The sequence below is a fragment of the Nicotiana tomentosiformis genome, chromosome 6, assembly GCF_000390325.3.
Source record: "Nicotiana tomentosiformis chromosome 6, ASM39032v3, whole genome shotgun sequence".
NCBI classification, from domain to species: domain Eukaryota; kingdom Viridiplantae; phylum Streptophyta; class Magnoliopsida; order Solanales; family Solanaceae; genus Nicotiana; species Nicotiana tomentosiformis.
This window is the reverse complement of record NC_090817.1, coordinates 139,477,315-139,621,493: the sequence shown is the minus strand read 5'-3', so window position 1 is coordinate 139,621,493 and position 144,179 is coordinate 139,477,315. Positions and strand designations below refer to the sequence as shown.

At 36.8% G+C, this 144,179-nt stretch overlaps 7 protein-coding genes and 2 long non-coding RNA genes across 12 annotated transcripts; 6 read left to right on the top strand and 3 right to left on the bottom strand.

Annotated features, from left to right (window-relative positions):
• Positions 1–3,015: 3,015 nt before the first annotated feature.
• LOC104115641 (uncharacterized) lies at positions 3,016–13,854 on the top strand. Of its 4 annotated transcripts, none has more exons than XM_070177900.1 (6): positions 3,016–3,159; positions 3,344–3,502; positions 7,306–7,372; positions 8,645–9,065; positions 10,046–11,129; positions 13,279–13,854. In XM_070177900.1, exons 4-6 carry the CDS (start codon positions 8,656–8,658, stop codon positions 13,579–13,581), a joined length of 1,797 nt encoding a protein of 598 aa, XP_070034001.1. In that variant the 5' UTR covers positions 3,016–3,159; positions 3,344–3,502; positions 7,306–7,372; positions 8,645–8,655; the 3' UTR covers positions 13,582–13,854. The 4 variants fall into 4 exon arrangements, with proteins under 4 accessions (XP_070034001.1, XP_070034003.1, XP_070034002.1 ...); XM_070177902.1 differs by having other exon boundaries at positions 3,027–3,159; positions 3,309–3,502; XM_070177901.1 differs by having other exon boundaries at positions 3,046–3,159; positions 3,321–3,502.
• A 54,397-nt stretch (positions 13,855–68,251) lies between these two features.
• Positions 68,252–69,115, bottom strand: LOC138894847 (uncharacterized). The gene is made up of 2 exons (XM_070179577.1): positions 68,807–69,115; positions 68,252–68,674 (listed from the first exon to the last, which is right to left on the bottom strand). The coding sequence occupies exons 1-2, from the start codon at positions 69,113–69,115 to the stop codon at positions 68,252–68,254; spliced, it is 732 nt and encodes a 243-aa protein (XP_070035678.1).
• Positions 69,116–69,946: 831 nt separating this feature from the next.
• Positions 69,947–71,319, top strand: LOC104115642 (uncharacterized protein At5g39865). The gene has a single exon (XM_009626318.4). The coding sequence runs from the start codon at positions 70,227–70,229 to the stop codon at positions 70,950–70,952; it is 726 nt and encodes a 241-aa protein (XP_009624613.1). The 5' UTR covers positions 69,947–70,226; the 3' UTR covers positions 70,953–71,319.
• A 3,310-nt stretch (positions 71,320–74,629) lies between these two features.
• Positions 74,630–75,548, top strand: LOC138895013 (uncharacterized). The gene is made up of 2 exons (XR_011409209.1): positions 74,630–75,274; positions 75,380–75,548. It is a non-coding gene; the product is annotated as an uncharacterized lncRNA (long non-coding RNA).
• An 8,671-nt stretch (positions 75,549–84,219) lies between these two features.
• On the top strand, positions 84,220–84,795 carry LOC138894846 (uncharacterized). The gene has a single exon (XM_070179576.1). It carries the CDS (start codon positions 84,220–84,222, stop codon positions 84,793–84,795), a length of 576 nt encoding a protein of 191 aa, XP_070035677.1.
• Positions 84,796–93,662: 8,867 nt separating this feature from the next.
• On the bottom strand, positions 93,663–96,064 carry LOC117281311 (basic leucine zipper 19-like). Its single transcript, XM_033661163.1, has 4 exons — positions 95,877–96,064; positions 95,654–95,744; positions 94,508–94,634; positions 93,663–93,865 (listed from the first exon to the last, which is right to left on the bottom strand). Exons 1-4 carry the CDS (start codon positions 96,062–96,064, stop codon positions 93,663–93,665), a joined length of 609 nt encoding a protein of 202 aa, XP_033517054.1.
• Positions 96,065–105,921: 9,857 nt separating this feature from the next.
• On the top strand, positions 105,922–108,194 carry LOC104115644 (SAGA-associated factor 11). Its single transcript, XM_009626319.4, has 4 exons — positions 105,922–106,061; positions 106,630–106,741; positions 107,226–107,537; positions 107,654–108,194. Exons 2-4 carry the CDS (start codon positions 106,703–106,705, stop codon positions 107,831–107,833), a joined length of 531 nt encoding a protein of 176 aa, XP_009624614.1. The 5' UTR covers positions 105,922–106,061; positions 106,630–106,702; the 3' UTR covers positions 107,834–108,194.
• A 21,256-nt stretch (positions 108,195–129,450) lies between these two features.
• On the bottom strand, positions 129,451–130,667 carry LOC108943640 (uncharacterized). The gene is made up of 3 exons (XR_004504637.2): positions 130,442–130,667; positions 130,162–130,317; positions 129,451–130,044 (listed from the first exon to the last, which is right to left on the bottom strand). It is a non-coding gene; the product is annotated as an uncharacterized lncRNA (long non-coding RNA).
• Positions 130,668–136,684: 6,017 nt separating this feature from the next.
• Positions 136,685–137,610, top strand: LOC138894845 (uncharacterized). Its single transcript, XM_070179575.1, has 2 exons — positions 136,685–137,305; positions 137,422–137,610. Exons 1-2 carry the CDS (start codon positions 136,685–136,687, stop codon positions 137,608–137,610), a joined length of 810 nt encoding a protein of 269 aa, XP_070035676.1.
• The last annotated feature ends 6,569 nt before the right edge of the window (positions 137,611–144,179 follow it).

Below are 144,179 nucleotides of genomic sequence, written 5' to 3'. Positions count from 1 at the left end.
ATGCGCATGCAAATTTTTGGAACTATCCATGATTGATATTGCTTAAAATGCCTTGAAATACAAGTTGTTAAATAATGAAACTAAACTTGGGATTTAATATTTGCGAAAGAAGAATTTACTATTTCCTTATACCGAGCTTTCAATGTTGTTCATGAAATTCATGCTTAGTATAAAATTTGATATATCATTGTTAGCCCATAGTAAGTGTCAAAGTCGACCCCTCGTCACTACTTCTTCGAGTTTAGACTGGATACTTACTGGGTACATATTGTTTATGTACTCACGCTACACTTCTACACTTGATTGTGCAGGATCTGAGGCAGGTACATCTGGTTACCAGTCCGGTGCGCATATTTGATCCCCGCCACGAGGCTACACGGTGAGCTGCCCTTCCGAGCCATTCTGCAGCAGCCAGAGTCTTTCTTTTGTTTATTCGTTCTGTCTATTCCATTTCAAACAATATATTAGAATTTTTTTTTGTATATTCTACTAGTAGCCCATATACTTATGACACCGGGTCTTGGCACACACACTAGTAGAATTATGATTTTGGGTTGTATTTCTACGGTTATGATTTCATTTAGCTACTTTCGTTTTGCTCACTTTAAATTCCGTTATTTGTTAAAATCCTTAGATTTAAGGAAAGTTAGTTCTTCAAAAAACTTATTAAAAATGGAAATCACTAGATTGTTCACTATCGGCTTGCCTAGCAAAAATGTTGGGCGCCATCACGGCCTAAACCAAAATTAGGCCGTGACAAATATTTTGCGAGACTTTGTACTCATTGTGATTGAGTCGTGAGCTCCTTATTGTGAAAAATATTCTTGTTGTTAATTTATTTTGGCAAGTCGAAATATTTGGGCACTTGAGGTGCAAATTGTGATATATTGTGATATTGATACGCATGCGGTGGTATAAGGTATGGGTGTTGAAACGAATGCGGTGAGATAAGGGTGGCTTGATACGCGTGGCTAGTAGGGGAGTTACTAGAAGTCATGTTGTGTGATAAGAGTGGCTAAAACGTGGGATGTTATTTCGGAAAAAAAAATATTTTCTTTAAAATTAAATGTGAAGGCTCCCGCGGTGATATAAGAAAATAAAATATTGTGAATTTATTTATGATTTGGGACTACGAGGCGGTATCTCGGGAGTGCCCTTGTTGATATTTCTTTATGGTTGCATTACCTTTGGTTATTTTTGGTGTTTTCCTTAAAGTTGTAAATTTTTGTTTTCCTTCCGCGAGGTGTTAATTGCCTTTATTCTGTGTAGTTAATCGCGACATACTACTTACTTGATTTATCCCCATTGTCATTATTGTTATTATATTGTTAATCTTTTCTCCTTGTCTTTTATTATTCCAGTAGGACCTGACCTAACCTCGTCACTACTCTACCGAGGTTAGGCTTGGCACTTACTGGGTACCGTTGTGGTGTACTCATACTACACTTTTGCATATCTTTTTGTGCAGATTCAGATACATCTTCTCAGACCAGGCATTAGTGAATTATCCATACGAGAAGACTTCGAGGTATATCTGCCAGCGTCCGCAGACTCCGGAGTCCTCTTCTATCTTATTATGTTGTCTTCCTTATTTTCTTTAGACTCTGATGTATAGAGACACTTATAATAAATTCTTAGAAGCTTGTGACTTATTTCTACCGGATTTTGGGAGTTGTGACTATTTGAATCGTGGTTTGATTTATTTTATATGTTGAGATTTGAGTTTCAGTTTTGTATTCCGCATAATTAATAGGTTTACCTAGTTTTAGATACTAGGTGTCATCACGACATCCTACAGAGGAAAATTGGGATCGTGACAAGAGGTCGCCGCAAAATTTCTTCACTGAAATTTTCGACTAAATCTTTGCTAATTAGTATCATTTGTATAGATGTTTTTCTATTATTTTACCTTATTTTTTGCTAGATCAATAGGGGATTTCAAAATATTATGTCCGAATAACTTATTTCCATATGATATTTGGTCTATTTCATCACCTTTTAACATATTTATCACCATAATATCATACTTACCAATAGGTGCATCTGGAGGTCGGCGTATGACTAGACCATCTTAAGTGATATTCTCTTAGTTTGTATTTTATCTAATTTTGCATGATTATACATTCATATTAATATTCTCACTAATATTACACTCATACTGTGGATATATAGAATTTTAGAGGTCCTAACATCTACTTTCATATAATAATATCGATCTTATAATTATTCCATAGAACTTATCAGTTTCTTTTATTGTCTATCTCTCTAATTGATCTCTAGATCTCAACCATCCTAATTTGGTTTTATGCCATCTTTACTTTCTTTTGCACTTCTTTTCTTAGCCTCGCTTATAGTGCTTTACGCCATCCACGATAATAAAATCTTATTCCTCACTTCCCATTAGGGACATATGCACCTTATATCATGTATTTGTCACGGAATATCGCATCGTCAAAATTTGTTGACTAGATATTTATAAAATAAAAAAATAATAATGAGGATACATATAAAAAATGATACCGCTTAGCATTATAGTAAATTATTTGATCAATTTATTTAGATTATGATATTGTTTATAAAAATCTTACATACGCTACTGCTTCCCACCACTTCTATACACCTTCATCTATTAAATTCGCATACACAACACGCATCTAGGAGTAAGATCTGAAACTAGAAATATTTTTGGATTTGGGGGAGAATGATTGCAAATAAAAGGGGAAAATGGCAAAGGAATCGGGTTGGGGGAAAAGATGCGCAAGAGATAGGTGATCAATCAAAGGCGTGACAATTGGTGAAATAATATAATAATAGGGAGTTATCAGGTTGAAGATTAGAATTGTGGTTGGGATAAGAATCAGGCTAATAGCAAAAGACAAGAAAGCTATCATTTGTCAAAAGACATAATGGAGAGTTAACACCGATTCAAATGTCAAAAGAAAATCAATATTAGGTAATAATTAAAGATTAATCATGCAATTTGCTAGTATAATATTTTATCACGTCTTGTCATATATGATGTTGTCTAGCATTACCAAAAGACCACAAAATATAAGAGATTAACAACAAGAAAAAGATAAAAGGGAACACAACAATGACTCGAATGCGCATTTCGTTCCACAAGACCCAACCACCAAGGCTGATTGTGTTATGGTACAGGTATGTGATTTGAGTTCCACGTCCATTTTTATGTGTTGATGTGTAGTCTACCTCAATTGCATACGATATATACGAGGTGGGGTGGTTTGTTATCAAAAATAGATTTACGATTTAAACTTTGTTGGTTCAATCCTATCATATTTTTATAGTTATGAGTTCAGATCTATTATGTGTTGGACCTCAGCCCGAAGAGTACTTCCCTGGCGAAGAGATTGAAAGAACGGAACTCCAGCGCCGTCAGACGTCCGAGGCTTCCTCTTTCCCTTTAAAATAAAATCGGTGAAGTTCATCCTAAAGTTCAAAATCTACATCCAACACCAGAAGTTTCTGATGAGAACAAATTGTAAGGCAATTTTAGTAATTTTTTATACTAAATTTATGCTCTATATCAGAAGTATCAGTTTCATATGCACCCGATACTATATAGTCTTGAGTGATATGTACCCGGTACTATATAGTCTTTGGTTCTCCCACCTTAAAAAATTTAGCATTAACAATAAATTTATGATCACAATGAAAGTAAGCTAATCACAAACACTTAACAGGGAAAGAAATTTCTCTTTAAGTACCGGACCTATTAAGCTACACTACACATGATTTAATTAATTGGGGATGTAGTTTGTATGGACTAATAAATACATAGAAAAATACCACGAAGCAAATTCAGGCCCACATCCCAATACTGTTTCAATCTCCGAGGACAGAATAAGAAATCATTGTCAATAATTCCATGTTTAATCAGACAAAATAAAACAAGGAAATGATCAAAATGGTCCTTAATGTATGGGGTTGGACCATCTTGGTCCTTGATGTATACTCCTTGATAGAAATAGTCCTTCGTGTATAGAAAAGGTGGACATTTTTAGCCCCCAAGACTCCAGTTAAATTTTACAGAACCTGTCACGAGCATCTCACGTGAGATGCCATAAACACAAAATAGAGAAAACAAACCTTCCTGCTCGATCGCACTGATAATTCATTTGCCAAATCTCACGAGTCACGTGCTTCTTTATTTTTTTGTGTTCATCAAAACAGTTCGGACAAAACTATCATCATCAGAGTCACCCCGCGGGTCGTGGCATGCAACTTCCCGCTTTTAATCACCGCTTACTCCAGTACATAATAAGTGATTATTTTACTTTTGACACATCCATTAAAGAAATACAAACTCTTAGAGAAAAAAAGATGTATTTACTAAATTAACCTTAATTAATTGTTACCTTGACACATTGAAATTTGTAAATAAGGGCAAATTTGAAAAAATAAAATTAATTCCTTCTTGATTATGTAAATTAACACTTATTTTGGATTAAAAAAAAGACAAAATGGTCACTTATTACGGATCAGGGAATATATCACTTCACCGCCCCCTATTAAATTTTCCCACTTCCCCATAAAACTACCTCAACTTAATTCTCTGTCAGATACAAAATATAGTACTCCCTCAAATATCATACTACGGGTTAGGGGTGTCAATGGTTCGGTTCGACCGATTATTTTATAAAATTTATATCATACCAATTTTTCGATTATTCTATTATGTATAATCAAAATTAAACTTTTTGAAACCGTCCCAATCATGTCAGTTTCTCTTCGGTATCGGTACGATTCGGTTAATTTTCGGTATTTTTTTAAATCTCGTGTAAAAGTGTAACGACCTAGCCGGCCGTTTTGAGAGTTGTAGCCTCGTTTTCCCATTTACTGCTCATTTTGTACTCTATAGCTGTTATGTGACTTGTCGGGGTAGTCGGTTCGGGTCCAGTGTGATTTCAGAATGAAATGAGACACTTAGTCTCAAGGTTGAAAGTTTAAGTTAAAATGATTGACCGGATGTTGATCTTTGAGTAAACGACTCTGGAATGAAGTTTTGATATTTCTGTTAGCTCCGTTAGGTGATTTTGGACTTAGGAGCGTGTCCGAATTATGATTTGGAAGTCCGTAGTGGAATTAGGTTTGAAATGGCGAAAGTTGGAATTTTTAGAAAGTTTGACCGGGAGTGAACTTTTTGATATCGGGGTCGGATTCCAATTCCGGAAGTTGGAGTAGGTCTGTAATGTCATTTGTGACGTGTGTGCAAAATTTAGGGTCAATCGGATGTGATTTGATAGGTTTCGATATCGTTTGTAGAAATTGGGAGTTTAAAGTTCATTAGGCTTGAATCTATGTGCGATTCGTGTTTTTGATGTTGTTTGAGGTGGTTTGAAGGCTCGACTATGTTCGTATGAGGTGTTAAGACTTGTTGGTATATTTGGTTGAGGTCCCGGGGCACTCAGGGTGATTTTCGGAAGGTTTTCAGATCAAAGTTTGAGTTGGAGGATTGCTAAAGTGTGCTAGTGTAATCACACCTGCGGAGCTTTGATCGCAGGTACGAGCTAAGAAGCGCAGATGCGGCCAGACGTGGGGGAGGACAGTGGTCGCAGGTGCGAAGATATTTCTGCACCTGCATGGTCGCAGGAGCGGAGTGATGGGCGCAGAAGCGGAAGTTTGCGCAGGTGCGATGGGCAATTCTGCACCTGTGATGGCGCAGATGTGGGGGAAAGGACCGCAGAAGCGGAGGTCCAGCTCCAGTGGTTCACTGCAGAAGCGGATTTTTGGTCGCTTCTGCGACGCCGCAGATGCGGTTAAGTGTCTGCAGAAGCGGAAGTGCTAGACATAATATTTAAAAGCAAGGGTTCACGATTTTGGCTTCACTTTTAACATTTCAAGCACGGTTTAGGCGATTTATGAGAGGGTTTTCGAGGGGATTCTTGAGGTAAGTTCCTTGTGCCTTTTTTTTAATCAATAATATTGCTTCCCCATTGATTTTTCTACCTAGTTGGTGTGTATTTAAAGTGTAGATTGGGAGTTTGAGACTAGGAATTTGGAGAGTTTGATTTGGGGATTTGGGTGACGATTTGGTGTCGGATTTTGATAAATTTGGTATGGTTGGACTCATGGTTGAGTGGGCTTTCGGGTTTTGTGACTTTTATTGAATTTTGAGACGTGGGCCCGGGGGCCGGCTTTTGAGCCGATTTTTTATTTTGATTAATAACTTAGCATTTTCTTATGGAGTTGATTCCTTTAGCCCGTATTGATTATATCGCATTGTTTATGGTTAGATTCGAGGTATTCGGAGGCCGTTTCGCGAGGTAAGGGTATATTGGAGTAGAGATTTGCTCGAACTGAGGGAAGTAACAGTTCTAAATTTGGTTCCGAGGGTACGAAACCCCGTATTACGTGTCATATATTTGGTTTTGAGGTGACACACATGTTAAGTGACGGACGTGTGGGCGTGCACCGTATGAATTATAACTTGGTCAAATTCTATGGGACTGTGTAGTGAATAATCTATTATTTGTTTATTCTCCATGTATTAGAGAAATTGAACCATAAATCATGTTTAGACTACGTGTGTGCATTGTAGGGACCCACAGAGGTCGTGTACATGTTGAATTATCTGCTAAATTGCTGTCTTGTACTCAGTCACAGTTTATTTGTATATTACATCTTGGTCTCTATTGTTCATTTTGATGCATCATATCATTGCCGTATAGGCTGCTTATTATTATTATTTCTGAGAGCCCGAGAGACTGGAGAGATTGATGACTGAGTGAGGCCGATGGCCTGATTGTAAGGTATTATACTATAACACGTGAGTTGTCTGTGCGGATCCAGATATTATACTATAGCACGTGAGTTGTCCGCGTAACACGTGAGTTATCCGTGCAGATCCAGATATTATATTATAGCACGTAAGTTATCCGTGCAGATTATAGTGCTTGGGCTGAAGGAGCCCCTCCGGAGTCTGCACACACACACACAATGAGCGCAGGTACCTACTGAGTGCGAGTGTTGAGTGCTGAGTGAATGAGATGGCTGAGTGATTGTGGCCCTGAGAGGATGCATTTGATTTTATATTTGTTGCACTTAGCTGCCATGTATCACTGTCTCGGTAAATTTTTGAAAGATATTGCACTCTGTTTCAGTTGAACTTGTCATGAAATTACTGTTTTGGCCTTAATTGTCGAAAGCATGCCTACCTTCCATGTTAAAATCACTGTAATTGGACTATAATTGTAAAGCTCGTCATTACTTTCAGTTCCTTATTTAGTATTGTTACTTGTTGAGTTGGTTGTACTCATACTACCCCTTGCACTTCGTGTGCAGATCTAGGTGTTCCCCGACATAGTGGGTGTTGATTTCCGCGTACCATTGATCTTATGGAGATTTCGAGGTAGCTGCCGACGTTTTCGCATACCTTGTTTCTCTTCCCTATCTTTTCACTTATTGTATTTAGTTTCAGACTATATTAGACAGTGTTTTTCAGACTGGTGATGTATAGATGCTCATGTACTAAGTGACACCCTGATGTTGGGAATTTACGTGTTGTATTTTGGATTTCTATCGTGTTTATGAGAAGTTATTATTATTTAAACTATTTTAAATCCGTTTTCTGTTAAGTGTTGGAGTTATTTCATAAATGTCGGCTTGCCTAGTACCACGATAGGCGCCATCATGACAGGTTATGATTTTGGGTCGTGACAAAAAGACACTAGTAAAAGTAGAATGCAATAACGTACATACTTTTATAGGACTTAACAAAACTGTCCAGACAGTTTTACTATTTAAATGGTGATGAATTATGAAAACATAAAAGATGGCGAGATTATTAGATCCATCAACTACTCTACCGCTGCGTAGAAGAAGATACGCAAAGACAAAAAAAAGATAAATCACACAAGTAGAAAGATATTAACTAAGTCGGGACTCAAAAATAAAGTGTATAGAACATTAAATACTCAAAAAGATAAATCTAAATCATACAAAAGGAAACATATTCAATACATTGTGATTTGTTACTCATAATCGTTAGAATACTTTGTGCCTTGCTAGTGAATATGATGGAAATGATTTAGTTTCAGTTAGAATAACATAATAAGTTTGGGAATTAGGATTTTGATCTTAATTACTTGTTGGCTTGTAACATTTTTTATATTTTCGTGACCCAAGGAAAAATTTAGTACTTTATTAGTTTTAACTTAATATATAAATATATTTTTTATATATAAATTTATTTGGTACGGTTCGGTATTTTTTCAGTTTATTTTCATAAAATAAAGAACCTACCTTAATTATCGGTACGATTGTATATTTATATAAAAAACATACAATTTTATTTAAAAAAAATCTCAAAATTGGTTCGGTGCGGTACGGTTCGGTCAGTTTTTAAATATTCATTGACAGCCATTGAGGGTACTATAATTTATTAATTTTCCACTCTTATAACGATTTTCTGATCTTAATTTAGTCCATTTTTCTCCAAAATTTAGATTTTCAAGCTAGTCTCCGTTTCGAGCCACATTACATGACATTGGACTGATCTAGGAGAGCTTCTGCATGTTCACAATAACTGTTTTTGGATCGAATCTTATATATTTTCCGAAGCACATTCTCAATTGAAACCTATTAAGTTTTTAATTCTGAATCCGTCGTTGATTTGGATTAGAGGTTAAATCAATGGCCGCAGCTTTAGAGTGCTGGTCAAGTCGAGCAAGCATTGAAGAGGAAATGGTAGAACAAGTTCTAATGAGAAACAATCACAGATCGGAGGAGCCACCGGGAAGCGGTTGCTCAACCGGTACTGGTTCTGCCGGCGGGATCGGAGGTTTAAAGGAGTCTTCTTCTGCAATGCAGAAACGACTACAGAGACTGAGCAGGAATGTGTCGGAGGTGATTGCGTCGCTTAAGAACTCACTAAACCTCGAAACGGTTCGTGACTCGCCTTCGCCCTCGGACCGAGTTGAGACCGGTCGGAAGCACGTTTGGGGCAGTGTTGTACGGGGATTGACTCAGCTTTATCCTGGTAGTCAACTTCCAGAGAAGCTTGTCTCCAACATTCGCAAGCATTACGACTCTTTCCCACTCAGGTGATTGCACTGTCCTTGAGATTTTTAGATTGAACTGGTACTAACTGTGTTCAACAAAAAAAAAATGTAAAGGCAGAAAACTGGAAAAACATAATAACAAGAAAAGTTAAATAATTTCTAGCCGACGGAATTCACTGTCCTTAACTAATTTAATCCCCTTAATGTTTGCCCAACGATTGGATTAATTTCTTCTAGGATAGAACGGAATACACTGTAATAGCGGCACTTCTAATTATAGAACTTCGGCGAACTCTAAGAACGGAGCAAATCACACTTGACAAGGAGAGAGACTTCAGAATTTTTGGTGGATAAAATATGAGGTCGAGCCTCTTAATTTATAGTCAATGAAAGGGCAAGAAGGAGAGAGGCACAATCCAAAAGATGCATTTTCCTATCCACGCTCATCAACAGTAAAATCAGGAATTTCACTAAAGGAGTACAAGATTTAATATACTCCATATGTATACAAAATAATTTATAACCTATGTATGCAGTATAATTTTTCTATATGCACAATATTATTTTTTGATGAAGTCCTTCAGTTGATGTCGCTCCACTGTGCACAATGAGGGATCTAAGGTTTAGACATCCTGGGTTATGAGTTAAGATTGTGACTTCTAACTGTGTGTCTAACTCTAGCTATAATTAATTTTATGTATGTATAGTGTTCTACCTGTGTAGGTTCTGCAAGTTCTGCAGAACTAGCACTGTCTCGTCTACAGTATGTAAATGATGATCATGAGGATCAAAATGAAAATGGCTCAAATGCAGTGGGATAAAACCCGACTAGTTTTTGATTGGGACATACTAGTAATTGTTGTTATGTGTATGTAGTTCGGACCAAGAGCATGTTCGGTTGAACTGCCTTAAGCTAGATCTGCCTATTATTGTGTCACCATCTAATTCTTTGGCTTTGCTTTATTGCTGCTAGTTGTTTTGGTGTTGTCATTTTCTTATATATTTGGCTTGTTTTTGGATAGCTACGGGCAAGCTGGATTTGAAATGAAGGATGTCTTTCTACATATTAGATTGATAGAGCAGGCATCCGCAGAGGACCACCCAGCCCTTATGATACAAGAGGTATCTGATGATGAAGTTCAAGGATCAATTTTTAAGTTAACATTTGCATGTAACTCTTCTATTTCGTGGTCTGCAATGTCCGGGGCGCTCGACAGCGCCTCGATTTGTTGTAAAAAGATACAGATCTTTGAAAAGAAAGGTTTTACATTGGGGATTGTGATGCTTTTGGTTCAATCTGGGAAAGAAAAAATGTTTAAAGCTCGTATCGAGAATGTTCTTAAATCAGCCCTTAAGAAGCCAAAATCTACTGCAATGAAGAAGCTACCGTTTGGGATTTGTGGGAGTCAAGAGGAGAACACAAGGAGCAGAGAATATGGGGAGATTGAAGAGGACTCTGGGCAGCCAAATTGCAAAAATGGGTTCGATAATTTGATCCCAAAGGTCCAGTTGCAAATGCCATTACCTACTTCTTTGTTTACAGTCTCGGTGGATGAATGGCAGACTGTGTTATCTGGTGTAGAAGAGATTGGAAAATGGCTGTTGAGCTCTGATAATCTTGAGTTCATCGATCAGATTGGACCGAATACATTTAAAGGGGTATACAAGGGAAAAAGAGTTGCGGTTGAGAAGCTCAAGGGGTGTGACAAAGGAATTGCATACGAGTTTGTGCTTCGACAAGATTTGTTGGAGCTGATGACGTGCGGTCACAAGAGTATATTGCAATTTTTTGGTGTTTGCATCAGTGAAAATCATGGCTTGTGTGTTCTGACTAAGTTGATGGAAGCTGGGTCAGTTTATGACTTACTGTTGAAGAAAAAGAAACTCCAGACTAAAGAAATAATAAGGATTGCCACCGATGTAGCTGAGGGAATCAAGTTTATAAATGATCATGGAGCTGCATATAGAGATCTCAATACACAGAGGATCTTGTTAGACAAAAATGGGAATGCTTGCTTAGGTGATATGGGCATAGTAGCTGCTTGCAGGAGTATTGACGAAGCCATGGAGTATGAGACTGATGGTTATAGATGGCTAGCTCCTGAGGTCTGTTCCCTTCTACATCTAATTTGATTCATATATATACATTCATATGCCTCTTTATTCTGGAATATTGAGTAAAGTTTTTGGAAATATTTAGAAAAAGGCAATTCTAGGGATGGTGAGCTCTAAGATTGCCTTACAGTTTGAAGGCAGGGCTAGATTGAGGGAGAAAAGTGTTGGGATTTTTTTTCCGTTTCTGGCAGAGCACTTCGGATGAAATTTTATATACCGATTAAAAGTTAAACATAACTTGGAGGAACTTATGTCGTCATTGGAAGTATAAGAAAGTGATTTTGCATATCTTGTGAAGTTGATCTTTAGGTGATGGTTTCAAGATTCCATATTGATGGATCATCAGAAAAATATAGGACCTTACATAACAATGTGATCCACTTTCACTGTAGTATACTTTTCAATTGGCGGCATCTTGACAGAATGGAAAAGTAGATTTGTCAGAAAGATGTTAACTGAAATTTTACTGGTATAATTATTTTTAGGCTGTGAGACTGGGGTTTGCTGGTGTCAGAGATAATTTTCTTACATGAGTTCTTAGCTAACTTGATCGAATCTTTCCAAATATGCTGCGGTAACCCTAGTAAACAGTTTTCCATGCCAAACTGTGTGCCAGCTTAGGTAGGGGAAGCTGAGACTTGAGAGCTCTTATAAGACTATACCTGGCTACTAGCTAATTCCCCTTTTTTCCCGTTAGGGATGAGAGGAAGGACAATGAGTAGACAGGGAGGGTTTTTCTCCCCATCAGATGTACTAACCCAACTGAAATTGAGGGGCAAGCCAACAATCAATTCAACAAAAACTACGGCTTATTTTCAAACTAGTCGGGTAATGTTAAATGAATCCTCTGAATCTATTCCGCACCATTTGGACCCATCTCAGTCTACTAAATAATTTTTTACGGAAAATTAAGGGTTCTCCAAAACTAGGATTCTCTGAACCATGCCACCGACAGTTTCTATACTAATAAAATTTCAAGTTAGTGCTCAATGAGTGGCATGCGATATTCTATCGTCCTTTGAGTATCTCATCTTAGAATGGCCACAAAGTATCATCTACGATTTTCTTGAGAAGCATATTTTCTGTGTTGTTGATACTATTGCCCTTCTATTGCCACAAGATGAGTAGTGTAGTTGTTGTTAAGAGGAGAAAACTTTTGATTTTAAGTTACCATTATGAAGCATAAAAATGTCTTCACTGTATTAAATATATTTAAGTAGGCTTTTTCATGACTATCTACTTAAGAGAACATTTTCACTTATCCTGGCATGACTTTTTAGCATGCGCATCATGTTATCATATTTGTTTTTGCTTTATTTGCTTTATGGTCTTAGCAATTATGCCCTGCTACATGATTACGTACTTTTGGTTTTAATTCTAGCAAATATTTCTGAGTTGATATTTCTTAGCGGAGCCCACTTTTAGATGAAGATGGAAATCCATAGAACGTTTGCTATACTTTCATTTCTGGTGCTACAATTTTTCCTTTTTTTTCTCCTTCCTCCTCTCTTTTTCTGAGGATAATTTTCAAATGAATTCTGATACAATCTTTGTAGAGAAAATTACGATATTGGCTAGTTTCAGTTTTATTCTTTGCAATATATGACTAAGCATGTAACCTTCATTTGGCTCATTTGCTAACAAGAAAACCACGTGACTGCTTCTTTTACGGGACGAGATTATTTTGATATTTTCACTTATTTAAAGTTAATAATCTACAAAAATTTTGAAAATTTGTTAGTGAAGAGTCCAAAAGTGCATAAAATTTTATGCTTAGTTGGACGAAGCTGAAACTTGTCAATGTAGTTGAGGAGCCTAAACAGCAATTATCATTTTTTTTAAAGCTATGATTGACAGTCGCAGAACATGAAAGTCTTTTAAAGTAATCCTGTTTTATGATTGATGTAATGGAGTCTAATAACTGCCTGCCTCAGACTTTGATTTTAATGTATGCTAATTGCTAAGAGCTGGTTGTTGTTTATCAAAGAAGTATATATGCACCATGAGCTGGCTGCTTTTATGCAGAAGCAACTTTTTTTTATGTTAAGTGGCCCGTACTCCTCTTATGCTGTCAATTGTATGCAATGAACGATAAAAAGGAATATTATTCATATTTTAACCATATTTTTGGTTGTAACAGATAATTGCAGGTGACCCTGAAAGTGTTAGAGAGACTTGGATGAGTAATGTGTATAGTTTCGGAATGCTTATATGGGAATTGGTTGCTGGAGAGGTAGCATATTCTGCTTACTCACCAGTACAGGCTGCTGTTGGAATTGCTGCTTGTGGGCTTAGACCTGAAATTCCAAAAGATTGCCCCCAAGTTTTGAGGTCTCTTATGATCAAGTGTTGGGACAATTGCCCTTCAAAACGTCCTCAGTTCAGTGAAATTCTGTCAACATTGGTACGTTCCAGCAGTAACAGCTACAGTAATACTAGGTAATAGAAATTCTTTCCATCTCATAAAAATGTAAAAGAGGCTGTTTAATCTAGTAGATGTTGCAATCAGTCATATAGATCCTTTATTGCAATGCAAATTAAATCCCTACTCTCCTATCATCATATAATGAAAGGAAAAACAAAGAAAAGGCTCCCAGCTTATAGTTTATGTTTTGTGCTAGAGACAGTCGAGAGACATGACTGGTTTAGTCACATGTTGTCTCTCCTATTCCTATTATGGTTGTTATTATTAATGACTACTCCTTTTCATGTTGTCTGTACTGTGAGTTGATAAACTAGCATAAAGCAGAAAAAAGATAGAGAAATCAGGATTGCGGCATGAGAGTAATTTAGGCCTTCTGTGTTTAGCTTTTACTTTATGTTTTTATGGTGGCTAGCTAGGGGTCCAGTTAGGGTCCCTTCAGTTTTTCCTTCTCACTAGAAAAAAGAATTTAGGACATGAACCATTTCTCTGGAATGTTAACTCAACGAATCAAAGTAGAGGATCAGTCTTTATAAGTATGATCTGAGAGTAAAAGTATGTCCAGTTAGGGTATTTCTTATAATTGCCATATGCAAATTCCATTTTTTTGGTGTATCTTTTCTCATTTCCTCTTTGGCAATAAACTCTTTTAATGGAGAAGCTTTTCAAAAAAACATTTTTGAGAATTATTTTGCTCTATGCGATTTAACATAAAACTGGTAAAAAATTGGGTGATTTGGTGATAACAATGAGTATTTGAAAATATGTACCCTTTTTACTAGGAACAAGTATTATGGTGTAGTGAGTGCACAAAGTTGTTGTGAAAAATGTCTCACTCTTTCTAAGAACAGGTCATTTTTCTCATTTTTCTCGAGGAGCATATGCTCAACTGGTTTTAGACAATCAAACAAACAAAATATGAATAGAACTCAAAGATAAGTGCTTTTGTATCTTTTTTATTTTATTTTTAATTTCAATTAATAAATATTTGGTATCGTTAAAAGGATGAATAGATAAAATAGATTTCTTATATTCTGGAAAATGTTAGAAGTAGGAGCTAAATTCAAGATTTCTGCGCATTACCTATAGCCCGGGGTGAAGTACACAAATAGTTCTCAAAGTAGATGGTCTTGAAATTTTGTCCCTGCTTGCCTCGGGCAGAACTTCAAGTTTAAAAAGTATGGCACCTCCTCTCTTGCCCCACGGGTAATAAACACTTTTAACTTTTGACCAGTGGGCACATTATGAAATTCCAGCATGTTGTGCTGGAAATTCACATATAAAAAATTCGAACTCCAATATATTATGCTGGAATATTTTCGGATTTTGAACAGTATTTTTGTTCAGATTTATCTTTTACATGAAAAGTGACTAATTTTCAATTACTTTTGAAACTGTGATTATTTTTCAATTACCATTTATAAATTTGAATATTTTTGAATTTCTCCCGATTAAAACATGTGAAATCAAGTGCATTTACATCATTTTCCAGATAATTTAGCAGAAACATCTGTCTTCCTCAATTGCAGTTAGAGATTAAAAAGATATCCGTAATGTGTAATATTAGCAGAGGATAAACTACTCTTTTTTCGTTTAACTTCATAACTTCTATCGCCATCAATTTGGAAAGAAAAAGCTTTCATGTTTCCAGACTCATGAGTCATGGGTGGCTCGACTATAAGGCCAGTAACTCAATCGCTTGGGGCCTCAATTTTTTTGGGGCTCAATTTTTTCCTTAAAGATGTATTGTATATGTATTATTAAAAAAATATCTGTACATCTAAATTTTAAAAAAAAAAATTGGAGCGAAAGTATAATAACTTTAATGTGAGAATTGTTGTAATAATTAGATAATGGTTTCCTTACATGGGTAAGGTAGCTTATTCCCCCCCCCCCCCCATTTATATCCCCCTGCCTCATTTATATCCTAACAACTAATATAATTACCTTTTTTATTCTCTCTTTTACTATTCTTATTCTCATTATTGAAAAGTCTCTCAATCGACAACTTACCGCGGCTTACAAGTTGTCTTCAAAATATCAAGCATTACAACAAGCAACCATTATATTGAAGCAATGCAACACTTTTAAATATCATTATATTAACCTATCTTGCTCTATAGTTTCTTACCCTTTGAATTCTGGTACTATCTACTGTTTCTTGTACTTCGATTATCTTATTTATCTGTGATAGCTACTGCTCCTTTTTAGACTGCTTTACCATGACTTATTCGCCTTCGTTACTTTCATTTTCATACTGCATTGAATTGATTGTCCTTATTTGACTTTTTTTTTGCCATGCTTTCTCTTGAGCCAAGGGTCTTTCGGAAACCTCTCTGCAGTGGCAGAGCCAGAATTTTAGTTAAGGGGTGTCAAAATATATAAAAGTAAACATATCAGGAAATTAAGGGGAGTCAATACATAGTATATATACATATAAATTATTTTTACCTACCTACACAATGTATTTTTTTCGCGAAGGGGTATCATTTGACACCCATTCCTATAAGGTGGCTCCGCCACTGCCTCTCTGCCTCCCAAGGTAGAGGTAAAGTTTGGGTACACTCTACCTCCCCAAATCCACTTTGTGGGTTTTCACTAGGTATATTGTTGTCTATATCTACTTATCAAATTCTTGAGCTGATTTTATTGTTCTACCTTTATTTTATACTTTTTCATTGAAAATTTGTCCTTGATATTCTTACTTAGGGCCTCTATGTGAAATTTGGCTATAGGCCCCTAATCTTGTTGAGAAGGCCTGTTTCCAGTTGATCGTGACTTATGAATATTGTTGTTACAACTGTGAAGGTAAGGGTGGCAAGTGGGCGGGCCCGGGCCCGCGGGCTAAATAGGCCGGGACCGATAGGACTGCTAGAGGTGGGCTTGGATCGGTCTCGTGGGCCGGTTCTTGCCTAGGAACCCAAGGGACCGGGACCGGACCGGTCCCTTAGCGGGCCAAATGGGCCCAACTGATATTTTTTTTAAAAACTAGCCATTTGGCTATTTAAAAAAGAGCTGTTGGGCTTTAAAAAATAGTCGTTGGCTATTTAAAAAATAGCTATTAAACCTCCCCAACTTAGTTTTAACCCCAAACGTCTTATAATTACACTTTTCCTCTATTTTCAACTATAAAGACCCCCCTCATTCTTTCATTTTCTTACAAAATAATATCAATCTATCACAATCTCTTTTTAATTTTCTTCTATACTTGCTACTATTGCCTACTTTATTCCAAAAAATAGCCAAAAAATATTGAGGTTGTTACAATTTGTGAAAAATTTGTGAAGTTGGTGAATTGAAATCTTCAAGTCTGTAACGATAATCAATTCTCAACAAGTTGTTCTTCAATTCGGTAAACTCATCCCAACTCTTAAATCTTAATATTATAGTTTTGTTTGTTTTATTTATTTGCTATTACTTGATTAATTAAGATGTCTTCCTTAAGAAATATTTTTGGTAAAAATAAGAATAAGGAAAAATCCAAGACTGGCGAATCTAGTGGTACTGTTGTTCCTCCTCCCCTGCCCCTGTCTCCCCGAACCAAACCCCATACCCGTCCTACACCTGCTATTCGTGATACCGATAATAGTTTATTATAATTTACCGAGACTGAATTTTGCCATAATATTGTATCCGATGAACATTTAGACCATGAATTAATGAATGCTCTCTATTCTAATAATTATAATATTATAGATGAAAATGATGATGAGGAAATTTGTCATGACCCAAAATTCCCATCTTCGGGACCGTGATGGCGCCTAATATTTCACTTGCTAGGCAAGCCAACATTAGAATAATCTTAACCATTTTTAAACAAATTAAATTAAACAGAAGTCAATTACTGAAATAAAATGTGGAAGACCGTAACTACCGAATCATCAAAATTCATCACCGAATCTGATGTCACAAGTGCATGAACTACTAGAATAACAAATAAAGGTCCGAATAAAATTCAAGCTGTTTGAAGGATAATACACAACTAAGATAAGATAGAAGGGGACTTCAGAACTGCGGACGATGTGCAGTTATACCTCAAGTCTCCTATCGATAGCTAAATCCGAGCAAATCTATGGTACGCCGCTGGGACCAACTCCAAAATCTGCACAAGAAGTGCAAAGTGTAGTATGAGTACAACCAACCCCATGTACTCCGTAAGTATCGAGCCTAACCTCGACGAAGTAGTGACGAGGCTATGACAAGACACGTACGTAAATAACCTATACAAGCATATACAAATACGAAGCAACAATAACACAATAATTAACAATTATAAATTTGGGAGGGAACATGCGAAGGGGGATGATATAATAATTTCAGCAGGAGAAGTGTCACGTAGCAGCCAATTAATTCATCAACAATAAAATGAGCAGATGATAATATGAAAATGGCACGGTACCACCCTTCGTGATTTTACTCTCATTCTTCCCATAAATTAATAAATAAATAATAATAATTGGCACGACATCACCCTTCGTGCTTTAGCTCTCTTTCTTGTCATGAATTGATAAATAAATAATAATAATTGGTACAACATCACCCTTTGTGCTTTAACTCTCTTCTGCCACGGCATCACCCTTAGAGTTTTAACTCTCTTCTGGCACGGCATCACCCTTCGTGCTTTTACTGTCACGACCCAAAATCCATTAAAGGTCGTGATGGCGCCTAACACCACTGTCAGGCAAGCCAACCTTGACTAATTGATTTAATTACTCATTTTAATATTTTTGAATCGAAATTTTCTTAAATAGTAAATGTAGAAGTCATAGAGTAAGTAATAATTATTTTAGCAACTAAACTACTAAACAACCCATAATCACTCCAAAAATCCGGTGTCACAAGTGCATAAGCATTAACTAGAGAGTAAAATAAAATACAGCATCTGTCCGGAATACAAATTAAATAGAAAAATATAAATAACTCTGAAGGAGATTCTGTTGGCTACGGATCGTAATATAGAATGCAGTTCACCTAAATCCCCATATTTTAACCGCATCTCTACGCCCATAAGGCCGCTAGATATAGCATGAGTATGTAAACAACGTGTACCCAATAAGTATCAAGTCTAATCTCGAAGAAGTAGTGACGAGAGGTCGACTTTGACACTCACTAAGGGTCAATAATATTAAAAATGGAAATATTTAAATCAACATGATTTATAGAAATGACAATAATGTTCCTTAACCAGCAGAAATAATTAATTCATTCAATTCCAATAATTTCCAATTTATTCAATTCCAATAATTAATTCATTCAAAGGAGGATATTTTCTTATAAACCTCCGGAATGAGAATACATATATACATTTTTGAGATTAATGCAGGAGGATGTACAAATTTCTACAACAGTTAAATATTCTGAACAAAATTTCAAGTATGTGAGATTTCAATCTTTTACCATTTCCTCTAACAATTTGCAACATAATTCTATTGCTTTAATTAAATAAAGATACAATTATCACAAGTAATTCATGATTTGAGTCCTAAACTACCCGAACTTTAGCAATATTAATAGCCACGCACAGACTCTCGTCACCTCGTGCGTACGTAACCCCCACAATTAGTAACAATTATTAATTTAAATCACCTATGGGATAAATTCCCTCTTACAAAGTTAGAGAAGAAACTTACTCGTCTCAAAGCCCACTTCCCGATCACAACATCATGTAAAAATCCCAATTCGGTGCCGAAAAATTCGAAACTATCCAAATGTTATATAAAATAATTAATACATGTTCGAAAATTCAAAATTAGACTATTAAATAAATTACCTATCCAAAATGGTAAATTCTTAAAATTTATCTCGGGCCAACTTGCCCGGATTCCGAAAATATTTGGAGAAAAACGTTACCCATAATCTCAAGAACTCAAATATATAATTTTCATCCAATTCCATAACCATTTTCATGGTAAAAATCTCATTTTTATCAAAATCTAAGTTTTTTTTTATCTAAACCCTTGATTTCCAAGATTTAGAGGTTATAATCTACCCATAATCTATGTATTTAACTCAAAGTGTGTAGAATTAACTTACCTTCAAGTTGCTAGTTGAAATCCCCTCTCAAAAGCTCCAAAATCGCCCAAAAATGGTGGAAATACGGACTAAAAACGACTGAGCCTCGCCCCTTTTTAACATTTTGTCCAACAGCCTTTTTCGCTCATGCGGAGGTGTGACCGCACCTGCGGTTCCACTTCTGCGGCGATGCCTTTCGCACATGCGCCTTTTCTGCTTCTGCGGTCACTGTCTTCACACCTGCGGGCTCGCAGGTGCGCTTTCTGGATCGCTTTTATGGTTCGTGCTAGCCTCCCATTTTCTCGCATCTGCAGCTTGGGCTCGCTTCTGCGAGCTCGCACCTGTGGCTGCCCAAGCGTAGGTGCGGTTGCAGCAGAAGCTGGAAGCTTCAGCTGCTGCTCCAACTTCTAAAATGGATCCGAGTCTCGTCCGGTTAACCCTCGAGACCCCCGGGGCCCCGCCCGAATATACCAACAAGTTTGAAATCATAATATGGACTCGCTCGAACCCTCAGAACGTGTAAAACAACATCAAAACTAAGAATCATACCTCAAACCAAATTGATTCAACTTAGAATTTTCAAATTCTTCAAACTTACTCGGAATACGCCGAAACATACTTAAACTACTCGGAATGACACCAAATTTTGCGTGCAAGTCTTAAATAACCATACAGAGCTATTCCCAAGCTCAGAATTCCACTACTCTCACCGAATTCACACCATGCACCACATTATTCACATGACCACAATAACATCCTCTAACAACAATAGTCGAAATCCCATGAATCGGATGCTCACAACACACCTCATGACACATATAAGTCTTGTTCCAACTCTTGCAATACTGCCACGGCAGAAGAGATGTGTAGAAATTCATAACCAACTGCGTAGTCAACAAATCATTTAGTCCCTCCTCCTGACAGGAACCATTACCTCATTATGAACCAAATAACGATATTTTCTCTTTAATATGCCTTATATAAATCCGATCGCACTGATCCCAGGTCCAAGAATCTCGCCTCACCCAGTACAAGCCGTTCCGGTAATAAGCCACCACAATCACTACCAAAAGTCTCATATGATGCCACCATGTGCCAACAAGCCACAAACTCGAATGTGATACATAAGGAAAACGAACTCTGGAAAGAACTACTCAACCTACATAACGGATTAAACAACCGAAAAGGTGCTATGAACCTTCCTCATAACATGAGAAACAAGATACGCAAGAATAGATATGGGGAACTGTACTCAACATCATACTTTTACGGCGTGCACCCCAATCCACACATGATACCGTTGCGGCGTGCAACCCGATCCCAACAACATACCCGTGGCAGCGTGCCACCCGATCCACACAAGATAATAAATAGGGAAGTGCCCATCAAGCCAAAATGCTTATACCTATGAAATACCAGAATGTCAACCACAAGCACGCCAAGTGCACAATACCATCAAATAACGCCATACGCTACAAAACTCAAGCACGACTAAGGTGCAATTAGAGGTGTTCATGATTCGGTTTGGGTCGGTTTTTTCCGAAAAAGAAACCAAACCAAGTAAATCGATTTTTTAAATATTGGAACCAAACCAAACTAATTAAGTCAGTTTTTTATCAATTCGGTTTGATTCGATTTTTGTCGGTTTTTCGGTTTTTTTGGTTATTCATCGATTTTTTTCTTAAATATGAGACATACACTACCAAACACATATTTCGGCGACTATATTTTCAACGTAACACTATCAAATCAATTGCTCTTTGAGAAATCTATCAGTTACCAAGATATATTGATGATAATTGAATCAAATAGTGATGAATAACTAAAGTTCTCAATTAAAAATCGATTATTTTTAACATGAAATAAATTCTTGTACTTAGCAAAACAAAACTATCAATTAAATTAGAATGTTAATGCAAAGAATTAGATTATTATAATAGCAAATAACTAGACTAAAAATATAAATGACTAGTATGTATAATAATAAATTTAAATAGCTACTTTTATATTCGGTTTGGTTTGGTTTTTTTCGGTTATTTTTTTATTAAAACTAAAACCAAACCAAATTTGATCGGTTTTTAAAATTCAAAACCAAAACCAAACTAAACCAAACCTAAAAAGTATCATTTATTTTTGGTCGGTTTGGTTCGATTTTTCGATTTTTTATGAACACCCCTAGGTGCAATAAATGACATGCATCTCGAGAGCCATCCTAGTCATATAACACAACAAACTATACGGGATCTCAATACGAGTGCGAATAATCAAACCGCCTCATAACCCACATGGCACAATAGAGACTACACGGAAGGGCCGACAACAGAAATAACATCCAAGGCCCGAAGACCCCTCCGAAAATAACGTTATGCTGAAATGAACACATCCAGCCTGATATAGAGCCCACATTCACATTTAGATCCATCCACGGACCTCAAGCCGATTTTGATCGTACCGCACTGGGCTAATAACCTTTCAAGGATCCACAATAACCCTTTTTCCCATGACACACAAGAACAACCATTAAATCCGAAACAAACTTCCACATGCCACAACCAAATGAACCGAGCGCTCTTCAGGCATAAATTCTCACATTAGCGATAGTACCACAATCTCCATACTTGGTTCTAAAACTTTACTCAATTAAGTGACTACATGTCACACTTATACAATCTTCCCGTGGGATACACTCCCACGATCTTTCGCACAAAGTAACAAGTCTACACGTCCATACCACCGGCCACACTAATGTTGTAAGGCAAATGAGGAATCCGCGATCAGTACTTAAAGCCTCTTACACATGATTCCGATCTCAGGTGACGCTGAAGACAGTATCAGTTTACCCTAAACATCTGAATTCTTTCCTGCTCATCCGACCTCGTGACATTCTTGTTGACATCAAACTGTAACCTTGATCCTCAACTTCCAATTTCCTATGTCGCTCTCTGCACCTAACTTACCAATACGTGAGAGTGCGAGAATTCCATCATGACTCCTGATCCACTAATAAGACAAACACTCCATAACATAGCAACCTTTTACTTAACTCATTTTAGGAGAACCATTTCAACACGCGACTGAATTTCCATAACCGCAGAAAATACAATACTCAAGTAGTGGTCTAAACCACCATAACTCTTCCGGAATCCATCTACACATAACAGACCATAATACTCGAATGCCTCCAAATAAAATCAATTACGGCGGCTGTCAAACCTCGCACGTACCGCCACCAACCCCATATATAACTTAACATGCTGAAGGAACTGATCCTTGCCACCATCATGCCAATTCAACCATTGCTAACCGATCCGACTGCTTGTAATTTTACCCTAGACTTTCCTTAGAAATAACAATATCTCCATTTAAATTATATCGAACTCAATCCGCACTCGCCCCGAGTGACTTCATTTCATGAGCTCACATTGCCTCAAAACCCACGTACCATCTCATACCCTCTTTGTGCTCACGTTTACATCCTCAACTGGTACAACAATTGTGATAATTCCTCTATGAATCTGAAGTCATTTTCTTCCATTCCTCCAATGCTACATTGCAGCCCGAAGATAACGTAGAACACTCCAAGCCCTTTTCATAATCTACTACAAAAGCTCGATACTTAACCATACTACGAACTCGAAATCCTTAGGCATCATACTTATATTTTTGAATCCATTAAGACCCTTGTTAAGAGTCACCCACTCTGACTTGTTCCTAAATATGATCAAACTCTAAGGCCCTGCTAGCATATGAACGCCTTCTCAAAGAAGCACCCGACCGACTCACTTCCTTGTACATCATATCTATACGAAGCATAGAATCTGAGTCTTCCCAAAGCCTGAACGTGAATCGATAAGGCCAAATATAGCACACATTCCTCAAATCCTTTGCTCAAATTACCATTGATGTTTTCTTTCCTTAGTCGTAATAACCCACCAATATGCCGATAACCAGAAACCTCATAAGTAAACAACTATGCACTCCAATCGTAGGCGGCGGGCTCTCCCACTTAGCTTGAAGCTACCATTACATGACCCTGGAACCTACCAAGATTCCTTCTTCCTCCCGGATATGACCTCGTGCAATCGACCCACTAAATTCCTCAAAATTCTTATGTTAAACATTTCATGAACATTCTGAATCACTAGCCACATTCACATACTCCACCTCTTACTGGGTAGCCAGTAAGATTCTTCGTAGAAGCTCCTTCAACACCACGCAACCGCTAACCTGCACACAGGAGATATCCCACCTATGAAAATTCTATGCCGACATCCTCCAACAACGCTGCACCGAGTACAATTACCACGAAAGCAATAAACCATCCTGAGCCCGTGCTCGTTCACCAACTGTACAAGTCCGTTCACTCCTCATGGACATCAACTAAAGGTGAGACAATACATTCCAATCCAAAGTCATGTTGTATCCTGCTTCATATTAAGCAACTCCCTCCTATCACGCCTAATCTTCCTCAATATAGCAGCCAATATTCCAAATTAAGCCCGTAGACCTAGTCACTGTCCACCATGAATCCCAAATCACTCTAATTTCCCCCAAGGCGTATGGCTATCCTACCACAGAACCTGTATACCACTCTGCCACTCTCCCACTTTAGTCAAACCCTCTGTTTTAAGCAGTTAATCGGCATTCTGTTTCCTTACACTCGGCCTTCTAAAAGTTTAACCACCGCAAGATACCTCCTACATGTGCTTCCTCATCCTTCGCAGCCCAGTTGTTGCCTTAAATCAAAATCTATCTCTGTAGCATTTGAACCAATCGATCGCTACCAACTTTAAACCTTTCCGAGGATCATCTTTCTCGAGCCATCAATACTAGGAACACCGCTTCGATCCTGAACCACTGCACACCTCGAACTCTGACAGCCGCTTCCCCGGCATCATTTCACAATACCCTACTCCAAAGGCGAATTGAAGAAGACCATAACATCGGCGGGCTTAACACATACCATCAAGGACGACGTCACCACATCACAGATGAAAATTCCACCACGCTCGAAAATACCAAGGCTCGCTACCCCATTGACCCAAACCTGAGCATTTGTAGTCCGATTGCCTGTCCTCCGCCTGAAATAAAATACTGAATCTCCTAATCATGCACTGAGTAAAACATACTTTCAAGTCATTCACTGCCTCGACGCATAGACAAACATCCCACCAATACACGAACACTGTGCGATGGCAACGCACGAATCGTCATAGCAATCAATGCCAAATCTCAAACCTTAGGTAATACTGATACTGAGCTGAAACGACAGAGCGACCTTCCGCAAGGCGACGACAATAGCCCAATCAAATATGCAGTAAGAAACATCCTGCACCACATCTGTAGTACTATTAAACTTCCTCGATTCCCAATTTATAACAAGCGTTTCACGTCACATAAGATTGAATAGGAAGGAAACAAAGGCATAAGCCTCAAAGGAAATCGAATCACATGATGAGGAATCAAGAAGGGAAGTACTCCTAACAGCCCTGTAGCCTCTCGAAGATAAGTACGGACGTCTCCGTAATCCACAAGACTCTACTAGACTTGCTCATGACTCGTGAGACCTAAGTGAACCTAGTGCTCTAATACCATATTGTCACGACCCAAAATTCATTAAAAGTTGTGATGGCGCCTAACACCACTGTCAGGCAAGCCAACCTTAATTAATTAATTTAATTACTCATTTTAGTATTTTTGAATCGAAATTTTCTTCAATTAAATAGTAAAGATAGAACTCATAGAGTAAGTGATAATTATTTTAGCAACTAAATTACTAAACAACCCATAACCACTCCTAAAACCCGGTGTCACAAGTGCATGAGCATTAACTAGAGAGTAAAATAAAATACAGCATCTGTCCGGAATACAAATTAGACAGGAAAATATAAATAACTCTGAAGGAGACTCTATTGGTTGTGGATTGTAATATAGAATGTAGCTCACCTAAGTCCCCTCATTTTAACCACACCTCTGCGCCCACAAGGCCACTAGACATATCTGTACCTGCACAAAAATATATAGCAAGTGTAGCATGAGTACGTAAACAACGTGTACCCAGTAAGTGTCAAGCCTAATCTCGAAAAAGTAGTGACGAGAGGTCGACTTTGACACTCACTAAGGGTCAATAATATTAAAAAGGGAAATATTTAAATCAATATAATTTATAGAAATGACAATAATGTTCCTTAACCAGCAGGAATAATTAATTCATTCAATTCCAATAATTTTTAATTTATCAATTAACTTCACAAGCTGCAATAAAATATCAAGGTATCGTGTAATTATTATTCTTAGGCATGATTTCCGTTGTGGTCGTACGGCCCGATCCAGAGTGTCATGTACACTGCCGAGGGACGTACGACACGATCCATAGATGCATCTATACTGCTGAGGCGTTCGGCCCGCTCCACAAGAAAAGATGACATTTTCTTATGAACCTCCGGAATGAGAATACATATATACATTTTTGAGATTAACGCAGGAGGATGTACAAATTTCTACAACAAATAAATATTCTGAACAAAATTTCAAGTATGTGAGATTTCAATCTTTTACCATTTCTTCTAACAATTTGCAACATAATTCTATTATTTTAATTAAATAAGGATACAATTATCACAAGTAATTCATGATTTGAGTCCTAAACTACCCGGACTTTAGCAATATTAGTAGCTACGTACGGACTCTCGTCACCTCGTGCGTACGTAACCCCCACAATTAGTAACAATTATTAATTTAAATCACCTATGGGGTAAATTTCCTCTTACAAGGTTAGACAAGAAACTTATCTCATCTCAAAGCCCACTTCCCGATCAAAACGTCGTGTAAAAATCCCAATTCGGTGCCGAAAAATTTGAAACTATCCAAATGTTATATAAAATAATTAGTACATGTTCGAAAATTTGAAATTACACTATTAAATAAATTACCCTATCCAAAATGGTAAATTTCTAAAATTCACCCCGGGCCCACGTACCCGGATTCCGAAAATATTTGGAGGAAAACGTTACCCATAATTTCAAGAACTCAAATATACAATTTGCATCCAATTCTATAACCATTTTCGTGATAAAAATCTCATTTTTATCAAAACCTAGGTTTTTCATCTTAACCCTTGATTTTCAAGATTTATAGGTTATAATCTACCCATAATCTATGTATTTAACTCAAAGTGTGTAGAATTAACTTACCTTCAAGTTGCTAGTTGAAATCTCCTCTCAAAAGCTCCAAAATCGCCCAAAAATGGAGAAAATACGAACTAAAAACGACTGAGCCTTGCCCCTTTTTAACATTTTGTCCAACAGCCGTTTTCGCACATGCGGAGGTGTGACCGCACCTGCGGTTCCGCTTCAGCGGTGATTCCCTTCGCACCTGCGACTCTTTCGCTTTTGTGGTCACTGTCTTCGCACCTGCGGGCTCGCAGGTGCGCTTTCTGGATCGCTTCTGCGGTTCGTGCCAGCCTCCCCTTTTCTCGCATCTGCGGCTTGGGGCTCGCTTCTGCGAGCTCGCACCTGCGGCTGCCCAAGCGCAAGTGCGGTTGCAGCAGAAGCTGGAAGCTTTAGCTGCTGCTCCATCTTCCAAAATGGATCCGAGCCTCATCCGGTTAACTCCCGAGGCCCCCGGGGGCCCGCCCGAACATACCACCAAGTTTGAAATCATAATACGAACTCGCTCGAAACCTTGTAACGTGTAAAATCACATCAAAACTAAGAATCATACCTCAAACCAAATTGATTCAACTTAGAATTTTTAAATTCTTCAAACTTACTTAGAACGCGCCGAAACATACTTAAACTACTCGGAATGACACCAAATTTTGCGTGCAAGTCTTAAATCACCATACAGAGCTATTCCCAGGCTCGGAATTTCAAACGGACCTCAATTACTCAAAAACCTACTCCAAATCAAATTTAAAGAACCTTAAAACTTTAAATAGTTGATTTTTACTATTAAACGTCGAAACGCTCCCGGGTCGTCCAAAACCCGATTCGAACATACGCCCAAGTCCGAAATCATCATACGAACCTATTGGAACTATAAACCCCAATTCCGAGGTCATTTTCTAAAAAGGTTGACTGAAGTCAAACTTGCCCCTTTTAAAGCCAACTAAGGAACCAAGTGCTCCGATTTCAACCCGAATACTTCCAAATCCCGAACCAACCATCCCCCCAAGTCATAAATTAGTAAAAGCACATACAGAAAGTTTATTTAGGGGAAGGAGTTCTAACAGTCAAAACGACCGGTTGGGTCGTTACATTTACACTCTTTCTCACCATGACAAGGATAATATAAATAATATAAATGACACAGCATCAACCTTCGTGCTTTTACACTCTTCCTTACCATGAAAATAATAATATAAATTCGGAAGAGTATTAAAATGTGAGGATATATACTTATCAATCAATTCAATACCAGAATACCGACCTTACCTTCCAAAATATTCAACAATAATTAAATTAGCAATAGTTTCATGGATAAAAATGATCAAATAAACAATAATAACTTAAGTAGGAATATCCTAATTAAATAAGTAATTATTCACAATAAACGAATTCCACCCATATGTTTTGACTCAACCACAACGCATAAGTACTCGTGACCTCACATATACGTTATACCCGCACATTAAATCAAGTAGCAAATAGACAAAAAAGTCCTACTACCTCAAGTCAAGGTTAACCACGATACTTACCTCGATTTGCAACCAACTCAAGATTTCAATACACCTTTGCCTCGTGAATTAGTGTATGAATGCCTCGAATCTAGTCACAAACAATTCAATATACTCAACACGAATTATAGAAATCAATTCTATATGAAAATACTAAATTTTTCAATTAAAATCCGAAATTTAACTCAAAGATCTCCCGTGGGGCCCATGTCTCAGAACCTGAAACTCACTCGAGGCCCCCGGGACCTCAACCAAATAAACCAACAAGTCCTAAATATCATACGAACTTAGTCGAAACCTCAAATCACATCAAGCAACGCTAAAACCACGAATCATACCCCAATTCAAGCTTAAGGAACTTAAGAATTTTTAACTTCTACATTCGATACCGAAACCTATCAAATCAAGTCCGATTGACCTCAAATTTTGCACACAAGTCATAAATGACATAACAGACCTATTCAAATTTCCAGAATCGGATTCCGACCCCTATATCAAAAAGTCAACTCTCCGGTCAAACTTCAAAGCTTAAATTTATATTTTAGCCATTTCAAGCTTAATTTAACTACGGACCTCCAAATAATTTTTCGGACACGCTCCTAAGTCCAAAATCACCACACGGACCTATCGGGACCATTAAAACACTGATCTGGGTCCGTCTGTTCAAAATATTGACCGAAGTCAACTTAAGTGAGTTTCAAAGTATAAATTCTCATTTTTATTATTTTTTCACATAAAAGTTTCTCAAAAACTTATACGGACTGCGCACGTAAATCGAGAAAATCCTGAATGGTGCTATTTGAGGTCTTCGAACACAGAAATGGATATAAATTTAAAGATAACCTTTCGGGTCATCACATTCTCCATCTCTAAAACAAACGTTCGTCCTTGAACAAAATTAGAAAAAGTACCTGGGCTGGAGAAAAGGTGTGGATATCTAATCCGCATGTCCAACTCGGACTCCCAGGTAGATGCTTCAACTGGCTGACCTATCCATTGTACTCGAACTGATGGATAACTCTTAGACCTCAACTGTTGGACCTGCCGGGCTAGAATAACTACCGGCTCCTCTTCATAAGTCAAATCCTTGTCCAATTGGACTGATCTAAAATCTAACACTTGGGACGGATCACCATGATATTTTTGGAGCATGGACACATGGAACACTGAACGAACTGCTGATAAACTAGGCGGTAGTGCAAGTCTATAGGCTACTTCACCTACCCCATCAAGAATTTCAAAGGGTCCTGTATACCTAGGGCTCAACTTGCCCTTATTTCCGAACCTCGTTACTCCCTTCATAGGTAAAACCCGGAACAATACTCTTTCTCCACCCATGAATGCAACATCACGAACTTTACGGTCGGCATAACTCTTTTTCCTAGACTGAGTTGTGCGAAGTCGATCCTGAATAATCTTGATCTTATCCAAGGCATATTGTACCCAATCGGTACCCAACAACCGAGCCTCTTCCGGTTCAAACAAGCCAACTTGCGAACGACATCACCTCCCGTATAATGCTTCATATGGAGCCATCTGAATGCTCGACTAGTACTTGTTATTATACGCAAACTCTGTAAGTGGCAAGAACTTATCCCAAGTACCTCCAAAGTCTATAACACAAGCGCGAAGCATATCTTCCAATATCTGAATAGTGCGCTCGGACTGTCCATCTATGTGAGGATGAAATGCTGTACTCAACTCAACCCACGTGCCTAACTCACACTGTACAACCCTTCAGAAGTGCGAGGTGAACTGTGTACCCCGGTCAGAAATGATAGACACGGGCACACCGTGAAGGCGTATAATCTCGCGAATGTAAATCTCTCCTAACCGCTCTGAAGAATAGGTAACTGCTACTGGAATGAAATATGCTGACTTGGTCAACCTGTCCATAATGACCCATACTGCCTCGAACTTTCTCTGAGTCCGTGGAAGCCCAACAACAAAATCCATAGTGATACGCTCCCACTTCCACTCAGGAATTTCTAATTTCTGAAGCAAACCACCAGGTCTCTGATGCTCGTACTTGACTTGCTGACAATTTAAACACCGAGCTACATATGCAACTATATCCTTCTTCATTCTCCTCCACCAATAATGTTGCCACAAATCTTGATACATTTTGGCGGCACTGGATGAATGGAATACCGGGAATTGTGGGCCTCTTCCAGAATTAATTCACGAATCACATACACATTAGGCACACAAATACGACCCTACATTTGCAGAACTTCATCTCCCATCACAGAAACCTGTTTGGCACCACCATGTTGTACCGTGTCCATAAGGACAAGCAAATGAGGATCGTCATATTGTCGCTCTATGATACGCTCACATAAAGAAGACCAAACAATTATGCAAGCTAGAACCTGACTGGACTCTGAAATATCTAACCTCACAAACTGATTGGCCAAAGTCTGAACATCTGCAGCTAACGACCTCTCACAAATTGGAATATACGCAAGGTTGCCCATACTTGCAGCCTTTCTACTCAAAGCATCGGCCACCATATTGGCGTTTCCGGGGTGATACAAAATGCTGATATCATAGTCTTTCAACAGATCCAACCATCTTTTTTGCCTCAAATTGAGATCTTTTTGTTTGAACAGATACTCTAGGCTACGATGATCAGTAAATACCTCACACGAGACACCGTAAAGGTAATGCCTCCAAATCTTCAGCGCATGAACAATGGCTGCCAATTTTAAGTCATGAACATGATAATTCTTCTCGTGAACTTTCAACTGCCGCGACACATATGCAATTACCCTGCCATCTTGTAGCAATACTGCACCAAGCCCAATGCGAGATGCATCACAATACATCGTATAAGATCCTGAACCTGTGGGCAATACCAACACTGGCGTCGTAGTCAAAGCAGTCTTGAGCTTCTGAAATCTCAACTCACACTCGTCTGACCATCTGAATAGGGCACCCTTCTGGGTCAATTTGGTCAGTGGGAATGCTATGGATGAAAACCCCTCCACAAACTGGCGATAATAACCTGCCAAACCTAGAAAACTCCGGATCTCTATAGCTGAAGTAGGTCTAGGCCAATTCTGAACTGTCTCAATCTTCTTAGGATCCACTTTTATACCTTTAGTCGATACTACATGCCCCAAAAAGGCAACTGAGTCTAACCAAAATTCACATTTTGAGAATTTGGCATATAACAGATTATTTTTCAAAGGCTGAAGCATAATTCGAAGATATTGCTCATGCTCCTCTCGACTGCTGGAGTAAATCAAGATATCATCAATGAATACAACCATAAAAGAATCCAAATAGGGTTTGAATACCCGACTCATTAAATCCATAAATGTTGTTGGGGCATTTGTTAGCCCAAATGACATCATTAGGAATTCGTAATGCCCATATCGAGTCCGAAAAGCTATCTTAGGGACATCAGATGCCCTAATCTTCAACTGATGATAACCAGACCTCAAATCGATCTTTGAAAACACCTTGGCACCCTGAAGCTGATCGAATAAGTCCTCAATTCTCGGCAACGGATACTTGTTCTTGATAGTGACCTTGTTCCACTGCCGATAATCTATATACTTTCTCATCGACCTATCTTTCTTCTTCACGAATAACACTGGCATACCCCAGGCCGAGACACTAGGTCTAACAAAGCCTTTATCAAGAAATTCTTGTAATTGTTCTTTTACTTCCTTCAACTCCGGCGGGGCCATACGGTATGGTGGAATAGAAATAGGTTGGGTGCCCGGAGCCAAATCAATACAGAAGTCAATATCTCTGTAGGGTGGCATCCCCGGTAAATCTGCAGAAAATACATCTGGAAACTCACGGACGACTGGGACCGAATCCATAGAAGGAACATCCACACTAGAATCGCGAATATGAGCCAAATAAGCTAGACATCCCTTCTCGACCATATGTCGTGCCTTCATATAAGAGATGACCCTGTTGGTAGAATGGCCAGGAATCCCTTTCCACTCTTATTGAGGTAACTCCAGTATGGCTAATGTTATCATTTTGGCATGACAATCCAATATAGCATGATAAGGTGACAGCCAATCCATTCCCAATATAACATCAAAATCTACATATCAAGAAGTAGCAGATCCACACTGGTCTCAAGACTTCCAATAGTAACCACACACGAACGATAGACATGATCTACCATAACAGAATCTCCAACTGTGTGGACACACACACAGAAGCACTCAGAGAATCACGAGGCACAACCAGATATGAAGCAAAATAGGAGGACACATGGAATAAGTAAATCCTGGATCAAATAGAACTTAAGCATCTCTATGGAAAACTGGAACAATACCTGTGATCACGACATTAGATGACTCGGCCTCAGGCTTAGTTAGAAAAGCATAAAATTGGGGCTGGGCCCCACCACTCTGAACCGCATCCTTGGGAGGGCCTCTAACTAGCTGGCCTCTACCTCTAATGACCTGACCTCCACCTCTAGCTGTCTGACCCTTGCCCCTAGCTGGCCGGGCGGGTGGCGGAATAACTGGTGCTGGAATCATAGCACAAGAACCCTGCTGCTGCATGCTGACCTAAGACCTGGGGCAAAATCTAGCAATGTGCCTCAGATCACCACAAGTATAACAGGATCTCGGCTGTTGTGACTGCTGACCCTGGAACTGGCCATGTCGACCTGGATAACCACTCTGATGACTCCGAATCGGAGGTACACTAATATGAGCTGGTGGTGCACTGTAAGCTAGCTGGTCGGAATCTGACATATGAGGGTCGCGACCACCTGAAGCACTGTGGGATGCTTGGAGCGCTGAATGAAATGGCCTGGGAGAATGGCCTATACCAAAATTACCCCTGCCTCCAGAGGAGGCACCACTGAACCTACCGAACTGACGAGGCCAATTATCAGACCCCTGCCCTCTCTCCTGTGCAAGAACCATCTCGATCCTCCTAGCAACATTAACAACCGCCTGAAAGGGAATCTCACTTCTGGTCTCCTTGGCCATCTGAAGCATGATAGGGTGAGTGAGTCTATCAATAAACCTCCTCACTCACTCTCCCTCAGTAGGAAGTAAAAGGAGAGCATGACGGGCTAGATCCACAAAACGGGTCTCGTACTGAGTAACAGTCATACTGCCCTGTTGGAGAAGCTCAAATTGCCTGCAGTAATCCTCTCTCAATGTGATAGGGAGGAGCTTCTCTAGAAATAGCTGTGAGAACTGCTCCCAAGTCGGTGCAGGCGACCTAGTTGGTCTGGTCAACATAAAATCTTTCCACCACCTCTTGGCTGAACCCGCCATCTGAAATACAGCAAAATCGACCCCATTGGTCTCAACTACACCTGTGTTCCACAACACCTCATGGCAGCGGTCAAGATAATCCCGTGGGTCCTCAGAAGGTGTACCACTGAAGTGAACTGGAAAGAGCTTAGTAAACTTGTCCAACCTCAATAAAGCCTCAGAAGACATGGCGGGCCTATCACCGGCCTGTGCCAGAACAACTGGCTGAACTACCCCAACTGGCGGGGCTGCTGGAGCCTGATACTGGGGAGCCATCTATTTCGGAGCGAGAGTAGTGGGAGTCTATCTTCTCCCCCAGCCTGTGATACAGCTGGTGCCACTGGAAATGTACCATTCTGGGCCACGCCCTCCATAAGAATAACCAAATGGACTAGAGCATCCTGAAGCACTGGAGTAGCTATGAATCCTTTTGGGACCTGAACTGGTCCAACGAGTACAGTCTGAACTGGAACCTCCTCATGAAGATCCACCTGAGGCTCCACTACGGGTGCTGCTGCTCGAGCTCTAGCTTGAGCTCTACCTCTGCCTCGGCCTCTAGTGAGACCTCGGCCTCGGCCTCTACCGCTAGTCATAGTTGCCACCGGGGGCTCTGGTCCCTGTCCGTCGGTAGATGTATTATGTGTTCTCACCATCTACGAGAGAATAAGAATACAATGGTTCAATCATTGGTGATAGAATAGAATCGCACGACAGAATAAGAAAGAATTGATATTGTTCCTAAACTTCATAGCCTCTGGAAGATAAGTACAGACGTCTCTGTACCGATCCTTCAGACTCTACTAAGCTTGCCCGTGACTCATGAGACCTAAGTAACCTAGTGCTCTGATACCAACTTGTCACGACCCAAAATTTCTACCTTCGGGATCATGATGGATGTAACATTTTACTTGCTAGGCAAGCAAACGTTAGAATTAAATCAAACAGAAGTCAATTACTGAAATAAAGTGCGAAAGACCGTAACTACCGAATTATCAAAATACATCCTCTGTAATGACCCGATCGGTCATTTTGAGCTCTAGTGCATCATTCAGCGATTTGAGACCCTGAGCAACTTCACTTTGGGTATTATGACTTGTTCGTATGGTCGGAATTTAATTTTGGGAAGTTCGGACTTGATTTGAAAAGAAAATTCTAATTTCGGAAGCTTTAAGTTGAAGGAATTGACTAAAGTGTGATTTTTGAATAAACAACCTCGAAATCGGGATTTGAAGGTTCCAACAGGTTCGTATGATGATTTTGGACTTGGGCGTATGCCCGAAGCGGGTTTTGGATGACCCGGGAGCGTTTCTGCGCCTATTATGGAAGTTGGCATTTTGGAAGAATTCCCTAAATTTGAGTTGAAGTGAATTTCAATGCTATCGATGTCCGTTTGGGATTCAGAGTCTAGGAAGAGCTCCATATGGTGATTCTGGTATTGGGAGCGCGTCCGGATGTGGATTTGGAGGCCCATAGGTCATTTCGGGGTCATTTGGCGAAACTTGGAAATTTGATTAATTTTGAGAAGTTTGACCGGGAGTAAACTTTTTGATATCGGGGTCGGATTCCGATTCCGCAAGTTGGAGTAGGTCTATAATGTCAATTATGACTTGTGTGAAAAATTTGAGGTCAATCGGACGTGATTTGATAGGTTTCAGCATCGATTGGAGAAGTTTGGAATTTCAAAGATCATTCAGTTTGAATTGGAGGGTGATTCATAGTTTCGATCTTGTTTGGCACGATTTGAGGCCTCGACTAAGTTCGTAATGTGTTTTTGGCCATGTTGGTATATTTGGGTGAGGTCCCTAGGACCTCAGATGGATTCCGGATGGTTAACAGATCGAGTTTAGACTTGGAAGGAAAACTGAAGCATTTGTCTTCTGGTGCAACTGCACCTGTGAGGTTTTGGCCGCAGGTGCGGAGCCGCAGAAGTGACCAAGAGGGTCGCAGAAGTGGTTCTGGCTGGGGTAGGCTAGGACCGCATATGCGATCGAGTTCCGCAGAAGCAGGAACGCACTTGCGCACGTGGAGTCATAGAAGCGAAGGCACATAAGCGTGTAAGGGGCGCAGATGCGGGGGCTGTTGGGCCGAGCTTGAACCGCACCTGCGATGGAATTTTCACAGGTGCGGAGCCGCAGGAGCGGCTGTTGGACCGTAAAAGCGAGAAGTCGGGCTGGGCAGTGTCAATTTAAAGACGAGATTTGGCCATTTTCCTCCAATTTTCTTTTGGATGGGCGATTTTTGGAGCTCTTGGAAGGGGGATTTTCGTCATCTATGTCCAGGTAAGTGATTCTCACATATTGTGAGTTAAATACGTGGTTTATATAAGGATTTAAATATGGAAACTAGTAGAAATTGTGGGGGTTTTGGTAGAAAACCTAGAAATTATATTTTTGGATTTTGATCACGAAATTGGACGTGGAACTTGAAATAAATTATATATTTGAGCTTGTGGTGATATGGGTAAGGTTTATCTTCCAAAATTTTTGGAATCCGGGCACGTGGGCCCGAGAGTGATTTTATCGACTTTTCAAGCAGAGTTAGAAATTGCTATAAATTGGATTACAATAAGTATTAGAGTGTATATTTATGGATTTGCACGTTTATTGACTAGTTTTGGAGCGTTGGGCATCGGTTTGAGTTATTGGAAGGGCTTGTGAGCCGGTGATGGAACTTCAGATCGAGGTAAGTCTCCTTTCTAACCTTGTAAGGGGGAATTTACCCCATAGGTGAATTAATCTACTATGTACTTCTATTTGTGGGAGCTACGTACATACGAGGTGACGAGAGTTCGTGCGAAGCTACTATTATGCTTATGTCCGGGTAGTTTAGGACCCAAATTATGCTATACTTGCGATATTTGCAACCTTATTGTTAATTTAAATTACTTAAATCATATTGAACTTGGTAAATAAATTTTTAAAAGGTTAAACTTCATTTTTCTTGACCGTTAAATGAGAATTTTTATTTTTCTTAGATAATTGCTCCTTAAAGAATCCTTGATTGACTGTTGAATGTGTTTATCGTTTATGGAGCGGGCCGAACGCCTCGGCAGATTAAATAAATGCATCTATGGTTCGCGCCGTTTGACCCTCGGCAGTGCACAGATTAAATATTTATGTTGGAGCGGGCCGTACGACCTCGACATGATTTGTGCATGATTGAACTTCATTGCTTTGGAATTTACAATAAATGATATTGCCTCCTCGGCCTGAGATAAATTGTTAAATAATGGAAAATAAATATGGAAATTTCTTATGAACAAAAGAATTATTTACTTATTTCATGACATTGAGCTTATAACCGCTCTACATAATCCATGCTTATTTATATCATTCACGTTTTATTTATAGCCCATAGTAAGTGTCGGAGCCGACCCCTCGACACTACTTCTTCGAGATTAGGCGGGATACTTACTAGGTATGCGTTGATTTACGTACTCATACTATACTTGCTGCACATTTTTGTGCATGTGCATAAATGCCTAATGGCCTTGTGGGCGCAGAGGCGCGGTTATTGCGGGGACTTAGGTGAGCTGCATTCTACATTACGAGTTTATAGCCAGTAGAGTCTCCTTCTGAGTATTTATATTTTTCCGTCCAATTTGTATTTCAGACAGATGTTGTATATTAATTTACATTCTTAGTTGAGGCTTATGCACTTGTGACACCGGGTTTTGGGGTGATTATGGGTTACACTGTATTGGAATTGTAAAGAATATTATTATTTATTTTGTAAATTTCATCTTTTACCATTTAATTGAAGGAAATATGATTTCAAAAATATTAAAATGAGAACCAAATTAAGTATTTATTTTTGGCTTGCCTAACAGCGGTGTCCGGCGCCATCACGACCTTTAATGGATTTTGGGTCGTGACAACATGGTATCAAAGTACTAGGTTCACTTAGGTCTCACAAGTCATGAGCGAGTCTAGTGGGGTCTCTCGGATCGGTACAGAGACGTTTGTACTTATCTTCGAGAGGCTATAGGACTGTTAGGAGCACTACCCTTCTTGATTCCTTATCGTGCGATTCGATTCCTTTGAGGCCTATGCCTTCATTTCCTTTCTATTCAATCTTGTGCGATGTGAAGCGCTTGCTATAAATTTGGAAATCGAGGAATTTTAGTGGTACTACAGATGTGGTGCCAGATGTTTCTCCCTACGTATTTGTTTGGTCTATTGTCGTCGCCTTGCGGAAGGTCGTTCTGTCGTTGCAACTCAGTATCATTATTACCTAAGGTTTTGAGGTTTGGCATTGATTGTTATGACAATTCGTGTGATGTTATCGCACTGTGTTTGTGTAATGGTAGGATGCTTGTCTATGCGTCGAAGTAGTGAATGACTTGGAAGGAGGTTTACTTAATGCATGATTCAGAGATCCAGTATTTTATTTCCGGCGAATGAAAGGCAATCGGACTATGAATGTTCAAGTTTGGGTTGACGGAGTAACGAGACTTGATATTTCGAGCATGGTGGAATTTTCATCTGTGATGTGGTGTCGTCGCCCTGGGTTGAATTTGTTAAGTTCGTCGATGTTATGGTCTTCATCAATTTGCCTTCGGGGCAGGGTAGTGCGAAGTAGTGCCGGGGAAGCGGCTGTCAGAGATCACAGTGTGCGGTGGTTCAGGACTTAATCGGTGGAACGAGTGTTGAGGGCTCAAGGAAGATAATCTTCTGAAAGGTTTAAAGTTGGTGGTGATTGATCGGTTCAAGTGCTAAAGAGATAGATTTTGATTTAAGGCAACAACTGGGCAGCGAAGGATTAGGAAGAACATGTGGGAGGTGTCTTGCAGTGGTTAAATTTATAGAAGGCTAAGTGTGAGAAACATAAGTCAGATAGTTGCTTAAAGGAGAGGGTTTGACCAAAATGGGAGAGTGGCAGAGTATCAGATGGTTTCTGTGGTAGGATAGCTACACGCCTTGGGAAAGGTTTAGAGTGATTCAGGATTTCATGGTGGACGGTGACTCGGTCTACGGACTTAATTTGGATTATTGGCTATTATGCGGGGGAGAGTGGATACGACGGGAAGGAGTTGCCTGATAGGAAGAATACAACATGACTTTGGATGGGAATGTACTGTCGCACCTTTTAGTTGATGTCCATCAGGAGTGAACAGACTTGTACAGTTGGTGAATGAGCACGGGCTCAGGATGGGTTACTGATTATGTAGTAAGTGTACCCAGTGCAGCGATGTTGGAAGATGTCGGCATGTAATTTCTACAGGTGGGTTATCTCCTGTGAGCAGGTCAATGGCCGCATGGCTGACGAAGCTTCTACGAAGAATTCTACTAGTTATCCGGTGAGAGGTTGAATATTAAAACATGGCTAGTGATTTAGAGTGTTCATGAAATGGTTAACAAGAAGATTTTGAGGCAAATTGGCAGGTTGATTGTGCAAGATCATGTCAATGGGGGGTAAGGAGTCTTGGTGGATTCCAGGATAATGCAAAGGTAGCTTCAAGCTAAGTGGGAGAGCCCCCATGAGAAGGAAAGAGAACATCAACGGTAATTTGAGCAAAGGATTGAGGAATATGTGTTATAGTTGGCCTTATTGACTATTGTTCAGGCTTTGGAAAAATTCAAGATTTATGCTTCGTGTAGAGGTGATTTACAAGGAAAGTGATTCAGTCGGGTGCTCCTTGAGAGGGCATTCACATGCTAGTGGAGCCTTGGAGTTTGATTATATTCGGGACCAAGTCGGAGTGGGTGACTCTCAACAACAGTCCTAGTGGATTCAAAAGTTAAAGTGTGGTGCCTAAGGATTTCGAGTCTGTAGTATGGTAAAGTATTGAGCTGTTACAGCGGATTATAAAAGGGGCTTGGAGTGTTCTATGTTATCTTTGGTATGTTGTGTAACAGTGGAAGAATGAGAGAAAATAACTTCGGAATCATAGGGAAATTATTAGAATAAGTGTACCCATTGAAGATGCGAATATGCGCACAAGAAAAGTATATGATGGTTCGTGGGTTTTGGAGACAACATGGTCTTGTGAAATAAGGTCACTCAGGATGAGTGTGGATTTGGGTTCATGATATTTTGAATGGAGCTATTATTATTCTGAAGGCAAGTTCGAAGTAAATTAGAAGAAATGGCTCGGTTGGTAATGGTCGAATCAGCATGGTTATGGCAGTGACCAGTTTCTCTAGCGTGAAGTTATACACGTAGTTTGTGGTTGTACACTTGGGCTTGAGTGCCACCACAACTTGGTTGATTTGGGAGGTATTCGATTCATATGGCCTGTTGTGTGAAAATGGATCCCGGAAGGGACATGGTGGATTAGACCACTACTTGGGGTTGTATTTTCTGCGGTTATGAGAATTTAGTCATGTGTTGCAATGGTTCTCCTGAAATGAGTCAAGTGAGAGGTTCCTATATGATGAAGTGTGTATTTATTAGTGGTTCGGGAGTTATGATGAAATGTTTGTACTCTTGCGCATTGGCATGATTAGGTGTAGTGAGTAGCATGGGAATTGGAAGCTGAGGATCAAGGTTGCGGTTCGGTGTTGACAAGAATGTCATGAGCTCGGATGGTCAAGGAAGAATTTAGATGTTTAGAGTAAGATGGTATTGTCTTTAGCGTCATCCGTGATCGGTGTCCTGTGTAAGAGGCTTTGTGTACTGATTTGCAGCTTCTTGATTTGCTTTACAGCTTTAGTGTGGCCGGTGGTATGGATGTGCATACTTGTTACCTGGTGCAGAAGGTCGTGGGATCATATCCCACGGGAAGATTGTATAAGTGTGACATGTAATCACTTGATTGATTAAAGATTTGAAACCAAGTACGGAGATTTGGTATTATCGCTAATGTGAGAGTTTAGGCCTGAAAGACGCTCTTTTCAATTGGTTGTGAATTGTGGAAGTTTGTTCCGGATTTGATGACTGTTCTTATGTGTCATGGGAAAAAAGGTCATTGTAGATCCTTGAAAGGTTATTGGCCAGTGCGGTATGATCAGGATCGACTTGAGGTCTGTGAATGGATCTAAATGTGAATGTGGGCTCTATATCAGGCCGGATGTGTTTATTTTAGCATAGAGCAGTTTTCGGAGGGGTCTTCGGGCCTTGGATGTTATTTCTGTTGTCGGCCCTTCCGTATAGTCTCTATTGTGCCATGTGGGTTGTGAGGCGGTTTGATTATTCGCACTCGTATTAAGATCCTGTATAGTTTGTGGTGTTATATGAGCAGGATGGCTCTCGAGATGCAGTTCATTCATTGCACCTTAGTTGTGCTTGAGTTAATAGCGTATGACTCTACCCGTCTCCCCAGGAATTGTATTATGCACTTGGCGTGCTTATGGTTGATATTCGGGTATTTCGTAGGTATAAGCGTTTTGGCTTGATGGGTACTTCCCTATTTATTGCCATATGTGGATCGGGTGGCACGACGCCACAGATATGTTGTTTGGACCGGGTGGCACGCCACCACGGGTATCATGGTTGGATCGGGTTGCACGCCACAACAATGTGATATTGAGTACAGTTTCCCATACCTATGATGGTGTGTTTTGTCTCTCATTTCCTGAGGAAGGTTCCTAACATCCTTTCGGTTGTTTAAATTAGCTATGTGGGTTGAGTAACTCCTTCCAAAGTTCGTTTTTCTTATGTACACATTCGAGCTTGTGGATTGTTGGCACATGGTGGCATCATATGAGACCTTTGGTAGTGTTTGTGGTGGCTTATTGCCGTAAAGACTTGTACTGGGTGAGACGAGAATTTTGGGCCTGGGATCAGTGCGATCAGATTTATATGAAATATATTAAAGAGTAGATATTGTTATTCAGTCCAGAATGAGGTAACGGTTCTTGTCGGGAGGAGAGACTCCATAAATTATAATTTTGCAGGTGGCTATCAGTTCTACACATCTTCTCTGTCGTGGCATTTCGAGAATTGGAACAAGACTTATATGTGTCATGAGGTGTGTTGTGAGCATCAGATTCATAGGATTTTGGTTATTGTCGTCAGATGATGTTATTATGGTCATGTGAATAATGTGGTGCTTGGTGTGAATTCAGTGAGAGTATACAATCATGTATTGGTACATCGTGTAGTGATTGAAATGGTGTTCGTATGTTGGAAGCAGGCCGAGTAGAGAATTTCGGATGTTGGAATTTGGCTCTAAGGCTTATTTGCCTAAATAAAGGGGAGAATCTCTCAGATTTGCTCGAGCTAATGTGCTCAACTTAATTGTGGTAGCACGGGTAGGTGCACGAGGTGTTAAACAGTGATTTCGGACAACTCCATAACAATTCTTAGCACGTTCGAGGACGAACGTATGTTTAAGTGGGAGAGAATGTAACGACCTGACCGGTCGTTTTGAGCTCTAGCGCGTCATTCAGTGGTTTGAGACCCTGAGCAGCTTCACTTCGGGTATTATGACTTGTACGTATGGTCGGATTTAATTTTGGGAAGTTCAGAGTTAATTTAGAAAGAAAATTCTAATTTCGGAAGCCTTAAGTTGGAGGAATTGACTAAAGTGTGATTTTTGAGTAAATGACCTCGAAATCAGGATTTGAAGGTTCCAACAAGTTCGTATGATGATTTTGGACTTGGGCGTATGCACGGAGCGGGTTTTGGATGACCCGGGAGCGTTTCGACACCTACTATGGAAGTTGGCATTTTGGAAGAATTCCCTAAATTTATGTTGAAGTGCATTTCAATGCTATCGATGTCCGTTTGGGATTTTGAGTCTGGGAATAGCTCCGTATGGTGATTCTGGTATTGGGAGCACGTCCGAATGTGGATTTGGAGGCCTGTAGGTTATTTCGGGGTCATTTGGCGAAAGTTAGAAATTTGGTTAATTTTGAGAAGTTTTACCGGGAGTGAACTTTTTGATATCGGGGTCGGATTCCGTTTTCGGAAGTTGGAGTAGGTCCGTAATGTCAATTATGACTTGTGTGCAAAATTTGAGGTCAATCGGACGTGATTTGAAAGGTTTTGACATCGATTGGAGAAGTTTGGAATTTCAAAGTTAATTAAGTTTGAATTGGAGGGTGATTCGTAGTTTCGATGTTGTTTGGCACGATTTGAGGCCTCGACTAAGTTCGTAATGTGTTTTGTAACGTGTTGGTATATTTGGGTGAGGTCCCGAGGACCTCGGGTGGATTCCGGATGGTTAACGGATCGAGTTTGGACTTGGAAGGAAAACTGAAGCATCTGTCTTCTGGTGCAACCGCACCTGCGAGGTTTTGGCCGCAGGTGCGGAGCCGCAGAAGCGGCCAAGAGGGTCGCAGAAGCGGTTCTGGCTGGGGTAGGCTGGGACCTCATATGCGATCGAGTTCCGCAGAAGCAGGACCGCACCTGCGCACGTGGAGTCGCAGAAGCGTGTAAGGGGTGCAGATGCGAGGGCTGTTGGGCCGATCTTGAACTGCACCTGCGATGGAATTTCCGCAGGTGCGGAGCCGCAGAAGCGACTGTTGGACCATAGAAGCGAGAAGTCGGGCTGGGCAGTGTCATTTTAAAGACGAGATTTAGCCATTTTCCTCCAATTTTCTTTTGGATGGGCGATTATTGGAGCTCTTGGAAGGGGGATTTTCGTCATCTATGTCAAGGTAAGTGATTCTCACATATTGTGAGTTAAATACGTCGTTTATATAAGGATTTAGACATGAAAACTAGTAGAAATTGTGGGGGTTTTGGTAGAAAACCTAGAAATTATATTTTTGGATTTTGACCATGAAATTGGACATGGAACAAATTATATATTTGAGTTTGTGGTGATATGGGTAAGGTTTATCTTCCAAAATTTTCGAAATCCGGGCACGTGGGCCCGAGAGTGATTTTATCGACTTTTCAAGCAGAGTTAGAAATTGCTATAAATTGGATTACAATAAGTATTAGAGTGTATATTATGGATTTGCACATTTATTGACTAGTTTTGGAGTGTTGGGCATCAGTTTGAGTTATTGGAAGGGCTTGTGAGCCGGTGATGGAACTTCAGATCGAGGTAAGTCTCCTTTCTAACCTTGTAAGGGGGGATTTACCCCATAGGTGAATTAATCTACTATGTACTTCTATTTGTGGGAGCTACGTACACACGAAATGACGAGAGTCCGTGCGAAGCTACTATTATGCTTATGTCCGGGTAGTTTAGGACCCAAATTATGCTATACTTGCGATATTTGCAACCTTATTATTAATTTAAATTACTTAAATCATATTGAACTTGGTAAATAAATTTTTAAAAGGTTAAACTTCATTTTTCTTGACCGTTAAATGAGAATTTACATTTTCCTTGGATAATTGCTCCTTAAAGAATCCTTGATTGACTGATGAATGTGTTTATCTTTTGTGGAGCGGGCCGAACGCCTCGGCAGATTAAATAAATGTATCTATGGTTCGCGTCGTTCGACCCTCGGTAGTGCACAACTTAAATATTTATGTTGGAGCGGGCCGTACAACCTCGGCATGATTTGCGCATGATTGAACTTCATTGCTTTGGAATTTACAATAAATGATATTGCCTCCTCGGCCTGAGATAAATTGTTAAATAATGGGAAATAAATATGGAAATTTCTTATGAACAAAAGAATTGTTTACTTATTTCATGACATTGAGCTTACCGCCATTCTATGCAATCCATGCTTATTTATATCATTGGCGTTTTATTTATATCCCATAGTAAGTGTCGGAGCAGACCCCTCGTCACTTCTTCTTCGAGGTTAGGCGGGATACTTACTGGGTACGCATTGATTTACGCACTCATACTACATTTGTTGCACATTTTTGTGCAGGTGCATATATGCCTAGTGGCCTTGTGGGCGTAGAGGCGTGGTTATTGCGGGGACTTAGGTGAGCTGCATTCCACGTTACGAGTCTGCAACCAGCAGAGTCTCCTTCAGAGTATTTGTATTTTCCCGTCCAATTTGTATTTCGGACAGATGTTGTATTTTATTTTACATTCTTAGTTGAGGCTCATGCACTTATGACACTGAGTTTTGGGACGATTATGCATTGCACAGTATTGAAATTGTAAAAAATATTGTTATTTATTTTATAAATTTCATTTTTTACCATTTAATTGAAGGAAATATGATTTTAAAAATATTAAAATGAGAACCAAATTAAGTATTTATTTTTGGCTTGCCTGACAGCGGTGTCCAGCGCCATCACGACCTTTAATAGATTTTGGGTCGTGACATCCTCGAATCTGGTGTCACAAGTGCACGAACTACTAGAATAATACAAATAAAGTTCTGAATAAAATTCAAGTTGTTTGAAGGATAATACATAGCTAAGATAAGATAGAAGGGGACTTCAGAACTGCGGACGCTGTGCAGTTATACCTCAAGTCTCCTCTGGATAGCTGAATCCGAGCAAGTCTATAGTACGCCGCTGGAACCAACTCCAAAATCTGCACAAGAGGTGCAGAGTGTAGTATGAGTACAACCGACCCCATGTACTCCGTAAGTGTCGAGCCTAACCTCGACGAAGTAGTGACGAGGCTATGACAAGACACGTATGTAAACAATCTGTACAAGCATATACAAATACGAAGCAACAATAACACAATAATTAACAATTATAAATTTGGGAGGGAACATGCGAAGGAGGTGATATAATAGTTTCAGCAGGAGAAGTGTCACGTAGCAGCAAATTAATTTATCAATAATAAAATAAGCAGCTGATAATATGAAAATGACACAGCACCACCCTTCGTGTGTTTACTCTCATTCTTCCCATAAATTGATAAATAAATAATAATAATTGGCACGGCATCACCCTTCGTGCTTTAACTCTCTTTCTTATCATGAATTGATAAATAAATAATAATAATAATAATTGGCACGACATCACCCTTCGTGCTTTAACTCTCTTCCGGCACGGCATCACCCTTAGAGCTTTAACTCTCTTCCGGCATAGCATCACCCTTCGTGTTTTTACACTCTTTAAAAATGGCACGGCATCACCCTTCATGCTTTTACACTCCTTCTCACCATGACAAGGATAATATAAATAATATAAATGGCACGGCATCACCCTTGGTGCTTTTACACTCTTCCTTACCATGAAAATAATAATATAAATTCTGAAGAGTATTAAAATATGGGGATATATACTTATCAATCAATTCAATACCAGAATACCGACATCACCTTCCAAATTATTCAACAATAATTAAATTAGCAATAATTTTATGGAAACAAATGATCAAATAAACAATAACAACTTAACCAGGAATATCCTAATTAAATAGGCAATTATTCACAATAAATAAATTCCGCCCGCATGCTTTAACTCAACCACAATGTATAAGTACTCGTCACCTCACATATACATTATACCCGCACATTAAATCAAGTAGCAAATAGACAAACAAGTCCTACTCCCCCAAGTCAAGGTTAACCACGACACTTACCTCGATTTGCAACCAACTCAAGATTCCAATACACATTTGCCTCGCGAATTAGTGTCTAAATACCTCAAATCTAGTCACAAACAATTCAATATACTCAACACGAATTATAAAAATCAATTATGTATGCAAATACTAAATTTTCCAATTAGAATCCAAAATTTAACTCAAAACTCGTCTGTGGGGTCCACGTCTCGGAACCCGGTAAAAGTTACAAAATATGAATGTCCAATCAACCACGAGTCCAACCATATAAATTTTACCAAATTCCGATATTAACTCGACCTTCAAATCCCCAAATTAAACCAAGAGGGTTTTCTAAATTTTCCAACTCAATTCACCAATTAAATGTTAAAAATAATTATGGATTCGGGTAATTTGACCAATATTAAGTTAAGAACACTTACCCCATTATTTTTCTTGAGAATCCTCTCAAAAATCGCCTCTTCTCATGCTCCAAATCGTCAAAACTGGAAAATGGGACGAAGCCCCATTTTCAAAACTTAAACATTCTGCCTAGGTTTTTCCTCTTCGCGAACGCGACAGGACCCTCGCGTTCGCGAAGCACATTTTTGTGCTGCCCCAAATTTAGTCTCGCAAATGCGATGCTTTGTTAATCTTGGCCTTTTCGAACGCGGTCTACCCTTCGAGAACGTGAAGCCTTATCACCTGGTGCCCAGCCAGGCCTCGCCCTTATACGCTAACGCGAACACTCCCACGCGTTCGCGATGAACACTGTCTATTACTCTTCGCGAACGCGGTCCCTTCTTCGCGAACACGAAGAGTAAATTTTGCCCGCCTCCAGTTCCTCTTCGCGAACGCGATGAAGGAAACCAGATACTGCACCAGAAGCTTTCTAGCAAGGTTTCAAATCCAAAAAATTCATTCCGTTAACCATCCGAAACTCACTCGAGGCCCCCGGGACCTCAACCAAATAAACCAACAAGTCCTAAAATATCATACGAACTTAGTCGAAACCTCAAATCACATAAAATAACGCTAAAACCACGGATCATACCCCAATTCAAGCTTAAGGAACTTAATAATTTTCAACTTCTACATTCGATGTCGAAACCTATTAAATCAAGTCCGATTGACCTCAAATTTTGCACACAAGTCATAAATGACATAACAAACCTATTCAAATTGCCAGAATCAGATTCCGACCCCGATATCAAAAAGTCAACTCCCCGGTCAAACTTCCAAGCTTAAATTTTTATTTTAGCCATTTCAAGCCTAATTTAACTACGAACCTCTAAATAATTTTTCAGACACGCTCCTAAGTCCAAAATTACCATACGGACCGACCGGGACCGTCAAAATACTAATCTGGGTCTGTTTGCTCAAAATGTTGACTGAAGTCAACTTAAATGAGTTTCAAAGTACAAATTCTCATTTTTATCAGTTTTTCATATAAAAGCTTCCCGAAAAATTATACAGACTACGCACGCAAGTCGATAAAAGTTGAATGGTGCTATTTGAGGTCTCAGAACACAGAAATGGATATAAATTTAAAGATGACCTTTCGGGTCATCATAAAATTGATCTTGATGAAACTCAACCGGATGATGATACACCCACTAGTCCTGCTCCTGATCTTAAGCAAACTAGTGATAACGCTACTAATCCAAATGATGACCCATCTGATACTCCCGTTACTTCCCTTACCTTATTTTGACAACATACCAAACGACATAAAACATCTCTTGTTTCGGCATTTTTTACTCAACTAGTTCCACAAAATAAGGCTAAGTGTAAGACTTGTGGTATGGAGTTAGATTTTAAATATTTTGGATCGCGGGGCATGGCGGGATCTTTGGTTAGACACATAAAAAAATCCCTAAAAATAACGTCAAATATCAATGTCTGAAAGCTTTGGCCGAGGGAAAAAGTGTACCTAGTCCTAGTCTGGCCGACCCTGGTACCGGTTCAAATCAATTTCAACCGGAAATTTAATATTATTACTGGTGGTATTTCATATTATGATCCAAAAAATAATCGGGAAGAATTGGCAAAAATAGTAACTGTTATGTGCTTACCCTATAGTTTTCCTTTTGACCCTGCGTTTGTGCATTATATTAAAAAAAAAATTAATCCTGCTTATAAAGGTTTTCCTCGCACAACCGTAAAGAGAGATATTTATAAATATAAGCATGAATATAAAAAATATTTGCATTATTTATTTACTCATATAAATTGCCGTGCTGCTATTACAACTGATATTGGTAGAAGTAACAGCGACTGTGATTACCTTACTGTTACATGTCATTGGATTGATGAGGATTGGATAATGCAAAAGCGCATAATTGCTTATAGAATAATTGTTTCACGTCACACATTGCAGTTTATTGCTAGCACAGTTACGGATATTTGCAGATATTTTTGCATTAGTGATAAAATAATGCTAGATTCAATGGATAATGCTACTAATAACACAAATGCTATAGACTTGCTTACCACTACGCTAAATCCTGCATTTAGTAGTATTTTTCATGTTAGATGTATTTGTCATATTTATCATTTAATTGTGGGTAATGGTATGAGAATTTTAAATATTCAAATTGAAAAGGTTAAAATGGCTTTTAACTGGCTTTTTCATTCAAACCGTAGAAGTAAACTTAGAGAATATTTTAAAAGATGTGATAAATATGGCCTAAGAGAAAGAAAGGTTCCTAAACTTTGTCCAACTAGATAAAATTACATGTATGAAAGTTTGGTTGTTGCATATGAATATAGAAATCACATAAACTCAACGTTTAATGCACATGTAAGTGATGATGACGAGCACCTTACGAATGGGGATTGGGCTAATGTTAAAATGCTTGTTGATTTTTTAGAAAAATTTTATATTGCTACAAATAAATTTTCCGGGCAATATTATCCTACTATTTCTAACTGTTTAGTTTATATTGCAGAACTTGCAAATTTGTTTGCTCATTTTTCAAAGGGTGGAGAAATTTATAAACTTGCTATTGATTCTATGAGAAAAAAGTCTAAAAAATATTTTTTTCTCATTCCCCCTATTTATGGTGTTGCTGCTTTGTTAAATCCGTGTATGAAATTAGGAGGTCCTCAATTTTAATATGAAACTGCTTATAATGGTTTAGCACTTGAAGATGATGAGTTGCCTAAACTTCCGGAAGCAATAGCATCAATTAGAATAAATGCTCAAACTATTTATAATGCTTATCAAGTTGCATTAAATCATGCTAGACCAAATGTTCCTACTCCTTCTTCTTCTTCTTCTGATTCTCAATCATCTAAAAGAACTGCGGGAGTAAGAGCACTTAGTGCTTGAGCGGGGTTTAGGGGTTCTTTTGGTTCTAGTAGTAATAATTTTTTACGACTAAATGAGCTTAAAGTTTATTTATCGCAGCAAATTGAGGAAGTGAATCTCGATTGCTCCTTTAATATTTTGCAATGGTGGAAGGATAAAGAAAAATACTTTCCGGTTCTTTTAAGGATGACCCGAAATATTTTAACTATTCAAGCTTCAACAGTGGCATCGGAGACCGTTTTTAGTCTAGCAAGACTTCAAATTGGTGATTATAGAGCGTCTATGAGGGAGAGCTTGGAAAAATCAGTACTTTTCAGAGATTGGATCCGTTCGGAAAGAAAAAATTTTGGGCTTGCTAAATCACAACCAGAGGAAGACAAAGCTTATGAAGAAATGCTAGCTGAACTTGCTGAGGATGCTGCTTCGCCCGACAATGGAAGCGGCGATGACCAAGCTTCCGCCACCACCAACGAAAATTTCTCCGAACCTTGAAGGATTTATGAAGTTTGTAAGAGATAGCATGTAACTTGTATCAACAAAAATTAGTATGTATTATGTAACTTGTATTTTGGCACATCTTGATTAGTTCCTTTTTCTTCTCAATGGTGGTATTAGCACCTTGTTGTGCTCATTCCTTAGGGGAGAGGAAGACTAAGAAAGATATTGCCATATTTTTTATTGCTATAATAAAATTACAAGGCATTACTTTGAATATCTTTTTACAATATTTTTGTCTTTAAATTTGAATTAAAAAATTATGTCACAATTCTATAATAAATTTACAAGGCATTGCCTTAGATATTTTTTTAACATCTTTTTGTCTCTAATTTCTATTTAATTTTTTTTTAAAAATCACAACTTAGACATTAGGCCCACTTAGCCCACTTAGCACGCGGGCCCGACCCGTTTAGCCCGAGACTATGAGTTCGTGGGCCCGGTCCTGGTCCGATTCCTACAAAAAGACCGTTTAGCCCAGGACCGCTAAGCCCGTTTATTTAAGGACCGGGACCGGCCCGGGACCGGCCCGGAATCGCGGACCACAAGACCGGCCCAGTTGGCCCGTTTATGGCCAGTACCGGCCCACTTGTCACCCCTATGTGAAGGTAAATTCCAAGGTTCTCTAAATTCACTATGAAATATTGCAATTTAATTTAAGTTAGATAACTAAAAGGGGATTAATAAAAAGTTAAAAATAAAAACTAAGAAAGGAAAAACCGTAAAGTGAAGACCAAGTCACTTATTATTGAAATGGAGAGCAAGTTCATGAATCACTATACAATTTTAAGAAGTTCTATAAATGTTTTAGGACTTTCTGTTAGATATCGCGGTCTCATAATTTTTCTCGCTAAGGTTTAGAGGTTCAGATTGTTAGTAATTTTTGAAAAAAATAAAAATTCATGATCTCTCAAAGTTGAGTATCAAATGGCTCTAGTACTTGTATTATTTATCTGTGCTACTCTTCAATCTTTGATTGCCTTAGTCGTTAGCTGAAGCTATCAGACACAAATGCCACCGAAGTCTATATTTTATAGGGTTGATAAATGATGCAAATATTGTAATTTGCTCAATACTTTAGAGAAGAACAATGGTGCATGTCACTTTTAGTCGAGGATGAGTACAATCGATGCATAAAGCATCTCGCATTCATATAGAATTCGGGGGAAAGAATCGCACATCAAGAATGTGATGTAAATAACCTACTCTAATTCAAACATTCCTAATCATTTCAAACAACTTTAATTTATCATCAACTCAATATACATATATATGTATATTAAGTTCACATTGATTGTCATAAAAGAATAATGAATGCAAAGGTACTTTGAATTTAAAATCGTAAATGAAGGAATTGACAATATGGCAAAACTTGAGGTTTTGTGAAAGAAGGGAGCATGTGATCAAACTTCAAAGTAAGAATTGTTGTGGTTTACCTATAAGGGTTGTGGTGGAGTGGTAAGTACCACTTCATTCTTAACCAGAGGTCTTGGATTCGAGTCCCTGAGTATGAAGTCGCGTTTGTTAGGGAGCGATTTATCACCTAATATGGGACTTCCCGATGCAAATCCGTATTTAGTCGGGCCCTGATATGGGTACCAGACACACAAGATGGGAAAACAAAAAAAAAGAATTGTTGTGGTTTGGCCTCTATGTTTCTTTTTTGTAATGTGCTTGAAGTAGAAGTATTCGAAGCAAAGCACATGCAACTTTTCAGAATCCACTTACTTTGGTTGTGTGAATTTACCTAACCTTTATCTTTCAGCAATGTTTTAATCTGCAATTGCAGAGCAGAGCACCAATTCTTCAGATCAACTACCCTTTCCTCCACTCGTGCACTGTAATCATACACTTACATGGTCCACTTCCTCCCCAAAACGAAAAAGACCAAATCAGATGCCGATGCCCGTACCGAATTCACCTGAAACCAATTTTTTGGAAAAATTTACTAAAATTATAAAAAATACTATGTAAATATAAACTCATAATTTGAAAGATATAGAAAGTACAATACGAATTTTTTTTAGATATTGAACCTATAAAACTTAAAATCCTAAATCCGCTTGACGAGCAAAGAGATGCACAATCTTCTTTGCCTTTGAGATCAGAAAGAAGGGTCTGGCAGATATCTAAAAAATTAATCAAGTACTTTTTGGTTTGTAACAAAAACTTTTTAGAGAGTATATCGTTTTTGGTTGCTAAAATATATTTTTGAGGAAAAATATTTTCCACTGAAATGAGGAAAACAACTTCTCTCACTTCTGGGTGGAAATCATTTTTGCTTTACAATGATCTCAAAATACTATCAAATTTTAGTAAATATTTTTTTTCTAGATATTTTTATTTACTAACCAAATACCAAAAAACATATTCCATAAAAACATTTTTCCGAAATTAAGTCATTTCCAGAAAACATATTTCGGAGAAATGACTTCTTCTTACTAAAGACACCCATATTATTTAGTTACTTCATCGATTTCATTTTATAGAATTTTGTTTTTAGTTAGTTCCTAAGAAAGTGATATCTTTTTATATTCAAAAACTTTTGAAGTTTAATATTTCCATTTAACTTTCATAATATTGTATTAAATTAATATGGTATGTTGAAGACCACCAGATTTAGGAATACTATATATATAGCTCATGCGTCAAAAAAAATCTTTTAATTTTAAACCTCAAATTCAGTCAAACACATCATATGATGTAGTAGCTAGTAAGTATTAATTAGGAGCAGTACTTTTATAATCCTCTCAAAAGGTGGATAAAAATCTTTCGAGTGGTAATCTCTCACACCAAAAGTTGGACAAGAATATATCCATTGATCCAATTTTTAATTAGTGCCAAATGCCAATGTACTAACTTATCACTCAAGCAAACTTATTGAGATCGAAATTTCAGCTCAAAGATGGGAATAAATTTTCATCTTTAATTAGGTGGTGGGATTTAATCAAAAGCAAAGAGTTGTTTTACTGATACATGGGCGGATCCAGAGTCTAATATATGAATTCACGATAATTCAGTAACTTTTATTCAAACCTAATATATGTATTAAATAATCCATTAAATATGTAATAAATATTATTGTTTATTAATATGATATCTATATAGTAGCTCATAAACTTTAAATTTTGAATTCGCTTCTATGCTTGAATTGCTCGGTCGAAAAACAAAAACTCTTTTAGAGTCTGGTACACAACCAAGCCTCTTGACTCGGCAACAAGAGTCGGTTATGGAATAGCCTTGTAGTCGGCTTTCTCGTTCTTAAGGATTTTCTGGCCAGTAAGCTTTACTTGATATTGCTATAGTAACTCAAATTTTAAATTTTGGATTCGTATCTATGCCTAAACCGTCATACTTAGAAAAATAATATAGAAAAAAGCAAAAAAGAAAAAAAGGATACTCCATCCCGCCTATATTCTCTAGCCTAAGAATTTATTCTCTCGACAACCCACATGCATGTTTATCTCTTCATTAGACTCATAATAATATTAAATACACATTTATTTGGTTTGAAATGGCATTGTACAATTCTTGAGTTTGAAAATATCACCAAACTTCTTTTCGTTTTAATCATTATTGATCTAATAGATGTCCGACATTTATGATGTCAACATTTAGCAATAATGTCAACGTTATAAAATAAGGCACCTGTTTTTGGAGGACAACGTTTTAGCTTGTGGTAATAATGTTGTATTAGCATTTTTTCACATCGATTAAGTGAATGAGTTATAGTTTGGGTTTGAACAATTCTAAAACTTGAGTTGACTTTTGAGTTAAGTTAGATGGAAGATTCATTTCCTTAGCAGATTGCAGTATCATCACAAGGATTGAACAATCAGAATTATTTTCATTATTGTGATAACTAACATTATGTTAATTGCACAAATATTGCTAATGTTTGCCAAGAAAAGTAAGTTCGACCTTTAATCTTTTTCCTATAAGTGGTGCTTAGTCATTTTGCCGTCCTCAATCTAAGGATCGGGCAGAATTATGGAGGAGGAAATCTTTCAACGTAAAGCAATATTGCTATATATTTTAAAATAAAAATTTAATTATTATTATATTTATCACTACTATTACTAATAATGATACCCTCTTCCTCACTATTCTTTTTGGAAAATTATCACTTAAACCCCTAGCCACTACCTTTCGAGTGTGCATACGGTAATTTGCTCACTGTGTAATAGCTCGCAAATTATACATGAGATGTAAACTCTACTAGCCAAGCCCAGTGTGACAAACTCTGACTAAGGAGGCTACTGACGAGGGAAATCGATCCAAAGTCTCTCACGGGGAAATCACTCATTCAACCAACTCACTCAACCCTCTTCCTCACTATTACTATAGCTTGTGTCATAAACATGTCATACCATTTGTACAACAACAACCCAGTGGAATCCCACAAGTGAGATCTGGGATGTCATAACATTTGTATAGCTATAAATTTTTCTCATTAGACATATCATAACATTTGTATGATTATAACTTTTTTAATAAAATAAAATATGAAGTATAATGTTAATTATTTTGTTCTTAATACTTCATTAGCGTCGTAGGTTAGATTGTAGTATGTTTAGTGGCCCTTGTTGTGTCCATATTATTCCCTTGCGTCTGTAGTACTGGGCCTCTGTTACTGCTTAGTGTTATTACTTTTTTCTTTATTTTTTGGTTATTGCGTTGCTGGTGTTATCTTTCTGGATTCCGTTGTTGTTACTGATACACTGTCTCTTTCTTTCCTTTGACAAGATAGAAGAATAAATTCAGAGAATTTTCCTTTTCTATATTGATTGTGTGTATTTCAGTGTAGAAGGACTGTGTATAAATACAAAGAGAAAAGAATATGTGCATAACTAACTATCCTATGTGTCCTTATTGTATTGGCTATTCTATAACAAACAAAGAATAATATTTACAGCTGTTATCTTTCTTCTATTCCCTTTTATTGGGCTTCATAATGGGTAGATGGATAAAAGTCCCAAAAGAGTGATATGAGTTGAGTTGAGGAGGCCCAAGTCGATGAAACCAGCCCATATATAGGAACAATCTGAAACCTGCATGTGGCAAACATGTGCGATCAAAATAATACAAAAAGCTTTGGTCTTTACAGATAAATTAATTTGACCAAACCCTAGATTCAACTCAAATCCTCTTCTCTATCAAACACTATCGAAGAATCAGAAATTCCTTCGTCTCCAACACCCCTCCTCAAGTTGGAGGGGGATGCAAGAGCACCCAACTTGCCCAAAAGTCTATGGTAAAACGGCCATATGAGGGATTTTTTGAAGAGATCTGCCAACTGAGAAGAGGAGCGAACAAAGGATATAGCGATCAAACCTGCAAGAAACTGCTGACGAACAAAATGACAGTCAATCTCCACATGTTTTTTTCTCTCATGAAACATGGGGTTCTTTGCGATATGGATTGCTTCTTGGCTATCGGAGTACAAAGGAACAAGGATAGAAATTGGAACGGCAAGGTCATCAAAAAGACGCACAAGCTATGTGAGCTCTGCAACTACGCTCCTCATTGAGCGATACTCAGCTTCAGCAGAGCTTAGGGTGATGAAAGTCTGTTTCTTTGATTTCCAAGAGACAGGAGAACCTCCAAGTGAAATGTAAAATCCAGTAACGGATTTACATGATTTAGGACAAGTACCCCAGTCGTAATCACAAAAAGTGAGCAGCTGAATAGAGGGTGACGAAGACATAAATTACCCAAGACTAGGGTCCTTGAGAAAATATCGAAGTACACGAAGGGCTGCATGCATATGAGGCTGTCGGGGATCCTGCATATATTGACTGAGGTGCTGCACCGTAAAGGAGAGATCTGACCTTGTATGTGTTAAGTAATTTAACTTACCCAATAAATGGCGATTCAAGGTTGGATCTTGAATATGATCAGCAGTTTTGGCCAAGAGTCTGATAGTTGGATCAAGTAGGCAGGAAATAGGGGTTTTGTTCAATATATCAAATTAAGTGAGGAGATCCAGTGCAAATTTACGCTGGGATAAAATCAGACCTTCGGATTCTCGGAGTACTGCCATGCCCAAAAAATAATGTAAGGTCCCTAAATCCTTGATTTTGAACTCTTGGTTTAAGAATAACTTTAAAGCATGTAGTTCTTCAGTATTATTGCATGTTAGTAGAATATCATCCACGTAGACTGCAACTATGGATATTGAGGATCCATCTTCTTAAAAAATAGGGAGTAGTCATTTAAGGAATATGAATAGCCCTTAAAATTTAGAGCCGATGTTAACTTAGCATACCACTGACGAGAAGCTTGGTGTAACCCATACAGTGACTCCTTTAAACAACAAACTTGAGTAGGAGAAGAAGGTGAAAAACCAACAGGGAACTTAATATAAACCTTTTCATTAATATCATCATGTAAAAATGCGTTATTAACATCTAATTGGTAGATCCCCCATCCCTTTTTTACAACTGTAGCAAGAATACATCTAATTGTAGTCATTTTCACCATTGCTAAAAAGGTTTCAGTAAAATTCACTCCTTCCCTTTGAATATCTCCTCTTACTACTAGTCGAGCCTTTAGTCTTTCCACACTACCATCAAAATGGTGTTTAACCTTATACACTCACTTGCAAGGTAGTGCTTTTCTACCAGGGGTAGTTCCACTACTTCCCAGGTTCGATTCTGTTCAAGAGCTTCAATTTCTTTTTTCATGGCTTCCTGCCAACCTGGGTAATGTGTTGCTTGACTGTAGCTGGTAGGCTCTTGAATACTAGACAGGGAATTTAGTAAATTCTAATTGGAAGTGGAAAGACCAAAGAAAGAAAAACTAGGTAGTGTAACAGGGGAGAAGAAACAGGTAGTACTCACATCTGTAAGTTGAATAACATTACAGATATAATCTTTGAGATAAACTGGAGGGTTATGGGGTATAGATGATTTTTTTATCAAATCGTCTATCATAGGTTCAGATAGAGAAGGTGAGGTAGTAGGAACAAGAGAAAGTGAGGCAGTAGGAATAGGAAAATGCTAAATATGGTAAGATGTGAGTGAGGGAGTAGGAGTAGGAGAAAAAAGGGATGGTAGAAAGAGAGATAGGGTCAAAGTTGGATGCAGGGGAGATGAGGTCGGCATTATCACTAGTAGGTGGTGTGGGTTGTACTTATGGGATTTAGTCAAACACAGTAGTGGTGGAATTAGGTATGGGTGACAGAGGCAGAAAAGAATCAGGAGAATGTTGAGGTAGTTTAGAAGAGAAAGGAAAAACTTCCTCATGAAAAATAACATCTCTGGATATAAGAGTTTTCAAAGTTTTGAGATCCAAGACTTTGTAATCTCTTTTACCATGTGAATAGCCCATAAATACACATGGGATTGTCCTGGGTTGAAACTTTGTTCTATGGATAGAAAGGGTACAGACAAAACATAGACATCCAAACTATTTAACTTTGTGTAATCAGGTTTAGAATGAAAAAGAACCTCATAAGGTGTTTTAAAATGAAGAACCCTTGAGGAAAATCTATTAATGAGATAAGTTGCTGTTAAAATACAATCAACCCAGTAAGAAATAGGTAAATTAGACTGAAAAAGTAGGGCTCTAGAGGTTTCCAACAAATGCTTATGTTTTCTCTCCACAACTTCATTTTGTTGTGGGTAAGCAGTACATGTAGTCTGATGTATAATCCTCTGGGCAAGAAAATATTCTGACTGGGCAGTCCCACTCTCTAACTCAAAAGCATTATCTAATCTAATGGCCTTAAATTTTGTATGAAACTGTCTTTCTACCATAGCCAAGAATGATTTTAAGACTGAAAAAGCATTTGATTTGTTGTTGAGTAAGTAGTTCCATGTACATCTACTATAGTCATCCACAATAGTTAGGAAATACTTAAAGCCATCATAAGTAGGTTTATTATAAGGGCCCCATGTAACAATATGAATTAATTCAAAAATGTTCTTTGTGGTAATGATGCTTGTGGGAAATGGAAGTCTAGATTGCCTTGCCATAGGACAAATAACATAAGGAGCAGAAGACTTGGATGGAACAGAAACAAGAATAGTAGAAATTTTTCTCATATTACTAAAAAGCATATGGCCTAATCTATAGTACCATAGCTTATCTTTAACATTGAAAATAGAATTAAATAGGAATGTAAAATAGATACATATTGTCCTAGATTAAGCTTCCGGCTAGAAAGAAAACTATTGCTAGACTTGGATAAAATTCTGGGAATGGCTGTTGTTGGCCTTGATTGAAGGATGTAGAGTCATGCCTTCTCCTTACCAATCTCCAGAGGGTTCTTCAGTGAAGGGCCTTACAGAAAACATGAAGAGGAAGTAAAAAAGAGTGGGTGTTTTAACTGTTTACACAACTTGTGAACATATAAAAGATTATATTTGAAAGAAGTATACATGACATTTTGTAGTATTAGATTAGAAAACAGAGTGAATGAACCATAATGAGTTACTAGAACGTTTTGAGAATTTGGCAAGTTAACAATTCTAGGCTTGACTAAAGGTTTAAGGACCTAAAAGAATTTCTTGTTGTAGGACATATGTTCTGAGGCTCCACTATCTATTATCCAAGACTGACTACTGATTTCAATGAAACAAGCAGGAGAATTAAAGAAGGAAGGTATACCAGCACAATTAGCATTTGCAAAAGCATCAGATGAAGTCCCTGCCATCTGTTGTCCAAGCATAACTTGCTGAAGAAGCTGAAGTAGCTGAGCTACATTCTCTTGGGTGAGTGATTTTGTCTCTAAAACACTGATTGCCTGCTCATTTTTATCAACTGCATTAAGAACATTATTTGCTTGTATTGGTCCTTGGAACTTCTTCTGTCTTGTGAACTTAAAGTCTGTTGGAAAATCATGGATCCTGTAACACTTGTCTATAGTGTGTCCTGGATTCTTACAGTAGGCACAAATGGTTGAACTCTTCTTAAAATCAATCACACCCTTTTAACCTTTGTGTTCATTGTATCTGTAATGACCCGACCGGTCATTTTGAGCTCTAGCATATCGTTCAGCAGTTTGAGGCCTTGAGTAGCTTCACTTCAGGTATTATGACTTGTACACGTATTTGGAATCAAATTTTGGGAAGTTCAGAGTTGATTCGGATGGATAATTCTAATTTCGGAAACTTTAAGTTGGAAGAATTGACTAAGTTTTGACTTTTGAGTAAATGACCTTGGAATCGAGATTTGAAGGTTTCAATAGGTTCGTATGATAATTTCAGACTTGAGCGTATATTCGGATTGAGTATCGGGTGGTCCGGGAGTATTTCGGCGCTTATTATGGAAAGTTGGAATTTTGAAAGTCTAAGAATTTCTTAAGTTTGACTTGATATGGATTTTGATGTTATCGATGCCCGTTTGGGATTCCAAGCATTGAAAAAGGTTTGTATTGTGATTTGTGACTTGTGTGTACAGTTTGGCGTCATTCTGGAATATTTAAGTATAATTCGGACACGTTCTGCGAAGTTTGAATGTTTGAATGATTTAAAGAAAGGTTTCGGTTGTCGATTCATAATTTTGATATTGTTTGATACAATTTGAGGCTTCGACTAAGTTCGTATCATGATTTGGGATGTGTTGGTATGTTCGGATGGGGTCCCGGGGGCCTCGGGTTGGAAACAGATTGAAATCGGATCGGAATTTGGATATGAGGAAATACTGAAGACTGCTGAAGTCTGGTGTCATTGCACCTGCGATGGGTTTGACTGCGGGTGCGGACACCCAGGTGCGAAAGGAGGCCAGTTGGGCGAAGGGCTGCAGGTGTGGAGCTTGGGCGCGCAAATGCGCATTCGCAGAAGCGGAGGAGGCATCGCAGATGCAGAATCTGGCCTTTGATGCTGGACCGCAGGAGCGTTCAGTGCTCCGCAGTAGCAAGACCGCAGGAGCGGATATTTTATCCGCAGAAGCAGACTTGGCTGGGTTAGTGGGAACCGCACCTGCGATGGAAATTTTCGAAGGTGCGGAGCCGCATAAGCGGCTACTGTTCTGCAGGTGTGAGGCAGCGATGGGCAGACTTCATTTTGATATGGGATTTGGCCCATTTTCTTTCATTCTCTCTTGGCTTGGGCGATATTTGGAGAGCTTCAAGGGGAGATTTTCATCAACTATTACAAGGTAAGTAATTCACACCTAATGTTCGTGAAATACATGGATTTAAACATGGAAAATTATGAAAATTGTGGGATTTTAAGAGAAAATCAAGGAATTTGGTATTTTGGGATTTCACCACGAAAAATAGACATGGAATTGGGGAAAAATCATATATTTGGGTTCGTAATATTATGGGTAAAGTTTATCTTCGAAAAATTTTGGAATACGGGCATGTGGTCCCGAGAGTTGATTTTATAGACTTTTCGGGCGGAGTTGGGAATTGTTATAAATTGTTAAATTGTAAGCATTGGAGTATATTTTGATTTATTTACACGTTGTTTGACTAGTTTCAGAACGTTTGGCTTGGAGTTGAGTGTTAGAGTGGCGTTGGAGCCGGTTATAGAACTTCGGAGCGAGGTAAGTCTCTTGTCTAACCTTGTAAGGGGGAAACTACCCCTAAGTGATATTTATTGTTATGTAAAACTAGTTGTGGGTGCTACGTACGTACGCGGTGACGAGAGTCCGTACGTAGCTAAAGCATGTTTATGTCTGGGTAGACTTAGGACTTTATCATGTAATATTTGAATTGCTTGGAGTAATTTTTGCTAGCTTAATTAATTGAAATTTTTAACTTAAATTGATTTAAAAACATATAAATATATTAGGCTGAGCCTTATCACCTTGAGTTGTTGCCAAGATATTTGATAAATGTAAAGGGGTATATTTATTATCGTGCCCATGTACTGTGTTGTAAGCATGTGTGTCATAATTCGATAATTTTCTTTCTTTCTTGTGGAGCGGGCTGAACGCTTCGGTAGTATAATAGATGCATCTATGGTTCGTGCCGCTCAACCCTCGATAGTGTACATATTATTCTGGATCGGGCCGAACGACCTCGGCATAATCGTGTGTTATATCGCAAGCAGACCGAATATTCACGAGATTTGTCCTTGCACTGATGCCCGGTAATGTATATGGTATTTCCTTATCTGTTCGATACTGGCACTTGATACATCTGAGTTGTTGAGATAGAATATGAGATTGAGAAATCTATATCTTTAAAAGAAACTTTTTGGAAGGTTATGTAACTTACAATTTTACCACACTATTATTGTTGTGCTTTATATCTGCTTATGATTTATCATATTGCTTTATTAGACCTTTAGTAAGTGTCGATATTGACCCCTCGTCACCACTTCTCTGGGGTTAGACTAGATACTTATTAGGTATGCGTTGATTTACGTATTCATGCTGCACTTCTGCACTAAATGTGCAGGATATGATAGGTTCATTTGGTAATTATCTTGGCGCCTAGGCGCAATTATTGAGGAGACTTTATCTGACCTGCATTCCAGGCTACGCATCGCAGTCTACAGAATCACTATCGTACTATTTATTTTTTCCTTTCTCATTTACATTCTAGACATATGTTGTATTATTATTGTACTCCTTAATAAAGGCCCATGCACTTGTGACACTGGGTTTTGAGATGTACTAGTTGTTGCTTACGGTTCTGTATATTATCATCTCCTTTCATTTCTGTTATAAACTATTATTTTTGTACGCACCCGTGGATTTAAAAGTATAAATTTTCTTATTAAAATTTATGATTTCGAAAGTAATAAAATGAGTAATCAAAGTGATCAATCACCGTTGGCTTGCCTGACGGCGACGTTAGGCGCCATCACGACCTATAGTGGATTTTAGGTCGTGACAGCTTGGTATCAAAACTCTAGGTTCACTTGGGTCTCACGAGTCATGAGAAAGTCTAGTAGAGTCTTGCGGATCAGTATGGTGACGTCTGTACTTATCTTCGAGAGGATACAAGGTTGTTAGGAGAACTTACCTTCTTGATTCCTCATCGTGCTGTTTGATTCCTTTAAGGCTTATGCCTTTATTTCCTTCCTACTCAATCTTATGCGACGTGAAGCGCTTGTTATCAATTGGGCGTCGAGGAGTTATGGTGGTGCTGCAGACGTGGTGCAGGATATTTTTCCATGGGTGTTCAGGCGGGATATTATTGTCGCCTTGCGGAAGGATGTTCTGTCATTTCGGCTCAGTATCTGTATTTTCTATGGTTTTGAGGCTATGTACAGGTTGCTATGATGTTCATGCATTGTTATCTTACAGTGTTGGTGTATGGTAGGGTGCTTATTTATGGATCGCAGCAATGAATGACTCGAAAGGAGTATTTCTCAGTTCATGGTTTAAAGGTTCGACATCTAATTCCAGCGAAGGAAAGGCAATCGGACTATGGATGTTCAGGTTTTGATTGATGGAGTAACGAGTCTTAATATTTTCAAGCGTGGTGGAATTTGCATTTGTGATGTGGTGTCATCGTCTTTGTTTGAATATATTAAGGCTCGCCGGTGTTATTGTCTTCGTTGATTTGCCTTCGGGGTAGGGTGCGGTGAAATAGTGTCTAAGAAGCGGTTGTCAGAGATGGCGGTGTGTAGCGATTTCAGAATCGAACCGGTGCTTCTAAAGTTGATGGCTCGAGAAAAATGATCTTCGAGGAGGCTTAGATTTGGTAGCAATTTATTAGTTCATGTGCTATAGAGAAAGATTTTGATTTGAGCCAACATTTGGGCAGCGAAAGATGAGTAAGGACATGGCGGGAGGTGTCTTGCGGTAGTCAAATTACTAGCAGGTCAAGTATGAAGAGCAGGCGTCGATAAGTTGCTTAGTGGAGGTGGTTTAACCGAAATGAGAGGGCAAAGTAGCATATGGATTCTACGGTAGGAAAGCCACTTTCCTTGAGGAAAGTTTAGAGCAATTTGGGAATCATGGTGGATAATGACTAAGCCTATGCATTTCATTTGGGAAATGAAGAGGTGTGAAACGTGACTCCAAGTTTGGGATGGATTGTCAGACTTTCAGTTGATGTCAATGGGGAATGAACAGACTTGTACAACTGGTGGGCGAGCATGAGCTCAGGATGGCTTACTGATTTCATGGTAGTTGTACCTCGTGCAGCGTCTTTGGCAGATGTCGGTATGGAATTCCACAAGTGGGTTATCTCATGTGAGCAGGTTAGCGGTTGCGTGAATTTGATGAAGTTCTTACGAAGAGTTCTACTTACTATCCAACGGGAGGCCGAACATGTAATTATGGCTGATAATTCGGGATGTTTTATGAAAAGTTTAACAAGAGGTTTCGAGAATTTGGCGGGTTAACGGTGTGAGATCATGGTGATTGAGAAAGAGGAATCTTTGTGGGTTCTAAATTTATGTGATTGTAACTTAGAGGTAAGTGGGGGAGCCCACCATCTACGATTGGATCGCGTGGTTGTCTGCTTGTGCAGCTTCTGGTTATTAGTGCATTGGTGGATTATTTATGACTAAGAAAAGAAAGCATCGGGGGTAATTCGAGCAAAGGATTTGATGAATATGTGATATATTTTGCCTTATCGATTCATGCACAGATTTTAGGGAAACTCAGAGTTTAAGCTTCTGGTAGATGTGATGTACAAGGAAATATTATTCATCTGGTTGCTTCTTTGGGAGTGTTCGTGTGCGGACAATGCACTAGAGTTTGGCTTATATTCGGGACCAAGTAAGAGTGGGTGACGCTCAACAGTGGTTCTAATGGGTTCGTTATGTGGCTGGAGACTAGGATTTTTATAGCAGAGTGTGAAGTTATACATGTGGTTTGTGGTTGTACGTGCGGGCTCGACAACCACCATAAATTGATTGATCTGGTAGGTATTTGATTCAAATGGCCTTCTGGTGTAAATGGATTCCAGAAGAGTCATGGCGGTTTAGATCACGACTTGAGATTTGTATTTTCGGCGGTTTGGGAATTTAGTTGCATGTTGCATTGGTTCTTCTGAAATGAGCTAAGTGAAAGATTTCTAGCCAATGAAGTGTTTATTCTACTAGTAGTTCAGGGGTTATGATGAATTCTTGTATTCTCGCGTAGCGTCATGATAGGTGCAGTGAGCAGCATGGGAATTTGAAAGCTGAGGATCAAGGTTGCGGTTCGGTGTTAACAAGAATGTCACGAGCTCGGATGAGCAGGGGAGAATTCAGATGTTCAAAGTAACCTGAGAACGGTGTTCTGTGTAAGAGGCTTTGTGTATTGATTTGTAGATCCTTGATTTGCTTTACAGAATTAGAATGATTGGTGGTATGAATGTGCGAACTTTGCTACCTGGGCGGAAGGTCGTGGGAGTGTATCCTATGGGGAGGTTTGTATGAGTGTGACATATTAGTCATTTGATTGTTAAAGATTGAAACCAAGTATAGAGATTTTTGGTACTATCGTTGATGTGAGAGTTTATTCCTGGAAGGCGCTCTATTCCTTTGGTTGTGAACTGTGGGAGTTTGGTCTAGAGTGGACGGTTTCTCGTGTGTGTCATGAATAGGGCCATTGTGGATCCTTGGAAGGTGATTGACCTAAGATAGTATGATCAGAATTGGTTTGAGGTCCGTTGGTAGGTCTAATGTGAATGTGTGCTCTACGTCAGGTCGGGTGTATTCATTCGTCATAGCATTGCTTACGGAGGAGTCGTCGGGCATTGGATGTTATTCCCGTCATCAGCTATTCCGTGTAATCTCTATTGTGCCATGTGGGTTGTGAGACGACTTGATTATTCGCACATGTGTTGAGGTCCCGTATAGCTTGTGGTGTTATATGAGCAGGATGACTCTCGAGATGCATGTCATTTATCGTACCTTAGTTGTGATTGGGTTTCATAGCGTATGGCACTATCCGTCTTCCCAGGATTTGTATTATGCACTTGGCGTGCTTCTGGTAGATATTCAGGCATTTCACAAATATAAGCATTACGGCTTGATGTGTGTTTTCTTCTTGATTGTTATATGCGGGTCGGGTGGCACGCCGCCATAGGTATATTGTTTGGATCGGGTGGCACGCCACCGCGGGTATGTTGTGTGGATCGGGTTGCACACCGCAACAGTGTCATGTTTGGATCGGGTTGCATGCCGCAACAATGTCATAGTTGGATCAGGTTGCACGCCGCAACAGTGAGATGTTCAGTATGGTCCCACATACTTATTTTTGTGTATTTGTTTCTCATTCTCTGAGAAAGGTTCATAGCATCTCTTCGGCTGTTTTATCCGTTACGTGGGTCGGGTAGTTCTTTTTCCAGAGTTCGTTCTCCATTATGTGTCATATTCAAGTTGTAGCTTGTCGGCACATTGACGACGTCATATGAGATCTGGGTCAGTGTTTGAGGTGGTTTATTGCCTGAGCAGCTTGTACTGGGTGAGACGAGACTATTGGACCTGAAATTAGTGCAATCAGGTTTATATAAGGTACATTAAAGAGCAAATATTGTTATTCAGTCAGAATGAGGTAATGGTTCTGTCAGGAGGAGAGACTCCATGATTTGTTGATTCGGCAGGTAGTTATTAGTTTATACACATATCTTCCGTCGTGGCAGTATTGCGAGAGTTAGATCATGGCTTATATGTGTTATGATGGGTATTACGGGCACCGGATTCGTGAAATGGCAGTTATTATGGTCGGAGGATGTTATTATGGTCAAGCAAATTATGTGGTACATAGTGTGATTTTAGCGGAGGAGCATGGTCATGAGCATTAGAATCGGGTCTCATGGAAAATTTCGGATGTCAAAATTTGGTTCTGAAGCTTGTTAGCTAAGGTTATAGGAAAGATCTTCAGTCTGGCTTGAGCTAACGTGCTCACATGGGTGGTGGTGGCACGGGTAGGTACACGAGGTGTTAAACAAGGATTTTGGACAATTCCGGAGCGGTCCTTAGCACGTTCGAGGACGAACGTATGATTAACTGGGGTAGAATGTAACGACCTGACAGGTCATTTTGATCTCTAGCATATCATTCAGTGGTTTGAGGCCATGAGTAGCTTCACTTTAGGTATTATGACTTGTACACGTAGTCGGAATCAAATTTTGGGAAGTTGAGAGTTGATTCAGATGGAAAATTCTAATTTCGAAAGCTTTAAGTTGGAAGAATTCACTAAGGTTTGAATTTTGTAAACGACCTCAGAATCGGTATTTGAAGGTTCCAATAGGTTCGTATGATGATTTCGGACTTTGGCGTATGTTCGTATTGAGTATCGTGTGGTCCGGGAGTATTTCAGCGCTTATTATGGAAAGTTGGCATTTTGAAAGTCTAAGAATTTTTTAAGTTTGATTTGATGTGGATTTTGATGTTATCGATGTCTGTTTGGGATTCCAAGCCTTGGAATAGGTTTGTATTGTGACTTGTGCATAAAGTTTGGTCATTCCGGAATGTTTAAGTATAATTCGGACGCGTTCGGCGAAGTTTGAATGTTTGAAAGATTTAAAGAAAGGTTTTGGTTGTCGATTCCTAATTTGATGTTATTCGACATGATTTGAGGCTTTGACTAAGTTCGTATCATGATTTGGGATGTGTTGGTATATTCGGATGGGGTCCCGGGGACCTCGGTTTTGAAATAGATTGAAATCAGATCGAAATTTGGATTTGAGGAAATGCTGAAGACTGTTGAAGTCTGGTCTCATCGCACCTGCAATGGGTTTGACCGCAGGTGCGGACACGCAGGTGGGAAGGAGGTCGTCGCAGAAGTGAAGGAGGCCATATGGGGAAAGGGCCGCAGGTGCGTAGTTTGGGCGCGCAGATGCGGAATCTGGCCTTTGATGCTGGACCGCAGGAGCGGTCAGTGCTCCGCATAAGCAAGACTGCAAGAGCGGATATTTTGTCCGCAGAAGCAGACTTGGTTGGGTTAGTGGGAACCGCACCTGTGATGGGAATGTTCGCAGGTGCGGAGCCGCAGAAGCGGCTATTATTCCGCGGGCGCTGGGCAGACTTGATTTTTATACGGGATTTGACCCATTTTCTTTCATTCTCTCTTGGCTTGGGCGATATTTGGAGGGCTTCAAGGGGAGATTTTCATCAACCATTACAAGATAAGTAATTCCCACCTAATATTAGTGAAATACATGGATTATATGTGAATTTAAACATGGAAAATTGTGGAAATTATGGGAATTTAAGAGAAAATCTAGAAATTTGGTATTTTTAGATTTTACCACGAAAATTGGACATGGAATTGGAAATAAATCATATTTTGGATTTGTGATGTTATGGGTAAAGTTTATCTTAGAAAAATTTTGGAATGCAGGCACGTGGGCCCGAGGGTTGATTTTATTGACTTTTCGAGCGGAGTTGGGAATTGTTATAACTTGTTAAATTGTAAGCATTGGAGTATATTTTGATTTATTTGCACGCTGTTTGACTAGTTTTGGAACGTTTGGCTTGGAGTTGAGTGTTAGAGTGGCGTTGGAGCCGGTTATGGAACTTAGGAGCGAGGTAAGTCTCCTGTCTAACCTTGTGAGGGGGAAACTATCTCCTAAGTGATATTTATTGTTATGTGCAACTAGTTGTGGGTGCTACGTATGAACGGAGTGACGAGAGTTCGTACGTAGCTAAAACATGTTTATGTCCGGGTAGACTTAGGACTTTATCATGTAATATTTGAATTGTTTGGACTCATTTTTGCTAGCTTAATTAATTAAAATTTTTAACTGAAATTGATTTAGAGACATATAAATATATTAGGCCGAGCTTTATCACCTTGAGTTGTTGCCAAGATATTTGATAAATGTAAAGGGGTATATTTATTATTGTGCCTATGTACTGTATTGTAAGCACGTGTCTCGTAATTCGATAATTTTCTTCCTTTCTTGTGGAGCGGGCCGAACACCTCGGCAGTATAATAGATGCATCTATGGTTTGTGCCGCTCGACCCTCGGCTGTGTACACATTAATCTAGATCGGGTCGAACGACCTCGGCATAATCGTGCGTTATATCACTAGCAGACCGAATATTCATGAGATTTGTCCTTCCACTGATGCCCGACAATGTATATGGTATTTCCTTATCCGTTCGATACTGGCACTTGATACATCTGAGCTGTTGAAATAGAATATGAGATCGAGAAATCTATATCTTAAAAAAGAAACTTTTTGGAAGGTTATGTAACTTACATTTTTACCCCACTATTATTGTTGTGCTTCATATCTGCTTATGATTTATCATATTATTTTATTGGACTTCTAGTAAGTGTCGATGTCGATCCCTCGTCATTACTTCTCCGGGGTTAGGCAGATACTTATTGGATATACGTTGATTTACGTACTCATGCTGCATTTCTGCACTAAATGTGCAGGATATGACAGGTTCATTTTGTGATTATCTTAGCACGTAGGCGCGACTGTTGAGGAGAATTTATGTGAGCTGCATTCCAGGCTACGCATCACAGTCTACAGAGTGACCAGCATACTATTTATTTTATCCTTTCTCATTTACATTCTAGACATATGTTGTATTATTATTGTACTCCTTAGTAAAGGCTCATGGACTTGTGACACCTGATTTGGGATGCACTAGTTGATGCTTAAGATTTTGTATATTATCATCACCTTTTATTTCTGTTATAAACCACTAATTTTGTACGTCCCCGTGGATTTAAAAGTATAAATTTTCTTATTAAAATTTACGATTTTGAAAGTAATAAAATGAGTAATCAAATTGATCAATCACTGTTGGCTTGTCTGACAGCAACATTAGGCGCCATCACGACCTATAGTGGATTTTGGGTTGTGACAGTGTCTTTTCCCTCCTCCTGGCTGATTAGCAGTAATAAAAGAAGCAAAGTTTCCTTGATAAGCACGGGAAGCATGAATTTCTCTCTGCCTTTCATCTTGGATCACTAAGGAGTATGCCTGTCCAATAGTAGGTAGAGGAGAAGATAACAAAATGTTACTTCTCACTCCTATGAAACACTCATTTAACCCCATAAGAAATTGCAGTAGTCTTTCATCTTGATGAGCTTTGTGGTTCTTTATCTTAGCTCCACAATCACAATCACATACACAAGAAGAAAAGGTGTTAAGAGCATCAAGCTCATCCCATAAGCTCTTCACCTTAGTGAAATAAGTTGTAACACTAGAGCTTCCCTGCACTACATCACTTAGTTCTTTTTGCAGCTAGAAGAGTTTAGCACCATTTGTCTGACCAAATCTGTCTTCCAGGTCAGCCCAAAGGTCTTTTGTACTTTGTGAATACAACACACTTTCTGCTATTTCTTTGGAGAGTGAGTTGAGAAGCCAAGAAAGGACCATATCATTGCAGCGTGCCCAAGCTCTTTGAAGCCCTGAATCAGCAGCAGGAATAACTAGGGATCCATCAATGAATCCTAGCTTGTTCTTAGCAGACATGGCTATTACTACTGCTCTTCTCCATCCTCCATAACCTCTGCCATCAAACATAAAAGAAACGAGGTTCATGCCAGAATAATATGAAGGATGTAGGTAATAATGATGTGCTGAATCAACAACACCAAAAACAGTAATTCCTGCTGCTATAGAAACTCCAGCAGCAGGTGTGGAAGAACTTAATACATCGATGGGCTGATTTTCAGTTGCCATTATAGTGAGAAAGAAAGAAAAGGAAAATTATGTAGTTTGAATTTATAGCAAATCAAATATGCTCTGATACCATGACGAGATAGAAGAATAAATTCAGAGAATTTTCCTTTTCTGTACTGATTGTGTGTCTTTCATTGTACACGAACTGTGTATAAATACAAATAGAAAAAAATATGTGCATAACTAACTATCCTATGTGTCCTTATTGTATTGGCTATTCTATAACAAACAAAGAATAATATTTACAAATGTTTTCTTTCTTCTATTCCCTTCTATTGGGCTTCATAATGGGCAGACGGATAAAAGGCTCAAAAGAGTGACATGAGCTGAGTTGAGGAGGCCCAAGTCGATAAAACCAACCCATATATATGAACAATCTGGAACCTGCATGTGCCAAACATGTACGATCAAAACAATACAAAAAGTTTTGGTCTTTACAGACAAATTAATTTGACCAAACCCTAGATTCAACTCAAACCCTCTCCTCTGTCAAACACCATCGAAGAATCAGAAATTCCTTCTTTTCCAACATCTTGTGTCGAGAGTCTATCGGAAACAGTCTATCTACTCCTCCAGAGTAGGGGTAAGGTCTGCGTACACACAAACCTCCTAGACCTGACTTGTGGGATCTCACTATTGTTGTTGTAATGTTAATTATTTTAAATAAAAATATAATGCTAATCTCTTTAAAACGGACTATTATTATTAAACCATTCAGTCAACCCAAACACGTGCAAATCAGAATTTTCCTCTCCTTCATTTTATTTTATCTTTATTTCTGTCAAAAATCTCCTTTATCTTTTCTCCTCATTTCATTTTTCTTCTCTCTTCTGGCACACCCCCCACCCCCCAACCCTGACAACTTACACCGCGTTCGCATCCCTCCTCTATTTCCTTAACACTGACGCCAAACCCTCAAACTCTACCATTTTTATCCCTATATTTTTCTTCCATTTTAGCTGATTCCCAAAATCAATTCCAACACCGCAATCTCTCAATTTTCCACCCTTATTGGATCAGAACCCAAAATTACACTGACATACAAAAAAAAGAACGCAATCTCAATTCATTGTTTTTTCTTGTTGGGTTCTCGATTTCTGAAAACTCAACCATGTTGCTAACTAGAACCAAATCAAAGATTTGGGTTCACAATCCCTCTTCCCCCAATTTCTCCTGCCCTTCTTTCAAAGATATTCAAACCCTTTGCTCCGACGATTCACTTTCCAGCAACAACTCACCCACTCCGACCAAAAAACCCAATATTTTCCATCGTGTCCGCCGCGTTAACGCCATCCTCCGTGCTCTCTCAACCCGACCCGTACCCGAATCAGCTCCCCGTAAATCAGAGCCGTTGATTCAAATCCCAGGAGCTGAGAAAAAGATTGTGATTTACTTCACGAGCCTGAGAGTAATCCGTTCTACATTTGACGATTGTAAAGCCGTGAGAACAATCTTACGCAGCTTCCGCGTTTCGATTGACGAGCGAGATGTGTCGATGGACGCCGGGTTCATGGAGGAGCTGAGGACGATATTGGGGTTACGTGAAAAGACGAAACTGCCCCTGCCGAGGGTTTTCATCGGCGGGAGGTACATTGGCGGCGCGGACGAGATTCGGGAGCTGCATGAAGCCGGCGAGCTGAAGAAGTACGTCGAAGGGCTGACTCCGGCGGCGGGCTTCGGCGCGTGTCAAGTGTGTGACGGCCATAGATTTATCCTCTGCGACGAGTGCAGTGGGTCCCACAAGTGTTATAGTGAGAAAGGTGGATTCAGGACTTGCACAGCTTGTAATGAGAATGGTTTGATCAGGTGCCCTTCTTGTTACTATGCGCCATTTTGAACCGTTTGATTAGATTAGTAGTTCCTACAACTATAAATTTAGGCTTTAGCTGAAAATGGAGATGAAAATTTTATTACTTCATTTTCTTTTTTAAATTTTCCATTCATCTTCTTTTAGTTACTCTTTTTGGAGGGGTGCATTGGGTGTATCCATGTGCTAAGAAGGCATCTTGCTAAAGATGCAGAATGTGCCCAGCAAAGTGCTTTTTATAGTAGTAGATCTTCTTTTTCTTTTTTGGGGTGTTTTCTTTTGACATAGTTCTGTAACTACTGAGTGAAATGTTACTAAAATGTAGGGGAGTAACATGATATTAGGTATGATGTTGTACTTTGGGGAAATCTTATAAATTTGATTCCACTTTTTTCAATTGTACTTATTTTTGTATATACTTTTTGTTTGAGTTTTGTTAATTACAAATTTTCTCATTACCTGGTACCTGTTCTAGTGAGAGGTAGCAAGTAACCATGGAATTAGTTAATTACATGGGTAAGATGCAAAATGTGCCCACCAAAATGCTCTTTTTAGTTTTTTTCTTTTTCTTTTTCTTTTTCAGGAGTGTTATCTTTTGACATAGTTCTGTAAAGAACTGAGTGAAATGTCACTACTACAATGTAGGATGATACTATATGCAGATTAGGTATGAACTGTGATGTTGTACTTGGGGAAATCTTATAGAGTTGATTCCATTTTTTTTCTTAGTTGCACTGCTTTTTGTATATACTTTCTTAATTACGAATGTTCTCATTACCTGGCACTTGTGCTGGTGTCAAGCAAGTACCGTATGGAATTCATAATTGAGGTGCACGGAAGCTGGTTCGAACACCACGGCGGCTGTAAAAAAATATGTTGTCCTTGGCAAGTTGTTATGGATTGGGGTAACGCCATCTCTGTTTAATTAGTAGTTAGTACCTGGTGGCTTAGCCGCATACATGATCTTGATTCTGAGTCAAAGGTCACTACTTTGGTACATATTTGTGATAAAGTAAGAAGCTTTGTTAAATTCTCTTTAGGAAGTTGATTAGCATAAAGATAACGACAGTCAGTTCTTGCTTATGGTCTCATTTAGATTGACTCGATTATTGGTTTCTTGATTATAGACTTTGCTTGTGGCCTTTTGGGGGTGGGGGGAGTGGTGAATTGGGTGTGTGTATAAGCTAAGATGGCAGCTTGGTTAAGTAGCAAAATGTTCCCATCAAAATGCTTTTCTTAGTTGATTTTTTTTGTAGGATGTTATCTTTTGACATAGTTCTGTAAAGTACTAAGTAAACTGTTTACATGCGCCTTTTGCATCTTCTTTTAGTTACTCTTGTATTGTGATAAGTGATGATTGATGCTGTTGCAACTTGGGGATATATTTTTAATTTGAGTCCAACTTTTTTTTTGGGTACAAATAGCTGCCCTTCACAATTAACACTCTCTTTGTTTAACAAATAGTTAGTGCCGGGTGGCTTAATTAGTCGTATACATGATCTAGATTCCATATCAAAGGCCCCTACGTTGGTACATATAAAATTAACAAGTTCTATTAAAATCTCTTTTAGAAAGTTGATTACCATAAAGATAATGACAATGAAATATTGCTCATTGTCTCATTTGGATTGACTTGAATTTTGGTTTCTTGATTATAGGCTTTGCTTATAGCCTATCATATTGTATGTGTTAACAAAAGTATCTGTCTGTATATATTTTTTTGAAACCAATGGTGGTGCTTGGATCAGTTTTACCTCGACTATTCTATCTCTATCAGGTACTTGTTATTTCTCGCTAGCATATGTACTAATAGCCTGTTGGCCAAGCTTCTAAAATCAGCTTATTTTGAGAATAGTTTTTTCTCAAAAGCGCTTTTCTAAAAAGTATTTTTGGTGAGAATCAATTTGTGTTTGGCTAATTAAATTTGAAACACTTTTGAGCAGCAATTAGTGTTTGGTCAAGCTGTAAAAAAGTGTTTCTAAGTGGATTTTTGTCAAAAGTACTTTTCAAAAAAGTACTTCCGGAGAGAAATTATTTTTTTCTGCTTCTCCAAAACTGTTTCCGCTTCTACTTAAAAGCACTTTTTCTTCTATTAAAATCTTGGTCAAACACTTCGACTTTGAAAAAAAGTACTTTTTTGAAGGAAAGGCCTGGCCAAACAGGCTATAAGTAACTTTGCCCGTCGAAGCTCAGGCAAATGAAAATTATTCACCTAATGTTTTTTGCTCTGTTGGGATTTGAACCATGGTTCTCCACTACCTATTTGTATTAGTCAAGATATAACTGGCTTGGACTTACCATCCACGGTTAATGTTAAGATTGGCTAATGTTCCTTCCTAGCTATAAACGTTTAGTTAGAGCAAGTGCCAAGGAAAGCTTTCTTGTCCGAGAATTATGGTCTCTCCCTTGTTACAGCAACAACTACAATATATTTGTAGAATTATGCTTAAAGGAGAAACTTATTATTTATAGTGAAAGCATCATTTGAAAGAATATACTGAAAGGTTATGTTCAAACTTAGAACATTATCTAAACTACTGGCTGTCTTTCATTGTCACAAAAGAAAATCTTATAATGGAAGAGTAAGCGCTGGCCAAGATAACAGTTGATCGATAACATGAGATCTCTGGCTAATTATTTATGAAGATTTCCTTGCCTTCACTTAGAAAAGTGTATAATAATACGAACTGCTAATCGTCACCAGCTTTTTCATTTGAAAACATAGTATAAATAGCTGGCGGACAAAGAAGTCATGAATTTAAATTTGAAGTGTTTTGGTGGGAGAGAAGTCAAGCTAAAACCAGTATTGAAAGTATATTTGATAGTGAAAGAAAGAGCAAAGGTACCTGACACACCTTGCCACTAGTTGGCTTAATTCATTTTAGGGCAAGTTATACATTTGGCCAGTCAGCCAGAATAATTACATTCGCTACTCAGATATGTTAAAATATACACTAATTATGTATTATGCTATATATTAATATACAAAAAAAATATATTTTACCGGTTGTTATTTTTAGGAGCGGCTTTACAATATAATTTTTCCTTCATTTTTAATGCTCGAGTAAATGGGTTGTGAGGTTTTTTTGGGGTTATAGAGGAAACATCGTACCTTCAATTCTAATGATATTCAACCATTCCCTCTTCATGTTTTTACTACTAATCTTTATTGATTGGAAGCAAAAACTTTTAGCCGCATTTCACCATCCTACATCTTAATGATCTTTGATGTTGTGGCGGCTAAATTGCAGCTCGGTTGGTATTGCGGGTATATTAAAGAGGGTGTTCTAATAAATTATAGTATCAATTTAAATATACAATGTACTCTAATTAGTTAGAACAGACCATTTATCATTCTTTTTAGCATAATAGCCTAGGAGACATCCGTACTTGTTCTGTTTTGACATCTCGATTCATGTACTCCATAAAATTTTATTCAGACACCTGAACTCGATCAAAACCAATATTTTAAACACCACTGACCATTGACCAAGCTGATATGGCATAAATATAACCGAGGTGGACAAAATGCTTGTTATACACGCGTATAATGAGTGTGAAATGGTGGCTAAATCAAAAAATGACAAAAAATTAAAAAGAGAAAGGAAAAAAAATTATAACAACTCATATCATCTTCAACCCACCGGCCTCTTCGATTTTGGTGCTCGCATCGCCACCTTCTCCCGTTCCACCACCACCATCTCCACCGCCACGATCTCCTTCTACTCTTCCATCATCACCGCCACCTTCCTAAATTTCAGAGTTGTTTTTGAGCCATTTCTTTTGCCGCTGCCACTATCATCTCCACTATGACAAAGAATAGCCTCCTCTTCTCCCTATTTCTCCATCAATTCAGTCCAAATGGAAAAACAAATAAAAGAAAAATCTGATTATTTGAAGTGTTGGTGTCTATTTTGGATGAATTTTTGTAGTTCTCAAATGGGTCGAGCTCAACATATTTGCTTCTCAAAGGCAATATACCACCAACATAAATTGGACCTTTACAAGCCTTCTTGTCCACAGATTTCATAGCCTTAAGCAATTCAAATCCTTCTTTGATTTCTTTTCACTATCCTTAAAGATTAAAGATTTACGGCTATCGACAAAATTAGTTGTTGAATTATTATTCTTGGTGCATAATTTGGATATGTACATTGAGTGGATTTGGGGATTTTGACCTTTTGTAATTTGGGAAGAATAGAGTAAAAAGAGGAGGTTAAATAGAGAAGGCAACCTTGAAGGGTGAAAGAAGTAGCTTGTCACCATGTGAGAATTTATGAACTTTCAAGGGTGAAAATGGTGGTGATGGGTAAAAGGCAGAGAGCTGGATACGTGGAGAGAGAATAAAAGATGTAGGTTTTTTTTTTTTTTTTTTGGAAAAAATAAATTGATTTGAAGATTTTGTAAACAGTAAATTTTTGTAAAAGTAAATTATGATATGTATATTATTTATCTAGGTGGATCTGTTGTGTCCTCCATATCAGGGAGAGTGAACAATACACATGATCGGAGATGTTTAAAATATTAGTCTTGATCGAGTTAAAGTGTTTGAATGAAACTTTATGGAGTTCAGCGACCGGAATATCAAAGCAAAACAAGTACAGGTGTGTCCTACTCTATTCGGCCTTCTTTTTGCTTTGTCAATTCATTCTTATTTTACAGGAGTAAGTGTTATTTATAATCATCATTTTCTAAGTAACTGCCACGTAAGCTAACTCGTGAAAATTCTCAACACTATCGATTATAGCTGGTAAATACCAACTATCAGTTTTAATTTTCTAACATTGAAGGCAAAAAATTGTATAAAATCTTCAAAGTGATATATTTGAATTTTTAAAAGTTGTAAAAGTTACATACAATAATATTGTTGAAAAAAACAGTATCAAATATTTTGAACTCTCAAAATGAAAGGATTGTGATATAAATTGAAAGAGATTAATTAATGACGTGTATAAGATTAGGAAATATGTGCTTTATCTATTTGCCATTCGACAAGATAGTGATGTAGCTTATCCATGTGTTTTTTTATTTTAATTGTTTTTGACAGGACACAAACTTTGCTTGCCTTTAGTACTACAGTTATTCGCTTTATTGGGGACGCGTGTCCAAAATGTGAATGGTCGAGGGTCCAATTTTGTGTTACACTTAAAAGTGGATATAGTTTGGGAAAACCCGAAATCCAAGCCAAAAATTCAAACTTTTTAAATTTTTGTTTGGATTTTCAAATTATGGATTGAATTTTGAATTTAATTTTTGAATTTTTTGGATTTCGAGTTGGATTCGGATTTTTAGATGTCTGAAAGTCAAAATTTTATACTTTAAATTTTATATTTAATGCTACTCATAAAACATTAATCTATTATTCATATATCAATAGTAATAAGTCTAATACTTTACCATTAGACATTATCTCATATATTCAATACTAATTACTAAGTTAATATCAGAATATTTTCTATTTGGATATAGTTTTATTGTTGGTAATTCTTATCGACCCTTCTAATGTCTCTATTGCATTTTCTTGATAATGATTTAATTACTTAAATACTTTATTTGGATAATTACAGTAAGAATGAGGAACTTTTTAAGCAATTTAACATGAATACCTAATTTGAATGTTCATTTTGTAAGAAGAATAAATATCTCAATTTATAGGCTCAAATCGAAAATTCGAAATATCCAAACCGATTAATCCAAAATCGAACTTAAAGATTTCGATCTAATCCGAGATTTGTTGGATTGAATTTGAATTATTATTTCTTCAACCCAAAAATCGAAATTCTCACATCCGAGCTGAACTATCCAAACTCCCACCACTAGTTACACGGTTTAATCGAGGAATATGGTTTGGTTTCTTATAGCCTGTTTGGCTGTGCTTTTCAAATCAATTTATTTGAAAAGTATTTTTCTCAAATGTACTTTTGGTGAGAAATTTGGCTAATCAATTGAGCAACAATTAAAGTTTGACCAAGTTTTTAAAAAGTACGTGTACATGTATTTTTCTCAAAAACGTTTTTCAAAAAAAGTGATTTTGAGGAGAAACTACTATTTTCTGCTTCTCAAAAACTATTTTTGTTTCTACTCAAAAGTACTTTTTTCCTTCTAAAAACTTGGCCAAATACCTTAATTTAGAAAAAAGTATTTTTAACAACAAAAAAAATACTTTTGGCAAAAAGAAGCATGCTCCAACAAGCTATTAGTGTAGTTGTATGGATGACCAATCATGTTTACTCTAATGGCTAAGACTAATAAGAAAAATTAAAATTAAAATTTGGTTTTTAAGCTAATTGAATGAAGGGGAGATAGTCTGAGATAAATTCAAGCTATGGCCTAGATAAAAAGAAAGGACTTCAGGCAGAAATTCTAAGTAAATTCGGTCTCAAAAATTTGGGTTACATTACTTTGCTTGTCTATGTCACGATCCAAACCGATGGTCCGCGACGGACACCCGGTATCTTACTCAATCGAGTACCAACGTAACGTATCTTTCGTATCATACTATCATAGGTAATTGAACCGGAGAGGCTGTCGTGAGATAAGTTGAATAAAATATGAGGAAATACTCAATATAGTGTGACCCAACTTGATATACCGACTTATACATATGACGTATTGGCCTATGAGGCCATACCAGTATCCGTATACATGACATATGTCTACAAGCCTCTAATAGTACATAAATATCATAAAGGTCGGGACAGAGCCCCGCCATACCAATCAATACATATTCAAATCATACTGACCAAATAGGCAACTCCGGAGCAAGTGGAGTGCACAAACATCTTTTGCTGAGTTGATAGCCTATTAGGAAAACTCTCAACCTGTCTATCGGGACCTGTGGGCATAAAACGCAGCGTCCCCAGGCAAAAGGGACTTCAGTACAAATAAAGTACCGAGTATGTAAGGCATGACAGTAGTATATAAAAGACATGAAAGAAACATGGAGTAAAGAACTCAACCTAAAGTTATGAATAGCTCTGTGAATCATGAAAATTTATAATGTCATGCATGTGCGTATAAATGTCATACCATGCATAGGTATATGCGTACATAACATCATCAAGCCTCTGAGGGTATCCCATCGTATCTTCTCAGCCACTGTGGGCAAAATCATCAATGTATACCAGCTGATCAGGTGGTGGTGCGTATATAACGCCATAACCTTTTCCCATACCCCATATACATATAATATACACGTATATAACGCCTTCTGGTCATGGGTCAATGCACATATATAAATGCATGAAATGCATAAGAAATACGTTAATAAGATTTCTCGAATATCATAAAATCAATATGCCTTTCGGACAAACTTTATCAAATACGTATTTTTTTGAGACCCATGAACAGAGGATATAATAATAATTCACATGGGGAATCAAGAATATAGACACCCCTGGTATTTCTATGAATAGAGTCATTTATGAAAGTTGCGTATTTTGCTCGTTTCGTTTGTATCATTTGGATCATGCCAAAAAGAAAGAAGGGATAACCTTAACATACCTTAACTCCGTTGAGTCCTTAATACCTTCCAAGAAAATTTTCAAACAACTCAATTCAATCTACCACATCATAAGGAGAATCAAAATTGGTGCTGAGTAAAGGCTAAGTCCGCAACTTAAACTAGTAGCTCGTTTACGTAAATTTGGGCATAATCTCCCCTATAACTAGGCCCTCCTCCAATACCATATACCAACAACAAGAAGAACACAACAATAACAACGTGTAAGCATCATTTTCCAACCTTATATCCATCACAATATACCACAAAACAGCCCACACACCCTAATCACTTCATACATAAAACGACAACCAAAGTAGTGTCAAACAACTTAAAAAATATAATGACGAACGACCAGCCCACCATTCCGTCATTATGTGGTGTTTCTCCACACCATTTATCCTCCAGAATTCAATTAAATAGTAAAAAAATATACAGCCCAAAGGCAACACGAAACAGCCCACAAAACAGTCCACTACAAGTCAAATAACTCAAACTCACGGCTTTCGATCACCGTCCTGAGAGTTTTAACTATAAGAAAATAAATTTATCAACATTCCTTGATATTTAAACACTTAAATACAGAAAGTACATGTTTTCTTAACTATGAAGTACCTTCCAAAATTCAAACTACAAAGAAAAAGAGAGGCGATATAGCGATACTTACGTCGTACTAGGGATGTTAGTATTCTTTGAAGGTACTTCAAAGAGAGGCAATATAGCGACACTTAAATACAGATGTTATCGCTTCTCAATTTCGTACCCGGGATGTTAGTATTCTTTGAAACACTATTAGAGAGCTCAAAGAAAGGTTCTATGGTATTCTATGGTCAGGTTCTATGTGAAAATGAAGAGAGAGACGAGTTAAGACATATTTATCAACTTTTGAAAAGTCAAAGAGGTGCTAGCTTGGCACCCTCTCATCCGCCCATCTTCCGATGCTTATATCTTTTTATCCGGATGTTGTATGAACGAACGGTTAAGAGCGTTGGAAACGATATTCCAAGACCTTCAATTTGGTATATAATATGTCCCCAAAAGACCTCATATATACATAAAATATATTTCTCAAAAAGCTCTGTTACAAGGCAAATCCTTAGTCGGTTTTTCCGTAACTTTAATCCGATTTTTCCCAAACTTCATGTTTTCTATCCAAACATTATATATAGCCATATTATGACTTTAAAATCATTTAAATCATGATTAACAAGTCTCATATTCATTACGTCACCTTGGGACGCACATGGTATAACAGTCTAAGCTTTGTTCATATTGTCATCTCAATTAGAGGCGGATCCAGGATTTCAAGAGGATGGGTGCACTGTTGTGAAGAGGTGGATCTAGAATTTATATTTGACGGGTTTAACTTTAGTCTTTTACCATGAACCCACTACACTTTTGAAATTATAGGTTCTAAATTATATTCTTTTTTGAAATTTAGTACTTTTCACATATATATCTATACGCCGTGCCGAAACAAGACCGTTCAGAGTGGCATTTGAACTGCCAATTTTATTTGTAGAGGTGCACCCAATAATAATTGCACCATAAGAGTCCTTGAGCATGAATTCACGTATATATATTTAAGTAACTTTGAAGAAATATAACATTATTATACATGATTTAGGGAGAAGAGTATGAGTTCACGTGAATCCATATCCATCAACTTGAATACGCCTCTAATCTCACCCCTGAAAAAAATGCCTGTAGTAGATTTATGGTTTACATAAAGTTAATTAATTTTTGATGAATTAAGGGTGTGTTTGGTATGAAGGAAAATATTTTCCGGAAAATATTTTTTAATTTTTCAATGTATGGTTGGCTTAAATATTTTGGAAAATATTTTCCTCCAATTGGAGAAAAATATTTTCCTTATTAAGAGAAGGGAAAATATTTTCCAAAACTCCTTATCAACCTTCCCACCCTCACCCACCTATCCCACACCCTCACACTCACCCACCTAACCTCACCCCCTCTCTCCAAAAAAGTTTTTTTTTTTCTTTCAAATTTCAGTTTTTTTTTTTTCCGTCACCACCCACCCTACACCCCTCGCCCCGCAAAAATAAAAAAAAAAATTTACTTTTTTTTGTAATTTTAAATTTCTATTTTTTTGTTTTTCTGCACCACCCATCCCCCTCCCTCACTCCACTGCCCCCCGCCCCCACTCCCACCCCACCCCGCACAAAAAAATATACTTTTTTTTTTATAATTTTTAAATTTCTATTTTTTTTCTGCACCATCCACCCCCTCCCCCACCCAGCACAAAAAAAACTTTTTAACTTTTTTTTTTAATTTCAAATTTCCGTTTTTTCGTAAGAAACCCCCTCCCCACCCACCCCCACCCCACCCCTGTCCCCCGCGCGAGAAAAAAATAATTTTTTTTTATATTTTCAGTTTTAGTTTTTTCATCTTTCGGTTTACAAGTTCAAAATTTTACAAGTTCCAAAGTTATGAGTTCAGAGGTTTATGTGTTTGGAAGTTTACGGGTTTGTAATTTCGTGGTTTCGAAAGTTTAGCGGTTCAGAAGTTTATGAAATTTGTGGGTTCGAAAGGTTGTTGGTTCGAAAGTTTATGACTTCATGTTTATTGTATTTAAATTATTTATGAATACTCTTGAGAAGTTATTTTCCTTAATTTGCGTACCAAATACCGAAAAATAAATAAGATTACTACGTGTACGGAAAACATTTTCCGTTATACCAAACACACCCTAAGTCTCAAAAATTTGGATTACCTTACTTTTGTCTGGCTAAGTTTGCTTACATTGTCATCTTTACCCTGAACAAGAAACAAAGAAGAATGTTCGTAGAATCGTGGTAGGTTAATGGAGCGTTACATTTAATTAATTTATGATTGATTTTGATAATTTACCCTAACTAGTTTAGAATTAAAACATACTCCAACTGTTTCTGTTGTATACTAAGAGCTCGTTTGGACATAACAAAATTTTTCCTTTTTTCCAAATTTTTTTTACTTTTTTTCGAAATCAGCGCTTGTTCATAAAATTTCTAATTTTCACTTGAAGATGCATTTTGAAAATTTTCGAAAATTTTAAAAACTCCAAAAAGTTGTTTTTCAAAATTTTCACTCAAATCACTCACAAAATTTAAAAAACAATCCAAAATTATATTCATGTCCAAACACAACTCTAAATTTTAAATACCATTTTTACTTGAAAATTATTTTTCCCCTATTTTAAAATTTTACAATTCTTATGTCCAAACACCCACTAAATTGTAATGTGTGAGCTAGGCAGCTAGCCCATATCTAACTCCATGAAGTCTCCATCGCGACCATTGAATCATTTAGAGCTCCTTTGGCCATAAAAAATTTCATTTTTTTTCTTCTTCTTTTTTTCGAAATCATTGTTTGTCCATAAAATTTTCAATTTTCACTTGAAGATGAATTTTGAAATTTTTTGATAATTTTAAAAAACTCCAAAAAGATTTTTTTTCAAAATTCACTTCAGTTCACTCGCAAAAATTCAAAAACGGTCCAAAATTGTATTTATGTCCAAGTACAACTCTAATTTTTAAATACTATTTTCACTTGATTTTTTTTTTTTTTTTTTTTTACTTTTTACCAAAGTTTTGCAATTCTTATGTCCAAACGCCCACTTAATATATGAAAAAAGTACAGAGTATAGTTGCTCTCAAAATAAAAGTCGGCAAAAGATATATTGTTTGTATATTAATATATAATATATAAATTAATACATATTTTTTGTATATTTGATTAGCGAATGTAATTATATTTTAGTGTTATTATACAATGTCATTTTCTCTTAATAAATCGTATTAGGCGCACTACTATATGGAAACTGGGTTCATTTAGGCCCACTTCATAAGCTTCAAACTTCACAATATTGGATTCGCAATTGGACTGCCAACGGCCATTCTTATCAGGAAATGATTCTAATATCTAGTTGCCAAAATGTTATGAAAAAGACTCAAATCTTTATTTATTTAATTAATTTTTTTGGGTCCCAGGAACCTATAAGTTCAAGATCGATCAAATGAAAAAGGTAATGTAGCTATTATATGTCGTTTGATGATACTTATATAATATGCTAAGTTTCGTGTGCCACAAAGTTAAAACTTCTCTACCCTAGTTTCAAGACCCCAAAAAAAAAAAAAAGAGAGGAAAAAGTACATCAATATTTTTATTTTTAGGTTTATTATTCGAAAAAGAGATTTGAGTTGCAGCACACTTGGTAGTTTTTGAACTATAAATAATATCAAAATTGTGGGAAACTAATTCCATAACAAAAGAACAAATAAAGAAAATAAAAGAAAGAAATGAAAAAAGAGATGAATGGCCAAACTTACGGCTTGAGAGTTGGACAACTTGCAAAACCAATTTGCAAGATTGCAAATCGGCATATTGGAGTTAGAACCAATTTTGAATGGTTTTGGTGAGCAACAGGGGTGGAGCTACAGTAGTAAGTGCGGGTTCGGGCGAACCCAGTGATTTTTTTCCGAACTCTATATTTATGTTGAAAACTTTAGTGTTCTATATAAATATAATATGCCGAACACATTAACAAAATGACTTTGGGGTTCAGAGGTCGAGGTTCTGGATTCGGAGCCGAAGGACGTAGGTTCAATTCTCCCCGAAAGAATCTTCAAAGTCCAAAACGAAGAAGTCCATCAAAACTTAGTAACAAAGAAGCCCATTAGGACTTAGTACCTTGTTTTATTTGTAAGAAATTAAGCATACATCAAATTGAACAAAAAAAAATTGCTTATATAAATAAAAAAAAGGCATCATGCTAGGGTTCTGCCAAATCGAAAGAAACTGTCTGTCCAACTCTGCTCCCTTCTTCTACCTTCTAGTGAGTGGTGACCGATGTATAAATTATTTCTCCTTCTTTTCTATTCTTTTTTGTCATTGTTTCCCTCTTATATTTCATATTTGTGTTATCAATTTATACAAAATTTTGATTTTTAATCTTTGATTTTAGGGCTGTCCCACATTTTCACCTTTATTCTCTTTGTCACTTTGTACTTTTGTGCTTCCCAAAATTTCAAAAGTCGAGTTCCCGACAAGATGTGTGGTCCCACTTTCTTGTTTTTAGTTTCTTACTTTCTTAGTGAAACCAATATCCTTAATAAAATTAATGACTTTAGAATTTTTCAGATTAAACTTTTGTATTTGATTGATTATTGACCTCTTATGTTATTTTTTTAAATAAAGTAATTGGTCGAGTGCAATTGAAATAAAATAATTGGTACTTTTTAAATATATATTAAATTTTGGTACTCGTTCTTTAGTGTGCTTGTTATTGTATATTAGTTTTAAGTCACGGTTCTATCTTAAATTTAGAACCCATACACTTCAAATCCTAACTCCGCCTTTGGTGAGCAACCATTCATCTATAAATAGAGACGTTACTTTCCTCACTTGTGTACAAAAAAATGAGAGAAGCAGAAAGCAAAGAGTAATCCACAGATTGTAGTCTGTGAGATAAATAGAGAGTGAAAGTAATATCGTAGTGTGGTGTTTAAAATAAAGAGTGTTATTTATTTTGAAGTTAGTAGTAGTCTCTTGACACTACCAAGTTGTAATATTATAGTGGTATTATATTGCTCCGCTCGGGTATTGTATTTTACCCCGTTAAAAGATTTGGTGTCTTTGTTACTCTCTTGTCTTATTGTTATTTATCGTGGATATTATTCCTGGGCGGGATATTATTTTTCCCAACAACGTGGTATCAGAACTATGGCGAACAATGATCCGCTGTCTTTTCAGTACCCCCATCTCACAAAAAAAAATTATGAGAAATGATGTCTACGTATGAAAGCCATTCTTGGCTCTCAGGATGTGTGGGAAATCGTAGACAAAGGGTATGCAAAACCCGATAATGAGGAAGCTCTGCCTCAAAATGAGAAAGATGTCTTGGCAAAGACAAGGAATAAGTATCAACAAGCCCTCACACTCATCTACCAATGTTTGGATGATGCCATGTTTGAGAAGGTGACAGATGCTACCACCTCAAAGGAAGTTTGGGAGATTTTACAAAATTCTCTCCAAGGAGTTGACAAGGTGAGAAAAGTAAAACTTCAAACTCTAAGGGATGATTTTGAAGTTTTAAAAATGAAAGAATCTGAATGCATTTCGAATTATTGTTCAAAAGTGAAGACTGTTGTACATCATTTGAGAAGATACGAGAAGGACATAGAAGATGTCCGTGTGGTAGAAAAGATTCTTTGCACTTTAACACCTAAATTTGATTTTGTGGTGTGTGCTATTGAAGAGTCTAAAGATTTAGACTCTATGTTGGTGGAGCAATTGGATGGTTCTTTACAGGCCTGTGAAGAAAAGATTAAGAGGAGACAAGAAGTGTCATTGGAGCAATTTCTTAAAACTTAGGCATCATTTAAGGATTATGGAGGTGAAAAAAGGTATCGAGGGAATAGACGAAGATGAGGCCGTGGCAGTCATGGAAGAGGAAGAAGTAGTGGTAACAACTTCAATAATGAAGTTAAAATCCATCAAACATTCAGAAGTCTTGGTCGTGGACAAAGAGAAGGAAGAGGACGTGGCTACTACCAAAAAAATAATGGGCAAAGGTATGACAAATCAAAAATTGAGTGTTATAATTGTCATAAATTTAACCATTACTCTTGGGATGTCGTAGTAATGTTAAAGAAAAAACTAACCTTGTTGACAACAAGAAATAAGAAGATGAGTCAACGTTGTTGATGACACTCAAGGAAGAAGACATGGATGATTGTAACTCGTGGTATTTGGACAATAGAGCAAGCAACCATATGTGTGGATGCAAAAAGAAGTTTGTGGAGATCAATAAAATATTGAGAGGTAATGTATCCTTTGGATATACCTCAAAGATTCAAATCGAAGGGATAGGTACGATTCTGATCTCCTGTAAAAATGGTGACCTCAAGTTAATTCAAGATGTTTATTATGTCCCAAAATTAAAAAGTAATATTTTGAGTTTGGACCAACTTCTTGAAAAGAAATATGACATCCACATAAAAAATATGCATCTTTGGTTTAGAGATTCAAGTGGAATTCTAATTGATAAAGTGCATATGGCAAGGAATATATTATTTTCTCTGAATCTTAAGACAATTGATGCAAAGTGTTTGAAAACTAATGTGCAAGATGAACTATGGTGTTGGCACATTGCGATTTGGGTACTTGAATTTTAAAGCGCTCAAATCAATGGGAGAAAAGAACATGGTGCATGGGATACCATCAATCAACCGTCCCAATCAATTGTATGAAACTTGTCTTCTTGGAAAACATGCAAGGAGGAGTTTTTCAAAGGAGGCCATGTCAAGATCAACCAAATCGCTCCAGCTTGTTCATATTAATGTATGTGGACCAATCAATCCACCTTCCTTTGGTAAAAGTAAATACTTTCTTCTCTTCATTGATGACTTTAGTAGAAAGACTTAGGGTTTATTTCTTGAACTAAGAATCTGAAGCTTTTGCTGCTTTTAAAAATTTTAAAGTACTTGTAGAGAAAGTAAGTGGCTATGAAATTAAAGCTTTAAGGTCCGATAGAGGAGGCGAATTCACTTCAAAAGAATTTAATGACTTCTGTCAGTCTCATGGAATTTTTCGCCCTCTAACGGTACCTCTCACCCCAACAAAATGGAGTTGCGGAGAGAAAGAATCGAGTGATTCTTAATATAGCGAGATGTATGTTGAAAGCTAAAAGTATGCCCAAGTAATTTTGGGCCGAAGCTGTTTCTTGTGCAGTTTATTTGAACAACAGATCTCCAACAAGAAATGTTAGAGATCAAACCTCTCAAGAAGCATGGAGTGGAAGAAAGCCAAGTGTTAAGCACTTGAGAATATTTGGGAGCATAGCCTATGCTCATGTGCCACAACAAGGCAGAGCGAAGCTTGACGATCAAAGTGTCAAGCATATGTTTGTTGGCTATGATACGAGTTCAAAATGCTACAAGCTATACAACCCAAGCAGCGGCAAGGTGGTGGTAAGTCGTGATATTGAATTTGATAAATAATTTGCATGGAATTGGGAAGCTTAGGAAGAAACTTCATATGATTTTCTTCCATACTTTGGTGATGAAAAAGAAGCAGAGACCGTGGTACCTGTGCAGGACACAACTCCACCCCCTTCTCCAACCAATGTTGCAACTCCTTCTTCTCAAGAAAGTTCAAATGAACAACAACAAAGGACGAGAAGTATTCAAGAGCTCTATGATAGCACAGAAGAAGTTACTAATTTTGATTTCTTGTATTGTCTCTTTGCTGATAGTGAACCAATTAACTTTGATAAAGTTATTTCAGGCAAAAAGTATAAACAAGCCGTGGAGGAGGAGATCGAGTCAATAGAGAAGAACAACACTTGGGAGTTAACAACTCTTCCTAAGGATCATCGAGCAATTGGAGTAAAATGGGTATACAAGATAAAGAAGAATGTTGATGGAGATTTGGAGAGATACAAGGCACGATTTGTGGATAAAGGCTACAAGCAAAGGCAATATGTTTCCAATAAGGAAGTGGAGCTCAAATATGTGAAATCTTATGATCAAGTTGCAGAATACAACGCCTCTCAAGTTTGAAGATTTTCAGAGAGTAAGATCAAGACTTGGAATGAAGAAGAAAAATTAAAATTTAGGGGGATATTTGTGGGAAACTAATTCCATAACAAAATAACAAATAAAGAAAATAAAATAAAGAAATGAAAAAAGAGATGATTGGCCAAACTTACGGCTTAGGCGGTGGACAACTTGCAAAACCATTTTGCAAGATTGCAAATCGGCAAATTGGAGTCAGAATTAATTTTGAATGGTTTTGGGGAGCAACCATTCATCTATAAATAGAGACGTCACTTTCCTCATTTGAGTACACCAAAACGAGAGAAGCAAAAAGTTGAGAGTAATCCACGGATTGTAGTATGTGAGATAAATAAAGAGTGAGAGTAATATCATAGTGTGATATTTAAAATAAAGAGTGTTATTTCTTTTAAAGTTGTAGTAGTCTCTTGACACTACCAAGTTATAATATTATAGTGGTATTATATTGCTCCGCTCGAGTATTGTATTTTACCCCGTTAAAAGATTTGATGTCTTTGTTACTCTCTTGTGTTATTGTTATTTATCGTGGATATTATTCCTGGGCGGGATATTATTTTTCCCAACAAGAATAAGTAAAGATTGTCCATCTAGGCCTCTCAAGATTAGAAATTCTACAAATATCTCGGCTTTTCCTTTCATGCATTCCCTTGGACAACAACCAGCTAAACGTGTTGTATGCTTCTTCACTACAGATTACTGCAACTATGAGATATGAGTATTGTGTGCCTCGTTTTCTACTTGGTTATTACTATATGTACGGTTCATCAAACCCTAATAATATCTCAAGCCAGTCTTACAATAGCGACTTGATTTCGACTAACTGTTTGCTAATAGTATGTTGCAGCTATGCTGCTTATGCTATTATGCCCCATAGCTCTGAGGACAATCTTATGTTGCGTTTAACGATGACAACAACAACAACAACAACTTACTCAGTGTAATTCCACAAATGCGATCTGGGGAGGATAGTGTGTATGCAGACCTTACCCTTATCTTGTGAAAGTAAAGATAGATTGCATGGGCAACTCAATAGCATCCGAGGCCTAAAGCTAAGCATTAATAAGAAGCCTTATATATATATATATATATATTCGTTGCTTGAAAAATTAGATAAGTGAGTGTCTGGAATGAAAAAAATAAGAACTTGGTTTTATAAGGTATAAAAATTGAACGAATTTAACGTTGATTGCATCACAACTGAAATGAGAGAAACCCGAAAACATACTTCATCCGTCCCAACTTTTGTGACACCTTTTTTTTAGTCAGCCCCTTTTCTATATTTGGTAATAGTTCAACTTTAAATATTCTTTTTTACCCTTAATGAGATGATTTCTAGTCACACAAGTTTCTATGGTTTGTTTTAAATCATAAGTTTCAAAAGTCTTCCTTTATGTCATAAACTCCATGTCTAGTCAAACACCTTTATATAAATTGGGATGGGTGGATTATAATTTATATGAGGAAAATAAATGATAAGTTAGATTATTAGATATAGTTACGCGACTAACTAATGAATAAAGAAAAATAATTCAGTAAAAACGTAAAATAAGATTGTCAAAAAACTATTTTGGTTATGTTAATTAGAGGAAGAAATTATGTTATTAAACTCTAATATGAAAACAACATAAATAAATTTACTAATAATAAGAAATAATTGTACAAATTGTGTACTATATAGAAAAATAATAATTTTGGGGTCCTTAAATTCTTGGGGCCTAAAGCAAGTGTAGGGTCTGGCTGGCCCTGATAGATTGTTTTCAATAGACCCTTAGCTTAAGGCAAACATAAACACATCAGTTTAGATCTTGCGCAACGCAACGTAAGATTTCCTTTCGAGTCCCAAGAAGCCAACTGCACGTTTGGCTTCTAAGGGATTAGATAAAAATGAGTTGAGAAAGATTCTAGTTATGGTTTACGAGCAAGGATTATTGAAGGGTGGTTTCTGTCATTAATAATGAGTGTCCAATATGCCTTGGAAAATTTCAGCAAGGAGAAAAATTAAAGATGTTGCCAAGATGGAATCATGGTTTCCATATTAAGTGCACAGACAAATGATTTTTATCGCATATATATATATATATATATATATATATATATATATATATCCAACTTGCAGGCAGCTGTTTCTTCTACATCCTACAAATACGAGCTCCAAGGCTGTGACTCGACATTGAAATTGAATTTCTTGAAGTAAGGTAGAAATTAAGGTTAATTCATAATGAAGGCGAAATTAGAATTTAGAGTCAGTGAATTTAGATGAATCTTTTTTAAATCCGATTCTATAATTACTAAATATAGTGAAGTAAATAATATTTATACCATCAGTTTAATTTAACCTGTTATTTTTGTATTTTTCTATGAAGAATTACATGTTGTAAGTTCACCATACACTACTAGTACACTGATGGTAGGCTATAATATTGTGTTTTAGTCGCTTATTGCACTCTAATTTACTGCGCTTTAATTGAGTTGGAGCTTTAATCGCTAGTATTTTGCACTAATTGTGTGTTTTATGCCTTGTAGGAGTGATTCCGATCTATGTAGATGTTGTGGAATAAATTCATGCTATTTTAGAGCTTCAAAGTCTGAGTAAAAGACCAAGGATTAAGTTGGGATCGTGTTCGGGGATCAACGGATGATAGTGCACTTTAAGAACGCAACGAAGAGTCGAGCAAGTATACTACGCATTGTCCAGTATAATACACATAACTTTTAGCTCAGAAATCTGTTTGGCCTCCACAATATATCGTTGGAAAGATATTTAAAAAGGCTACAACTTTTATGTTTTACACTTTTCTAAATTCCTAGATTATACCACCTAGGTGCGCGATAGCTCACCTGGATCTGCACATAAAGTGCAGGGTGTAGTATGAGTACAACCGACTCAGTAGGAACAGAAATAACTAAGGAACTGAGCAGTAGTGACGAGCTAAGCAGAATATCCAATTATTATTTCCACAACTAAGTACAAACAGGAGTAGACAGATAATTTCATAAATCAGTAAGACTACAAGAAAAATTAACAGGTAAATGCAGCAACATCAAAAGTAAATGCAACCTCACAACAATGTCACTCCATCACTCAGCACTCAACGCTCAACACTCTGCGCTCACTAGGGTGTATACAGACTCCGGAAGGGCTCCCAAAGCCCAAGCACTATGCACAGACAACTCGCATGCCATCAAATCAATACCTGGATCTGCACGGTCAACTCACGTGCTACGCGGACAACTCACACGCTATGGTATCAATACTTGGACCCACACGGTCAACTCACGTACTACGAGGATAACTCACGTGCTATGGTATTAATATCCTCACAACCAGGCCCTCGGCCTCACTCAATCATGTGCCTCACTAGCCTCACCATCATCAACAAATAAGGGAACACAGCCCACATCAAATATCACAGCATATTAGCAAATAATAGAGACTGAGATAAACATGTACAATAATTTCTATGACTTGGTACAAATAATGTGAGCATGAATAAAGCCTAAGCATGATCTCTAACATGAAGGCAGACAAGTCCATCAACAAGTAACTACGTAAACACATATGATGGCCATGAGGCCTCATGGGACGGACCAAGTCTCAATAACTCGAGGTATACACCCATACGCCCGACACCTAGCATGGGTATCACCTCCAAACAGTCACACGATATCAAATTCTCCGGGTTTATACCCTCAAAGCTAGAGTTAAAACTGTTACTTACCTTAACAACGTAAAATCCTACTCTGGGATTCCCTCGTCTCTGGACTCGGTCTCCAAAAGCTCAGAATCTAACCAAAAATCAGAATACTACTATCAACATAGTCTAAAGAATCGAATTCCAGAATAAAAACTACATAAATATGCCAAAAATCCGAAATCGGCCAAAACCCGCCCCCCGGACCCACATCTCGAAATCAGTCAAAAATGGCAAAATAATAAACCCCGTCCTCTCCCGAGTCTAACCATATAAAATTTATCAAAATCGGACTCCGTTTGGTCCCTCAAATCCTCACTTAAACTCTCCAAAACTCAAACCTAACTCCCTCAATTTCACTTTGAAATCATCAATCAAATCCTAAAAACGAAGATAGATTCAGCAAAATATAACCAAAACTGAGTAGAGAACACTTACCCCAATCCTTATGGTGAAAATCGCCCCCAAAATCGCCGAAATCCGAGCTCCCCAACTCAAAATATGACCGAATGAACAAACTCTCGTTTTATATATTTTTCTGCCAGTTATTCTGCCTCGTTTCTCATAAAACAATCCCAAAACTCTCTTTTTATGCATCCAATGGATTTCTTGTAAAATTTTAGTCAAGTTAGGCTTTTGAATCACTCAATTTGACCTTATGACGAAGGAGATATGTAGGTTTTAATATTTTGCAAATACTGTAGATTTTTAAATACGAATTCAGTGGCAATTGCGTAATTAATCTGAAAAATCTGGCAACTCAAGTTTTTAGTAAAATGACCATAAGTTCCTCATACGATGCCCAAATTCGACAATTCTCTTTGCTATGATTCCGTAATTACGATACGGATCTAATGCTGCAATCAAACCAGAAATTGGAGCTCATTTGCTTAATGTGATACCATTTATGCTGGAAGAAACGATGTCGAAACATAAGAAAAACGAGCACAACGCAGCCCAACCCTATCCGAAACTTACCCGAGCTCCTCGGGACCCCGTACGAACATGATAACAAGTCCCATAACATAACACAGACCAACTCAAGGCCTCAAATCATGCATAACAACATTTAAACGACGAAACGCGCCTCAAATCAAACTAAATGAACTTTCGAACTTTCGACTTCCAAAAACTCGCACCGAAACATATCAAATCAACTCGAAATTAACTCAAATTTTGCACACACGTCACAAATGATATTACGAACTACTCCAACTTCCGGAATTTCATTCCGACCCCGATACCTAATTTTCCACTGCCGACCAAAATCGCCAAATTTCTAACTTTCGCCAATTCAAGCCTAATTCTACCACGGACTTCCAAATTAAATTCCGGACACACTCCTAAGTCTAAAATAATCCAACGAAGCTAACTGAATCATAAAAATCCCAATCCGAATTCGTTTACTCATAGATCAACTTCTGGTTGACTTTTTCTAACTTAGCTTTCTAACTAAGAGTCTAAGTGCCTCATTTCACTCCAAAACTACTCCGAACCCAAAATACCAATTCAAAACAACTCAACACATCTGAAGAACACACAAATAAGCAGAAATGGGGAAAACGAGGCTACAACTCGCGGAACGACAGGCCGGGTCGTTACAGTGCAAAATGCGCGAGCAAGTCCCTAGGTGCGCGACCGCGCATATCCTATCCGGGAAGAGTCTTATTTCGCTAAGAAAAGGGTAGCATCCGTTTTATTTTACGGGCGGATTAAATTCCCCAAAATACCATTTTAGAAGGACTTTTAGATAGATTTCGACCTAGGGAGGCCAAGGAGGCTAAGGAGGAGTTTGAAGAACTCAAGCACAAGGATTTCATCATTCCTTCCTCACTCAGGATCCGGGTTTGGATTGTATTTATGTTTTTCTCTACTTTTATTTCATTTGTGAAGAACTTCTCCATGTCTATGGAGTAGAACCTTTTGGGTTTTGATGGATTTGGTGTATTGATGGTTGTTTGTGGATTATAACTTTATTTTTATGTATTTGAATCGTTTTTGGAAGATTTAATCGTTGCATCTATGTTCACTTGTTCTTGTTATCGAAAGAGGCATAACTTGTGATATATTTACACTATATTGTTGGTTTAGTTCATAGATTCTTCTAAGTAATCGAAAGAGGTTAGTTGAATCCTTGATTAAATCTAGTTAGGAGGATAATCGAAAGAGGTTCTCCTAAAGACCAATCCATTACAAATTCTTGCATATCTTTACCGAGCTTAAATTGGTTCATATTGTGAGGTTGAGACTTAATCGAGAGAGGAGTGTCTACTAAATATTTGTACTGATAATTAAGTGAATTCGAAAGACTCACTTGAACATTAGAAGTGAATTATCTAGAGTTAGATCCCGAATAATTATCTTGCACCTATCCTATCAACCCATATTTTCTCTCATTGATAACTCCCTTTCTTACCTTTGTTGTGACTGTCATTAGTCAATAGCTATAGATTTTAGATTATTAATTATATAAACCTCAACTGTTGATCCTCTTGAATAGCAATCTAACTACAAACTATGATAATAATGTTTAAATCAAATCTATATGGACACGATATTATACTATACTATCTTTGATTAACGAGCACAATTTAAATGTGTTTTGCGCTCGTCATACACATAGCTTAAACTCATTTTCAACTACGAAGAATTAGAAAATCAAGAAAGACGAAGTACAACATTTTTTTCGGTTCTAATAATGAACGATAACTTACACCTTCACCCCCCCACCCCCCACCCCAAACTCACACACACAATTCTTTTTCGATTGTAATAATGAACGATAACACACACCTTCAACACCTTTCCTCCTCATTCCCTCCCCCCCCCCCCCCCCCCCCCAAAAAAAAAAATAAAAAGACCTAGTAATCCCACAAAATACATAGTAATAATATTAAAAGCTAGCAGCCTGGCACTATGGAAATCTTGACCAAAGAGCATAGCATGGATCCAATATTAGTTCATAATTGGTTCACATCTCATTCTTGGGTGGGTAAAAGTTCATGACATCTAAGTTGAGATACTGATCTATGCCAGCAGCAGCCTGCTGCAGCTCCATTTCAGACTGATAAAAGTAATTGGAAGTTTGTCCCAGTTGCATATTATAATGCTCTTCTTGAGCCTTGGCAAGTTCCTTAAGCCTCCTTAATTCAAGTTTCATCTCTTCAATTTGCACTGCAACATGAAAACCCTCTTATTGTCACTTTTTGTGCACTTCAAGCATTAAAGAAAATTCTTTTAAGAGTCATTTGATTCACACGCTAGTTATGAGAAATATTGTTATACGAGGATTATCTATGGATGAATAGTACTAATAAAGAGATCGTTATGAGTTGATTAATAATGTAACGATTAGTATGCAGTGTATAATAAATTATAGATCGGAATGGTATCTAGGGATTACTTACTTTAAAAATGTTTAATTTGTCTTCAAATATTTTTGTTCATATATATTATTGCTACTACGCATATTCTTATTTCACATTTTATCATGTGTAAAACAATATTTGTAGTCTTGCATGATGCATGTATTATGATCATGAATACTGCCAACCAAAAGTTGCATTAGTTAAGTGAACATTATTCCTTTTAATACAGCTAACAAATTAAATGGTGTATACTAGTAGTTATGAAAAGACTTTTTTTTTTATTACTTTCACAAAACACTACATTAGTTTAGGCGAAAATTTACACTAAAATTATTTTTCTTAATACCTCCAATCTAACAATCCCTTTGTTTTTATTTTTTTTTCTTTTTCTTAATACTTAAAGGAAAATATAATATGAGCAATAGACTTCTGTTTGGGGTGGATATACCAGTGCGGAGCTTGGATCTGTCAGTGAAGCTATCCAACTGTTCTTGCAAATATTTTCTCTGCATCCTCAACATCGTTTGCTTTTCTTTGTAATTCTCTATTTCGGGTGATAGATAAGCTATGGTATCCTGCACCAACATAGAAAACAAAATGTTAGTGGTAACGAAGGTAAAGGCAGATTCAGGATTCGAATTTATTAGGTTCAACCTCTAAGTCTCTTAACGTTGAATCCATAATACTTTTAAATTATGAATTCAATTTAATATTTGTTGGATTTTAATAAATGTTACATATAAATTTATGTTTAGGGTTGAAAATACTGGACTCAAATGAACTAGGTGACGAAAGACTACGTACATCCAACCCAGATAGAGGTGGATGCTCTTGAAGAAAGCGTGTCATTCCTTCGTCGAATTTCTTTATATTTTTGGGGAAAACACAAAAAACATATAAATATAAGATTGATTATTTGTGAGGAAAACACAAAAAAAATTGTAAATATAAGATTGATAAAAAAGTGCGCATAGTCTCGTGGTTAATCTGATTTTTGTAGCAAGCGATGTCACCTCAAATGCCAATGTGCATTGTATTTCTCGTTTAACAAATGAGACTTGAAATGACGCTTTAAGACTCATTTGTTCTTTAAAAGAAATAACAGTCCTAAAATTACAAATCAATGAATTCGAATCCGCGACACTGATTTTGAAATTAAATCAACATGACCACTTAGATAAGACCCTTATGTGTAGTTATTAAATGGCAACACCTCGAAAAATCTTACTTATGCCATTAAATGCTATAGACTTCTTATTTTTTTCTTATTAAATTAAGAACAAGATCTTTTAAACATTCAACTTCTGTTCTCCCTAATAACTTTTTTCTTTTTACGAATCGGAACGATAAATGACTAAATCTCGTGGCAGAAAGACAACTTTGCCATTTATAATACTCGCAACGTAATTTTTTCTAGGCATCTGGAGGTCTTTCACCTTCTTTTGCAAAACAACAAATTGGAACGACATGAAACGGAATATCTAATTTATGTAATAATATTACTTAGTAATAAAATAAAATCTCCTATTTGCCAACAAAAAAAAAAATGAAACGAAAAATCATTCGATTAGAAAAAAAAAATTGATCTAGGTACCTGGAGGTCTTTCACCTTCTTTTCCAACTCAGTGATGTATTCAGTCTTCTTAATCCTAGATCTTTGCGCAGACAATCGATTTGATACAGTCCTAATAAAATGCACAAAAAAATCGTTATCTAATCTTAACATATGGAGTACAACCTTATAAAACATAGGTAAAAAACATATTATAGTTATCATGAAAAACCAAGGCACAAAAACAAAACAAAATAGATATAACCTTCTAAGCTTCTTCAAATCCACGTCAGAATCAACATTTCGACCAGGCTTGTTCAGTTCAAAATCAATTGCTTGATCTAGGGTTAGAGGAACCTTACGCCTATTAACTGGTAATTCATCTTGATTATCAGTTGGACTTTTAAGGGACAAAGCTAATTCAGGCTCAGATCTTTTACGCTTATCTTCCATTTTCTTGAATTACCTAAGGAACAATGATTTAATACAAACCCCAAAAAAAAAAAATTGATTAGCAGAAAAAGAAAGAAAAATTATAAAGAAAGTGAATTATGAAGTGCATGAACTAGTAGTACCTCTAGAGTGATGTTTCTTTAGATTTTTATGAGGTTACAAAAGGCATAATAGTTGTCTATATATAGAGACTGAAAATTGAATTTTCATTTTGGCAGCCTGTCATATAAGATTTCATTAAAAAAAATGAATCTTTTAAATAAAAAGGTAAAAAAAAAAATTATGCTTTCTTTTTTGCTTTAATTGCATGACTTAAATAAGCTAGGCAGTGATTATGAGTTCAAATAACTATTTTGTGGTTACAAAAGAATTGAATTATTACAGATATATAGTTCGTGAAATCGTTGAGGAGATAGTAAATAAATAAATAAATAACTAAACAAGGAGAATAATATTTACTTTACATTTTCGAAACGTTTAAAAAGGTTGAATTTATAACGAAAAAATGTTCTTCCTCATAAAAACACTTTCAAAATTTTAAAAACTATTATATCAAAAGATGTTTAATTTGCCTAATTGTTTTTAACCTACTAATTGTCCAATCATTTAAGGTGATTCCGAGCAAACACTTTGTATACTCTTTTTTTTTTTTTCTCCTTATTTCAGGGTCACACCTTAACCTCGTTAAAAAATGAACCCGTTGACTAGCTAGATGTCGTCATGTCTTTTACGTCGCTGACTGTATGTTGTCTATATCGTTTTTAATGCATCACTTTTGTCGGGTTGAATTTCTATTCTTGAACGATCGCCTTCCCTCGTTTGTAAAGCGACCAACACTAATAAAACAAAACTATTATGAATATAATTATATAAATCTTAATACTAACTACTAAAAACCACATAAATGATGGATTACCTATGCCCATAAACAGATTTTCCCATATTACCCACATTTTTGTTGCCTGAACTTTTTTGAGAAGTTTGTTACTATCATTTTTAAAAGATAATCATACAGATAAGTAGTGAAATATTATTCTCATTTTATTTGGAAAATTAATTAGACACACAAAGCATGAATGCCAAATGTTGTAGATCTTAAGAACTTATCTCTAATATGATACTACATTTTTAGGATGGTAGTGAGTGTGTGGGTCTGAAAATTGAGGCAAATAGCTTAATCTTCCAGTTGTTTTTTCTACTAAATTTTTTACTTTATTTGCCCAAAAAAAGGATAATTTTTTGGCACTTTGTAAATTACGTGGCAAAAAGGACAATGAAAACAAAGGTATCACAAACGTTTTACTTCACGAAAAACACGCAGGTCTTCTGCAAAAGAGCATTAAAAAGCAAATTTAGAAGCCAAAAATAATCATGAGTAGTCAGTCAAAAGAAGCTAGTGAATTTTGGGGGACTAGATCAAATTACTAATAAATTAATTCATTGATTTGATATAACTACTGAATAAGTATTTACCTACTAGTATTACCACTTCTTAATTAGTTTCATTAACTATACAAGGAGAGTAGTTAATATGCATTCTCATAATTGTTTACCAAGGGGTCGTTTGGTTTAAAAATATGTTATGCTGAAATTAATTATTCTAGTATTATTTTTTATTGATTGTTTGATATGTCGTATTAATCATGAGATTATCAATTTTACTGTTTTATCCTGGGATTACTATTTCACCCTCTGGCAAGTATAAGTTATCCTGGTACTAGTTCTAATCCTGCGATAACTTATCTCAGGATTAGTAACCAAAAAGGGGATAAAACGGTACTAAATTTTTCTCCCAAAATTATTTTTCTTAACCATCATACCAAACAACCCCCAAAAAGCATTAACACCATCTTAAGTTAAAGTCAAATTTATCTTATATTGAACTTAGTTAAATCGGATGAGAGAATCTTTTATCAAAATCAAGCTCGTTATGTCAAATGTCGGAAATATTAGTCTCTCGAGTTAGATAAAATCTACTGTATTTCTTCTAAATTTATATACATCATGATTTTTCTCTCTAATTTTGACACTTGTATCACTCGGTTATAATTAGTAAACTTACTGTTGGGATTAAAGATTGATGAATGGGAAATGTTGGGAAGAAAGTGGAGGGAAAGTGAGTTCTCTTTTACTTTGGAAAGAGCAAAGTGTCCCTCGTTGATGGTGGGAAAAAAAGTGAATGTGTTTATATTGAGAAAGCTTCTCTTGGTGTTAAATGGGTTAGAAAGAAAGTAAGCCTCACGCCATCGGCGACGGCTTCGGTCAAACCGAAATAACCTAGGACTCGCGACACGACCCGATCCGGTCCATTTTTTTTCCTGGATTATTTTAAAATTCGTTCTCCCGCAATATTTCAAACAGCATGTTCCAACAGCCATGGTTGTTTCTGAAAGGTTGCAAACCTTTTCTGAAACAGTGCTAGAAAGTCTATAAATATGCTTTGAATCTCAGAATCTTTCCTTACGAAATTTTCTGTTCTTCTTCTTCTGCACAAAATCTTCAGTGTGTTTTACACCCTTCGAGTGGTTCGTTGTTTTATCGGCGTTTTTGGTACCAACACTCCGGTGAGTTAAATCGTTCTATCCTGGGAGAATAATATTCCAGCACCTCGCGTACTTGAGCGGAATAATTTTATCAAACACACACTGTGCATTCAGTGGGCTCGATTTATTCCGAAATTATTTTCCCAGAAATTATTTCGACTTTCTGTTGTTGCTAACTTTCTGTTTCTGTTTTTTCCTGTTTCAGATAGTTTATTATTTCATTATTTACAGTAATACATAGTGTCTAACAATCTTAAGGAAAATATTTAGTGTATTCTGTATTCTGATTTTTGGAGATTAAAACATGTGTGGTTTTCTGCTTCTTCTGAATTTTTCTATTCTGATTTGAAGATATAGAAACTTCATTGGAGTATTAAAATTCAGAAACGATTTGAAGAACATAAAAGCTTCATCGTTTATTGTAAAACAATATATAAAAACTTCAATTTTTATTTATTAAACATATTGTTTATCGTTCATTACAGTACTGTTTACTATTCTATTTTTTACCGTTAATTGAACTCTTTTGTTGTTGATAGTGAGAAATGGCTATTGATAATGAAAATTCTTCTGCGACTGTTGCGGCAACGATGATAGCCTCGTCAAGCCGGACTGTTCTTCCACCGACCGAGAAACCGAAAAAATTTTTTGGAGCCAACTCAAAGGATGGCAACAAAGGGTGTTTTTCTGGCTTACCATACTTGGTATGCAGAAATTCACCAGTGAAGACCCTCCAGTGCCTGCCGCTGACATACCGGATAATGAGAAGTTTATGATTGTTGAGGCGTGGAAACAGGCAGACTTTCTTTGCAAAGGCTACATCCTAAGTGCTTTGGATAATGACTTGTACAATGTCTACAGTGCTGTAAAAACTTCGAAAGAATTATGGGACGCACTTCAGAAGAAGTATAAGACTAAAGATGCATGCTTGAAAAAGTTTGTGGTTGCCAAGTTTCTAGACTATAAAATGATAGACAGCAAAACCGTTGGAACCCAAGTTCAAGAACTTCAACTTATTTTTTACGACCTTATTGCTGAAGATATGGTCGTGAATGAAGCATTTCAAGTGGCTGCAATGATTGAAAAATTGTCTCCTTCGTGGAGAGATTTCAAAAACTATCTTAAGCACAAGCGCAAAGAAATGAAGTTGGACGATCATGGGAGCTAATATCGTTAAGTAGACTGCTCCAAAAAGTAAGAAGAGAAAGAGGTATTCTGGACAGACTAAGGAGCAAAACAAAAAAAAATTCAAGAGCAACTGCTATAATTATGGAAAAGTTGGTCACAAAGCCCTTGATTGTCGTCTCCCGAAAAAGGATAAGAAGAAGGGACAGGCCAACATAGTGGAGAAGAATGATGACATTGATGATCTGTGTGCAATGCTTTCGGAATGCAACCTAGTTAGAAATCTGAAAGAGTGGTGGATTGACTCTGGAGCCACTCGACATGTTTGTGCTGTCAAAGAAGCATCTGCGACTTACTCTATTGTTGGTCCCGAAGAAGAGCTTTCCATGAGAAATACTGCAACAGCCAAGATTGAAGGTTATGGGAAGATATTCCTGAAGATGACTTCCGACAAGGTGTTAACGCTCAACAACGTTCTTCATGTTCCTACTATTAGGAAGAATTTAGTTTCTACTTCTTTACTTATTAAGAATGAATTTAAATGTGTATTTGTTTCTGACAAAGTTGTTGTAAGCAAGAATGAAATGTATGTTGGAAAGGGCTACCTCACAGAGGACCTTTTCAAACTCAATGTAATGGTTGTTGACAGTATGAATAAAATTTCAGCTTCTTCTTATTTATTGGAGTCAAATGATTTAATGGCATATTCGATTAGGACATGTCAATTATAAAACCTTACGGAAGTTAATTAATTTAGAAGTATTGCCTAAATTCGAGTGTAATAAATTAAAATTTCAAATATGTGTTAAATCTAAGTTTGTAAAACATCCTTATAAGTCTGTTGAAAGGAATTCAAATCCTTTAGACTTAATTCATACTGACATTTGTGATATGAAGTCGACACTATCTCGAGGTGGGAAAAAGTATTTTATTACTTTTATTGACGATTGCACTCGATATTGTTATGTCTATTTGCTTAATAGTAAGGATGAAGCAATTGAAGCATTTAAGCAATACAAGAGTGACGTGGAGAATCAATTGAATAAAAAGATCAAAATGATTAGAAGTGATAGGAGTGGAGAATATGAATCTCCGTTTGCAGAAATATATTCGGAATATGAAATTATCCATCAAACTACCGCCCCCTACACACCTCAATCCAATGGAATTGCGGAAAGGAAAAATTGGACATTAAAGGAAATGACAAATTCTTTATTAATAAGTTCCGGGTTACCGCAGAGTTTGTGGGGGGAAGTTATCCTTACAGCTAACCGAATACTCGACAGAGTACCCCATAGAAAAATGCAATCAATTCCATATGAAAAATGGAAAGAAAGAAAATCCAACTTGAAATATTTCAAAGTGTGGGGGTGTTTAGCAAAGGTACAAGTACCTTTACCCAAAAGGGTAAAAATCGGACCAAAAACCGTGGATTGTATTTTCATTAGATATGCGACAAACAGTAAAGCATGTCGGTTTTTGGTTCATAAATCTAATAATCCTGAAATTCATGTTAATACGGTAATTGAATCAGATAATGTTGATTTTTCTGAAAGTATATATCCGTATAAAACTGAATGTGAGTCATTAAGTGAAAGACCTAAACGACCATGGGAAGAACCAAAGGAAAAAATTCTAAGTGAAGAGGATCCAAGGCGTAGCAAACGTCAAAGAACATTTACTTTTTTTGGACCAGATTTTGTGACATTCTTGCTTGAAAATGAGCCTCAAACTTTTAAAGCAGCTATGTCATCTTCTGATTCAACATTTTGGAAGCAGACAGTCAATAGTGAAATTCAATCAATTTTAGATAACCATACTTGGGAATTGGTTGACATTTCTCCATGAAATAAGCTTTTAGATTCGAAATGGATCTTTAAACGGAAAATGAAAGCTGATGGCACTATTGACAAATATAAGGCAAGACTTGTTGGCAAAGGTTATAGACAAAAGGAAGGCCTTGATTACTTTGACACTTACTCGCCAGTAACGAGGATAACATCTATTAGGGTGTTAGTGGCACTGGCGGCCGTGTATGGTCTTGAAATCCATCAATTGGATGTTAAAACAGCTTTCTTAAATGGAGAATTGAAGGAAGAGATTTACATGAAACAACCTGAGGGTTTTGTGATTCCGGGTAAAGAAAAGAAAGTGTGCAAACTTGTTAAGTCGCTTTATGGACTTAAACAAGCACCCAAATAATGGCATGCCAAATTTGACCAAATAATATTGGCAAGTGGGTTTAAAATCAACGAGTGTGACAAGTGTGTTTACATTAAAAACACTCTAGGACATGAAGTCATTGTTTGTTTATATGTTGATGACATGTTGGTAATGAGCAAAAATATGGCAGATATAAATGCTATTAAGCGCATGTTGGCTAGCAGATTCGACATAAAAGACTTAGGAGTTGCTCATATGATCTTAGGAATCAGAATTCACAAGACTCCACAATGTCTAGCATTATCACAGTCTCACTACATTGAAAAGGTACTTGACAAGTTCAAGTATTTGGATTTCAAAATTGCCAAGACTCCAATTGACGTGAGTTATGCACTTCAATGAAGGTGAAAGTGACTCACAACTGGACTATGAAAGAGTATTGAGAAATTTGATGTATATCATGAATTGTACGCGACCAGATATAGCATGTGCTATTAGTAAACTGAGTCGGTTTACAAGTAATCCCAATCAAATACATTGGATGGCAATGAAACGAGTTTTGGGATATCTGAAACATACCCAAAATTACGCTTTGTATTATAACAAATATCCCTTCGTGATCGAGGGATATAGTGATGCAAATTGGATCACTGGATCATCTGAAGTTAAATCCATGAGTGGATATGTTTTCACAATTGGGGGTGGAGCAGTGTCTTGGAAATCATCCAAACAAACGTGCATCGCCCGTTCTACAATGGAATCTGAATTCATAGCTTTAGATAAGGCTGGTGAAGAAGCTGAATGGCTCCGGAATTTCTTGAAAGATATTCTATTTTGGCCCAAATGTTTTGGTACCAATATGTATACATTGTGATAGTCAAGCGGCAATAGGCAGGGCAGGGAGTGTTATGTATAACAAAAAATCTCGCCATATACGACGAAGACACAATATCATTAGACAACTACTCTCTAGTGGTGTTATCACGATAGACTACGTAAAGTCAAGAGATAAAGTGTCGGATCCACTTACAAAAGGCCTATCTAGAAAGACAGTTGAAAGATCATCAAAGGGAATGGGGTTAAGGGATAGGACAAGTCATCATGGCAGTAACTCTACCTAGCAGACTGGAGATCCCAATAGCTAGGTTCAAAGAGAACAAACAAAGTTATGAATGACGGTTCAACATTGTCAAATAACTCAACTCATTCTCATGATGAAGACAATGTTCATAAATCGAGGTAAAGCATTAAGGCTTTTTGATGAGTCAATAAAGCTTAAAGCTTTTTAATGATTTGCTAAGTCTGGCAGGATATGACCAGATAGTGTGTCTATAGGATTACACGTTTAGAAATTACCTATGTGAGTGTGAAGTGTAAGCCGCTTCAAGAGGAATGAAAGTAAAGGCCCATTCTCTAAGCACTCATGAAACCATGCGGTATTCAGGGCTGAAACGAACACAACCGTGAGAACCATGGATGGTTAAGGGTTGATTATGTGATTTATGTTGTCTAGGTATATAACAAAGCTTGACGGTTCAAAAATATCAAATCTACCGATTGATCGAGTATATCCGATATATGTACACTACGGAAAGTTCAAAGGGAAACCTACATATCCAGATGCAATTAATCCTTGCATGTAAAACACACACCCGTCCATGCATTTCTTTGTCTTATAGCCATTCCCCAATCATGTGGGGATTATTGGGATTAAAGATTGGTGAATGAAAAATGGAGGGAAGACAGTTGAGGGAAAGTGAGCTCCCATTTGCTTTGAAAAGAGCAAAGTGTCCCTCATTGGTAGTGGAAAGAAAAATAAATGTGCTTATATTGAGAAAGCACTTCTCTTGGTGTTAAATGGGTTGGAAAGAAAGTAAGCCTCGCGCCGTCGTCGCTCGCTCGGATTTCGGCTTCGGCTTCGGATTCAGTCAAAGATTGATTGATTATTCTTTTTGGATAAATTGTTTTTAATTATTTAATTAATTAATTTAATTAATTAACAAAAATTCAACCCGAAATAATTCAGGACCCGCGACGCGACCCGGTCCGGTCCGTTTTCTTTCCCAAATTATTTTAAAACCCGTTTTTCCGCAATATTTCAAACAACATGTTCCAACAGTCATGGCTGTTTCTAAAAGGTTGCAAACCTTTTCTGAAACAGTGCCAGAAGGTCTATAAATATGCTTTGAATCCCAAAATCTTTCCTTACGAATTTTTCTGCTCTTCTTCTTCTTCTTCTTCTTCTTCTTATTATTCTGCACAAAATATTCAGTGTATTTTATAGCCTTCGAGTAGTTCGTTGTTTCATCGGCGTTTTTGGTACTAACATTCCGGTGAGTTAAATCGTTCTATCCTGGGAGGATAATATTCCAGCACCTCGAGTACTTGAGGGGAATAATTTTCTTAAGGACACACTGTGCATTCAGTGGGCTCGATTTATTCCGAAATTATTTTTTCAAAATTTATTTCGACTTTTGGTTGTTGCTAACTTTCTGTTTCTTTTTTTTCTGTTTCAGAAAGTTTATTGTTTCATTATTTATAGTAATACATAGTGACTAACACTTACTATTTACTATAAGAAAGTCATAATACTTATTAATATTATTACTTTTACTAGATTAAAGCTAACCCTAATATATCTCTAATTGGTGAAAAATAGGTAAGTTTTATCGGATAAATGGTATTTGGTAAAAATGTTTTATACATTGCAACAATTTATTTTTTCCTCATATTATGCTATGGCATGGCCTCAAAAGCGAAAAAAAATAAAGCAAAGCTTTCGAGTAAATTGAAATAATAAAAATAGCACGGGCTAGCCAGTTTTCAGACTGGTAATTAAAAAATAGCCAATATTTGTAAAGTAATTAAAAAATAACCACTATTTTGCTGGCAAATAGACGGTCTTTATGGGGCTATCATGTTAAGTTGTCAACCTCCTTTTGGATCAGTCAAAATACAAAATTAATCAGTCAGTTGAAATTAATTATATTCGCTAGCCAATAAATATGTATAAAACACACACACACACACACACACACACACACACATATATATATATATATATATATATATAAATTATGAATGACTAAAATATACATTTGTCTCTTAAAATTTGGAAGCAATTAAGCCGAATCATGCTTGTTGTCGGGATTTTGGCACGGTATGACAACTTACTCACATAATTAAAAAAAAAACCAATATTATAGATATTGGCATCAGGTAGTCGATAAATGTATATTACAATAATAATATGTATATCAAAATATATATCACAAATTTATTTTTCTTCTTTAATATCAAAACGCTTATTAAAATTTTATTTTCCTTTTTTATATATCTATAATAAGAAATTATAAATATGGTTGTTTAAAATTTATTGTGGTCTCTATATCAATGTATATCACAACGAAAATAATTATATTATTTTTACATATCAATGTATAACACATCAAATCACGTGTATACCAAAATTTATACCACAAGTTTATTTTTCTTCTTTTTGTATATTATAATGTATATCAAAAATTTATTTTCCTTATTCGTATGTTAAAATATATATAAAAAAAATTATTTTTCATCTTTGTATATATCAGTGTAATTTCTTGTGGATTTACTCAAATATATACTAGAGATAGTTTGATATACAAGATGGGAATTATAATCATTTCTTAATAATAAATAAATAAAAAGAGGGAAGAAAAAAGAATGACGCTCTGGCTAACTATATAAAAATTCTCCATATATCGATTCAACTTTTTGGATCTAACTCATTTAATTTTCAATACTAATTAAGTAATTTTAATAAGAAAAAGTATATAAAATTTGTATAGTTTTTGTATATAATATACAAAATGTATATATATACTAAAAAAATAGTTATTATTTTAAAAACGGCTATACAGTGTCATTTTCCCGTCGTCTTTCTATAATTGGGCCGAAACAATCTCAATAAAAGGAGCCCATCTCAAGTAAGTAAGCAAAGCCTTTGGCCCAAGTCGCTCAAAACCAGAGCACTCGGCATTTCATTGGCGGAATACAGTAGCCGCCCGTAGAACTCCAAGTATCATATCTTCACCCGAACACCGCAACCCATCGCCCCTTATGCCTCTGTTCCAAGCCATCAGATTAGAGAAATAGAGTAAGCAGATTAACAGAGAACTAATCAGGTATTTCTTTCTGGATCTGTAAGTTTTGATTGTTTTAATTGGTGTTCTGTTTTAATCACCAATTTGATGAAACCTTATTTTAAACTAATTTCATCAGAATATTGGAAATAAATGAGCCCAAATAGAGCAGAAGTACGAATATAGAACAATCTGAATAGATTAGTTTGAAATTAAGGTGTAATTGATTGATTGATGGATATGCCTTGATCATGGTTGAGCTCCACTTTAAATTTCTAAATTGACCCTATATTCAGGTGATTGGATTATGTATATTCCATGGAAAATAACATCCACGTAACTTTGTGCCGGACCTCTGCTTTGCTACTTACATTACCTTTTGAAGCTCTTGCACATTTACGTGTTGGTTTCGCTTAAGCACGAGTCTGTTTTTTTTCTTGATCAAGATTGTGTTTTTATTTAACATATATATAGATATCAAGAAGATGACATATACAGCTCAATTTGAATAATTGTTTTCCTTTGACATACGATTCATATTAATTTTAATTTTATATAAAGTTCTCCTATTCTCTTCTGAGTTCTGAATTACATGCTGTTGTCTATCTAGGTTGCAGGATTTTGTTCGTCTGCCGGATCTTTCTGTGTGGGTTTCTGCACATTGTATTTCGGAGGCAAGACTCATGTCTGCGCCAAATGAGGATAATATCTCTAATCCGCAGGTAATACACGTCTTAAAGTGATACTAGAAACACATATTTGGTTATCGCTGTTGCTTAACTGCTATAAAGAATTGTATGTGTCAGCTGTATGTGAAGGCAATTAGGAGAATGTTCCTAATATGTTGAATCTATTCGTTCTCCTTCCTGTGGTCAACGCATAAAATTGTTGTCTACTATACTCCACCCACGTTTCTGCATGTTGTCTGTTTATCTTGAAGACCTAGTTCTTTTTCAATGTCTTCTACATGATTAGTAACTTCCAACTTATATTATCTGCAAAAAAGCACCAACTACATTAAATCTTTTCCATGTAAGCATTGGGGGTTGGAGGGGGGTGTATTCATTTTTTAAGCTTAGTTTTTCTCTGTTGCATGCTCAAAGTCAGGACATCTTGTAAATGGGTGATAATAATCGATTCTGTGTTTTACTTCATGCCAATCTTGTCGATATCTAACTGTTGGCCTACTTTGCATTCTCTGTGCAGTTGTCCTCTCACGTTTTCAGTGAGCTCCTTGATTCTATCATTGTTGATGTTGCATCTGAGTGTCACCGAATAGCAAAACTAGGTCTTGATTGTAATGTAGAAGAAGAGGAGGAAGAACTGCGGTTGTCTGCCCAAGCTCGGGCAACAGTAGCTGATCCTAGCAACAGTAGTGAAACAAATGGCAAATACATTGTAGATATATTTGGGCAAACTCATCCTCCTGTCGCAAATGAGATACTTGAATGTATGAACTGTAGCCGGTCTATAGTGGCTGGACGGTTTGCTCCTCACTTGGAAAAATGCATGGGAAAGGTAGATTATTTCCTATTTCAGCACCCAATTTCAGATTGACCCCATATCAGTATATCCAAATTATTTTCTGTTAATACTACTGTGATATGTTAAAGGAGTGTTGAACTTGGCTGCAGGGGAGGAAGACCCGTCTTAAGGCAACAAGAAGTAGCACTGCTCAGAACCGATATACACGAAGCAGTTCTGTTTCAACCTACTCCCCTTATTCAAATCCCACCAGCTCGAGCCGGTTACCAAATGGAAGTTCCGGTGTTGCAGGTAATGAATACTCAAATGGCTCCTTAGAAGAATTGTGATATGGCCTTGGAGGCCAATGTAGGAGGCTGATTCATCTTCAGGTGAAGAATTGAACTGAGAAGACTACTTGGGACTTCCCTTTGTTGCTTCAAATCCTCCTTATCTGTCGTGCATTTGGGCGGCCACAAGGAGCAGACAGTATGATTTTGTCTGTAAATATATGCAAGCATGGGTTTCACATCCAACTGGTTTAGTGCGTGTTGGCTTTCACAAACCAGAGTTTAGTAGTTGAATCTAACTTGTTAACATTGTATGACAAATGTCTTAACAATTCTAGGTCATAGTCAATGCCTTTATCATCAGTTCTTTTGTTATATTTATTATGGAAAAGGTCCAAATATGCCATTGTACTATACGAAATTGAGCTCATTTGTCCTTCGTTAATACTTTAGCTCAAGAATATCATTACCGTCACATAGTTGGTCCATATATGACCTTACAGTCACAATTGGTCCATATATATCATTTTCGAAACGGAATCCACCCAAACTAATTAGTTTTTTCGTTAATTGTATTAAAGTGCATTACAAACACTATTTCCTTTTTATTAGTACTTTTTTTTCTTTACCTTTCTTTTTTCTTTCTTCTTTTTTCTTTCTTCTTTTTTCTTTTCTTCTCTTTTTCTTTTTCCCATATCCGATTTTCTCCATTGCAGATGCCTTCTCCATTTTCGTCACCAATTTTACTTGATAAAACTCATGAATTCCCGACTCAACTTGACAAAACTCATGAATTACTATCACAAACCCCACCACGTTCTTTCCCTAACACTCAACCTCATAAGCCTAGTGACGACTCTAACCTTTTTTGCGTCTAGCATTCCAATTCTTTCCTCAAAACTTCTTAAATGAATGATAAAGCAAATAGAGTTTCAAGATTTGTTAGAAAAATGTACCTTATTCAATAAAATTAAAATTAACACTTACCAAAGGTACAGAAATTGGTCAAAGTGGATAAAGTAATAAGTAATAAGTAATATATATATATATATATATATAATTCCAATTCCTTTTTTGGAAGTTGATTATGCTTTTCATATGACAGGATTCTCTAAATAATTAGGCACCCAAAAAGAACTAAATAATCTCCAAAAGTTCAAAACTCAAACCACTGAAGCAAAGGCACCCCAGAAGAATTAACCAATTTCCAAAGAGTTCAAATTTTACATCGCATACTGGTTTCCAGTTTTATTTTTGCTATTGTTCGGTTAAAGCGGTTTCACAGCTTTGTGCTTTCCCTAGTTCTTACTAGACACCAGATCTAAAATTTAGCCTTCTAGATTACTGTTTAACAGCAAAGTATAAACTGAAATCATTTTATGACTAACAAAATCGTATTATAATTATGTGACAAAAGATAAGAAAATTGTAACTTGCATTGTTGGGATCCTCATTTAAGAATAGTTCGCTTTGTGCTCATCGCGTGGCTGCGTGAGTTTTGCTTTAGTGAACGAGCTAGTTTTATATTCGTTGCAGCTGCTCTCTTTTACACCTCCCCTTCGGTGTGGGATTTTAATGATTCTTCACAATTAATACCACACGGGCACACTGCTAATATGGGCTTCTGTTAGGGCCTTGGGGAAGCCCAAGCCTTTTAGAAGATTTTTTGGTGCTCCAGGGTGGAATTCAAAAATAGTCACAATTTTAAAAGTAATCGAAATTTAGCAACTTTTCATGTAAAGATAAATTTGAACAAAAATACTGTTCAAAATTCGAAAAATATTTCAGCATAATATACTGGAGTTCGAATTTTTTACATGTGAATTTCGAACATAATATACTGGAACTATATACTCGAGTTCTAGTATATTATGATGGAGTTCCAGTAAATACATTGGAACTCCATCATAATATACTGAAATTCCAGCATAATATGTTGGTCTAGCATAATATGCTGGAAGTTCATACACAAGTGCTCTAAACTCCAGTTTATTATGCTTGAACTTTCCGTGTTACAGCAAAATAGTGGCTATTTTTCAATGACTTTATAAACGCTAGCTATTTTTCAATTACCAGTCCGAAAACTGGCTAGCACGTGCTATTTTTACGGGAAAATGACACTGTATAGTTGCTCTCAAAATAATAACCGAAAAAATATATATATTGTTTGTATATATTATACACTTTTTCGGCTACCGAATGTGGCGCGGGCTAAAAGTAAAAAAAATACAAATATAATACCCGACACAATATATATTATATATACTTTATATATATTTTTATACTTTTTAGTTAGCGAATATAATTAATTTTTATATATCGGTCTTTTTTGAATTTGCCCCCGCTTTTCCCCCTGTTCTGAAGCAAGCAGATCTTTTCCTCTAGTTAAAGGTTCTTCTTGTTATGACTAGTAAATTTCTCTGTTTTCGTTTTGTAGTAAAGTCCTTCCCCAAACCTGTTATCCTTAGACAGTAGACTCTTCAGCTTTCTCCAAGATTTTAAACAACGTCACATTGTACAAGGGACTTCACAAATGTCTCAACAATTCTAGTTCATAGTCGATAATGCCTTTATCATAGTAAAGGGCAAAAAATGCACTTGAACTATCTGAAATAGCTCAAAAATGTTATTCGTTTATTTTTTGTACCAAAAATATCTTTGTCGTTTATATTTTGGACATTAAATGCCTTAAACCGTTAGTCTTGCCATTGAATGTGACATAACAGTCCAACTGGGTTAGATTTGCTTACATGGCCATCCACCTAAGCAATCCACCATGACAAAATTATTTTTTCGGAAAAAATCTTTTTCTAGAATTTTTTATTAAAATACAAAATCAACAATTATTCCAAAAAAGTAAAAACTTTCCGGAAAAATTACTTATTTCGGAATTTTTTATTAAAATACAAAATCAACACTTATTCCGAAAAAAGTAAAAAATTTCCGGAAAAATTAATTATTTCAGAAATTTTTATTAAAATACAAAATCAACACTTATTCCGAAAAAAGTAAAAAAAATCCGAAAAAATTCTTTATTTCGGGGTTTTATATTAAAATACAAAATCAACACTTATTCCGAAAAAAGTAAAAAAAATCCGGAAAAATAAATATTTGGGGGTTATTTTCCGGAATTTTTTTACTTTTTTCGGAATAAGTGTTGATTTTATATTTTAATAAAAATTTCCGAAATAAATATTTTTTCCGAAAATTTTTTACTTTTTACGGAATGAGTATTGATTTTGTATTTTAATAAAAATTACCGAAAAATATTTTTTCCGAAAAAATAATTTTGCCATGCTGGATTGCTTAGGTGGATGGCCATGTAAGCAAATCTAACCCAGTTGGTGTCACGACCCAAAATCTCACTCGTCGTGATGGCGCCTATCTCAATACTAGATAAACCGACAATCTCAATAAACCACCATATCTTTTAAGTTTGACAACATAACATCTAAATTTTTAGCGGAAGAAAAACTCACAAATATATATATAAACACTCCCAAAACTCAGTGTCACTAGGTACATGAGCATTTAATATGATTTTACAAGTCTGAAAAATACGGTCTATGATAGTCTGAGACCAAATAAAGTAAACAAGGAGATAAGAAAGGAGAGACAAAGTCTGCGAAATACGGCAACTACCTCCGAATCTCCGAAAAATTAACTGCGCAAAAGAATCAACACCCGTTATGTCCAGGAACACCTGGATCTGCATACGAGTGCAGGGTGTAGTATGAGTACAACCAACTTAGTAAGTAATAATAATAAATAAGGAACTAAAGATAGTGACGAGCCACACAGTTATAGTTCATTTTCAGTAATTCCAGCAAAGAATAGACATGGTATCAATTCCAGCAGTTTAAGTCAAGTCAATTTTATACAGCTCAAGTTAATGTAATCCAGATATAAAATTTTTTAAAGAATTTCACAACAATGACAATGTAGCAATTAAGTGCAACAACAAATGAAAAGTAAGTACAGCCTCTCAGGGCAACAGTCACTCCACTCGTCACAACAACTCAACCACTCGGCTCTCAACCCTCAGCACTCACACTTAATGGGTACCCGCGCTCACTGGGGATGTGCAGACTCCGGGGGGGCTCCTACAGCCCAAGCGCCATAATCTGCACGGACAACTCACGTGCTATAATATCCTGCACGGACAACTCACGTGCCATAATATCCTTACCTCACCGACAGGCCCTCGGCCTTACTCAGTCCTCAACCTCTCTAGTCTCTCGAGCTCTCAGAAATCACAAAGATCAGCCCAAACAAGGATAACATAGTGTATCAACAAATATCAAGAAAGACTGAGGTATAATACGCAAGAAAAATTATGACTGAGTACAAGACAGCAATTAACAAATAATTCAACAAGTACGCGACTTATGCGGGTCCCAACAGTACTATAACATAGCCTAAGCATGATTTCTAACATGATTTACAGTCAAATTTGTTCAACACATAGAGAGCATATAGCTAACAATAAGTTATTCAACTTTACAGTTTCACGGGACGGACCAAGTCACGATCCCCTCGGTGCACGCCCACACGCCCGTCACCTAGCATGTGCGTCACCTCCAAAATAATCACATGACACAAAATTCCGGGGTTTCATACCCTCAGGGCTAGATTTAAAACTGCTACTTACCACAAATCGTGAGATTCTTATTCCGCTAAGCCTTTGCCTTGTAAATTGGCTTCCAAACGCTCAACCCTCAGCACTCACACTCAATGGGTACCCGCGCTCACTGGGGGTATGCAGACTCCGGAGGGGCTCCTACCGCCCAAGCGCCATAATCTGCACGGACAACTCACGTGTTATAATATCCTGCACGGACAACTCACGTGCCATAATATCCTTACCTCACCGACAGGCCCTCGGCCTTACTCAGTCCTCAACCTCTCTAGTCTCTCGAGCTCTCAGAAATCACAAAGATCAGCCCAAACAAGGATAACATAGTGTATCAACAAATATCAAGAAAGACTGAGGTATAATACGCAAGAAAAATTATGACTGAGTACAAGACAGCAATTAACAAATAATTCAACAAGTACGCGACCTATGCGGGTCCCAACAGTACTATAACATAGCCTAAGCATGATTTCTAACATGATTTACAGTCAAATTTGTTCAACACATAGAGAGCATATAGCTAACAATAAGTTATTCAACTTTAGAGTTTCACAGGACGGACCAAGTCACGATCCCCTCGGTGCACGCCCACATGCCTGTCACCTAGCATGTGCGTCACCTCCAAAATAATCACATGACACAAAATTCTGGGGTTTCATACCCTCAGGGCTAGATTTAAAACTGCTACTTACCACAAATCGTGAAATTCTTATTCCGCTAAGCCTTTGCCTTGTAAATTGGCCTCCAAACGCCTCGAATCTAGCCACAAATAATTCGATTCAGTCAATTAAATTTATTAAAATTAATTCCATAAGAAAATGCTAATTTTCCATAAAAATCCGAAATTTAGCTCAAAAATCGTTCGTGGGGCCCACGTATCGGAACCCGACAAAAATTATAAAATCCGAAAACCATTCCGATACGAGTTCAACCATACCAATTTTATCAAATTTTGATAACAACTTGGCCTCCAAATCTTAAATTTTTATTTTTGGAAGATATTTGCAAAACTCTTGATTTCTTCCATTTAAATCCGAAATAAATGATGAATATAACCATATAATCATGAAGTATAATCACTTTCGGATATATAACATTTACCCCAATCCATATGATGAAAATCGCCTCAAATATCACTTCACTCCGAGCTCCATAGCTCAAAATATGTTAAAAATGACTGAAACCTCAAAATATAGCTACTGCCCAGGTATTTACTCTTCGCGATCGCGAAGCACAAAATTTTTCAGCCCCAAAAGTGCTCTTCGCGATCGCGGAAAACCAATCGCGACTGCGAAGAACAAACTCCCCAACTCTTCTAGACAGCCTCTAGTATAATGGTCATAACGTTTTGTACAAAACTCTAAATTGTAAATGGTTTAACTTTCTGAAAACTAGACACCAAAATCTATAACTTTCATTTGTTGTTCATCTCCCAATTCCTTATATATTGCTAGATATAAGCTTCCAAAGTCAGCCCTATGCAACAGAGATTTCCAAACTCTTCTCAGACATCCTATAGTGTATCTACCATAACGTTTTGTACACAACTCCAAATGATAAATGGTTTACCTTTCTGAAAACTAGACATCAAGGACTACAATTTTAAATTTTTGGATCTTCTCTAAATTCCTTATAGATTGCATGATATAAGTTTCTAAAATCGGATCAGTACAGAGAAATTTTGTTCGATGCAATCGCGAAAGAGCTTCCGCGATCGCGATTCACAAGGCCCCAAACTGTTGTTTGCTCTTCGCGAACGCAACCAAATATTCACGATGCACACCTCTGTAGGCAGAAACCAACAATTAAAAATGGCCTAGAAAGGGTCCGAAACCACCTCGAAACTCACCCGAGCTCCTCGGGACCTCAACCAAATATACCAACAAGTCCTAAAATATCATACGAACTTAGTGGAAGCCTCGAATCACATCAAACAACGCTAAAACCAAGAATCGCACGTCAATTCAAGCCTAATGAACTTTAAACTTTCAAATTCTATATCTTGTGCCGAAATACATCAAATCAATCCGGAATGACTTCAAATTTTGCACACAAGTCATAAATAACATAACGAAACTATTCCAATTTTCAGAATCGGATTCCGTCCTCGATATCAAAAAGTCACCTCCCTCCCCGGTCAAACTTTCTAAAATTCAACTTTCGACATTTCAAGCCTAATTCCACTACGGACCTCCAAATAATTTTCTGGACACACTCCTAAGTCCAAAATCACCATACCGAGCTATTGGAATCATCAGAATTAAATTCCGAGGTCGTTTACACATAAGTCAATATCTGGTCAACTATTTCAACTTAAGCTTCCAACATGAAAATTTATTTTTCCAAACTAACTCCGAAATACCTTAAAACCAAAACCTACAATTCACACAAGTCATAATACCTCGTAGGAAGTTATTCAAGACTTCAAATAGTTGAAAGGAGCATAAACGCTCAAAACGACCGGTCGGGTCGTTACAATCTCCTCCCTAAACATATGTTCATCTTCGAACGTGCCAAAAGTTGTTCTTAACCTTCAAATATCTATTTCACCTTACCACACACATACCCGGGGGTGATCTCACGTCACCCTACTCTATAAAGGCCTAACCACACAACCTAGCTGAAAATCATTAATTTAACCTTAGCTCAAAAAACTTGGAGCCAAATTTCCAACATCCTGAATTCTTTTCAAGACCCAAATCTCACATCTACACACTGTATAACCCTGAACAAGCTGTATCCAGTCATAACTATAATCCCAGATATAATCGCATAACATACTACACAACTCGCATACTCGTAACACCATTTTTATCATAGTAACTACTCAAAACCAACCAAGTACTAGTATAAAACCTCATATCAAGCCAAACTTCATTCCAAAAACCTTCGTACTCTGCTGATAATAAAAGAAACATGCAAAAATTTGATGACCCCTTATCAGAGCAACAAGTCATAGAGCTCTCTGGCTCTAGCCAGAACCATAATCACTTTCTAAGCCGGCTTTCAATAATATCTTCCCGAATATACCATAATCAAACCTGATAGTACCTATTCTAGGTCCAATGACCTTATATTATTAAACACAACTATCCCAAGCCACAACTGTGCAATCTGTGTACTTAAATATGAGAGATGTCTCAAGGAAAAGAACCGTATTGCAAGTTCAACAAGCACCACTATAACCGTAATGTTACAATCAACTCCTCAAATTTCATGAAGAGGATAATTGTAGGCGTATATGCACAATTGTAGAGGAAGAAAATTAATAAATCAGATAAATTATCATAGAAATAAAATTTTCACACAAGGCACGGACGACTCACGTGCCAATAATATGAATCGCCTGGCATGGTCACAGGCCTCCAGTCCCAGCATATCATATATAAGAAATTAAACCAGTACACTTGTATATGATAATGAAATAAGATTCTCATGCTCCTGGACTGGTATAAATAACATGCCATAGTGTAAGCATGTGCAAAGTCTGCTATCACACTTCAAATCGATAATTTAACGCAGAAATAGTAACTACCCCGTTTATTCAAGGAAATTAGCCTCTTTATAACCTTAAATGTAGCCCAGATAGTTTTCAACAAAGGTATGAACATGAGAAACATTATAACTTTACGCTTAACAATCAACTCTAGGCATATCATAGCCTAAGCATTCTTTCGAGTATGAATATTTGCCTGATGCCCGCACATTGGCTCAAACCTCACATATATGCACACTTATACCGCGTAACTATCACAAATAATTAACGCAACTAGTGCCTCCACTGAGTTTAAAGAAAATACTCCCCTCAAACAGGCCGCAACCCGAAACAATATACTTCTGAGAACTCTCAGTCTCCAAATTCATCAAACACATGAATCACCGTAACTGATCCCAACTCCAGCACTAGAATGACTAACACATCTTCCATTCACGATCCTCCCATGAGGAATACTTTCATAATTCTTCCATGCCACATAGCAATAATTTGAATATCAGCAGTCTATCAACTAGGTGAGTACTGCAATGCCAATTAACATCCGTAAGTCAAAACACTATGCGCCTTTTGGAATGCGCACCCTTCTCAGGGATTATCGAGCAGTTATAACATTCATCTAAATATCTAAAACTGACCATTCTATCCAAAATTCGTGATCTTCCTTTCAAGAATGAACTGCCACCTTATACATGTAAATCTAAATCTGGCACAACACATTACATCTATCATGTGAAAGGCACGAGAATCTCATTATAAACTCCGAGTCACCAGCAAATCACATACCCTATTAGTTAGAAACATTTATCTTGCTTCTTTCCAGGAGGAAATCACAATACACAACATGTTCCCCACACCGGTAGAAAATATCTGGTTCAAACTATGGTAGAAACCATCATGAACACTTTGAAATCCATTTGCACATAACCAAGCTATCAAAACTGAATTCCTCTAACTCGACCAAGCCACACAGGTTGCCAAATTTGAGAGTATTGCCAACAAACACCCGTAAAGCCTCACCTCGTCATAAGAACTAAAAGAACCGAGCATACCGTTACCATATTGATCCAGCATGTTACCCATTTGTCCTATTTTCTCCAAGTTTCTTCTCGATTATACTCAAGTTGCCATTTCTCCTTGTCAGAACACCATTACTTTACCCAAAGCTCACAACAAGACATCCTAACATGAAACTACACCGCCCTAAGGCCCATAAGCCATTGTATTCTTCTTAAGCACCTCCATAAATACCACAACTGTAACACTCACTCTGAAAATACCTTATGCGAATTTAAAATTGTTCCTCTTTCCTTTCTTATACTAAAATGTAGAATCCATAGTCAAACAGAATTACTGCACGTCCCGATACCATCCAATATAAGTAACTGATTCTAGTGATTACAAATTCGAATTTTTTTTTAATTTCCACATATACATTTTGAATCCATTAGAACTCTCTCGAGGGTCATCCACTGTGCTCAAATCTAATTTACTCCGCTCCAAACGGGCCGAAAGACATGTGCTCCTTTAGCACGATCAACACTCAAAGAAGTAACCCTGCCTTAACACGGCCAATCGAATCCATACTTCGTGCGCATTACATCCTTCAAAATAACAACTTAATCATTCCATAACTTTTATATTTTCATAAAGTTCAATGTAACCCGTATCCAGGAATTTACTTACCCGAGTTATCCTCGATATCCACCTCTGTAAATCATAACTAATCCACAAGTATGCCTCAAATCAAAACTAAAATTTAACATATATCCATGAAATTGAATTGTCAATAGCAGACTCCCCCACTTGGCTCAAAGCCATAGAACAAAACACTTGATAACTCACAATACCCATACTTCATTACTGCCATAATACTGCAGTCAGTTCAACGAAAATTCTTCTCAAGCTTATGCAACACCCACCATAAAATACCTCAATCATCCGCTAAGTTAGCATTTATTCTCACGACAATCAAGTCAACTTTTTCAACCCAATTCAAATTCAAATCTCAATACATACGCCTCGTTGGTAGAAAAGAAACTCTCTATTCACATCATAAGGAACACACCTACATAGATTACTGCACAGGAGATAACCCACCTGCTTAGTCTCAAATTGGCATCTTGTTATACTCTTTCGCAGTCATAATTACTATGAAATCACTTAATCTTTATGAGTCCAAACTCATTAACCAGACACGAGAATTTAATTTGCCCCCAAATTTAACAACGTGAAAGATCTTTCAAAACATTCACACTCGAGATTGTACATCATATAAAAATGAAAATAAAGCACCCAATGGCATTCCTTTAAATTTCAAGGAAACACTTCTCGTCATATTCAAATCGTCTTAACACATCCCGCAGTTACATCATACTCATCACAATGCCATTCCATCGCTCATCGAGCCACAAATTTCACTCGTATGGACATTACCGGACATATGAGTCCAAATGTACAGGTTACAACTGAAGCTACCGAGCCTAAGCTGCGGTCTAAACCTGGCCTCAAGTCCTCCAGACTATCCCATCACCAAAACACAAAATACATATCTTGAACCTCGTTTAACGAATCACAAACCGGTGATACACAACTGATACCGAGCGCTCATGTGCGCATACGAATGCGTGGAAGGAATTCAAAGATTAATGTTTCAAGTTGAATCAATTCCGCATGATATAATACAAGAAAGTGAAATTTTTCTAAGGGTTCGGCAGCCTCTCGAAGATAAGTACAGACGTCTCCGTACTGATCTGCAAGACTCTACTAAACCAGTTCATGACTCGTGAGACCTAAGTTACCTAGAGCTCTGATACCAACTTGTCACGACCCAAAATCCCCCCCGTCATGATGGCGTCTATCACAATAATCGGCAAGCCGATAATCTCAATAAACCACCATATCTTTCAAGTTTGAAAACATAACATCTAAATTTTTAGCGGAAGAAAAACTCACAAATACATATATAAACACTCCCAAAATCTGGTATCACCGGGTACATGAGCATCTAATATTATTACAAGTCTGGAAAATACGATTTATGATAGTCTGAGACAAATTACAGTAAACAGGGAGATAGGGAAGGAGAGACAAGATCTGCGAAATATGACAACTATCTCCGAATCTTCAAAAAATCAACTGCGTGAAAACATCAACACCCGTTATGTCCGGGAACACCTGGATCTGCACACAAAGTACAGGGTGTAGTATGAGTATAACCAACTCAATAAGTAACAATAATAAATAAGGACCTGAAAATAGTGATGAGCTACACAATTATAGTTCATTTTTAGAAATTCCAGCAAAGAATAGACATGGTATCAATTCCAGCAGTTTAAGTCAAGTCAATTTTATACAGCTTAAGTTCATGTAATCCAGATATAAAATCTTTCAGAGAATTTCACAACAATGACATATAGCAATTAAGTGCAACAACAAATGAAAAACAAGTACAGCCTCTCAGGGCAACAGTCACTCCACTCGTCACACAACTCAACCACTCGGCTCTCAACCCTCACACTCACACTCAATGGGTACCCGCGCTCACTGGGGGTGTTCAGACTCCGGCGGGGCTCCTACAGCCCAAGCGCTATAATCTGCACTGACAACTCACGTGCTGCACGGATAACTCATGTGCTATAATATCCTGCACGGATAACTCACGTGCCATAATATCCTTACCTCACCGATAGGCCCTCGACCTTACTCAGTCCTCAACCTCTCTAATCTCTCGGTCTCTCAGAAATCACAAAGATCAGCCCAAATAAGGATAACATAGTGTATCAGCAAATATCAAGAAAGACTAAGGTATAATATGCAAGAAAAATCATGATTGAGTACAAGACAGAAATTAGTAAATAATTCAACAAGTATGCGACCTCTGCGGGTCCCAACAGTACTATAACATAGCCTAAGCATGATTTATAACATAATTTACAGTTAAATTTCTTCAACACATAGAGAGCATATATCTAACAATAAGTTATTCAACTTTACAGTTTTACGGGACGGACCAAGTCACAATCTCCTCGGTCCACGCCCACACTCCTGTCACCTAGCATGTGTGTCACCTCCAAAATAATCACATAACATAAATTTTTGGGGTTTTATACCCTCAGGACCAGATTTAAAATAGTTACTTACCTCAAACCGTGAAATTCTTATTCCGCTAAGCCTTTGCCTCATTAATTGGCTTCCAAACACCTCGAATCTAGCCGCAAATAATTCAGTTCAGTTAATAAAATTTATTGGAATTAATTTTATAAGAAAATATTAATTTTTCATAAAAATCTAAAATTTAGCTCAAATATCATCTGTGGGGTCTACATCTCGGAACCCGACAAAATTTAAAAAATCCGAATACCCATTCCGATACGAGTTCAACCATACCAATTTTATCAAATTCTGATAACAACTCGACCTCCAAATCTTAAATTTTTATTTTTGGAAGATTTTTACAAAAATCTTGATTTCTTCTATTTAAATCCGAAATAAATAATGAATATAACTATATAATCATGAAGTATAATCACTTTCGGATATATAACACTTACCCCAATCCATATGGTAAAAATCACCTCAAATATCGCTTCAATCCGAGCTCCATAGCTCAAAATATGTTAAAAATGACTAAAATCTCGAAATATAGCTACTGCCCAGGTATTTACTCTTCGAGATAGTGGAAAGTGCTTCGCGATCGTGAAGCATAAAATTTTCAGCCCCAAAATTTCTCTTCGTGATCGCGGAAAACCAATTGCGAGCGCGAAGAACAAACTCTCCAACTCTTCCAGACAGCCTCTAGTATAATGGTCATAATATTTTGTACAAAACTCTAAATTGTAAATGGTTTAACTTTCTGGAAACTAGACATCAATAAATATAACTTTCATTTGTTGTTCATCTCCCAATTCCTTATATATTTTTAGATATAAGCTTCCAAAGTCAGCCCTATGCAACAGAGATTTCCAAACTCTTCCTAGACAACTTATAGTGTATCTACCATAACTCTTTGCACACAACTACAAATGCCAAATGGTTTAACTTTATAAAAACTAGACATCAAGGACTACAACTTTTATTTTTGGATTATTTTTAAATTCCTTATAGATTGCGTGATATAAGCTTTCAAAATTGGGTCAGTGCAGTAGAGATTTTGTTCTACGCGATCGCGATTTACAAGGCCCCAAACTGTTGTTTGCTCTTCGCGAACGCGACCAAATGTTCGTGATCGCGATGCACACCTCTGTAGGTAGAAACCAGCAAGTAAAATTGGCCTAGAAATGGTCCGAAACTACCATGAATTCCTCGGAACCTCAACCAAATATACCAACAAGTCCTAAAATATCATATGAACTTAGTCGAAGCCTCGAATCACATCTAACAACGCTAAAACTATGAATCGCACCTCAGTTCAAGCCTAATGAACTTAGAACTTTCAAATTCTATATCTTATACCGAAATACATCAAATCAATACGAAATGACTTCAAATTTTGCACACAAGTCATAAATGACATAACGAAACTATTTCAATTTCCAGAATCGGATTCCGTACCCGATATCAAAAAGTCAACCCCCTAGTTAGACTTCCCAAAATTCAATTTTTGGCATTTCAAGCCTAATTTCACTACGGACCTTCAAATAATTTTTTGGACACGCTCATAAATCCAAAATCACCATACAGAGCTTTTGGAATCATCAAAATTAAATTCCGAGTTCGTTTACACATAAGTCAATATCCGATCAACTATTTCAACTTAAGCTTCCAACATAAATATTTATTTTTTCAAGCTAACTTTGAAATACCTTAAAACCAAAACCGACAATTCACATAAGTCATAATACCTCGTAGGAAGTTATTCAAGACTTCAAATAGTTGAAAGGAGCGTAAACACTCAAAACGACCGGTCGGGTCGTTATAGTTGGATTGCCTTGTCACCTTCAATGACAAGACTAACGGTTTAAGGGTATTTGTGGTCCACAAAATAGACGGTAGGGATATTTTTGGTACCAAAAATAAACAGAGGACATTTTTGAGCTATTTCAAATAGTTCAAGGGCATTTTTTGCCCTTTTTCGTTTTTTCTATTATAAAGACTACTCCAACACTAGACCTCATATATGTCAAGAATTGCACTTCTCAACAAATAAATGTTCTAGTTCTGCTTCTTGTAAGAACCTATAAATTAAAAGCAGAAAAACTACTTCTGCTGCTATTCATAAATATTTCTCTATCTTGACCAATTAAACACCTCAAATTTAAATTAAAAAATACTTTTCTTGAGAAAAAATGCTTTTGACCTTCTAATAGCTACACTAAGAAAACATCAAAAAAAGAAAAAGGATGAGGAAAAAACATAATTGTGTAATATTTTAAAACTTTTACAAAGTCATAGCAGTAGCACTTGATTAACATTTCTAGCAGTTACATATTAACATTCATAATAAAAATCTGTAACAGTTATCCTACCCATGTTCCTAAATTTTAGGAAATTGCTATGTATTTAAAATGCTCGGTTGAGTTCACGTTCCAGTCATAAATGACTTTTCCTTATCTTTTATCTCTATTCCAAAGAATGATTTTGTCATAAATGATGATTTATTGATGAATGTGATTTTAGTTTTTCTCTCTCTTACAATTATGCTTGGATAAAGATGTATACTTGGATAAATAGTTGGAAAATTGACATTATAACTATTACATATCGCATGTGTAAGTGGTATATGCATATTAAACAATTATTTCATGAAGTATATAGTATTAAAATATTATTGGTATAAATTATAATATTTAAATATATTATACTAGAAAAATATATGGTATATAAAGTTACATTATTAGTTTTGCTTTGTGTCTTTTATATTCAAAATTCTATGAGGTGTTAATTATACCATATGTATACATCGAATATGTTTGAATTGAAATATATATATATATATATATATATATATATATATAGATCCAAATCACATGTTATATAAATCTAAATACCGAATCCTGCAATGTAAAAATATATTATACGTATATAGGGTACAATCACTTTATAACCCATATAAAATATGTATAAATTTTAAAAATTTACACCGATAAAATCTTCCAATTCTGAAAAATACACACAAATATTCCAATAATATATTGTGAAAATAACATGTATGGTAAAATAAGTCACCACCAAATGGTATTCAGAGACAAAGAAATATCCCAATAGTACATTATATATAAACATGTATGGTATAATTCATAATTTATACATGTGCCTTATTTTCTCGCCAAAAACTTTGCGAGAAAGCTTATGCAGTTTCTCACTTATAATTTAAATTTTGTAATGATTTTGGTGAACCTAACTATTGGAAAAAGGATGGCGGTGTCTAGAAGAAATGGGGAGGGACATGGAGAGACTTTGATAGAATATTAAAAGCAAGAGATATTGATGAATAATAATAAAGAGAAAAACAGAAATTTTTAGTGGTGATGAGAGAGAAAGTATAAATTTTCTCTTAATTTGTGGATAAGTGATTTTTAAATTTGTTAGAAATTTAATGTCTAAACCTTTAATGTGCTAGACTATGAATTTGCTATTTTTTTTTTATAATAAATCAAAAGTGATGTTATTTAAACAAAAATATTTTTAAATAGTGACTTTTTGTGTAAAAATCTAAAAAAGGAAAAGGATATTGGTTCATTGGTCGGGCCCACCCATAAAAAGTGGTAGTCCACAAGCCCATTAAGTAATCCTAGTCTATATAAACACCAAAAAGAATACGCTTTTCATTATTAATATAATAGAATGTTAGGGTTTTGAGCATCTAGGGGATATTTAGGCTCCCGACGATCATTGATTCCCAACCACCGGTGATACAAATTATAATTAATTCCTAACTAGTATTTACTGTTAAACTTTTATTTTGGTATTGAGCCTACCAGTATCCCTAGAAAGCCTATTCAAGATTGCAACGGTGTAGTATTCTTAGTACACACTGCTTTTAAAAGTTTCTACAATTACTAATACGTCTGCCTAAGCAACTATTTGTAAGGGTGGCATGTGGGCCGATAGGACCGGGCCCGACCCAGGACCGCAAGCCCAAATGGGCAGTGGGCCTAAACGGTTCTAACCGGATAGGACCGGGACCGTGGGGAGGTGGGCTGGGTAGTGGGCCGGTCCCATAGGCAAGGCCCGCGAGACCTGGACTGGTTGGGACCGGGACCGGCTGAGAAGTGGGTCGGTTCATATACTATATATACATCTTAAGATATATATATATATATATATATATATATATATATAGAGAGAGAGAGAGAGAGTATAGTATAGTATAATATATACTATATTATACTATATATACAGCTTAAGATATATAAGCTATATTCGATATATATATATAAGCTTATATTTATACTATATATACATCTTAAGATATATAAGCTATATATATATATATATATATATATATATATATATATATATATATATATATATATATATATATATATATATATATATATATATATATATAAGAAAAAGTGTAATTATAAAAAAATTGAGGTTAAAACAAAGTTGGGGGGATGGCTATTTTATAAATAGCCAACGGCTATTTTGGCAGGTAAAACGGCCATATTTTAAATGCCATAAAGGCTATAATGTGGCAGATATTTTTTTTAGAAACGATTAGCCCTTGGGCCTGGATAGGCCCGTTTAGGACCAAAAGTAGCCAAAAAGTAGCCAAAAGTAGCCTTTATGGCATTTAAAATATGGTCGTTTTACCTGCCAAAATAGCTAAATAGGCATTTAACCCCCTCCCCCCAACTTTGTTTTAACCCCAATTTTTTTATAATTATATATATTAAGATGTATATATAGTATATAAATCGAATATAGCTTATATATCTTAAGATGTATATATAGTATAAATATAAGCTTATATATATATATCGAATATAGCTTATATATCTTAAGCTGTATATATAGTATAATATAGTATATATTATACTATACTCTCTCTCTCTCTCTCTCTCTCTCTCTCTCTCTCTCTCTCTATATATATATATATATATATATATATATATATCTTAAGATGTATATATAGTATATAAATCGAATATAGTTTATATATCTTAAGATGTATAGTATAGACTATAGTATAGTATAAATATAAGCTTATATATATATATATATATATATATATATATATATATATATATATATATATATATATATATATATATATATATATATATATATATATATATATCGAATATAACTTATATATCTTAAGATGTATATATAGTATATACTATAATATATTATACTATACTATATATACATCTTTATATACTATATATACATCTTAATATATATATATATATATATATATATATATATATATATATATATATATATATGTATATATAGCATAGTATAGTATATATATACTATATATATACTATACTATATATACATAGTATATAAGCCATATTCGATAGTATACATCTTAAGATATACTATATATACATCTTTATATACTATATATATTAAGATGTATATATAGTATAGTATATACTATACTATATATACATATTAAGATATATAAGCTATATTCGATTTATATTTATATTGCTTTGAATATCTCTTTACAATATTTATGTCTTTAAATTTGAATTAAAAAATTTAGGTGACAATTCTATAATATAATTTACTAGGAATTGCCTTAGATATTTTTATTACCATTGTTTTTCTCTAACTTCTATAAAAAAAAATTAAAAAATAGAAAGTATCCGTTGGGCCCACTTAACCCGGGGACCGGCCCACTTAATTCGGGACCGTTAGTTCGTGCTCCCGATCCCGGTCTGGTTCCAACAAGAAGCCCGCGAAGCCCGGGATCGCTTAGGACCGGCCCACATGCCACCCTTACGTACATAAGTTTTGGCTCCATGCTAGAACCATAAGATTCAAAGAAAACGATTAACTTATGTTTTGAGATATATTAACCTGTTTGACCAAGCTTCTGGAAGTCAAAAGTGTTTGTAATTTTCAAAAAGTGCTTATTTTAGAGAATTGACTTGTTTGGTCAAATCTAAGGGGGAAAGTATTTTTGAGGTGGTAGCAAAATCTATTGTTCAGAATATACTTTTGGAACCTTGGTCAAGCATAAATTACTGCTATAATATATTAATAAAAAGTTTTTTAAAAATTAATTAGCCAAACACAAACTGCTACTCTTCAAAAATATTTTTTCAAAAAATACTTTTTAAAATAATCATAAAGCTTGGCCAAACAAGAATCAATGAAGAGATCAATCTGGATACCGTGTCTTGTCCAGGGGCGGATGTACCTTGACTTAAGCGGTGTTATCCGACACTGTTTAGTCGAAAATTTTACTAAATATATGACTATCTAACTTATATGCAAAGATGAAATAAATAAATAAATAAATAAGGTGGGACTGCTTCAGAAAAAGCCCCTAGCTCGCTTGGTCGAGCGCTCCATTTTTGTTAAGGAGATCAGGAGTTCGATTCCAGGAAGCTGCTTGTCTTATTAGTTTTAGAAAAATGTTCCCCTTATTCCCTTATACTGATATAGTAGAAACATGTCTTTATTGCAGACTAAATTTAGCGATCACATTCAAAAGAATTAATTCAAAAAATAAATATATGAATTTCATAGGATTGTATCTATGCGATGGACCACCAATATTTATGCACAGAAACATGATTAGCAGAGAAGGTTGGATAATTGTAATAAGCCAAAAGCTAAAGTAGATTTCCCAAAATTCACCTCGAGTTCATATACACATCGTCCATAGTTGCAGGGAAAGTAAAATAATGATACAAAATCTCAACCAATAATCAAACATATATTCATAGTAGATATAAAATAACCGAGAGTTTTGTTATAGTCAATTTGGATAAACACCAAATCTAAGAGAATATACGTGCGATAGAAGGCAGCAACATTCAATTTTTACTATTAATTACAATATTTCTAAACTAAATTAGCAATTTCTGTGTAAATTTGGATAGCTTAGCTGTTACAACATACTGGAGTAATGCTACATAAGTACTTAGCTTTAAAAACGATTAGGCCACCTGAAAAAGCAGAAATTTGTCTCAAGTTATTATCAGAAAAAACAAAGAACATTTATACATATGTGTAATTCACAGTAATTAAGACATCACCTTTTATTGTGGTGTACTTTGGATCAGAAGTATATGAGAACATGATCAAGTCAGTCATGTTGGTTGATGATATAAACGACGACTCACATGGATAACTAAGATCTTGGAAATACCCAATCCTTGTTAGCATAATCTATATAACAATTTTAAGTCTTAGATGAAATGCATACATTAAAAATATTAATTCTCATCAAGATTTTATGTCACTTACAAACATAACAGTGATGTTGTTGCAATCGAAAATAAATTCATCAGAAGCTACATGTTCCTTTATAGCTGAGGCAAAGTTTGCATACTTAAGGTAACTTTTCTTACCTGTAGAAACAAATGTATGTTGCAGACTATTAGATGAAATAATAAGTAGAACATTTGGTACTCTTAGTGAAACAAAAGAATGTGAAATGTTAAAAGATTTTACGAACAATATGTTGCCTTTATTGCTCCACGTGAATCCATCCTCAACCACACATACATAGTTGCATAAAAAAATGGCAACACTTATTACTGTCATTCTAACTACTACCGCTGTGAAAGTCCACCAGCACGAACAACTATCTACATCAGAAAAAACATCTCGACTGAATTTATACAACAAAGATATTTCTTTGAGCTGCACAAATTTAAAAATGATACATTTATCAGCCTTTCGGCTTTGATCAAGTGAGGAAGATGGGATTTTGCTTAACTCGCAAAGCCACGCCTTTTCATCTCTGCCCCACCCCCACCCCACCCCCACCCACCCAACACACCCAAAAGAAACACCAGAGTGGAAAGGATCTCTAACCTTCTCATGATCCCAGATGTTCAGTAGAAAAGGATCTCGCCTAGATTAGTTCCAACTCATGATGTTATTTCTTCAATTCTTGGGAAAAGGAGTCAGATTAAATCTATCATTTAATTACATTTCTGCAAAATTAGTGTGCTGTGTATGACTCTCAAGTACCACGAAAGCCATCTATAAACATAAAACAATGATGCAATAAAGTGAATAGGCAACTTCATGGAGAAAAAATTGGACTACATAGTAAGCTGGCCAGAAGCAAACCTTAGACATCAGAAGAATGTTCTTTGCATGTTCACCTCGCAGCTTCCGAACTTCCACGAGATATGAACCCTTACGAACAAAAGATAACGCAATTACGTCAATATGATTCAGAACTCCCCAGTTTAAAATGTCATCCTTGTCTTTATCTGTCAATGTTGGCAGATCCACAATTACTCCCGGGAGATTGACATTCTTTCTTTCACCAAGAACAACAATGTTCTCGTAGCGGCATCGTACCAAACCGTTCTCTTTGTCACAAAACAAAACTGTAAAAGTGATTGTGCCATCTGCACAGAGGATCACACTTTGTGGCTTTACATCCTCTGCTAACCTTTTGTAGCTCATGCATATCATACTCTCATCACCTTAAATGTTGTAATCAGTTGAGATTGTGATCTCCTGACCCTGTTTAAGTTGAACAGGCTTAGCATCTTTTAAAAACCATGTTCGAATTTCTGGACCCTACAAGATGAAAATGAATTGTCAGAACTTTCACATAAAAAGGTGAAGGCAAGACAGGGCTAGACAATTATATATCAGTAAATATACTTCTTAATAGGCATAATTCTGGCACGTCGCCGAGTCTTGCTGCTGCACAAATCAAAGATTTTACAGCTTCTCTACACTCCTCAGGACATGTCCTATAAACAAAAATTATCTAGAATGAACTAACATGTGGTAAATCATCTTGTATTGAGAAGGAGAAAAAAAGGTAATTGAAATCTGTTATAAAAATTTTATGCACAACGGTTCTATAAAGCAACAATCATTGTAACTAACATGAATATATCAAAATAAGCCATTAAAATAAAAAAGTTGACCAAACATTTAATTACCAGTATATTTTATGGGAAGCTCTAGAAGCAAGTTGCAATTTTCTACCTGTGTGAATATAAGCACAACTCATGTGTTATGTGCAAAGTTAATGATAAGACATGCAAAATATGATGGTTAATGCAATGTAACATGAAATTTAAATGATGACCTCCACACAAGTTGCTTTAAGTGAAACATTTGACAAAATGTATCTCAATGTTCATGTACATACGGATGTTATCATCTTGCTTGATAGACTCTACGTCCTCATAACTCACAACTTCACCAATGATATCTACAAAGCAAGAAAATATGTGCAAAATTAGTAATCATTATAGACAATATAAATGAAGATTGTAAAAAAATTAAACAGTTAGATGTATATTCCAAAGGCAGCTGGTATAATTTTTCTGAGTTTTGTTAAAAGGGAAGGTTTCAGAGAATGCAAGGAAGTGTGGGCATGAACTCCATTAGCTACCTATGGAAGTAAGAGATCAAAAGCTAACCTTAGGCCTTCATAAAATCACTGAAATACTATCTTTAAATACTATGTAAAGTAGTACCAAGAATATACCGATGTACTGGAGATCTTCAGAGAAATGGTATAGTACTAACCTTTCTTTAGTTCCATACGCCTACAAAGGCCTTCTAGAAATCAGATTATGATTTTCGATAGAGGATTTAACAATGTCAAGAAATTCAACTTTAATCTAAAACTTAATCTTTGATCTTATGTACTATAATTAGTATTAATTTAGTTCACACTTAGAGCTCATAAGATAGAAAACAAATAAGGCAAAGTAAAATGAAACTGAAAAAAATGAGAGAAATTTAATTACCAAATAGCTCAGTATTATCAAATTCTTGGGGATTTGACAGTTGCTCATAGGTTCTAAATTTGAAAATACACATGTTGAAATGTGGATCATGTATTTCGTCAACAATGGTCTTATGCGTGAACATCAACTTAAACTTGTGATTTTTGGTCTTCAGCTTCATATTATTTGGACAAACCACGAAATTCTTCATGATATACAAACCCATTTCCTTAATTTCTTGTTTGAACCTTTGGATAAAGGACCTACCAATACTTGCGTGAATGCCGTCGCCCTACAAAAAAACTCAATTAGTTAAAATGACTAAGTTATTCTGTATATGACTGTAATATACTTATGCATATGTAAACAATAACAAAATAGAAAGTAATTATAAAGTTTTAAACAATACCTTTTCATCCATCATAACAATCTCAATTGAAAAAGGGTTGTCATGCCTGTCGCGATCCGGATTTTTCCAAAGCCTGACAATACGAACCTTTAACTTCTAATTCATTGACTTGCTGTTAATTTCAGTAACAAAATTGATTTCAGCCGCCATTATATCCTAAAATAGATAAAGGTATTTGTAAATATAAGTAGAAACTAAAACTTCACGGAAATATCTATTAAAGGAATACAATCTCAACTGGAATAAAGATTGTTCATGAAATACAAATCATACCAATCACCTCTTGTACTCTAGAATTGTTGTTTGATATGCACTCGATAGAGAAAGAACATAACTATATACTGTAAAAGTAGAACTGATTTGATAAAAATGTGAAATCATGTTACTGGAATCCTGGGCAGAAGAGTTCGTGGGTAAGGAGTTGATATCATGGTGAGACATCGTGGGTTTGAGGTGCCGAATTTGGAGGATGAAATTTTTAGGGCAAATAGATGAAAATGGCGTTCCCAGTTGATGTTTTGAAGGTTTCAAAATGTATGTATATACCTATTTAATAGGAATTGCTTTTTCTTTAAAAAAACGTAGAAACTACTTCTTCTTTTTTTAAATATAGAATAACGTAGAAACTACTTCTTTTTTTAAAAATATAGAATACCTAATTAACTGTTTTCAAATTCAAAATTTAAAAATAGAAACTAATTTAACCTAAAATAACTAATTTGTCCTAAAGTTACTACATGGCATTTTATATGTGGAACACTTGGCAAATTTTTAGGTCTGACTTCTTTCCTTTTAAGTAAATATAGATAGATTGTATGCTAAAAAGATAAAATTCTAGACTTGAACCCTTGACCATTAGTTAAGGGCAAAACTACCAGTAGATCAAGAATTGTCTATAATATTAGGGCCACAATAAATAATTTTAAAGTGAATAGAAAAAAAAAGTTTTAACTATTAATTCTAACGAGACAATTGTAATACATTTAAAATAACAAAACTTGTCTTGTAGAATTGTAGTAATTACTTTAACTGTGTTTTAGTCATATATTACACATTGTGTTTTTAATTTTTTTTATGTGACGTCATTACAATATCTTTAAATGTTGACACCGCTTACAAAAATATTTCGTTCGCCCTGGTCTTGTCTACATGCAATTGATGGCTACTTTGTTACGTTAAAAAATATGATGATGAAAATAGTTAAGTGTAGGTCCTCAAACATATGACAAGTAATTACTTGACAGTTTTTTTATTTATTTACAAAGATCAGGAATTGCTGCTGTTATACCAGACCACAACCAAAATCATGACGACGATTTCTGAATCCAAGTCGAGGTTGAAGCTTTTGATTGACACTAAGACTCAAAGAATTATATATGCTGAGGCTGAAAAAGAATGTGTTGATTTCCTCTTTCATATTCTGACATGGCCAGTGGGCAATGTGATCAGGCTTCTTAAGGAGAAAGGAGTGAACGGATGTTTGTGTAACCTCTGCGAAAGCGTAGAAAATCTGAATGAAACCTATATTCAATCGATCAAAAAATAAATACTTTTTAAAATCCAAGTCTTTAGCTTTTTATCTATTGGCCAATAACGGTCCGAGTAGTGCACAAAAAAGCTGTTTATAAATGTGGTAATCCCTATTGCAGCTATGCCGGCGTTTATTATACTAATGACCCTATGGCTGTCTGTCCGGCTAAATGTGGGTACAACATGTCAACAAGTTTGATTTATGTTGCTCCTCCGTGTATTGGTAAAAATAAATATTACGGGTGAAATTAAATATGTGGTTGATATGGTAAGGCACGTGAATCACTAAAAAATAACAACCGGAGAAATGCATTAAAAGAGACACGAGTCATAACAGATACAAGCAAATCACCCACGAGATGAAAGGATACGGTCGCTCGAGTCTAAGTAGTTAAATGAAGAGGCACCGGCGGAATGAATCAAGACAGTAAAGAGGGAAGACTCATGAATCGTCAATTAATGAACGTGAATGATCACAAACGTTACGGAATCTTCATGAACAATTACGATTACCAATTATAACGTCTCATTAAATCATTAATGCTCATAATGATTCGGTCATAAAAGGAAAAAGACGTTGTACTTATAGACTCCTATATAAGGGAAGGAGATGTCACTTCTACAGAGGCGCTCTGATTATTATTTGTGATGACCCAAAATGTCATCTTTAAATTTAATAAGTAATTCTGTGTTCTGAGACCTCAAAAGGCACCATTTATCATTATTCGACTTGCGTGTGCAGTCCGTAAAATTTTCTGGAAAGTTTTCCTGTGAAAAATGAATTAAAATGTAAAATAGAGCTTTAAAATTCAAGTGAGTTGACTTTAGTCAACATTTTTAGCAAACGGACCCGGATCAGTATTTTGACAGATCCGATAGCTCCGTATCGTGATTTGGGACTTGGGCGTATGCCCGAAATTTAATTTGGAGGTCCCTAGCTCAAGTTATGACCATTTAACGGAACTAGCAATTTAAAGGCTAAATATTCCAAGTTTGACCACGGGGTTGACTTTTTGATATCGGAGCCGGAATACGATTCTGGAAATTTGAACTGCTCCGTTATGTCATTTATGACTTGTGTGCCAAATTTAAAGTCATTCCGGATTCATTTAATATGTTTTGGCACGAGATTTGCAAATTAAAAGTTTAAAACTCAAAGTTCGAATCGGGGTGTGAATTGTAATTTCAGTATTATTTGACGTGATTTTAGACCCCGAGTCAGTCCGTATTATGTTACGGGACTTATTGGTATATTCGAGCGGGGTCCCGAGTACTCCGAGAGTGAAACGGATTGAAATCGGAACAAGAATTGGACTTAAGCAAAATCTGAAATTTTGAGTTCTGGTGTAATCGCACATGCGAAATTTTGACCGCAGGTGCGAGCTCGCAGAAGCGAGACTTCTATCGCAGATGCGGTCTTTGCAGGTGCGGCCCTTTTGCGCAGAAGCGGACGTCGCAGGTGCGGAACCTCGTCTGGCAACCCTACTTCACAAATACAAGCTTTGTCTCATAAATGCGAGACCGCATGTGCGAAAATATAGCCCGCAAATCCGAAAATGCTAGGCAGAATACATAAAATCGGGTCTTAGCCATTTTTACTCATTTTTGAATTTTAAGTCTCGGATTTGAGCGATTTCAAGGGGGATTTTCACGACTTTAAACTGGGTAAGTGTTCTTTATCATAAAGTGATTATATTTCACAAATCCATGTCTATATTTATCATTTATTTCGGATCTAGATGGAAGAAATTGGAATTTTTGTAAAACTTTTCAAAAACGAAAAATTAAGATTTGAAGGTCCATTTGATATCAGAATTGGACAAATTTTATATGGTTGAACTCGTATCGGAACGGGTGTTCGGATTTCACGAGTTTTTTCGGGATTTGAGACATGGGTCCTACTGCCAAATATTTTAATAAATTTCAGATTTTTATCCGAAAAAATTATAAATTCATATGGAATTAATTGCTATAATTAGTATTGAATATATTGAATTGTTTGTGAATAGATTTGAAGCTTTTAGAGGCAAATTTAAAAAGAAAAATTGTGGTTGAATAATTGATTGGAATTTGCAAAGCGAGGTAAGTGTCGGGGTTAACCTTGACTTGAGGGAATAGAACCCTTAAATTGTTTGTTATGTGAATTGCACGTATAGGCGAGGTGACGAGTGTCTATACGTCGTCAAATTAATTGTTTGCTTGCTTACTTGAAAAATTATAAATTATTTTTAATCATAAATTAATTATTATAATAACTGTTTCTCTCTTATTCTTTGCAAATATAAATTCTTGAATTCCTGCATTAATTGTTACATGCTACTTGAATTATGTGCCTTAATTATTATTTGACATTTAGCATAATAAATATTAAACTGCCTATTTGCTCCTTGATTTCCATAATAATTTGTTATTTGTCATTGTTTGCTTCATAATTAAACCATAACTATTGTATGTTTGTTGTCTCTTAATTTTATATTAATTGTTACATTTATTGGGAAAATTTTCTCTATAAGAACTGATAAATGAAAATGTTGGAGGAGTGGGTTGCACGCCGCAATATGATTGATTATAATGAATATATTGGAGGATCGGGTTGCACGCCGCAACAGACTTATTAAAAGTCAATATTGGAGGATCGGGTTGCACGCCGCAATAGACTTATTAAAAGTCAATATTGGAGGATTAGGTTGCATGCCGCAACAGACTTATTAAAAGTCAATATTGGAGGATCGGGTTGCACGCCGCAACAGACTTGATTAAAATGAATATGTTGGAGGAGCGGGTTGCACGCCACAACAGAACTGAATGTGGATATATTGTAAGAGCGGGTTGCACGCTGAAATAAAAATAATGGAAATGATAATTGATTATGACTGCTGAGTTGCCTTCAATTATTATAAATGAATTATCTGATTTATTCCTATTATTGTTATTGTTACTAATATTACGTACATGTTAATGTAAGTGAATCGCCTTAGCCTCGTCACTACTTCGTCGAGGTTAGGCTCAACACTTACCAGTATATGGGGTCGGTCGTACTGATACTACACTTTGCACTTCTTGTACCATAGACTTGCTCGGATTTCAGCTATCAGATGAGACTTGAGGTATAACTGCATGGCTTTCGCAGTTCTGAAGTCCCCGTTTATTGTACTTTAGCTATTTATTTATTTTCAGACAACTTTATATTATTCAGACCTTTATTTGAATTTATTCTAGAAGCTCGTGAACTTGTGACACCAATTCTGGGATGGTATTTAGACACCGTTGTTTGATGGATTATTTCACTATATTTCAAATTTTGCTTCCGCATTTGTTTCCTTGTTATTAATAAATTCAAAATTATTTTAAAAATGGATAACATTATTCTAACGTTGGCTTGCCTAGCAAGTGAAATGTTAGGCGCCATCACGGTCCGAAGGTGGGATTTTCGGGTCTTGACATTATTGGAATATAATTACTTTCTTGTGCTTTCCATTGAATATTGTCTCCTTTTTGTCTTTTTATTTTTTTGAGCCGAGGTTCTTTCGGACGGGGTAGGGGTAAGGTCTGCGTACACACTACCCTTTCCAGACCCCATTAGTGAGATTTTACTGGGTTATTGTTGTTGCTTTCTATTTATTATTTTATCATTTCTTATTCTAATTTCCTTTCTTATTTCTGAGAGATATTGAATTTCTTGATTATCAGTAACCCGAGTACTTCTAAAAATAGGCTTTGACTGAGAATGTAATTCCTTGGTTAAACAAATTGGTTCTGTTACCGGAAATCTGATAATCTTCTCTTACTTTCCAAATCACTCTCTCTCAATTGAATCATGTTGAATGTCAATGACAACAACCAACAGGTGGAAGGAACTCCAGTTCCGTCACCTCAAGGAACCCCACGCAATTCAAGAGAAGCATCACCGGAAAGATCCACTACTCATAACAATGAACAACATGGAAATGAACAAACTGTCGAGCAGGATGCCGTGAAACAGTTAATTGCTGAGTATGTGAATGATGCTTTCCAGGATTTCATGAGGGGACTACCAGCTGTGCCACCCACACCTCCACCAAATAATACTGCAACTGTGAAAATTCCACGATCAGGGTTGGCTAATTCTGGAAGCGGAGGAACTCCCAACGAGTCACGTGATGGGAGACCAGGTACGCCTAATAATTCTGATTTACAAACTTTAATACTAACTATACAGAAACAGGTGAAAGAAAAAAACGGCCGTATTGAGCAAATACCCGGCGTATCACATGTGATCAAAGTAGTTGATTTCGAAAAATATTCAGAACAACCATGGAAACCAAGCGCAACTCCATTACCAATTCCCAAAAAGTTCAAAATGCCTGACATCCCGAAATACGATGGAATGACCGATCCACGTGACCACGTTACTACATTCACCACAGGAGTAAAAGGCAATGATTTAACCAAACAGGAGATTGAATCTGTGTTGGTCAAAAAGTTTGGGGAAACACTTACTAAAGGAGCGTTAACATGGTACTCTCTTTTACTTGAAAATTCTATTGACTCTTTTGTTGAGCTTGCAGATCTATTTATAAAAGCACACTTGGGTGCACAAAAAGTTGAAAAGAGAATGGAGGATATATTCAAAGTAAAGCAAGGAGATACAGAATTGCGTCGAGAATTCGTAGACAGATTCCAACGTGTAAGAATGTTGCTACCAAGAGTACCTGACAATTAGGCAGCCATGGCATTTGCAAGCAATTTAAACGAGAAAAGTTCAGAAGCTACGAGGAGGCTTAAAGAGAGCCTACGATAATTCCCTGCCACGACATGAAATGATGTCTATAATAGGTACAGTACCAAATTACGGATCGAAGAAGATATCGTAGCTCAGTCAAAGGTTGAAGAAAAAACAGGTTCGAGGCGGTCAGAATCTGAGAAGAGGTCCGGTAAGAATAGGTACGAGCCTTATATAGGACCTTCGGGGCGAGAAGCTCGTTCCAAATTCAAAAACGTGCGGGCTGATCACATGTTCGCAAATAGAGATTCAGGTTCGTCATCGTCGAGATTCAGAAAAGATCAAGGTGAACGTAACATAGAAGCTAATACAAACGCAAATATTGGGGACTACAATTTTAACATGAGTACCTCCGAGTTGGTCACTGTTTTAAGAAGCATGGGGGATAAGGTACGATGGCCTAAAGAGATGAGATCAAATCCAAATAGAAGAAACCTAGACTTTTGGTGCGAGTTCCATAATGACCACGGCCATAGAACATCAGACTACAGATTATTACAAGGTGAGGTGGAATATTTATTGAAGCAGGGCTATCTGATGGAATTGTTCAGCGAGAAAGGCAAACAAGCTTACATTAAAAATAGGCAAGAGCCCCTAAAACCTCCGTCTCCAAAGAGAACAATAAATGTGATAAACGGCGGAGAAGAAGTCAATGGCATAACCTATACAGTTGCGAGGAAAACAACAAAGTTCACAATAACTCACGGGAAGCGAACTCGCCAAACTCTTGAAGACGGCAACATAACCTTTGATGATGCCGATGCCGATGGATTAATGATTCCTCACAACGATGCGCTGGTAATATCTTTACTTATATATGATACTAATGTAAAACGAGTTTTGATTGACCAGGTAGCTCTGTTAATATCATTCTATTACGAGTGGTGAATGAAATACTGATGGGCGATCGTGTAGTTCCAAAAGCACGTTCCTTATCTGGGTTTGATAACTCAATTGTTATTATAAAGGGCGAGACTGAACTAAGCACATACGCAGAAGGGGTCATCAAAGAAACAAAATTTCAAGTGATAGACACGTATATGGCCTATAATGTGATTCTTGGGAGGCCGTGGATTCATGATATGGATGTTGTGCCATCCACATTACATCAGGTTATCAAATTCTCTTCAAAATGGGGAGTTCAACAGATTCGATGAGATCAAAAAACTTCAAGGAGCATCAATTCAGTGATACAACCAAGTCAAAAAGATACGAGTGCAAGTCAAAAAGATGCGGGTGCAAGTGAGAAAGATGCGGTAAATCAAATTTCAATAGAAATTGTATTTAAAAAAAACAGACGTGGACTCCAGACCAGATGTAATTCAAGAGCCAGAGGAGAACGAAAACATTAAAACAACGATTGAAGAACTTGAAGTCGTTCCACTATTCGAACAATGGCCAGATCGAAGAATTCATATCGGAGCAAGATTAAACCCAGATAGGAGAGGTAAGTTAATTGAATATTTAAAACTAACGCGGATTGTTTTGCATGATCCCATTCAGATATGACATGTATACCTCCAGAGGTGATGACTCATAAATTAAATGAAGATCCATCATTCATGCATGTTAAACAAAAGAAGGGGAAGGAATGATCATTCAAAAATCAAGTGATCGATGAAGAGGTACAGAAACTCCTAACGATCTATTCAATACCTGAGGTAAAATATCCTAATTGGTTAGCTAATATTGTGGTAGTTCTGAAAAAGAATGATAAATGGAGAGTTTGTGTGGATTACACTAACTTAAATAAAGCATGCCCGAAAGATTCATTCCCTTTACCGCATATAGATCAATTGATTGATGCTACCGCAGGCCACATATTATTAAGCTTTATAGATGCATATTCTGGTTATAATCAAATAAAAATGGACCCCTTAGACGAAGAAAAAACTTCATTTATTACAAACAGGGAGACTTATTGTTACAAAGTCATGCCTTTTGGCTTGAAAAATGCTGGAGCTACGTATTAGAGGTTGGTGACCAAGATGTTCCAAGAACACCTGGGGAAGATGATGGAAGTGTACATTGATGATATGTTGGTTAAATCTACACAAGCGGAAGATCATTTTCAACATCTTTCAACTACCTTCGAGATCCTCCGCAAATATAATATGAAACTGAACCCAGAAAAGTGCGCTTTTGGCGTAGCTTCAGGTAAGTTTCTAGGCTTTCTCGTATCTAATAGAGGAATTGAAGTAAATCCTGCACAGATTAAAGCTATTGAAGAAATACCTGATATACTCACACGCAAAAAAGAGGTACAAAGATTGACAGGTAGGATTGCAGCTTTGGGAAGATTCATTTCAAGATCTTTAGAGAAAAGCGTTAAATTCTTTTCAGTATTGAAGAAGCAAAATCAGTTTGAATGGACTGAGGAATACCGACATGCCCTCAAAGATTTGAAGGCATACTTAACAAATCCTCCCTTATTGTCTAAACCAAGGGATGGAGAAAGACTATTTGTATATCTTGCAGTTGCAGAAGTAGCTATAAGTGCAGTTTTAGTAAGGGAGGACAAAGGCAAACAATCTCCTATTTATTATGTTAGTAAATCTTTATTAGATGCTGAAACTAGATATCCTCATCTAGAGAAACTAGCTTTAGCATTAGTCATGGCAGCTAGGAAATTGAGACCATATTTTCAATGCCATCATATCTCCGTAATAACTGCATATCCATTAAGGAATATTTTGCATAAACAAGAATTGTCAGGCAGACTAGCCAAGTGGGCAATAGAACTAAGTGAATATGACATTATTTATCCACCTAGAACAAATAATAAAGTCTCAAGTTTTAGCAGATTTCATCACAGATTTTAATACAAAAATAATTCGTGAAGTAGAAAAGGAATTATAATTTTTTACTGGAGCTAATCTAGGTACGTGGAATTTATTTACTGATGGCTCTTCAACTGTCAAAGGAGCCGATTTAGGTATTGTCTTAATCTCACTCTCAGGTGAAAGTATAAGACAAGCAATTAAATGTTACCCTATTACTAACAATGAAGCAAAGTATGAAGCTGTAATTGCAGGTTTGGAACTAGCACGAGAACTCTCCATGGAGCGAATCATGATTAAAAGTGACTCTCAACTGGTAGTCAATCAGAAGCAGGGGACTTACACTGCTAGAGAGGCACGAATGCAACAATACTTGGAAAAGGCACGAGAACTGGTTAGGCAATTTCAATCATGGAAGATCGTGCAAATACCCAGGGAAGAAAATGCAGAAGCAGATGCGTTGGCTAACCTTGCCTCAGTTGCAGAAGTAACGAGTGAAGAAAATACTATTGTAATACATTTATTTCATTCAGCACTTGACAGGATAAACATGAGGTAAGCTTTAATAATTTAACCTGGGATTGGAGAAACGAGATTGTTAATTTTTTGCAGTACGAGATCGTACCTGAAGGCAAGAAAGAATCTCAAGTGCTTCGACGAAAAGCTACTTGTTACTGCCTAATTCGAGATAATTTATATCGAAAAATGTTTGGCGCTCCTTTAGCAAGGTGCCTTGGACCCAATCAAACGGAGTACGTGATGAGGGAAGTACATGAAGGACATTGCGGAAATCACGCAGGTGGAAGATCTTTAGTTAAAACACTAATCAGGGAAGGATACTACTGGCCTAAAATGGAAGAAGATGCGGAAACTTTTGTAGCCAAATGTGATAAGTGTCAATGATATGCCAACAATATGCATCGACATGCAGAGTTATTACATACAGTTACTTCCCCGTGGCCATTATGAAATGGAGAATGGATATAGTAGGGCCTTTACCACAAGCTAAAGTAAAGGTATGGTTCTTATTAATGTTAACAGATTACTTTTCAAAATGGGTAGAGGCAGGAGCTTTCAAACAAGTACGAGAAAAGGAGGTGAAAGACTTCATTTGGCAAAATATTATATGCCGATTTGGAGTTCCAAAAGAAATCGTATGTGATAATGGCCCACAATTTATAGGCTCGAAAATCACAGAGTTCTTTCAAAGTTGGCAAATCAAACGAATAACCTCTTTACCTTACCATCCCGTGGCAAATGGACAAGTTGAGTCAACAAATAAGATTATCATCAATTATTTGAAGAAGAGACTAGAAAAATCAAAAGGGAATTGGCCTGAAGAATTACTAGGAGTATTATGGGCTTATAGAACCACAACAAAAACAGCCACGGGAGAAACTCCATTTTCGCTTGTGTACGGTTCAGAAGCTTTAATCCCAGTTGAAATAGGAGAACCAAGCACGAGATTCACATTGGCAATAGAAGAGTCGAACGATGAGGAATTAAGAACGAACTTGGACTTACTCGAACAAAGAAGAGAAGCAGCTTTAATATGGATGGCAACACAAAAGCAAATCATAGAACGATACTACAATAGAAAGGCTCACCTCAGGTACTTCAAAATTGGGGACTTCGTTCTTAAAAAGGTTTTTCAATCAATAAAAACAATCGGAGCAGGAAAGTTAAGTTCAAATTGGGAAGGACCTTATAAAGTTCGAGGTATCGCTGAAAAAGGTGCCTACGAGTTAGAAACCATGGATGGCAAGGTTTTACACTCGAGTTGGAATATTGTTCATTTAAAGAGATATTATTTCTGAGCAAAAGAAATACCCACAGTCAGGTATCGTTCAATTACAATTTTTTTTTGTACAGTTAAAATTATACTAATAATTTTATATTATAGGCAAAAAGCTAGCCCACACCAAATGATGATATTAAACCTGAAAGACACGCGGAAGCAACATTATTCCCGGTCTAGGGTTGCAGCCTTTCTAATGGAAATATAAAGGATTAAGCAGTCATCATCTAAATTATATATACCTCCGAGTCCCATATGTTTTTCCTTTTAAAGAAATGGACCACATGGAAGGAATAATCAAGTGCTCGAGATTTCATACTTCAAAACTCTAACACTTGGGGAACTAACAAATCAGAAGAAAGGCAAAGAAGACTGAAAAAGTCAGAATTCGAGTCAAGCCTGAGGCAATCTACCCAACAAATCAAAAGTTAAGAGCAAAAATACAAGCTTGATAAACACAAGCCTGATTCAAAAAACCTATGATGATCGTGGATGTAAATTACAAAATCTTACGAATATGTAGGTTAAAGGCATTATTTAGTCATGGGTTGCAAGATATACCCTTGAATTTTGTAAAATCTGTTATAAGGAAAACAGTTACGAAAGAGTTGTATACTTGAATACGTGTAAAGTATTATACAGTTTGGAAGTTCAAACAATACAAAACTTCCTCAAATTATTTAAAGAAACATGTGTGTTCCTATTCCTTCTTTCGTATGTTTACACCAATATGAAGTTGAGACGTCTTCTTCATTAAGTGTCGTTTATAAAAGGGCTCTCTATTATAATTCGTGCTTGTTCAAAAAGTCACGGAGTATTGAAGCATTTTTAAATGCATAATAAGAGAGTAGTACAGAAACTCAAAATAAGATATTATAAGAGTTGAATAAAAACTCGGAAAGTAAAATTATAATAGCTTGGTTAAAATTAAGTATAAACTTAGTTCCAACCAAATTGTTTTATACAAAACCACAAAACAGACCAGGGGTAAACTTCTACCAATAAAAAAACAACACTTCAAACTTTTCAATCAAACTTTCACTGTGGGGAAGGATCTGAACTAGTATTATCAGAAGGATTCAAGTTGGCATCATCAGTAGCAGAGGGAACGACTTGAGCAAAGGAGGGTTGAACAATAGCTTCACCGGGAGTAAGTTTATCACCCTCGAGAATGCCGACCTCAGGTGAAGAAATGCTTTGACTCTGGTGAGTTTTCTCAATAGTTTCTTTAGTTTTTGTAATTTCAGCATCTAAGTCAAAACCTTCACGGCTTGCCTCCATTAAAGTTTCGAGGCGCGTGTTCAAGAAAGTCCAACTAACGTCAACAATAGCCTTGTCTTCAAGGGCTTCATAATCCCCATACCACTGCTCAATCTCAGTTCTTAGCTCCTCCTTCTCATTCAAAGCAGCATCATAAGAAGCCTGTAAGGGGGAAAGAGACCTCTCTAAGAACTGAACTTGGTTAGAAGACGCACTGAGATCTTCTTGAGTTTGGGTGAGCATTTGAACAAGCTCCCTGGCGTAAACTTCTTTTTGGTTCAACAGTTCCTTCAAACCCCTAATTTCTTCAGTGGCTTTGGAAAGCTGCTCAGCAAATGAAGACTCGATAAGGTCTTTATCTTTGCCCGCTTGACTGGATGAGGCTATCTCAACTGCCAACTCTAATGCCATTATCTTCACATGTTGCTCCACGGTACACTTTTCTTCCTTTAAGACTTCTTTCTCAAATTGAAGACCTTCGAACTGTTCCTTTCAGTTGTCCGCTTCGGTATGATAGTCGTTCATTAACTGCTCAGTATGGATGATCCTCTTCATCATCTCCGTTCCAATTAGGTTTATCTACACAATGAAAAGGAAAATATGATTATCAAATATAGATGAAAAGGAAATCACATGCAAAATAAAAGGCTAAGGCTTATACCTTAAAAGATGAATGTACAATATCATTCATCCACGTTAAAGAACTGTGGCTTTCTAATTTGGACTTTTCAACTGGGCCAATCAATGGTTTCAGCCATACATTAGCTTGGCCAGATTTCTTCAGAAGATTACCATCCTCAGGAACCTCGATAGTAACTCCTTTTATTACCCTATTATTACTGGAAGAACCAACTTCAACATGAGAAGTTGTAACAGTAGGGGCAGTTGAGGGAGTCAAAATAGCCACGGGCGAAGCAGTGGTAGCAGCAACAGGCACGGGGAACTGAGGATCAACTGGAACAGATACAGAAAAAGAGGCAAGAAGTGTTTCCTCAGAAACAAAGCCGAAGTCTTCATTATCAAACCCACGAGAAAAGAGATGTTCTGTAGAGTCACGAGGTGCGACAGGCATCTCTTCATCAGAGCTCACTAAGGTAGCACCTTCGGGCTCGTGCATGGGAACAGAACTGGGAGGAGGAGTAGCTTCGTCATCCGAAATGACACGTCTCCTAGCTCGAGGCTTACGAACTAATGAGCCTTTATCCCGTTCCTCTTCACCCTCGGAACTGTGTGCTCTATCAGTTTTTTTTTTTGATGAGGAACTCAAGATCATCTCTTGAGCCATCGACAGAGAGAGTCTCGAAGTAGCAATAGATGCGGCACTCATACCTCGAATGGGAAATCCTAGTAAAGAGAGGAGTTAGTACATTTTTAAGTATGGAAGTAAGGTAGAAAGTAGAAGAGAAAGATACCATAAATCTTCACTTTCCAACCAAACCTATTAGAAAGGTACCTCCAGGACCTTTCTTCCATATGAGCAACAGTTAACAATGTTTCTACCCAACCACGGAAGTTTGGAATCTCCTCAACAGCTTCCATGGTTGCTAAAATAAACAGTCACGAGATTACAGGTTCTTCACAACAAAAAAAAAGAGAAGGAAAAAATCTGAAAAGAAACTTACGTGCAAAGTTCCACGTTTCTGGAAAAGGCATGTTCTCTTCACCCACTAACCCACTTATGGGAGCAGTAACGAATCAGGCATACCAACCACGATCCTTGTCATCTTCAGGGCTCACTAAAACCCTCTTACTCCTGGCCACGAGAATAAAAACCCCAAAATGAAATAACTTGGGAGAACAAAAATGAATCAAATGATAGAAGGTAAAGGGTAAAGAGGCTAAGTTTGACAAGTATCTCACGCATGCCACAACTCTCTATTTAATAGGG

What these genes read in the sequence shown, in the direction of transcription:
- LOC104115641 (XM_070177900.1), top strand. Translation starts at nt 8,656, where the DNA reads ATGGCCGCAGCTTTAGAGTGCTGGTCAAGTCGAGCAAGCATTGAAGAG. An exon ending in TACGACTCTTTCCCACTCAG is followed by an intron (nt 9,066 to 10,045) that starts GTGATTGCACTG and finishes GTTTTTGGATAG; the next exon opens with CTACGGGCAAGCTGGATTTG. An exon ending in ATAGATGGCTAGCTCCTGAG is followed by an intron (nt 11,130 to 13,278) that starts GTCTGTTCCCTT and finishes TGGTTGTAACAG; the next exon opens with ATAATTGCAGGTGACCCTGA.
- LOC138894847 (XM_070179577.1), bottom strand. Translation starts at nt 69,115, where the DNA reads ATGGCAACTGAAAATCAGCCCATCGATGTATTAAGTTCTTCCACACCT. An exon ending in GGGCACGCTGCAATGATATG is followed by an intron (nt 68,675 to 68,806) that starts GTCCTTTCTTGG and finishes AAACTCTTCTAG; the next exon opens with CTGCAAAAAGAACTAAGTGA.
- LOC104115642 (XM_009626318.4), top strand. Translation starts at nt 70,227, where the DNA reads ATGTTGCTAACTAGAACCAAATCAAAGATTTGGGTTCACAATCCCTCT.
- LOC138894846 (XM_070179576.1), top strand. Translation starts at nt 84,220, where the DNA reads ATGAAAGCCATTCTTGGCTCTCAGGATGTGTGGGAAATCGTAGACAAA.
- LOC117281311 (XM_033661163.1), bottom strand. Translation starts at nt 96,064, where the DNA reads ATGGAAGATAAGCGTAAAAGATCTGAGCCTGAATTAGCTTTGTCCCTT. An exon ending in AGAAGGTGAAAGACCTCCAG is followed by an intron (nt 94,635 to 95,653) that starts GTACCTAGATCA and finishes ATGTTGGTGCAG; the next exon opens with GATACCATAGCTTATCTATC. An exon ending in CAGATCCAAGCTCCGCACTG is followed by an intron (nt 93,866 to 94,507) that starts GTATATCCACCC and finishes TTCATGTTGCAG; the next exon opens with TGCAAATTGAAGAGATGAAA.
- LOC104115644 (XM_009626319.4), top strand. Translation starts at nt 106,703, where the DNA reads ATGTCTGCGCCAAATGAGGATAATATCTCTAATCCGCAG. An exon ending in ATAATATCTCTAATCCGCAG is followed by an intron (nt 106,742 to 107,225) that starts GTAATACACGTC and finishes TTCTCTGTGCAG; the next exon opens with TTGTCCTCTCACGTTTTCAG. An exon ending in TGGAAAAATGCATGGGAAAG is followed by an intron (nt 107,538 to 107,653) that starts GTAGATTATTTC and finishes ACTTGGCTGCAG; the next exon opens with GGGAGGAAGACCCGTCTTAA.
- LOC138894845 (XM_070179575.1), top strand. Translation starts at nt 136,685, where the DNA reads ATGTTCGCAAATAGAGATTCAGGTTCGTCATCGTCGAGATTCAGAAAA. An exon ending in AACGAGTTTTGATTGACCAG is followed by an intron (nt 137,306 to 137,421) that starts GTAGCTCTGTTA and finishes GTTATTATAAAG; the next exon opens with GGCGAGACTGAACTAAGCAC.